Below are 103,178 nucleotides of genomic sequence, written 5' to 3'. Positions count from 1 at the left end.
TTCTCAAAAAGGAATAGCCCAAGGACCCATAAAACCACAATGACCATCACCTAAAACCTAAAGAACTAAGTCAAATCCTTAACATCAGTAAAATGGGCAAAACTCAGTGATATTTCCTGAAGAAATTGAGGAAAGACCTAATAATATAGAAAGACATTGCCTGTGCTCCCTGCTCCTCCAGCTTAGCCACAGACCCTTCTTCTCCTGATTTTCATTGGAAAACTGAAGAGAGGTGACTGCAGCCTCTCCTCTCAGCTCTCCCAAGGCTTCCCTGCAACCACAGCAGAGGCAGCCAAAGCAAAGAGCTTCTCCACAGCTTCTGAACTGTCCCTGCACCAGCACATGGACACTACAAGAGCCCCATGTGTGCACACTGGGACCCTCTGAACTGGTGCTTGCAGGGACCAGGTCCCTGGGGAAGACAGTGCTTAGAAAAAAACCATGGCTTCTTTCAGCTTCTCCAAGGTTTGATCCAGCAAACAGTTCCCTTTCTATGTCTGTCAACCTTTCCTGTATCTCATCAGCACAAAATTGTGGTCTTTTGCAACTGGGACAAGGTTGATTTGATGCACAACTGGTTCATCCTGACCTACCAGAAAGAGGTTCCTAAAATGTAATGCCAGTGAAAGGAGTAGAATGGCTGTCTTGCACTAATGGCAGTAGTTTCCAAAACAGGGTGCTCTTGAGGCTCCTGCTGTAGAAGAAATCTTTGACACAACTCTGCACATAGAAACCCACCCAGAATGTCAGGAAGGAAGTCTGCAAGTTCACAACAGCTCACAGACCACTGGAAAGGTTTATTTTAACTCACTGTCAGCAATTTTCAATGACTTCACAGAAACACTGAGGTTGGAAAATACCTCCAAGATCACTGAACCCACCGTGTGCCTGATCCCCAACTTGTCCCCAGCCCACAGCACCGAGTGCCACATCCAGGCCTTCCCTGGGCACTTCCAGGAATGGGCACTCCAAACCTCCCTGGGCAGCCCCTGGCAGTGCCTGAGCACCCTTTCCATGGGGAAATTCCTCCTGATGTCCACCCTGAGGCTCCCCTGGCCCAGCCTGAGGCCTCTCCTCCTGTCCCTGTTCCCTGGGAGAAGAGCCCAAATTCCCCCTGGCTTCCCCCTCCTGTCAGGAGCTGTGCAGAGTAAGGAGGTTTTTGATTCCAACAGCTGGTGTCTCTGATGAGTATGGAGAAAGCCAAGGACATTCCCAATTCACCATGGACAGACAGGCAGCTCAGATCTAACACAACATTCAGGCTCCAAACCCACAGATAGCAAAGTCTGCAGCTGTAATTTTCTCCTATTGCAAGGATACCCAGCACCTGGATCCATCCTGTTCCCATTTCAGAAGAGTCAGCTCTTGCCTAACCTGCAAGGTGTTTTCAGAAACTGCAGCTCCAATGAAGATCCCAGTCTCCAGACCAAGTGTGTCCATGCCCAGTTGACTCCCTTCTGCCCCTGGGTCTTTGCACCTTTTCCAGGACCTGGCTTAATTTAAGTGAATCTGAGATAGGGAGATGAGGGACTTGCTCACAGCGTGAGCTTTTGTCACCAAGTTTTAATGACTCTCCCGCTCCCCAGATCTGCTCAGCCACACATTGGCTAGAAGAGAGAGGAGGCAGGGAAACTGATTCTTTATGGGAAAATGTGGTGGGAAAAGGCCAAGAAAATTGTCTTGTTCACCATATGAAGGCTCAGAAGAGGATGGACTGTAGTCAGCACAGGGATGTGTGAGAGAGAGGATTTGGTGAAGCTGAAGATCACAATGATTTCCAAATGCAAAGCAATGGTTCCAACACAAAATATGAGGACTGGATTTTGAAATGGGAGTGATTCCCACTGAAAATTGCTGGCATAAATATCTACTCTGAAACAGACTGGAACAAGCAGAGGGGCAGACACCAACCTCTTGTCTCTGGTAACCAAGGACAGGACCCAAGGGAACAGCTGGAGCTGTGTTGGGGGGTTTGGTTGGATATCAGGAAAGATTCTTCCCCCAGAGGGTGCTGGGGCACCGAACAGGCTCCTCAGGGAATGGACATGGCCCCAGGGCTGCCAGAGCTTCAGGGGTGTTTGGGCAATGCTCTCAGGCACAGGGTGGGATTGTTGGAGAGTCTGTGCAGGGCCAGAAGTTGGACTTTCCAACTCAGGATATTCCATGTTTCTAAGGTAAGTTATCAAAGGGCAGTGTTGGGTCTGGCCAAGGACAGCAAAAGACACCAGCCTCCAAAGTGTGAACAGGTCAAAAGGGAATTCATCCCTTACTCCTCAGGGAATTCATCCCTTACTTCTCACTTAGAGGCATTAAGGTTGATATTAAAACCTTCAGAGGGATTCCAGGATAAAAATATTAGAGAAAGGTCATCAAGACTGAGGAAACTGCTTAGGATGCTCTGGCTGCAACAAATCCATATAAACCCTCAGTTTTACAAGGCACAGATTCCTTTCAGAGACCAATTTATGAGCAAAGGCATGGCTGGAAGTGCTTGTAATGACAAGAGAAGAGGTTTTACAAGAAAAGGTGTTCTGGCTCATCAAGATTTCTCTGGTATTGAGACAGGTCTGACAGAAAATAATGTCTCTTAGAGAGACATAAACCACTCTCATTCTTCAGACTGAGCAGATCCAGCTTTCTCAGCCTGTCTCTGCACCCCACTGACCACCTTGGTGGGCATCCACTGAGGAAAAATGTAGTTGGCATTGGGAGAAGGACCTGACAGGATGAACTTGGGATGGACATCCAGCTGGGGGCGGCTGCTGGTGGGAAAGAAAGTGAATGAGGCCTCAACAGAGCTGGGAGGGAGAGATGCCCTTCTGAAACCAGCAGCAGAGGTTGATCAAGGCAAACCATCCCATCCCAGCTCCTACAGGAGGCAGCCCCCACCTCAGGAGCTCCACTGGCCAAGGCAGGCACATGCCAGGCACCCTGTGGATAGTCCCCATGTTGCTATACCAGCATTGCATATGTTTGATCAAGTTGATAACTAAGTCAAATTGTCCAGATTTCAACTTGGCTAGAAAGAAAAAACCCACTGTCTGTGCTCAGTGCACACAGAGGGGTTGCGGGTGCTTTTGAGCCAGTCACATTCTCCCCGAGAGGGGAACTGCTGAATTTGACAGGTAATGAATGATACTCTGTCCCAGATGGGCTGAGCAGACACACGGCTATGCCACAATTAGACAACCAGGAGTGGCAAACCAGAGCTGGAGAGACTGGGACACCCCAGTCAATACCTCCCACCTATCAGTGCTGACTTTCACACAGGAGTTGGGGTCAGAGGCTTCAGCAAGAAATACCTTCTTTCATTAACAACACACAGCTTCTGGAACTGCCCTTTCCCAATATTCCCACAGAAAACCTACCACCATCCTCCACTCACGTATGGTTGCTGCACCTTTTATGAAATGCAAAGAACATTTTGGCCTCAGCCCAAAATTGCAATTTATTAAGCAATAACAGGAATATAGCAGACTACAGAGGAAGGAGAAAGTGGGTTTGATCCCTTTCAGGAAGAGGGGAAAAGCTGGATTGAAACCAGAATAGTTACTACTTTCTTGTATGTTCAGATTGTTTTTATCTTTGCCGGGCCACATCCCACCAGCTCTACAGGTTAGTGCTGAGTCACTCTGGCTCATGCCAGGCCTCAGGAATAATTTGTCACAGGTTTCTGTCACATCAGAGGATTTTTTGGGCATTCTGGACTATGGAAAATAATAGTGAGAAAAATCTCACCCATGTGGCAAATTTCTTCCTTCTATATTGGAGCAAAACCTGACACAGGGGATTTTAGGACAGTGTGTTTGGGGTGCAGGACAGCTATTTCTTCTTCTGTCAGAGGCATTCTACCATTAGTACATTTTCTCTGAAAATTGATGAATTTATTTCTTTCAAACAAAAAAATTGAAGAACAAAAATCTACTGTTATTCCAATGCCTTGATCATTCTTTGGGGGTTGAAAATTTTAAAAGAAAGGTCCAAAATGTGTTTGATGGTAAATCCCGGTGAAGGATTGTGTGGTTCCATGGCCTAAGCCAGCAGCTGGCGTGACTTGGGATCAGCCTCTGGACAACTCATTTCACTTGGCTTTGTGATACTGAGTGATTTCACAGATCTGGGATATCTCTTCATTAAGTTCTTTTATTCCTGGGTTGCATCCCACTTCAGGCTTCATGCAAATCAAGCTGAGCAAATGACAGAACCATGCCCAAACACTGCAGGCAGTGAAAGCATAAACACAGTAAAAATTAATAATCCACCCCGGCAGCTTCCCAAGTCTGGACATCTGGGAAATCCTCAACATTCAGCATTTAAAGTCACCAGAATCTTTTTCTAGAGGAGATAAAAAGCATTGTGTTAATAGATAAGAACCTGACATATCTCCCTGATACCTTGTGGGATTTGTTTCCACAGGTTAGGCTGGAAAGGAGGGATCAAAACTTGGTATTATGAGAGTGTGGCAGGACTGGACTGTCAGGGGAAAGCAAGGATGTTTTGTTTGGAAAATACACTGGAACAGCTTGCACTTCTCCAGGGAGAGCCACTCTTTCCTACATCTACTTCCCAGGGATTTCAGGGAGCATTTTGGAAGGAGTTAGATCTTAAGAATTTTACAAATCTTAAAGGCAGGTGAGAGAAATAGTGTAAAAATAGGTGACAACTGTACAAGCAGAGATCAAAACCAGAAACCCTTCCATAGACTGGGAATTAATTTTCAAATGCTGAGTTGCTTTTGGCCTTACAAGGATGTGCTGACAAACAGCATCTTGACAGACAGACAGAGAGAGCACCCTTCCCAGTCTGGGCATTGTTTCCCATGGAGTAAACCCTGGCATCAATAGTGAAGAACTAAATGGAAAGTCTATTAATCAGAAAAAAATCCCAGAATTCCAGAATGGTTCAGGCTGGAAGAGGGCCCAGAGGGTCCCTGGTGGCACCTCCCTGCTCAGGCAGGGCCATCCCAGAGCACAGGGCACAGCATTGTGTGCACAGGGCTCTGCAGGATCCCCGCTGAGGGAGACTCCAGCCCCTCCCTGGGCAGCCTGCTCAGGGCTGGGCACTGCCCAGGGCAGAAGTTGTGCCTCCTGGGCAGGGGCAGCTCTGGGCTCAGGGCCTGCCCGTGGCTCTGGTGCCACTGCTGGGCCTGGAGCCGAGCCCGGGCCCTGCTCTGCCCCTCCCTGCACACAGGGACACCCAGGGCTGAGGGCCCCTCTCAGCTGGGGCTCCTCTCCAGGCTGAGCAGCCCCAGCTCCCTCAGCCTTTCCTTGTTAGAAAAAAATCTCAGAATAGGGCACTTGGCTTGCTCTGCCAAAAAATCTGCATTTTGTAGGAGCCACTCTAAGTACACCTGGTGAACTGGAGCATCTAAAGCTGTACCTGGCACAGAGGTCCAGCTCCATGTTAGGGAGCTCAGTTTTAAACCCCAGGGTCTGGCTTTCACAGGTGTCTGCAGGCATGACCTGCTGCAGTTCGCAGATCCTACCTTGCTCCTCGGTGCTCTTTGACTTCCAGGGTCTGAGGTCCAGCTTTGGGATCTGACTGCAGCTCACAAAGCCATGGGGGTATCTGTTAGCCTGGAAGATATTCCTTGATACTTTAGTGATGTGGGTATTGTCACATATTATTCGTGACAAGGAGATTTTGGCCAGTGAACAGCGCTGGCGAGGAGTGAAAACCCCAGGGTTCTGCCACCAAAACCTGAAGGAGAAAGAAGACACAACAGATTTTTGCCTTCTGCCTTCTTCACATTGATGACTCCCACAATATTAATTCCCATTAACACTAATTTCTTCTGCCAAGAACAAATTTGAATTTCTATTATTTAAATCAAGAGCCCTGACTTGACAATTGGATAATTGTCAGTCTCACAATTGGAAGGTCGTGAGTTCAATGCTCACACAGGCACCATTTATCACCGGCTGGGGTCTGTGTACAAATCACAAAAGGGGCGGGGCTGCTGGGGACAGAGTCTCAAGTTGTTGTGTTTTCCAGCATCAGTCTCATTACACGGTTATGACAATGGGAAGATGCCATCAGCTCACATCTCCAGCAGCAGACAAAGAACTTAAGGTTACAACTTACTTGAAAAGTTTTTTGACCAATCCCACAAAGCAAAAGCATATTGACAGTAGTTCTATCCAATCACTAGAAGCACATATACCTTTTGTTAAAACAATGCTCGCTTCTTTCAAATAAAAGACCTGCTTGTAAGCCTTAAGATACATTGCACAGAGCTCCATTATTAAGCTTAGAACTTCCTAGCATCTGGCTAGATATACTTTGCTGTGGTTTAATGAGTTATTCTATCCAAGCGTTAATACACAGACCATTGTTCTGTTTGTCCTTACTTTTCTACTTCTTATATAATTTTTCTGCTGACAAATCCTATGACTACGGCTTAGCTCCAATGACAGTTCTGCTGTCTCTGAGGCCCGACTTTTGCAGTTTTCCCAAACCCCTCTGATTTTAAAGATTCCCACAATTACCTTGCTTTTCTTTTGGCCATGAATAGGTAACAAAGCTGCAATTGAATTAATTGTCCTCAGATAAGGCACGGGAACCCTCTTTCAAATAGGAAAGTTTTCACAGGCTGTGGTCACAGCCAAATGAGTGCCATGTTGGAACAAGCCCTGTAATTATTCAATTTTTTAGAAAAGGGCTTGTTTCCTGCCATAAGAACAGGACTTCTAGATGTGCAACAGACTATTTGACCCTAAGCTCCTCATCCTGGAGTTTGAGCTCATACTAAGTCTTTCTCAACAGAAGTGTTTCCCAGAAACATGGGTTGTGATCCCATTTTCAGGCAATATTGCTGGCAGGTACAGGGATCTTGCTTCAGAATTCCAGCTTAAAATGGGGAATGTAACTCACTGCTGTACTTGAAGCCCCTGAGCAACCTCAAGGAGGAGGGGGAGGAGGAGGAGATCAAGTGTGTTGAAACCTCAGCACTGCTGAAGTGATTTTGGCTGACAAGAAAACCCCAACCCACCACATCCATCACAAGCAAAGATCAAACACTGCCACATGTCAGAGCTGAGGGTTCCGGTTCAGAACTGGGGGAGGGAAGAAGAAATAGTGAGATATCACTTTGCTGGGAAGAGATGTCAGCCTAGGATCTCAACCATCAGACAGGGAATAAGAACATGACTACAAAGAGAATGAAACTTTTGAAGGAGTATTAAAAAAAAAGCAACAAACAACTGGAGTAGTTTTCATATCTGCGTGAAGAAATCTGCATAAACTCCAGACTGCCTGTGCTCTGGGGTTGGGATACCCAGCTCTCCTCTTACCTGTCCCCATCACGAATGTTCCTGAACTGGGTGCCAACGAGACAGGCCATGAGAGGCCCCACTCGGCCTCCTTTCACAAAGGGCTCTGCAAGGGCCCCAATCCAGATGTCAATATTCTTTGGTGTCCCATAGAGCTTCAGGAATTTCCTTGCCAGGTTCTGATTCCTCAACACATGCCCAAGTGACTTCACTCCAGAGGGCTGTGAGAGCCCACAGAATTTTCTCCAGGAGTTGTAACCTGCAAGTAGTTGAATGTCAGAGCAGATAGCACAGTGATGCACTACCCCCCCCCCCCTCACCCCCCAGAAAGATTTTTCCCTCTCCTTCCCAAAGCTGGGACACCAGTAAGGCACGAAAATGTTTAAAACATTCTTCTATATTTCTGTTAATGCTACTGTCTTCCCACTCCTCCAGAGCCAGCTCCCCCTGCCTGTTTTTGGAGAGCCATGTATTTGCAGGTGGGAGCTGTACCACCACCATCCACCTCCACTCAGCAGGGATGCAACTGACGCTGACTTCACTGAAAGAGAACCTGGACAAGATGTTGATGGCCCCTCTCTCTGTACAACAGGAGAATGACCAAGTCCTTCTCCACAGCTGGTCCCTGTCCAGCCATGGGGACAAGCCACCCACTCCACACAGCCCAAGTTACTTCGGCCACCAGACTTTGCCAGCTGGACTAATTTTTCTGGACTGTAAACAGCCAAAAATCCACTGAGCCACAACTGGTGCATAATTCTGCATCTGGGTGGAGGATATGAGATGATGCTGCAGCAAACACCTCTGCTGTAAGCAGGATGTCATCGAATCATGGAACAATTTGGATTGGAAGGGATAATAAAGTTCATCTCATTCCACCCACTGCCATGAGCAGGGACACCTTCCACTATCCCAGGGTGCTCCAAGCCCTGTTCAGCCTGGCCTTGAGGACTTGCAGGAATGGAGCAGCCACAGCTTCTCTGGGCAACCTGTGCCAGGGCCTCACCAACCTGACAGGAAATTTTTTTCCTGATATCCATTCCAAACCTACTGTCTTATGTCTAAAAACAGCATTGGGAACATTGGGAGCAAAAGACACAGCATATGGTGCCTAGATGACACTACTATCAAACAACTCCACAACACTGAGAATTTGCTTAATCAGAAAATTAATTAGGGAGGGGTTTTGACCTTGTTATGCCATCACCACCTTCGTGGATGTCTAATATAAAGGAGTAAAGCACTCATAGGTGGGTTGAGACCTAAGGCTAAGCCCAAATTCACTAGAAATACATGTCACTCCCACCATGTCAGGTCTGGAAACCCAGAATTTGTGGTTCTGATCAGGTCTGCATGATGGTGTTCCTCAATAAAGCATGGAAAAATCACAACCTTATGTTGTGGCCAAGGCAGAGCAATCCTGTGAGCTGATGATACCTCTGGATGTACTGCAAAGCCTCTGACTGGGCTTAAAACCCATGGATCCAGCTCAGTTTTCATCACAGTTTCAAACAGGAGCCCTATCACATCTCTCAGGATGTTGCTTACACAGCAGCTCTGGGCTCTTACCTCAGCATAATGACACTGTTGTGCAAGGACCCACTCAGGAGCCAGCTCTGAAGTGCTATCAACAATCTATTTCTCAAGACCATCTTGCAATGCCATTACACTGGTTTTGCACCTTGAAGAGCTCTGAGAGTGGTTCTGACATGCTTGGTTGTTTTTTTCTCTGGGACACAGATTTAGTAAAGAAATTATGATGAGATTTTCTTTTCATATTGGAAACTGCTCCTTCCAGTCATGCGTGGCTGGGCTGAACCCTACAAGTGGTTGCAGAGAAGTCACAGGGGACTTACAGCCCTAATTCCATTCCTGCAAATTTGTTGCTGAACTATTTTACCTTTTTTTTTTCACTTGGACAATAGAAACAAGTCAATCACTGAACACCAAGCTCTGATCTGTGTAATGCCCTGTGTTCTGCCTCCACGTCTCTCATGCAGCTTCAGCCAGGCTTTGCTTTCAGTGCTCAACCTCCACCCACTTACCTGTGGTGATTCAGAAACAAGGAAAAAGTTTTGGAAAGATCAGAGAATCACTGAATATCCTGCATTGGGAGAGATACATAAGGATCACTGAATCCAACTCCTGAGTAATTTCAGCCAAGCATGGGCTGGAGAAGCTTCTCAATGTTTAATCACAAAAATGCCTGATTTCCACTTGTTTTTCTTTGTAAGCTCTGCTCCCACAGCTGACTTACCTGGAAGGCCATGATCTCGGCTGCGCTGCATGTTGAGTGCAGCTAAATCAAACCCAATCCTCTCAACCTGCTCAAAGAGCCGGTCCCGGAGCTCGCCCACCACCATCTGCTGCTGCGTCATCAGCTTGGCCTGGTTGGCCATGAGGCTCCGGAGATAGGGATCAATCCCACCTGTAGAGGTGGCACAGGGAAACTGGGATCAATTCCACCTGAAGCAGAGACATGGGAGCAGTGCAGAGAGGACAGTGTGTGGCTAAGAGGCCCCAGACAGGTGAGCACAGCTCATATTTAATTATAAGCTACTACATGAGAATCAATTTCCCTGCACTTAAAGGATTAAGAAGAAAATACTTTGAATAATGTTCTTCGAGGCCACAGCAATGAAGCAATCAGACCACTTTGGAACATGATGGGCTGCCCTCATCTACAGGGGACAGCTCTGTTGGGACAGCTCCGGCTGGTAGTAAAGGCCATTTAATACATTGAACACAAAACACTTTTAAATTTGGGCGAAGCAGGAGTTCATCCAGAGAAGACAAAAAGGACAAATGAAATAAACCCACACTGCAGAAAAGGATTTACCTTCTTGAATGATTCTCCAGACAGCAAAGAAGGAGGTTCTGAGCTGAATTTCAGGAGTTATGGGTCTGTAATATTCATCTAAGCGGCCAACAGTTGGTGGGACTGAGGCATGAGCAAAGCGAAAAGCCAAGGTGAAGACATTGGATATCCGAGGATCCACAGACTCATTGTAGCCCCGGTAGCGAGGAATGAGCCTGTGGAACCTGCATCCCAACAGGAGAGGCAGGTAGTCCCTGTAAGTTATGATCTAGGGGGAAACAAGGAAAGGGTGAACGGTTAATGTTTTGGCCATCAGCTTCTGTGGAAGAAAAGATAATTTTCATGTTCTCTCTGCCACAACACTCTGGCAGGTCAGAGCAACATAATAATAGGTTGGACTCAATGATCTCAGAAGTCTTTTCTAATCTAATTGGTTCTGTGATTTTGTGAAGATAAAAGCCTGCCAAATCCTCCCCAATATTGGCTCCTTGTAACCACACCACTCCCATTAGGCAGGCAGAACTGCACCCTTCGTGCTTCAGATAGCAAAGATAACATCGGCAGATAACGGGGGGTAGCACCACCCACGGGCAGCTCCCTGAGTCCTCCCACAGCAGAGATTTCCAGTCCTGCCCTCTTGTCTCTCTGGGATATTGAGGAGGCAGCACAATATAATTTAAAAAAGAAAAATTCTGTGTCAGTAGGAGAAAATTGATTAATTGTCTGAATACCACATGAAGACGAAACCATTGATGTAAACACAATGATGGAGATGATGCTTTTTGGACAATCCTTTGAATGTTTGCCTTGCCCAACACGTTTTTTCAACAATACAATAACTTTTAAATGGACAGCATAAAAATATAAACATTTTGATGTTCCTGCTTTTTATTTTTGTTAAACCAGCTCAGAAGACAGGCTTCAAAGGAGGTGCAGTGCCTTTGGAAACCTCATGTCCCTTTCTCTCATAGGATCCAGGCTTTCCTGCCAGCTGTAAAACCTCATCTAGCTTTGAGGCCATTCCTGCTCAAAACTGGAGGCTGGACAAGAGACTTTGGGAGGGCTCTCCCAAGCACAGAGGTGCTTGTGTGACCCCAGGATCCCATTCAGGGTCAAGGCTGGGGTAGTGTGTCAAGCTAGTTAAGATTGTGTGGGGTGGTCAAAGGGTGCAGCCCTGTCCCAAGGAGACACCATGATTGGCTCCGCCAGCACAGGGGGCTTCTTCATAGAATCCCAGAATGGTCTGGGTTGGAAAGGACCTTTAAGATCATTCCCTGCCATAGGCAGGGAATCATTGAGAGGAAGGGATTCACAACCCGAGGAATTTTATTCCAAATTTCCAGGACCATTTTTATCAGGTACAAAACACCAGTTAGAAAAGCTTTTCCTCTGACTTTTCTGTCTGTTCCTCATACAAAAATGTGCCATTAAAAACCTCATCAAGCACTTTGTAAATTTAACAGTAGAGGTATATATTCAGGAGGCCCCTCTGGGATTGTCATTTAAGGTATCTCTGTGTGATTTTGCTTTGGTCAAAAGGGGCTAGAGGAAAGAATTTGGTCCTCTCACCAAATTCTTTCCCCAAATCCTGCACCCTTTGGTCACCCTGCACTAGCAAAATCTAACATGTGAACCCTGTGAGACTGCAGGCAGAGCCAGGACAGGTGGGATGATGGCTAGTACCTGGATCATGGCTCCCAGGATCTTTCGTGCCTCCTGGTAGAGCCTCTCATCATTCCAGTGGGGATTGAGGCTCTTCAGCTTTCCAGCCAGGCGGTTGTGCTCTCGCATGAAGAGAGTGTGCATGCAGGCCAGCTCCAGCATCTCACTGGCACGGGTGTCACCTGGGAGAGGCACACATGACACTGGAATGGGAAAGTCACATTGGGAAGCACACACAGAGGAATTTTTAGATGTCTCAATATTTGTGTTGTGAAGAAAGTGGGTAAGAAACACAGAGGAGGAGAGGGAAACCGAAGATCGGACAGCACCAGGCAAAAGCTGAATTTCTGCTGAGGCAACAAAAGCCAGGTCCTGTCCTGGGTGTGCTGAGAATAACAGAGAGGTGGGGAAAGTTTCAGTGAAGGGCTGGGAGCATTAACTTAAAAAGTTAAATACAAGTAGGTGTTCTCCAGGCTCCCATATCAGAGATGTTTGGTCTCACAGCTCGAGAGAGAAATGCAAATGGGCAGAGGGAAGTCAAGATGGCCAAGGAAGCTCTGAAACTCAGCAGGTCTCCTTCAAACCAGCTGAAACTGTGGCCAAAGCAAGGTGACAGTCACAAACAGGCTCTCTGGGGAATAAAAGGAAAAGCAAAATGAGTCAACTTGGAGGAATAAAAAACAAACAGCATCACAATAAAATATCAAATCTTTCTTCAAACATCTGGGGCAGGAAACGCAAGAGCAAGCAGGTGATGAGAGCATAGGCAAGCACTCAGAGAAAAGTAAATATGTCGTATTTAGTCCCCTTGTCCCACAGCAAATGGAGGCATTTGCTCCTGCACTTGGCACAGAGCCCTTTTCATCCACTCTCAAAGGCTGCCTGTGAGGGACTGCGGAAGGAGGAACAAATGCAGCACTGTGAGGTTTCCCTGAGCAGAATGCATCCAGCCAGAGCTTCCAACAGAGCTCTGGGAGGAAACATTGAGCCCTGGGAGGCAACTGCACATGGGCTCTCCCAGTTCTCAGGGACCGGAAAAGTCACAAATAAGACACTGAATTTTCAAAGGCGCTTCCGATGCAGCCTGAACTGATAAACTTTCCCATAAATGAACTGATGGATCTGTTCCAGCCATGGAACAGGAACTGTTCCTTGCTGAGAGTCTGCAGGGGCCAGAAGCCCCTCCTGGGAAGTATCTGATGCTCCTGCCCACTCTGCTTCTCACTGAGCACCTGCCTTTGGCCACAGGTCCTGCATGGTCCTCACCAAGGAGAGACCTGCACAGAACTGGGGGAGCAGGTGAACACATGGAACAACATGTGGGACAGGTGGAATGCTGTGGGAGCCTGGAGGGAGAGTGAAACACCATGAGCTTTAAAGGAGAGAGCTGATGGATTCCAAGGACCACGGGGATGTTCAGAGGAACTTTGGCCAGATATGAAAGGGGCCAAGGGAATAGAAAGCAGCTCCACAGCTGATGAGATCTGTTGTGCCCTGAAACTTTCTCCAGCACTGCCACAAGCATCCTGGTGTGGCCAGAGCCAGCAAGAGTCAGTTGAGAAGTCCTGCTCTCCAAAAAAAATAGGCCATGGAGACACTAATTCATGAGGTATATCAGAAGCATCCCTCTCTGGGGTCCCACAGACTTGTGGAAAGTACTCCCAGTACTCCCTCAGCCTTCACAGTGGTGGGAACACACCTTAAAAGGCCATCTTGGTCTGGTATTGGCCTCATCCTCATTCCAGCTGGGATCCGAGCTCCTCTCAAAGTGCAGCAGGGACATGCAAATGTTTCCTGCTGTGGCCCAGCACAGTAGTTGCACATCTGTTCCCAACCTGCTGGGATGGAGACAGCCATGGAAGGACAAGTACAGACCAGCCATTGCCTCCAGGCCAGGCTGCCATTGCTGTGCCTGCTTGGGCACTCTGGGCCCTACACCAGAGCTGCTGAGCATGGATGAGACACCTTCACTCCAGGTTTATCCTCACAAACAAGACTTGGAGAGGGTGAAGACCCTCCTACCTAGCACAGCCTGTCTCAGTCTTTCATGATTTGCTCCATTCCATTTTCTATTTAAATGAGAAAAACAAATAACTAAAGAAGTGAGCTGGAGATGGTGGAATTGCCTCCCAGATTCCAGGTTTGGGGTGCAAGCACCCAACTCACCTGCAAGAAAACAAGGGATTCGAGCTGCCCCGCTGGCCTTGAGGCAGGGCTCCTTCCTCATGGGACCGAAAGGCATGTACGCCCTGCCCCTGTCGGTGAAGTTGTGGTTCACAGCCAGGAGGCCCCTCTGGCTGCCGCGGTCCCGCAGCCGCTCGGCCACGGCGGCCTCGCTGCCGTACACGACGCTGCCGTCCAGGAAGGAGGTGAGCGCGTTGATCTGCTCCCTCACCGCCCGGCCCCGCGGGCAGGCCGCAGCCGAGCGGAAGAAAGGGAGGCAATCCCTCCTGTTGGTGATTCGGGGATCGTTGGGTGGGATCTGCAGATGGAGAAAAGGAAAATTCATGAGTCCTATGGATTCCTAAAGTCTTTCCCCTGAAGATAAATATATTTGATTGCATCTTTAACGCTCAGTTTTCTTATCTCCATATCTACACCACAGAGAATTGTCATCCAGTATTTGTGACCCTTCCTTCCAGCACTCTCAAATGTATGTCAGGGAAACACTCAGTGATGTTTCATCCCATCACAGTTTTCCTTGAGAGGAATTAGGAGGACATGTAGAAGCCAGAGCTGTTGCAGAACTTCTAAGGTGGGAGAGCAGGGCTGCAGGAGGGACATCGACATGATTTGGTGAAAAAGAAGCTCAGGGGGGCCCTTGTGGGTCTGCACAACTCCTGACAAGAGGGGACAGCCGGGCAGGTCGGGCTCTGCTCCCAGGGAACAGGGACAGGAGCAGAGGGAACAGCCTCAGGCTGGGCCAGAGTGGACATCAGGAGGAATTTCCCCATGGAAAGGGTGGTCAGGCACCTCCCAGGGCGTGCCCAGGGAGGTTTGGAGTGCCCATCCCTGGAGTAGTCCAAGGAAGTCCTGGACGTGGCACTCGGTGCTGTGGGCTGAGGACAAGGTGGGGGTGAGGCACAGCTTGGACTGGATGATCCTAGAGGGCTTTTCCAACCCCAATGCTTCTGTGATTCTGTGATCTGCTGGAGCAGGGACCAGGATGTGACTTCTGATAATGCCACAGGAACTGCTGGGAGATCTCAGCACTCCCTTGTCCCATGCAAAGAACACTGAAGTCCCGTGGATTTTCTGGGGTATTGACACTCCCCAGTGTCTGTCTGTGACATTTCCTGTTTCCCTGGCATCACCTGTGCTACCTTTGCACAACAGCTCCAAAGAAAAACCACATTGCTGAGGGAGATGGCCAAATGCCTGGAAACCTGGCAAAGCCAGAGTCCCCTTCAGTGGTGGGGCTCCTTGGCCGTGGAGGAATTGTGGGATCTCAGCACGGCCAAGGAGCGTGAGAGCCACCAACATCTGATTGGAAAGCAGATGCCCTCTCCCTTCCTCCCCTGGAAGAAGGAGGCTGCCTGTACCTGGATGGGAAAGCAGGGAGGCTCCTTGGCACAGCTGGTGTCACAGTCTGTCCCACCACTGAAGGGGACTCTGGCTGGGGTTTCTGGGCTGAAATCCAGGTCGTGGTCAATAAACTGGCCCCACTGCATGAACATGAGGGATCTCTGCTGGTCCATCCGCAGCAGCTCCGGGGGGAACCGGACAATCTCGTTGGACACTTGTCGGACCTGCAGGGGTAGAGGCAGAACACATTGGTGGGAAATGACATGTGTGAATGGGTGCACCCAGCTGCAGGGTCATCAGCAGAAATTCCCAGGACACTTCTTGTGCTTTGCAGACAAAAAACCCCAAATCTGTCTGTGCAGGAATGTGTCACCATCACCAAGTGCCCTTCGATGAGCACAATGCTGCTCTGACTCTGACTCTAGGCAGGATTCTGAACCTCCAGGCCAAGACTGTCCCTTGATGGACTTGGGGAAATGGCTAAGCAAGCCAGGGAAAGGGAGACAAAACAAATTTTAAAATATCTTTTTTTTTTTTTTTTTAATAGAAGTGTAGAAAAAATAGCCCCAGGGAATTTCTGAAAATTATCTTGAAGTCCTCCTCCCTTCTCATCCCTTACTCAGCAATCACAGTTCTCCCACCTCCATGTATTACTACAGAAAAAGTGGACACAGTGCTGTGGAGGAAGGTTAGGAAGTACAAGAAATCCATGAACACAACCCCAGCTCCTCCTCATCAGAGCTGTTGCACCAAGCTCAAGTGACCAAAAGCCACCTTACAGTGTCCCTGATCACATCCAGGTGCCATGAGACCCACAACCCCTGCACTTCACCCACCCAGGGACCCCCACATAGCATTTCTGGTCATACATTTTTTGTTCTGGGGATTCCCTGGCTCACTTTATCCTCTGACATAATTGCTTTTCAGAAACATCTGCCACAGACCAAATAAAAAAAGGTAAGTAAAATAATTTGGCTTAAATGCACTCAATTTAAAAGAACATATTGTGTAATTCTGTATTCCTCCTGTGATTCTGCAGCAATCTGATTAATTTTCCTTTGCTTTTCCTGAAAACATGGGACTTAGAAAGCATTCCTAATAGATCCCCCTGGATATTCTCAGACCATCACCCTGCAGCTGGTGAATCTAAGCCCCTTTAACCTGATCCACAATTCCAGGTAGTGGATGAGCACTTTGGTGCCTGCACTCTGTCCTAGAACTGACAATCCCTAGGCCTGACACTGTGTTCTGAGACTGTTACAAACTTTACCAGTGGAAGGGGGAATCCAGAGAAACGCTTTCCTTCCGTCCACCCGCGGGGCACGGACACGCCATCCTCATATTCTGCTGGCAGCCACCTGGCCAGGGCTCTGTTGGAAGCTCCTAGGGATGGGTTCCTCCTGTCAGAGGCAATGGAAAAACAGCAAACAGTTGGAGCCAAGAGCTTGTAGATATGGAGAAACATGGACCTTGGAATGAGAGCATGCCATGGTTGGGGAACTGCTGCAGCTCTGTAGGTTTGATGCTATCAGTAAACCTCAGGATTAATAACAACAACAACAATCATAGAATTGTTTAGGTTGGAAAAGACCTTTAATAACCTGCCCCAACTCTCAGTTTCTCCCAGGCAAGAACTCAGGTGCCCCTGATATCATCCAGCCTGAAAAAAGGCCCTTGGACTGTGGCTGGAAAACAAAGTTGGAAGCTGAACACCATGGAAAAGGGGAGGAGCCTTTGAATGGAATTACCTATGGTCTTGAACATAAATTGGGAGATTTGGACTGTGAGGTTATTGTGCTGGGTGATTTTTTGAAGGTCATTAATGAAGAGTCCCTGCCCACTGCAGGGGGTTGGACTAGATGACTTTTAAACATTTTCAAAATCACTTCTAACACAAACAATTCTGTGACTCTATGATTGTAGTTTGATTAGATGTCCTAGAGTGGCTTTATGATGCTCGTATCCCCATTAATCTGTTTAGCCCAGAAATAAGTTTTGCACTTTAAGATTGGTTCTGAGAGCAAAGTGGTGGGGAGAGAAGAAGCAGCAGTTTGTTTTCAGACACTGCACTCACTCCTCCACGTTCCTGCTCCTGGACTGTGTGGTCTGCAGCACAGAGAGACAGCGGGACAGAGCACTCCTTTGCTTTTTAGTCAGTTTTTAGCCAGCTGAGGCAGAGAAGTTCTCTGGTCTGTAATTTTTCTTTTTCTTTAGAACTATTTAAACCTGCCCTGGACTGAACACCCAGAAGAGCACCGGCAGCTAGCACCTGTGGTCCCCTAGGCCAGGCCTGGCCCGCAACATTTCCAGCACCGGAGGGACTGATAAGAGCCTGTGTGAGCTGAACTGCACCCCGGGGAGGGGACTTTCTCAGTTTGTCATCTCTTTTGGAGCAGCAAGGGGTTTTATTGTTTAATATTGGGTTTAGGTTTTCTTTGGGGTTTTTGGGGGTTTTTTTGGGTTTTTTTTTTTGTTTTTGGTTTTTTTTGGTTTTTGTTTTTTGTTTGTTTGTTTGTTTTGTTGGGGTTTTTTTGGTTTGTTTTTTTTGTTGTTGTTGTTTTTGGTTTTGTGGGGTTTTTTTTGTTTGTTTGTTTTTTTGTGCTGGTGAATGCTTTGCCTGTTAAATTAAGGTTTTTTCCACTTTTCTCCAAGGAAATATTTTCCCGAACTGGCTGGGAGAGGGGCAGCTTGAATCTGCTTTCTAGAGGAACCCCTTTGGAGGTTCGCTCCCAAATTTGCTCTAAACCAGGACAAATACACCATTAATCCTTAATCAGAGTACTAATGTACTTTCTTTGGAGTGCATGGCCAAAGTGTGTTCTGTGGTGGCCTCTCACCCACAGGGGGTGTAGCACTGCCCCAGGCAGTGGAGAAACAAAGCACAGCTGAGCCCACCTTCCCCTCAGGTCTGGATCAGGTGTAATGGACCCGTCCTTATCCCAGAGCCCACATCCCCCCCCCCGAAGTGGAAGGAGGCAGGAAGGTCTCTCCTTTGTTCTTATACAATCCTCTGAAGGCTAAAGAACCCTGGAGCAGGAAGAGCCGGCTGAGATCCTTCCTCTGCCTCAGCTGCTCCCAGGAGCTTCCCAGCTCTGTTGGGAATGTTTCTGAACTGTCCCTATAAAACACCCCATGCTCAGCAATTTTCCATGTCCCCCACATTCCCCATTCCAGCCATGGGAGGTGCAGGAGGTTCTCTCCCAGCCTATATGCCCAGATTTCCTCCCACACAGTGTGGGGCAAAGAGATGGCTAGATCATGCCCAGTATGGATTTAGGTCAGGAAACCCTTGGAGACCCTGCCAAGGGGCAGGGCCAGACAAAGAGTCTGTCCCCAACATGGAGCTTCTCCTGTTTTGGCAAAGAGCTGGTTCAGGTACAACACCAGGAACCTTCCGAACAGGAGTGGAATTAACAGCTCCACACATTACTAGGAAATACTAGAGTGTGAAATTCTAAAACAAGGTGCCTGTGCGAATCTTCCCTGGAGAAGTGGGTCTAGTTCTACTTATGGAGGATGCTCGACATCCATCTATTTAGGTTAACCTAAATTTAGGTTAACCACCAGCCCAGATCACTGAGTGCCACATGCAGTCCTTCCTTGGACACCTCCAGGAATGGGGACTCCACCAGCCCCCTGGGCAATTCCAATACCTGACCACCCTTTCCAGGAAGAAATTCCTCTTGATGTCCAACCCTAGCCTCCCCTGGTGCAACTTGAGTCCATTTCTTCTCCTCCTGTCCCATCCATCCATCCATCCATCCATCCATCCATCCATCCATCCATCCATCCACCCACCCTCCTGCTGACACAGCCCCTCACCTGTTGTTGCACTCTCCACTAATGGTTCTGTAGCCAGAAGATGCACAATTTATTTTCTTATCCTGCTGGTCACAACCAGTGGCCTTGAAAATCACCTCCACCTGAGCTGGAGTCAGCAAGTCTGGCAAGGAATAAGGGAGAAAAAAAACACGCAGGAACACACTGGCACTGCAAAGGTTTTCCTGTACCTAGTACCATCTGCACAACCGCAGTGTGCTGTCATTTAATTCTTCCTTCTCGAAGACATGCCAAGGATGTTCTTTGAGCAGCAGATAATTTTACTGGTTTGGAAAGCATCACACCCAGCAAAGCTATGGTCAAATCTTATTTATAATCACATGTTAGGCTCATACAGCAACAGAATGGTTTTCTAGTATTGGCACTCCTCTCCTCTCCTCTCCTCTCCTCTCCTCTCCTCTCCTCTCCTCTCCTCTCCTCTCCTCTCCCTTTTTATCCACCATAAAATGCAGTCACAGCTATCCTAGGGGCTGTTACAAGTTTTTCCCCTTGGAAGCAGCTCCCAATGTGTGTCGCCCCTGCTTGGAGCTGCCTGGAAAAGAACCATCCTGTGGCTGGGCTCACCGAGGGCATTGTGTTTTGCTGTGCACATTTCCCTTTGCAGGGAAGTTAAGTGGCAGAGTTTAACAAAAGTCTTACAGAATCACAGAATCATGGAATGGTTTGGGTTGGAGAGACCTTAAAGACCATCTTGCTCCAACTCTCTTCCCTTGGGAAGGATAGGGACACCTTCCCAAGTTGCTCCAGCCTGGCCTTGGACACTTCCACAGCTTCTCTGGACAACCTGTGCCAAGGCCTCAGCACACTCTCCGCCAGCAATTTCTTCCTAACATAATCCAAATCTCTCCTCTTTTAGTTTAAAACCATTCCCTCTTTTCCTGTCACTATCTACCCATGTAAAAAGTCCCTCCCTCTTTTTTATAAGCCCTTTTAGGAAGGGGCTCTAATGTCTCCCCAGAGCTTTCTCTTCTCCAGGCTGAACCCCAGCTCTCCCAGGGAAGATGCTCCTTCCTTTTGCTGCTCACTCCACGCCCCAGCCCTCTGAGGTTTCCTGGTCACTGCTGCCACCAACAGTCTGGGTCACAGCATGGTTTAAAAAGCCACTGGGCAGGTGGGCGAGAGGTGGCAGCCAGGTGGCCCTCGCAGGGCTCTGTAGTGGTACTGGAGCATCAGTCCTGGATGGAGAGGCTGGAGTTTTGCACAGCCAGTTCTGCCATCACCTTCCAACTCATCCTGTCCCAGAGCAAAGCCAAAGCACTCCATGATGTGCCTTATCCTGCCAGTGCTTTACTGTAATGTTGGTAAAGTGTTTGAGGCCAGGCTAGATGAGGCTTGGAACAGCCTGGAACAGTGGAAGGTGTCCCTGCCCATGGCAGGGGTGGCACTGGAGGGGCTTTAAGGTCCCTTCCCACCCAAACCATTCCATGATCCCCATATGTATATGGCAGGAGTCCTCCCTGTGTGTCCCTGAGCTGCTCCTTTCAGTGGCCCTGATTTGCCTCCTCTCAGCAGCCTGGCCTTGCCTGACTCCATCTCACAGAGGATGTTGCTCCTCCAGACACATGCTGAAACGTCCTCTCACATCTCCCCATTCTCTATTTGGACAGTGTCGTGTCTGTGATGTGACTTCAGTGCTGTCTGAGGTCTGGCTGAAGAACTGCCCTCCTTGGGGTCAAGCTGCTGGGAGTCATCTCTGGGTTTGCCCATTCCCTGCTGAAGCAGCAGAATATCTACCAAAGCCTTCCAAGCTTTGACCAATTGGAACTTGAACCTCCACACAGCAGAAGGAACCAGGTAGGTGCACAAAACACTTTCACTAACTGAAAAACCTACAAATAATATTTAAGATGAAAAAAGAGCACAGAAAAATAACTCAGCTTTGCTTCACCGCAGCCACATGGGAAAGATTTGTCACAGCCCACCACAACCCCCTTTCCTTCACTCCTCCCAAGCCCCAGTGACCAAGCCCTGTGTCCTCCTCCTCTGCCTTCCTCCCAGCAAAGGGAGATCCTACCTGTGACATTGAAGTCCCCCCTCACAGCCCATTGCAGCCTCTCTTTGAGCAGGCTCAGGGTGGTCTGCAGATAATCCGCTGCCCGGACAGCCTCTCGTGTCCCCCCCACTGGCTGCTTGAAATATCTCAGGAGCTCTGCTGGGGTCAAGGCATTGTTCTGCAGGTTCTTCTTTATGCTGCAAGGGACAGGAAACCAAAATCTGAAATGGATCAGGGGCAGGGATGCTGCAGTTGCACACCTGAGCATCAGGCACAGCATGTCCTAAGTCTGAACTGCTGGAGAGAGTCACTGCAAGAGGCCAGGGCTGCTCCTAGCACACTCCACAGAGCAGCAGAGAGACTTGCAGGAAGGGAGCTCCTGAAACTGCCCAGCTATACCTGCCAGAAGGCAAATAACATCCATGAGGCACCAAACTTCGCTCAGCTGTTATCCAGATCATCAATATCTCTCACTGTCTGGAGGCCTCAGATGTCTCCAGGCCACCCTGTCCTAAAGCTGCTGGAGCCTCCTCTCAGCTGGAGGAGTCCCTAAGCCCGGGAGGGGATTCAGAGTGTGGCTGCTGGCAGAGAACAGGTATGGGCTGGTAGGAAGCTGGACACTCCCAAAGCATGGCTGGGAGCCCCACAAAATGTCCTCACTGCAGCATCCAGCTGTTTGCTGCATCCCTTGGAGGGAATCACTGGAAATACGCAGGAGCCTGATATGGTCTCAACTCAGGGCTCCTGCTCAGAGCCCTGAGGGGTGCAACAGAGCCCAGAAATACCATCAGGTGCAGCTGTGAAGGTAGGAGGCCCTGGCACAGGGTGCCAAGAGGAGTTGGAAGTGTCCAAGGCCAGGCTGGATGGGGCTTGGAACACCCTGAGATAGTGGAAGGTGTCCCTGCCCATGGCAGGGCTGGAAAGAGATGAGCTTTAAGATCTCTACCAACCCAAACAATCCAGGATTCTGTAATTCTTTGAAAACTGAGACAGAAGAGGTCACAACTCCCAGTGACCCGACAGACTGGTGTAAAATCAGGGTGAGCAGCCAAAAGCTGGATGAGAGCCTGCTGTGCTCCCGGAGCTCCCCACCCCACTGTCCCTGTGCTGTGGGGAAGAGGAGAGGCGGGGGAAGCTGCAGGAGAGGACAGGGACAGGGAACAGGGGATGGGGGACAGGGGACAGGGATAGGGACACGGCACAGGGACAGGGGACAGGATAGGGATAGGGACAGGGGACAGGCACAGGGGACAGGATAGGGATAGGGACAGGGGACAGGGACACAGGACACGCCACCCCCAGCCCGGCTCTCACCGCTCCCGTGTGCGCTTGTAGGCAGCATCCACCAGTTGCCGGGCCTCGGCCACGCTGCTCAGCAGGGCCGTGTCCGACAGCTCCAGCGGCACATCTGAGCAGGGAAAGGGAGGAGCAGAGGTGAGGGTGCCGGCAGGGAGCATCCCTGTGCCTCCTCCACCTGGGAATGAGACACAGCAGTGCTGGAGGCAAGTGCTGCTCACTCTCCAGAGATCTGCGTGTAAATATATTCCTCAGGGGAGTTTGAGAGTCTCTCCTGGGTATGAAGAGAATCTCTCCACCAATGGAGGCTTCAAACGGCCGCAAATAGTGAGAGGTGCAGGCACCATCTGTGCTGCCCTTTCACAGCAGAGTATTTGAACAGGGTGCCCAGAGCAGCTGTGGCTGTCCCACCCCTGGCAGTGTCCAAGGCCAGGCTGGACGGGGCTTGGAGCAACCTGGAATAGTGAAAAGTGTCCCTGCCCATGGTGGGGAGGGGAGGGATGGGATGAACTCTGAACTCCCTTCCAACCCAAACCATTCTGGGATTCTCTGATTCTATAAGCAGCCTGATTTCCCCACGTCTTTCCCCAGTCCTTCCTGCAACCTCCTGCCATTTTCACTACTCCCCTTCCTGCCCTGGGGGGAGCTCCCAAAATGAATTTCATCTCCCTCATCTGCTGGCTATGGGTCACAGAAAAGAAAGGGACAGGCCCTGAGGGCTTCTCTGAGTGACAGCACTTTCCTACAGTTTCTGGGAAAGAGGAAAAAACTTCAGAGAATAGCAACAACAACAAAAGGATAAATATCTCCCAAATCTCTCCAGTTTCTTTTAAATACCTTCCCAGATCAGCCCAGAGCTCAACTCTTGGACAATCCTGATGAGAAAAATTATTGCCTGGACCACCATTTGAGGCAAATGAAAAGCCAGGCATGTGCTTTTCATAAGGATTTGACCTTGTAAATTAACAGATGGAGGTCTCCATATATTTTGGAGCAGTGATTCAGAGCTGGAAGAGGGAGAGTAACTACCCCATCCCTACACTCCACAGGCCCTGGCAGCTCTCTCAGGTGCTGGCACAGGGAGGGAGACCCTGGTTCCATGAGCCTGGCATGGACAAGTGCTGGGAACTGATCTCCTTTACCTGATTTTAAGGAATCAGGCAGAATGTGAAATGGTAAAAACCTGAAAGAGCCAAGATTGGTGCCACAGGAGGTACAAACTGTGCCCCTTCTGGCACCTTTTCAGGGCTATGCTGCTGAATGACAGTCTATTCCAGACATAACTTGATATTTCCCCCTCAGAAAATCCCCTGATCTGCAAACCCCGAGGGAAGGACAATACCGTAGGAAGAGGATACAGATGCCTGGAACAGGCTGAGGATCAGCAGCAGCCCCAGGAAGGTATCTGCCTTCATCCCTGCAAAGAAAGGTAAGTGAAGACGACCAAGAACATATGCATGCATCAGGAAGGTCCGTGCCAATGTGTAGGATGGCAAGGGAGCTCATGGAGCATCCCCTGCCCAATGCAATGCTTCCAGGAGGGAGTGCACTGCCTCAGAGCTCCTGTCAGTGCCATGTGGAAAAGGAGCAGCCTCCTGTTGCAGGGACTGCCAGCACTGGTGGGAACTGGGAATGTGCTGGTTGGGACTTCGGGGGCACCACAAAGGGACCAGAACCTGCTGCCAGCACAGCACCCAGAGAGTGCAAGGGAGAGCTGCTGGGGAAGAGGAAAGAGCCAGGATAGCACGGCAGGTCCTCTACACCTCTGTTTCTCTACCTTTAGATTCCAAGAGTCCTCCTTGCAAGTAGTCATGCCACATACACTGTCACATAAAAACATATAAGGACTGTATTCTCTTTATTCCTGATTAGCCTGGGATTGAGGATATTCATATTAAAAGTTACACCAAAAATTTGAAGGAAATAATACTTCAATATTTAGAATGTTGCTACAAAAATCACTATGAGTGAACTGTTTGTGTTCCTCAATAGAGCCAGAGTGAAGCCAACCATGAGCTGGGTATCACTCTATCCCCATAATTATAAAATACGGCATTTATATTTGTGTTTTAATGGGAATTTATTCATTTATTACCTAGCTGTTCCTTTCACATGGGCTGCAAAAGGAGTGGGAAGTATTTAATAGCTATTTAATAGATGTTTGGGATGTTTTTCCCAAAGCTGACCCACTCACCTCCCAAGGCTGCTCCAAGCAATCAGCTCCCAGAATGAGCCAGGAGCTGTGGGCTGAGCACCCACCGTGAAGCTGCGTCAAAGGCATCCAGACGGCCCGGCTCAAAGGCAGCCCGGAATGCCCGGCTCAAAGGCGGCCCAGACGGCCCGGCTCAAAGGCGGCCCAGACGGCCCCGCTCAAAGGCGGCCCGGAATGCCCGGCTCAAAGGCGGCCCGGAATGCCCGGCTCAATGCCGGCCCGGAATGCCCGGCTCAATGCCGGCCCGGAATGCCCGGCTCAATGCCGGCCCGGAATGCCCGGCTCAGCCCCGTCGCTGTGGAGCAGCCCGGGGCAGCAGCAGCCCCGCGCTCCGGGCGCTTCCTTGCTGCGCTCCCGCCGCGCCCGGAGCCAGCCGAGGGTGGAAGCAGCGGGAACCGCAGCGCTCAGCCCCAAACTCAGCCCCAGCTCTCCAGTCCCACCCCCGGCAGAGAAACAAACTCTCCACAAGAGCAAAGCGCCGGTGCCCGGGCCAGGCTCTCACCTGCGATCCGCCGCCTCTGCCCGGCCCGCGGCCCCTCCGCGCCCGCTTTTATCGGCCCGGCCTTATCAGCAGCAGCTGCCCCGGGCACTCCCCTGGAGTGGGGGCCAGGCCAGTCCAGCGCTCACCTCACCTCCCACCCTCTGCCCGCCGGGAGGCTCGCAGCTGGATACACAGCCTGATGCTTCACCGGAGCTTTCCCGGGACTTTTGAAGGTGATGTGACCACTTCAAGGTGGTTTGGGAGTCTTGAGCCCTTCTGGGGGTGCCTTCCAGGGACAAGGTTCCTTCCCCCGTGGTGCTCTTCATTCTCTGCTGCTTTTAAAGGTCAAAGCAAGGCTTTCACATCTACCCCCAGAGACACCTGCAGTGCCCAGCACTCCCCATCCCACCTCCTGACATGCTCTGCCCCACATCCCCCGGGGGTCCACAAGAGCTGCTCCTTCTTCCTGCACAGGAGAAGGCACTGGGATGATGGTTTGAACAGGCATCACCCTCCAACTGCTGGTCTGGAGCATCTGGTCTGCCCAAAGTGCTGCTGCACCAGGAGCTCACCTGGCAAAGCATCTCCCCTGCCACGGGCCAAAGCCCCTCTCCCTGTCCCAGAGCAAAAGCATCTGATGGACAAATGCTGACAGGGCATACTGCTGGATCAGTGAGGGATGTGTTTGAACATGGAAGTGCACAGGGAGGCAGAGGAACTGCTCCTCGGCTCCCCCTCACTGCACATGGCAGTTGTGTTTGCCCTCATGGATCAGAACTCTTTGGATCAGCAGCACAGACTGGGAGCAACCAAGTTCCTGCCAGGGTTCCCCAGGGCTGGTTGGATAAAGGTCTTCACCTCAACTGTCCTGCATGGACACCCCAGGACCCACAGTGGCTGCAGTATGGTACAGGTGGTGCAGTGCCTCTGGCAGTGACTCTGCAGGTGTGTCCATCCCCAAAGCTGGGATCCACCATCCCCAAAGCTGCCTCCTTGTAAGTGGAGCCATGAACTGATGATGGTCCTGGTCCTTTAATACTTAAAAGAAAATCAGCAAAACAAATTACAAATCTTGCAGTGGTCCTGTTTGCAGACTGGTTTTGACAACCTGGAGGGAATCCACCTGAGCCCGGGAGAAAGCTGGGTTTAGTCAGCTTGGAGGGAAGAAGGCTCTGGAAGCCTTACACTTGACTTTGACTGTCTCATGGAAGGGCTGCAGAGCAGACAGAGCTGTTCAGAGTGCCCAGGGATGGGACAAGAGGCAATGGCAAGTGATACTACCAAGAAAATTCCCAACAGATGTACAAAGACACCCAGGATAGTGGTGAAGTGCTAGGACAGGACCCAGAGCAGAGGTGGGGCCTGCATCCCTGGGGATAATGCTTCCTTAAATGAGACCCCGAGCCTTCAGGGTGACCCTAACCCAAGAGACTCAAGAGGTCTCCAGCCCACCCCTTTCAGAGTGTGACACAGAAGCTGAACATCTGCCTGAGGTCCCAACTTCAGCACCAGCTCCAGCACCAGAACCAGCTCCAGTACCAGAAACAGATCCAGCAGCAGCTCCAGAACCAGCAGTTTGCACAACAGAGACCACAGCACAGCTCTTGTGCAAAGGGGCAGAGCTGGTGGATTTGCAAAGCTCTGAGTCCCTCCCCTGCTGCATCAGCACCAGATAGAGGAGGAGGATGAGAATGTTTCAAAGGCTATGGACAGTTAGTGCATGAAAGTGCTGGGAAATGTGTTTCACAATGAGGAACTTAATTCAGAGAATCACAGGAGAGTTGGGCTTGGGATGGACCTTCCAGACCATCTTGTTCTACTCCCTGCCTTTGGTAGGGAAAGGCTGGACCATCTCAGGCTGGTCCAAGCCCTGCCCAACCTGGCCTTAGACACTGCTGGGGCTCGGGCTGCCACAGCTTCTCTGGGTATCCTGTGCCAGGGAAGCCATTTCTTCCTCAAAGGGAACAATTCCTCCCCAATATCCCATCCATCCCTGCCCTCTGGCAGTGGGAAGCCATTCCCCCTTGTCCTGTCACTCCACACCCCTATCTAAAGTCCCTCTCCAACTCTCCTGGAGCCCCTTCAGGCTCTGGGGCTCTGAGCTCTCCCTGGAGCCTTCTCCTCTTCAGGTGAGCACCCCCAGCTCTCCCAGCCTGACTCCAGAGCAGAGGGGCTCCAGGCCAGGAGCAGCTCCATGGTCTTCTATGTACTCGTTCCAGCAGCTCCAGGTCCTTTTGTAGTTTGCCACAGGGCTGGGGCAGCTCTGCAGGCGGGGTCTCACCTGAGCAAGGCAGAGGGGCAGAATTTCCCCTTCCCCTTCTGCCCTGAGTGGGACATCAGCCCAGGGCATGGGGGGTTTCTGACACACGTGGCTGGGGCACGTCCATGGCAGGCGTTTGGAACCAGATGACCTTAATGTCCCTCCCAGCCCTGGCCATTCTATGATTCTGTATTGAGCTTCTCATCCACCAGTACATCCAAGTCCTTCTCAAGGCAGCTTTCCTTCCATCCATCCATCCATCCATCCATCCATCCATCCATCCATCCATCCATCCATCCTTCCATCCATCCATCCATCCTCTTCTCAGCCTGTACTTGGGCTTGGTGCCCCAACTCCATGTAGGACCTTTTACTTGGCCTAGTTAAGTGTCATGAGATTTGCACAGCTCCACCTCTCCAGGCAGTCCAGATTGTTTTCATGGATGCCCAGTCCCTGCCCTCCAGTGTGTGTGAGGAGGGCACCTCCCACCAACACAGCTTGGTGTCACCAGGACACTGCCCAGGGTGCCTATGAGCGTCTTTGTCACTGGGAAAGATGTTAAACACACAAACTCCTACATCAACCTCTGAGAGACAACATACCAAACTGCTCTCAAAAAAAAAAAAAAAAATTGTTCTCCAACTGCTTCAGAAACCATGGAAGTGCAGGATGCTTTGTCTCTTGAATGTTTACTTTCCTTGGAGACTGTGACCCTGCTCCCAGATCAGGGTGAATGGGAAAGGCCACGGGCCTGGCTGAGCCTTCCAGTGAGCACCAACACAAGCACCAAAGCCCTGCACTCAGAGAGTACATGCTGCTTATACACTTAACAGAATGGAAACAGAAATATATTGATGCCACCAGCAGTTCCCCCAAGCAGAGAGGTGCCATCCACACCTGGGCTGTGGCACAGCGATGAGAAGCAGAGGATGCAAAGAAGAACATCTGGATTATATCTTTATTTTGCCCCTTTTTTTGTTTCTTGTAGTTTTTCATGTTTATCTATAACAGCTTAAAGCTCTTAATCTTAAAATCTTTTTCATGGAGACTTCTCTGAGCTTTGCTGTACAACCTGTCTGGTGTTGGGGAACCAGCTGAACTAGGGAGACTGCTGAATGATGGGTCTGGGTCTATCCCAGCAAAATTTACAGGAGGTAGAGACACAACACGCACCTTGTGGTCCCAGAGACTCAGCTGGGTGGGGAGGATGGAAGCACCAGGAGCAAGGGAGCCAAGCAGGCACTGGCTTCACAGGGCCTCTGGCTCTGGGCACACCCCAGAATGTTCCAGCAGCTGCTTTTCAGCCTAAAAGTTTTGCTCTTCAATTCATCCCCTGAGGAACTGATAAAAGCAATGACAGTTTCTTTCAAAAGACCTTCAACAACTCACTTAAGAAACTCTAGTTGGTAAATTCAGTTAGAACAGCAACGACTTCCTCCATGGGAGGACAGGCTGCAGATAAAGCTCTGGGTTGCTGACGAGTTTCATCACTGAGGCTGCTCCAGAAGCCATGGAAACTCCAGCAGAGCTGCAGCACTTCATCCTTTCAAAGCCTCTGCTCTGTCCTTGCCCTGACTCCCACTCACCACAGGACACTGTGCCTTACTGTGGTATCAAGATCCTCATGGAATATTTCTCTCTAGGGAGCAGCAGCTTTCCAAACAAGTCCTTCCTGTCAGGGGAATCCTGCAGAATCCCCCCAAAATCTCAGAGTGACTTCTGGCACCTTGGCTGGATTCCCAGAGGCTCCAGGTGCAGGACTACACCCCTGACCAAACGCTCACACACCAGTGGAGCAGGGAGTGCAGGGATCCAGCCCAGGCACTCTGGGCCGCCTCACACCCAGAGCCCTCTCTGGTGTCCTGCATCCCCAGGGCTGCCACCTCAGCCCCTACCGTCACCTCACACCTGGAGCATCCACAGCCACATCTGTCCTTCTGAGAAGGGGATACAGAAGGTGCAGAACACCTTCAAAGTGCATAGGGTTGGTATAATTTCCTCACCCACGCCCCCAAAGAAGCATCACTGAATCTTTGGCTTTTTTAAGGAAAATGTATTTTTGTGAAAATAGAATTTATTATCATAAAATTTGATATTAAATAAAAACATACCATACCACCACCACTCATGGCCACTGTGCTGGCACCACTCACGGAGCTCATGGAACTGCCCTGCTCAGAACAAGGACCCACTGGAACATGCAGAGAAAGAAACATGGGGAGGGACAGAAACCATGGCATACAAAACCCTCCGTGCTTGGACAGGGCAGCATCTCAACTGCAGGAACACATTGTCTCCTACAAAAACAGTGCAAGCTGCCCAGCCCCAGCGCTGCTCTCCCAACACTGGCTCGGGAGCGGCTCACAGACACAGCTGAACGGAACCGTGGAGAGGCAGACGGACAAATAAATAAATAAATAAATAGGTAGATAAATAAATCAATTGATAAATAAATTGATAAATAAATCATAAGGCGGAGTCCCCAGCGAGTGCATGGTCAAGGTGAACCAGGCAAGAGCAGCTGATAGCAGCCCACCCCCACGCTGAAGAACTGACCGTGGCCGGGGCATCGCTCCTTCCTCCCCGGGGATCCTCGTGCTGGAAGCTGACTGAGGCAGTGTGGGATGCTCCGAGGCACAGCTGCTTATTTACAGGGTTACAGTACAAATAAGAACTCACTCATCAGCCCAGAGACAGCGAAGGGAAGTCACAGGAACAGAAAAGTGCAAATTTTCTTTGCAGGAAGTGAAGGAGTCGACACGACCTCCTTTGGAGCAGAGAAATACCAAGGTATGGAGTACAAGGGATCTCTCCTAAGGGGCTGGGGCTTTGCTGGGAAAAGCCAGTTAGCTAACTTACAGCCAGAATATAATCATTAAATTAAAATATTTACAGGGAACCAGTGCACCAAGGGCTGCATGGAGCAGGACATGCTGGATCCCAGAGCTGAGCCCTCACACCTCACACTTTTTCCCCAGGGGCTCTCAGCTCCCATGCCCTCCAGTTTTCTCTATTCAACACATACTTCTTCCCTATGAAAATAATCAGCTTATTGCAGAGGGCTTCTCCTGAACTCTCAGTCTCTGGGGCTGTGTTGGCAGCCTGGATGGAATAAACAAACCCCTTGTTAGTTTTTTTTATTGGACCCAAGTCTTTTGAAGAGGTTTTTCCCTTTGAAGAAGAAGCCTCTCTTCTTTTTCCTCTGCTCAGGTGCATCACTGCAGGCAAGGAGGGCCAGCGATGCCTGCTCTGGACTCTGCTCGCCTGGGACAAGGCAGGAAGGTGCTGGCAGAGGAGGAGACGGAGAGGAGTCGCTCTGATCAGCAGACCCATCTGGATTTAGCTAGGTGGGAAAGAGACAAAAGACAAAAGCACAAGTTAGAGCTGCTGAAGAAGATCACACCAACATAAACCTCAGCCAGAGAACCTGGCCTTCTCCCCTCTATGCAGTTCCACTTAGGAAATTTCCAGTGGATTTAAATTTTGTACTTACAACCCAGATCCTTCCTTAGCTAAGAATTCCTGAAATTCCTGAACTTTGGGCTAAGAACAGGACAGCACAAAAGACCCACTAAGTACATGGTGAAAGATGCTGCTCTACAGCTAAGTAAGTGAAGCAGCTCCTGAGAGCATGGATGGGGACAGGTACTGATGAGTCCATGAGTCCTCAGCCATGGAGCCTACTGGGGTCCCAGCATGCTCTGGGACAGAAGCCAGGACATTAACAAAATCAAATTTCATAAGAACAAGTGCTCTACAAGATCTCCACAGGGTCAAGGAGACTGGCTAAGCCCTCAGGCTTCTCAATAGTAGCCATGGTAGTAAGAGGAATTGGGGGTCCTGCAAGGCTGCTCAGCATCCAGCAGATCCAGAGGCAGGAGGGGCAGAAAGCCAAGTCTGGTGCTCTGCAGTGGCACCAATGGAGCAGGACATGGAGAAGTCTTGGATCAAGTGGCACACAGGAATGTTCCTGAGTGTTTGAGATGGTTAATTGGGACCCACCAGTCTCAAATAGTGCTGTTTCCTTTGGAAATCAGAATGTGCCCTAGTCCTGGGCTCAGTTTCCTCTTCACAAAGCACCGAGAGATCAGTTCCTATCAGCAGCCTTCCTTCCACAATCTCCTCTCATTAGGCTTAGCTGTCCAGACAGTGACAATTACCAATCTGGCAGGTCAACCTTTCCCAACAGGCTGTGAAGCTCCCCAGGGAAGAGGCTCTGAGTTTCTGAGGCCTAGGAGAGCCTTAGCCTCACTGCCTTCTCTTCCACACAGCTTTCACAAACCAGCAGCTTCCGAGCTCCAGCTGTACATCCTGTCTTGGCAGCCCCCAAAACACAAGATGAGAGTGGCTGGACCTGTGCCAGGAAAGAGTCCTTTGACATTGCAACATTACACCCTCAGCATCCCTCTACCTGAGCCTCACTGAGTCCCTCACAGGTCTGCAGGAGCCAAAGCCCCAGAGGGAATGTGAGATGGTGACAGTGCCAGCAGGACTCTCTGCCTGAGTGGAAGCACTCCTCAAGATCAGACTCCAGCTGGTAACTGTGTGCAGATCTCAGCAGCAGCCCCTGGGCAGGACTGGATGTGCCTGGTCCTGGTCCTGCTCTGTGTCCAGGGCAAGCAGCTGAATAAGGCAGAAGCAGAGCCCAGAGCATTGCTGCCCCACTCCAGCACAGCCATGCTCATGCCCTGTGGGGACTTTAAATAAAGTTTCCCAGGGTGGAAAGTCAAAGCAACTCTGCTCTGCCATCCTAGTGCTGGTTCAGCACCCACCTCCTTTGGGACCAGGAGCAGCCAGTGGCTGTGACCTCTCCTCCCCTCACAGGTGGAAGCTGTGCTGGTCTAGGCTGCTGCAGGCATGAAGCACCTCTGGCCCAGGACGAGCACAAATCTCTGCTCTGGATGAGACTCAGCACCTACAACACCCATGGAGTCAGTCCTGAATGGGCAGGAGCACAGGGAGCTCCATCTTGGAGTGAATTTGTGACCCCTCCCAACTCCACAAAGCTGAGAGTCAACTTCTGCCTCACAGCAATCACTGAGTTGTGCCAGTGCCATCACTCTCCCTTACCTGAATTACAGGACAGAGCTGGAACTCCTCTCTGCCTCTCCCCATGATAGTAACCAATCCCACAGTTGACTTTTCCTGAGCTCACATTCTGTTCACCTGAAAATGTTGCTTTCCAAGGCACTCCTGCAACACTCCAGGTGTGCAGCACTGTGCCCTAAGGCCAGCTGCCGTCCAGGACATGCTGCAGAATGTCACACATGCTGATGGATGGCCCAGGCTGGCCTTTGGGAAAGCTGCACTCTGCCTGAAAGGTCCACTCCAACCAATGCTGCAGCAACAGCTGCAACCTCTGTCTATCCTGGCAGCTCCACTGTGCAAAGAACAGCACTTGGTGCTGATAAGCCCAGTGTTAGTCAGGTCTGAGGAGTCCTGGAGTAAACCCAAATAAATCCAGATGAACCATATGCAGCCAGAAATGCAAGATTTGCGGAGGCAAAGAAAAGAGAAAGCCAGGGGAGGGCTAAATTGGAGCTCACTCTCTTAGCTGGGAGCAAAAGAAAGAATCCCCAAGTTCTACTCCAGAAACTGTGATTTGTGCAACAGAGAATCCTTGGATAAAATGTCCAAAAGTACTGGGCTAGCATCAGAAGGGGCTCACCAACACTCAGGGAGTGATGTAGGAGGGATGTAAAGGCCCCTGTGCAGCCAGGGCAGTGGAGGTTCTGTCCATGCACCATTGGAAAACACTTTTTTGGTAAAGACGGAACAGTTTCAGGACAGAGCTGAAGTGGCCCCACAAACAATTTCTCCTCTTCTCAGAGGTCTCTATGTGGCATGAAAGCAACAGAACCAGCTCACAGATTCATGTGGTAAGAGAAAAATCGTATGAAAATTGGGGGTTCTTCTCTAAGAGAGACAAAGGAAAAACTGCTCTGTTGAAATCTCATACAAGTTATTAGAGTGATAAACACAAGAGTGATGTCAGTTTTCAGGGATGGTTTTAGTACTCTCTCAGGTGTTACTGATTAACACAATTTCTGAAAAACAAACATTTGAAACTAAGGAAAACAAAGACTGCTCCTGCTGGTCCCCAAAACCAGGGGTCTCACCCACCCAGCCCCAGAACAATTATCCACACAAGGTTGGTTTTAGGGCCTCAATGTTACTATTTTCTTAAATGGATGGTGGGCAGGGATTTTTCAGGACTATTCTCAGGAAGGAGTAAAATCCAGAGGGAAAAAACCCCAGGCTGAACATGAAATGAGCTCAGACTGAGGAGGACCTTGCAAAGGCCAAATGACGCTTTGGCTGTTGATGCGAACAGAAGGGCCAAGCTGAATTACAAAGCAGGTCCTTCCCAAACCTGAATATCCAGCACAGTCCCATCCTGGTCCCAAAACCACCAGATAATTGTTCCAGCCAACTGCACTTCATGTGCTGAATGGTTTGTCTTTACCACAGAACCCAGGTGGCAGTGAAAGGTCTGACATCAGACCTGAAGGTGGATTTGCCACCACAGCCCCAAACCAGCCAGTCAAACTACAAACAAGAATAGAAGCCAACTCCAGGTGCAGGAGCCTTTGAGGTGCTGAGCTGGGTGGAAGGTTGAAGGTCTCACACACTTACATGGTTGCTCTCTCTATGTATCATTCATATCTATCACTGGACTCTTCTCTTCCTCATTCTCTGAAGAAAAGAACCGTCCCGGGTGCGTAACACAGGCAGAAATAAATACATGAAATCAGTTAGAATCGAACACTTTCTGAAGGTGCTTTACAATCAGTCTTTGACAGAAACCACATGTTAATAATGGAAAAATATTCCATCAACAGGAACAGTGTTAAAGCAGCTGCTCTGAGCTGGTAAGCATGAGTGTTTTGGGCCCTGGCTGTGACCAGAACTTCTTGGATCCTCCCCTTTATGCTGTTTTTGTTTGTTTATTCTAATCCCCAAATGTTGTCAGTTTGTAAGCTCAATTGCTTCACCTTTTCAGTTGCCAGCATTTTAAGATTTACTCAGAAATAATTAAAAATGATCCACCTTCCCCAGTTCAATTTGGAAATAAATTGTCCTTATTCTCAGGCCTTTGGTAGGGCAGCAAGGAGAAGGGAAGTGTGAAGAACAGGTAAGGTAAGAACATCACATCCAAGAAATTACAAGTGATTTAAAAATCACTCATGGAGAAGCTTCTGTTGCAACTGGAACGAGCTGTAACTGAGTCCAAAGCTCTGCCATGGTACACACACATCCCCCTGAGGTGCCAGGGCTCAAGCTGGGACTGGGAATTAGCAGGGAGCCTGCTCTGATAACAGCAAGTTGAACAAGCAAGTTTTCCTTAACTCCACGGGGTGAAAGTGCTACAGGAATTTGGAAAGCCTCAGGCATGACTGTATCACTGGGAGAGTTTATTCCAGCTCAGGGATGGATGTGGAGTATGTCTGTTTTGCAGGAGGTATTTCTTTCTTCTGCCTTTCCCCTGAGGTTTTCTGCCCACAGGTTGGGATGCTGTGACTGCTGTAACAGCCAAAACCACTGTGGAGTCAGGTTCTGCCTCTTCAGGAATCATTAAACACACTTAAATGCAGTTAATTAATTCCACTTTGTCTCTGAGCAGGGTAAATAGACCACTTTTAACAGGGGGCCCTTCCTGTTTGGAAGCTTTTTAGACAGGTCTGGATTGCAAAGCACAAATGGAAGGAGTGCTGGGGGTGCTGAGCCAGAATCCCCTGGGACAGGTGTCCAGGAGAAGCAGGGAGGCAGCAGGACAGGAGCCAGGCTGGCACAATGCAGAATTAGCTACAGTCATGCCTAGAGAGCTCAAGCTGATTCCCACTAAAACAGAATTGGTTTAATCATCATTATCTGAATTTTCCAGTCCTCCAAATACAGAGAACAGCAGTTCATGGATCAGGATAGTAGCAAAACTACCAAACCAAACAGGTTCCTGCTCTGTGCACCCAAAAGTCAGAACCAGCGTAAGAGGAGGCTCCCTTGGATCTCAGGCACAGAGGAATAGAGACAAATGGAAAGGTTTGAAGGGCGGGCAAACCTGAAACGTGTCTATTTTATATGGGTTGTCTTTAACACACCTGAAAGGCGCTTGTGTTTAAAAATGTCATGAAACATAGCAAAAGAGCTTCCAATCTTCAGCATGCAAGGGTATGTGGGCCAAAGTGCTGTGCAGGGCATCAGTCACCCACTGAACTCAGCAGCAGAGAACAGAGAGGAAAGTGGGTTTGGCTTTGCAAACACTTCACACCTGCCAGTGGCAGACAAAGTTACCTGAACTCTCCCTGGTCCCTGGGAGGATGTGGGCTGGGGCTAGAATAACAACCCCTGGAATCTGAAACAGGCCCTGTGGCTGCTAGTTGATGCCAGAGGGAAGATCTGCACTAAATTACACTTAGAATTCCATCTTTATTTTACTGGTTGAGGTCTCCTTTGGCACCCTCTATTTCAACAGATGAGTAATTTGGTAAGAGTAAATAATTTTGAGAGGGAAACTGAAGAAAGAGCCCCACTCTGCATCCTTGTTAACCCCCAGGGAGGTTAGACCTGGGTGACATCTGGGCTCTTAAACCCTGGCAGTAACAGCTGATTAACCTGTGATTCCCCAGCAAGGACCAGTATCCCCAGCAGGGGAGCACAAGGACCCCAGAGAGCTGCTGAGGTCAGCAGATGATCCAACAAACTGCCCACAAACCTCATTATCTGAGCCAGGCTGCTCTGCCTGAGAAGACATCAAGGCTGGAGTGCAAATCCTGTACCCACAAAGCCTGGAATGCCAGGAAGCAAGGGATAGGGCTGAGGTGAAGGAAGACCAGGCAGCGTTTGAAGATAGAGATATAGATACAGAGAACAGGAAGAGCTGAGCATGAAAAAAAGGCCAAGAGATGCTGCAGAGAGCAGAAAACTGGGATGGCACCAGTGGGGAGTTCAACAAAGCAGGATTCAGGGCCACCTACTTCCCTAAGGATGGCTCAAAGCCAACCTGCTCTGACTCATGTGGCCCTGACACCACATGACAGGGCCAACAACTTCCCAAGAAGGACTGAAGGTTGAGCCCATGTGAGGTGGGACCAAGCTGGGTCCCTCCTGCCTCCCTGTCCACAGTGAGACAGCACTGGGGATCCAGGAGTGACAAAAGATCTGCTGCACTTTTAGCCTCAGCCCCTGACATGACCCCAGTCTCCCACTAAAGCCTTTATTCCAAGAGTCTCAGCAATACAATGCAAGGGGTCAATTTAACCTTTGAATTCCTTGACTCTGGGGAATGCTTTTGAAACCATAGGATCCATCCCCTAGATCTGCTTGGGAAACTCCTCAGTGTGTTCTGAATTTATCCAGAAGCATCTCAGCCTGGATTAAGATATATCTAACTAGGGGTGGATGGAAAAACCTTGGTGTTTGGATGTTGCTAATTCCAGAACTCCTTGGCATGGATATAGTAATATTTAAGGAATTTAATGTGCCTGGGGAGCTGTTTGAACCTTTCCTTCCAGTCAGATTTTCCCACTGACCTTTCAGTGGATCTAAACAATTTGCTGGTAGGATTTGAATACTCCTTGCCTACCTGACCACACTAAGGCCCCAGCAGGTGTTGTTTTGTGCCACTTTCTGCACTACAAGGAAGTCTTTGGGAAGAGTTCCTGGCACTCCCTTGGGATGAACAGGCTCCATGCAGTAAGTTCAGTGATCCCATGGGTGCTGCATGCCATGCAATGCCCAGGCTCCAGCCACAGCCCAGCCTGGATGGCAGTACCATGCAGTCACACATCTCACCTGGCTCTCAGCACTCAGTGGAGAAGCTTCTTTCTCTTTGGAATGGAATTCCTTGTCTGTGCCGCCATCCAAAGGAACAGCTTCCAGGAAGTTGGATGGGACAAGGCCTCTCTGTTGGTTCAGCTCTCCCTGCAAGATCAACATTAAATTCTCACATCAGCTTTCCTGGAGACATAAATAACAACTTGAGGTGCAGTGCCCTGCAGAGAAGGTTGGGCTGTAGGCTGAGACAAGTCCAGAACACACCCACATAGGGAGGATCCTCAGAAAATTCCAGAACTCACATCCTTGCTTAGTTGTGGAAAATTCGGAGCACAGGAACACAGAAGAGAGAAAAGGAAGGAGAGATGACAGCAAGTTGTGACAAAGGTGATTTCTACAAACTCAAAATCTCCACTACCATACTGCAATGTGACTGTGCCACAGGTGTCCTAGAGGCCTTTGATTTGCCCTGGTATTTACTGATGTCTTTAAAGAATGAGGCAATACTACAATGTACTGTAGGCATTGCATCCATGACCACAGAGGCCCAGAGCTGCAGTACTGTACTCCTACAAATATTTATCCAGTTCAACAGGAGGTGGTTGGGTAAGACAAAACCCACCGCAGCATTGCTGCTTGTCCAACACTATAAAAGGATCAAACAAAACATTCTCAGTGATGCCCTCAGACTTAACCTGGAGCTCAACCTTAAGTCAGATGCGTGAAGGCACAGTGTTTCCCATGCAGGAAAAGGTGGATGATCCAAGGGCTAAGGCTCAAGTTTGGCACACAGCTGGAGGGCCAGGCACAGCTCCAGGAATGTGTCTGCTTACTTGGATCACCATTCCAGCCTCTGGCCCAAGTGTCCAAGTGCCTGGTGAAATGTTAGCTCAGAGCAGGTGCTGGTTCAGCTGGTGTGTGCATGGAAAAATGCAGGCAAGGCTTTGGAAAACCTGCAGGCAATTGATACCAAAAAATAAACTCAGAACCACTGGGATGTTTAAAGACCATAGCAATGCTCTCAGGGCTGGAGCCCCTCTGCTCTGGAGCCAGCCTGGGATACCCCAGGACTCCCCTGGAGGAGAAAAGGTTCCAAGGGAGACCTCAGAGCCCCTTCCAGGGCCTAAAGGAGCTCCAGGAGAGCTGGAGACAGACTGGGGACAAGGGACAGAGAGACAGGACAAGGGACAATGGCTTCCCACTGCCAGAGGGCAGGAATAGATGGGATATTGGGAAGGAATTCCTGGCTATGAGTGTGCTGAGGCCTTGGAACAGGATGCCCAGAGAAGCTGTGGCTACCCCTGGATCCATGGAAGCATCCAAGGCCAGGCTGGACAGAGCTTGGAGCAACCTGGGACAGTAGAAAGTGTCCCTGCCCATGGCAGGGGGTGGAATAGGATGAGCTTTAAGGTCCCTTCCCCAAACCATTCCAAGACTCTGTAATACCAGATTTATAGCAGGAGAAATGAGCTCCAGAAACAGGCTGCCCTGCACTAAGTAGAAAGGGGTTTATGTTTTTCTCAAAAGCAGGATATGTTGTGCCCTGATTTCTGCTTCCCTGCCACTCCACGAACTCCAACAATTTCCAGTGTAACCACAGGACCTTCCCAAGCCCTGCACTTACATAGTAGAATCCATCATCATCCATGGACCCAAAGATAGTGATAACGTCCCCAGCACTGAAGGTCAGTTCAGCCTGCAAAGAGCCAGAGAACAGAGGTGACAGGAAAAGCAGTGCCTGGAATTACTCACCAGGAACACAGGCTCCCCTTGGCTTCTTGCCCAATCTTACTCCAGGGGAGGGAGCCCACTGTGTTTGGTCTGGCAGGACCAGGATGCAGGAGGGAAACTGAAGTGGATAACTCTGGAATTCATTGCTAGGGAAGCATTTCATAAATTAAGACAAGAGCAAAGTCCATTTTAAAACCAATTTTAATAAGGTTTCAAAATAGTACCTACCACCTGCTCTGGAAGGGTGCACTGAGGACAAGCTCAGCAAGCACCAGAAATACTGTCAATTTCTTTAAGTATAATTACAAATCCTCCTCCCTTGGATGAGCCTGTTTTGTATGCAGCACTTAGGGACTAGTCACTAGCAGGAATGCATACAAACAGGGTGGTTTAGCCTGGACACGGAACAGGAGCACAGCACACAGTGACCCTTCCACTGTCACACCCTCTGTTCTGTCAGACACCCCAGCATATGCTCCATGGGGCATAAAGCTAAAGAAAAAGGTGTCACCAGTCTCTTTTAATGGAAAAAGCTGCCCAGTGGAGGCTCCAAACAGGCTGAGTCCCACTTAAGACACTCTGACACTTCACAGGTGTCAGCTGGAAGGGATCTACTTCCAAGATATTTACAATAATATATCCCTAGTCCTCAATTTAATCTCTTGAGGCTGCAGGTCGCTCCTGTGGAGCATCTCCCACAGAACTCTACCAGCTTGTTTCAGTAATTTAAGCTCTTGTCCAAAAGAGTTCTAAAAGAGCAAATCACTGCAAAAAGCACAGTCACCTCCTCAGTGACAAGGGTTCAAAAGTGTTCGGTGGCTGGATACATGCTCACATTGTGTCTCTCCCAAGATATTCCACCATCCTAAAACACTCTGTCCTCAGCTGTGTCTCTCTGGGCAGGAGACACAGCTTGGGAAGCAAGCATTCCCTAAGCTGTGCCCTCTGTTGGCCAGACACTCCTTTGTGGATGAAGGGAAAGGATAGGAATCCAAACCCTGTGTTTATGTTTGCTCAGAGAGCAAACACAGCTTGGAGGAACAGAGAACAGATCATGTGCTCATCTCTTTTTGCAGAAAGGATTCTGCATTGCCACCTTTCTACCTGGAACTGATTTATCCACAAAATTACTGTTTGGATTGTATCCTTCCCTGTTTAGATTATACCCCTTCCCATCCCTGGAAGTGTCCAAGACCAGGCCGGAAGGAGCAACCTGGTCTAGTGGAAGGTGTCCCTGCTCATGGTAGGGGGTGGGATGAGATGGGCTTTAAGATCTCCTCCAACCCATCCCTTTCCATGATTCTGTGATTCTATATGTAGGAATTGCTTGAAAAGAAGAACTTTGCAAACTAGTATATTAAACTGGAGGTAAATCTTTTTGCTTGAACAAAGACCTACACAGATAGTTAACACTAAAGTCACGTTCAAATTAAGTGTCAAAAGTGCTTTCAAACACTTAAGCAGGTTTTTCCTTTTCCCAGAGTGTTTCCTGGATCAGTTGCTACCAGTAGAAGCTGCTTCCTCCTGCCCCAGATCTGCTCAGTCCTGTCTGATCACTAAAGGATGCAATGAATACTCACACAGTTTCACTGAGACTCTGGTTGGACCAAAGTGCTGAATGTCTTGAGAGAGAAGGAAAAAAAGAGAAAGGAAGAAGAAACCTCTGAAAAGGGGGGAGCAGCTGGTGGTTACCTCTACATCTGTGTTAGGAGAGCTCTCCTTTGGGTTGTAGTCAAAGGCAGCCACCATCCTGTGAGGAGTCAGCAGCTCTGCTTCAATGTCTTTATGTTTCTGCCCTGCAGGAGAAAAATAAAATATTCTTAGATGGAAGGATACTAGGACAAAATCCCAAATCACAGCAACTCCTTCACCATTCTTATAGTGGTCTGTGCAAAAAGAATACATGGGGGGAACTGAGTGGAGAGAGACTTTAGAGCCATTTGGTAAAACAGTTTTCTGATCTTCTTCATCGCCTCATAAGCACAAAAGTGGGGACATCCGTCCATCCCCTCATCCTGGTGCTCTGTTTATATGTACAGGAATGTATTATTTTATGTTTTCTATTTACTCACACACACACACACAGAACAGCTGTCTCTTTACAGTGTCTTGAAAGGACATTTCTCCTCCCACTACACAATGTTCTGCTATTAAGCTACAAAATTTATCCTCCAAGAGCCAGGAACCAGCACACAGGGAGGTCCAGGCCTTGCCATCCCAAATCTCCTGCCTGCTCAAACCCATTACCTACAGACCTGCCCTGCGCCTACAAAAGCCAAGTCTGGTGCTACAGAAAACACACGTTCATGGATTTAAACTCTCTTTTGGGTCAGCACCAGATGGGCTGGCAAAGAGTTTGCACACTGGGCCTCTCTGGATATAAACAGATGATGCCCCTCAGAAAAAGGGAGCACCCTCTCAGTGTCTCTTGGATCATAGGGACCACAGCATGTGATGAGTGAGAGACTGCCCTGCTCCCCCCACGGTAAAACAACTGGTGCACTCCCCCTGGAAGCACCCCTTGCTCACCCAAACTGTTCTGCACCCACCACTAAACAAAAAGAACTAAACCTTTTTGTTACAGTGCTTAGAAGCAGCACCACAGGGTGTCACACTGGCCCTTGACCACAAAACACATCTGTAATTCTATCATGCATTACCTACTCCCCCGTAAAAGCGCTTCTCACCTGGCTGAGACTTGCATTCCTGTTTGTCCAGCCCTGCTGAGGGAAGAAAATGCCTCATCAGTAAGAGCTCATCTCCAACAGTGACCACATGACACAACTGATAAACAGTAAAAAAGAGCACCAAGACAGCAAACAACAGAAGCAAACTGTTCATGCAACTCAAAGTCTACACCAGTAACCAGGACTCAGGAACGTAACAAGAAGCACAGGTCAAGCTCCAAACTATGAAAGACATCACTGTTGTTAAAAACTTAACACCAGCACAGGGATGGGCTCTCTTTCCACTTCCTAGCAGTCATATAAACATCTGAGGGTCCTGAAAGCAAGTAGTAAAAATTCAATGCAGTCTGTAATCCTATAGCAAAAACCAAAGAGGAAGCAGTGGGTGACACAGACCTTTCTTGGAGCGTCTGGGCTTTGGAGGAGGGACAGTTTGGCGGCGTGGAGGTGGAGAAAATGTGCCATTTCCTTAATAAAAACACCAAAAAAGCAAATAAATAGACAAGAGAAACAGACAGTGAATGGAAAGTGAGAAGCATCTTGAATAGTGAACAGGGGACAGAGATGACATGCCTCCCCTGGGAGGCTGACAACAGGATTTCTGTGGGCAAAGCCCTCTGGGCCTCATATGTGGACTCAGAGGAGCTGTGATCCACATCCCAAATACACAGAGAAATCCACACTGTACTTACACCTTTTAGGCAGTCCACAGCTCAGAGCAGACACACTTTGCTGCTCCTCAGCTTTCAGAAGCAGCACCATAAGGACAAAATAAAGCCTTGTACCATTAATACCCAGCTAAAGCTTCTGCACTGAGCAGGGTCAGGACTGGATGAAATCCCAAATGAACCTAAGGAGTGCCCAGACCAACCCCTCCAAGGCACTTCCTTAGTTACAAGGCTGTGACAGCCTTGTTATGGCAGCAGGAAAACAGCAGAGGTACAGCCAGCCCAACTGCCAAGGAATCAAAGAACCACTACAGTTAGAAAAAGACCATCAGGTCCAACCTGCACCCGCTACCCCCTCCTGTCAGGGAGTTGTGCAGAGCCAGAAGACCCCCTCTGAGCCTCCTTTTCTCCCGCCTGAGCCTCCTTCCCAGCTCCCTCAGCCGCTCCTGGGGCTCTCTGTTCCCTTTCCTGGACATGCTCCAGCCCCTCAGTGTCCTTACCAAGAGGGGCCCAGAACTGCTCCTAGGATTTGAGGTGTGTCCCCACCAGTGCCAAACCTACAGTCCCTCCCTCCACACACAACTTATTGACTACCACCACCACCTTCCTCAAAACTTTCAAACCCGTCATGTTTAATGAAGTCTCAGAGCTATTAAAATCCTTTACTCTTCCAAGACTATGCAGTGAGGCAGGGTAGAGTATCCCTCGTGTATCCACTGAGAGACACAGGCCACCACAGGCATCCAACCATCTCTGGCATGCACGCAAGAGAAAGAGTATGGATGTGAAAAACACCTTACTCAAATCTCCGCTCCTCAGACACGGGAGAGACCGAATATGTTTGTCCTTTAAAAACATATTCAACAAATCACACCGTGAAAACATCAGGCTCCTTCAGTCCCTGTGCTGCTCAGGATCAACTTTCCAGGGACTAACATTTAGGAGCTGAGCACTGTCAGTCCCTCAGAATCATAGAATGGTTTGGGTGAGAAAGGACCTTAAGGGTCTGTTAGAGTCTCCCTCCACAGAAATAGGAACAAGTTGGATTTCTCCTTTTTGTTTTTTCCTCTAGTTTTCTTATTTTTAAGTTGATTTGGGCTTTTTTCCCAGCTCAGGCAATATCAGGGCTTACCTTTGCCACGACCAACACTTGTGCTATTTTTCATTGCTGAACTTGCAAGGAAACAGGGACCAGCCAAACCAGGAATATCCTGGTGTTTTAACAAGTGGAGCAGATCCCACCATTGGCACTGGCAATAGAGGGTGCACAGAGGAGTGCACGATGAGGGGTGGCAGGCATGAGGGAGAGGCACAGGGACACTGGGATTCACAGCAGGGGCAGCTCACAGCCACCAAGCCTGACTCAGTCTGAGCTGCGCTGGCTGCACATCCCAGGGCTGCTCTCTCTCCTCTCTGAGTACATGAGAGGGAAGGAACAGGAAAGCCTCTGCAGTGCACAAGGCACTGACCACATACTCCAGGGAGTAAGTAAGGAGGAACCCAACCACCAGATCTGCTCCTTGTACACTCCTGTCTGCCTACCTTGCTGTCTCACACCGTTCCTCCCCCTTTCACATCTCCATTCCCAAGTCACAGATTCTCTCACCCAAGAGCAGGGTCATCCCAAGAGTTCTATTCACAGGCTTTCAAAACAAAGGAGGGAACAGAGTGAAAACTCTTGTTCACATACTTCAGCTGCTCTTCAAATGCTTCCGTTTCCCTGTCCCTAGCAAGGTTCAGACTCACTTTGTGCTGAATTCACACACCTCAAGCCCAGGAGCAGCTGCAAATGCTGGCAGTGGAGCGCCAGGGATGAACTGAGAGCTCGGAACACCCACATCCAGCCAGATGCCCTTGCTAAGGAGCAGCCACTAAATTAGGCTGCAGATCCAGGGACAGCCCTCCAAATGGGTTTGGTGGCTGCACTGGCCACACACGATAGCAGGACTGAGCTTCCAACATTCCAGCAAAGAGCCACAGGAGCATGGCACACACAGACACACACATACACAGTACCTGGGCTCTCCGTGTCCGCAGGCAGGAACCCCTGCTTTAGGAGCTGCTGCTTGAGCTCACTACTCTCCACAGGGACTTCTGACACCATGTTGCATGGAATGTATCCCTCCCTTCCAGCACATTCCCCCCTGTAAAAACCATCAGCATCCTTGTCTCCACAAACCTGCAAAGGGAAATAGACTGTTTATGCTGCAGGGACTGAGCTGCACAGAGAAAGAATCATTGGAAGGGACCCACAAGGATCATCCATCCAGTCCAGCCCCTGTCCCTGCACAGACACCCCAACAATCCCACCCTGTGCATCCCTGGGAGCAGTGTCCAAATGTTCCTGGAGCTCCAGCAGCCTCGGGTCCCTGCCCATTCCCTAGGGGGCCTGGGCAGTGCCCAGCACCCTCTGGGGGAAGAACCTTTCCCTGATATCCAACCTAACCCTCCCTGACACAGCTCCAGCCATTCCATAAGGTCACCAGAGAGAAAATATGAGCATCTCCCCCTCTACTTCCCTCATGAGGAAACTGCAGACCTCCCAAGGTTTATGCTTCCCTGGAACACCAGACAGATCCATAGAGTAGGAGATGTTCACTAAATTCTTACTTTCAGGATCTGCCCCTCCTTAAATGGGAGCTCCTCTTCTGCTGCATCAGGGTTAGGGGACATGGAGACAGGATCGTAGTCAAAGAGAGCCACAAAGATCCGAATGCCATCATCTTTGCCAGATGTCTCAGGAGCAGTGCTCCTTGGAAGGCCTGTGCACAGGGGGAACACAGCAGAGAGAACGTCAGCCCTGCCCCAGCAGTGCATGGGCCAGGCACTGCCTGCCAGCCTCTCCCCAGCCATTTCCAGGAGCTTCCATCTCTCCTGCTGCCCACCTCTCTCCCCGCTCCTGCTCACCTGGACTAGAGAGCAAAGGTTTCTGCATTTGGCTTCTTCTCTCACTCCTGCTCTGTCTCCTGCTAGGAGCCTGCCAGGCGGCTGTGCCGGGCGGCTCCGGGCCCCTGGAATCTTTATGACTGGATGCCTGCAATTGGAACCAGCAGAGAATTAGTAGCAGCCTCTGCCTTCCAACTCCCTGAACAGCGCTCAGCCCAAACGCACTCCACAAAGAGCAGTGCATCCAAATGCAACATTCCTCTTCAGGGACACTCTAGAGCTGGAAAGACCAAGGGAGTTGGAAAACAGAACTGAGGACAGGCAGGCACTCTGCCAGGCACCAGTGACGATCCCCTTGGTGAGGGTGAAGATGCAGAAAAGGGCATTTCAAGGGGAGGCAATGACATTACAGTCAGCATCTACACAAAGCTTTCACAAATCAGCTTATTGCACCAGGGATTTTCACTTGGGTCCCCCAGCCTCCTGCCGTGGGGAGGAAGAGAAGACCCAGTGTGAAAAGGAATACTGCATCGGTGACACTTGGTCAGGGAGCAGGAAAAGCAGAAGCAGCTACTACAAGAAAAGCCATGGGGAAGCACAGAACTACAGAATCTCTCAGATATTCTTCCAGGCAATCCTAGAGGAGGGTCCTTTCTCTGGACAACACTGAACAAAGCAAGATACAGGCAGGCCAGGGAAGCAGAGGGAAGCCAGCACCACTGCAAGCTGCTTCAAAGCCAGAATAGGAAAAGTCTCCCAACCCTTTTGTGCAAGGAGGTGCTACGTATCCCCTTCGAAGAATGTTCGAGCCTCCTTCTCCAGCCAGGTGACTTACAGTCCAGCTCCCAGCCCTGCTCCTCAGAACTGCTCTCACACCTTGGGGCTTCCTTCTCCCGGCAGAAGAATCGTAGGTGCCGGCTCGGAGACCTGGCCCACTCCATACCCTGCTCTTCCATCATCTCCAGCCTGGTCAGGTCCCTTCTGCCACCCAGGTGGGCAACCTCAGACTGACTGGAGCAATCACTCCAGTCCCCCTGGCAGCTCTGGGACCTCTCTGGCCACAGCCTGCTCTCCAGGGAGGATGCACAGGTTGAATCCTGATCATCTTCAGAGTCATACTCGATGTCTATTTCCAGGCTCCTGGGGCTGGGGCAGTGCGTTGCTATCACGGCTGGTTCTGCCCCCCCTGATCCCACTGCTCTTGGGGCTTTTTTCCGTAAGGTGCCTTGTCTGGCCCGGCTGTACAAATCCAACCCCTCCTTTCCACCAGCACTGCTGACAACATTCAGCTCCTCCCTGAGACTGGGAGCTCTGTATAACCCGCTCCCCATCTGGCTGCAGTTGCCCAGCAGACGACTGCAGTGCTCTGTTAGATCACTCTGTCTCTTCCTACTTATCTCAGGCCGACTTCGGATCTTCTCCCGATAATTATTTCCCTTCTTCTTGTTCCAAGAGGGACTTGTCCCACTCCCAGACTTTGGATCATTCTCTTGACAGCCCCAGTTCCAGTGTGCCTTCTTTTGACTGCAAGACAGCTGGCCAAAGGCAGGATTTGCATGGTCAGCCTCCGCTCTGCTCTCCTTAGCACTGTGCTCCCCCTGAGGAGTCTGAGCAGAGACCTTCATGGAGGTGTTACTCCCATCTTCCTTTAGAAATGGCTCCTTGCTGTTGGGTGGTTTCTCTGTTCTTCCTGAATGGTAGGTTTGTGTTTCCAAGGAGTCCTGAGGGTCTGTCTTTTCTTCTGTAGCACCCTTCTCATCCTCATCTTCATCCTCATCCTCAGTCACTTCAGGGATGCTAAACAACTTCTTGCTGTGGTTCTTCTGAAGCGGGAGCTCCAGGATCCTCTCCAGAATCTCCTCATCGCTGTCAGTATCACAAAGATCCATCTGTACCCAGACCCCGAGAAAAGCCACAGCCAGGACAAGCAAAGGAAAAAAGAGAGGAAATAAACATTAAAACAAGAGGCAAAGTGACCCTGATTCCCTCCCAGCAGAGCAGGATGGAGCTGTGGCTGCAGCAAAGCAAGGGGAGGGGGCAGAGGGAGTGATGGATCTTCTGGCAAAAGCAATCAGATGAACCAGCAATGCGACAGGAAGCGAGGAAGGCAAATGCATGAAGAGCTCCCTCCCAGCCTCTCCTGTACACACACAGCTCTACCTGCAGCACCTCTCATCCTACGACAGCAATGATTCCTCTCGGCTTGGCATCTTTAGGAGGGATGGGGGCAGGAGAGGCACCATCCCTTCACAACAGAGCTGAGTGGGCTCTTCTGTCCACAGGGCTCACCCACAGAGCCCCTTAGCTATGTCGTCTTCCTGGAGCACAGGGAATGGCCCTGTGCTGTAGGACACGCCATGGAAATGTTTCTGCCTGGGCCCTTCTCATCTCCTAGCAAAGTGCAGCCCTACTGCAGGTCCCTGTCTGCAAATCCAGAGCAGAGTTCCCACAAAAACAAAGGAGAACCCTTTACCTCAAAGGGCCACACAGATATGAGTTCCACTTGCAGATGAGTGAGAGCCTACCAGGTTACAGAAAATTTTGGGGACAACACTGCCAAATGTTAAAATTTTTTGTGGACCAACTGTAGAATTTTATGGGTTTATTTCTTATCACATTAACAGTAACATAAAAGGTAAAATCCCCAGGTGCATTATGTCATTTTGGTATGAAGATACCTCTGGAGGTCTCTTGTTCACCTTCCCTGACAAGTTATATTATTAATGTGTTCCGAAGGCATTTACAAATAGATTACAAAGCATGTGTAGCTACTTAAACTACAACCATATGGAGGTCTGTTCAGAGATAATTAAAAACTCAACCAGAGTGAGCAAGAAACAAAGACAGTTGCAATTTGTCTACTGATAGTTCCAATCTCTATAGCTTTTTCCAAGCAAAACTTGGTCTTGAATTATATTTAGAATTGGTTGAAGGGGCCTTGAGGTCTCCAGTTCAGTGTCCTAATTACAGCAGGACTGTTGCCAACAATAAATCCATGTCTTTGCTTAGATGAGGTTTGAAAACACCAAAGAATGGAGATCCTGAACCCTCTGGGGACCGATCCCAAGGCTGCGCTGTCCTCCTGGGTAAGAGGTTTGAACGCATCTCCAACATGAACATCCCAAACAGCAGCTCATGATTTCTGCCTCTTTTAATGTATCATCTCCCAGAAACAAGACTACTTTGGCTCTCATCCTTTTAACCATTATGCAAATAGGCGGGTACAAAATCTCCCACTCAACTCCTCTAGACCAAAAACCCCTCAAATTTTCTCAAACTCTCCTTACAGAACAGTGCTTAAGGCTCCTGCCTTGTTAGCACCAATTAGGAATATGGAGAATTCATAAATACAGAAAAAAAAAAAGTTCAGTAAGAGTTCTTTTAGCTGTTTGCAAAGTTGTGGCTTCTGCTTTTGAGTTTTAATATAATAAATGGTTTCAGCGATTAAACAACTTGTTTGAGGATAAACATTTTTAAAGCACCACCCCTTTGTGTTTTCATCCTCTGGATCCCGGAAGAGTTGGCTGAGCAGTCTTGAGGTAACAGAAAATGTAGTTAAATATGCAGAATCCTCGAAAACAGCCCTATTACAGTCCAATCCCCTTCAATCCATAAGGCAGTAATGGGAGGTCTGTGCCCCAAAGCTTCCTGCCCCTCACATCCTCTCCCAATTCAGCATCTTGTTACCCTCACTCTGTTACTGCCAGCACAGAAAACAATCACTTTATCCAGTTAATAAAACACCCAGGGAAAAAAAAAAAAAAAAAAAAAAAGACAATAGCTTTCTTGATTACTCTTCTTTCTCTTTCCAGGAAACTTGTTTTTCTTCCATTTTTTCCCAGCCCAATCCCAACAACTGGAAGCCCTTCCAAAACCTTCAGCGGCAGCCCCAGCCCCTCCAGCCACCAGGCTCTCCTGGGGCTCCTGATGTGCTTCACTGCAGGTTCAATCCCTCACCTGGGAAGCAGAAGACCCTTCAGAAGGAGAAAAGGAAATTTAATCCAGAGTCACTACATTGTCTGCTACCATTTAGTGCTCACCAGCCTCATCCCTACAGACCAGCAGCCACACAGGGCACCATCAACTACAGATGCTCTCTGGTCACATGAAAAATCAAAGAGAAGGTGCTTTCTTGCCATCCGGGCATATTATATTTCCTGCAATGCTTTTTAATTTTCCAGGCTCTCACTCTCAGTGCTTTCCCTCGTGGATATTCATGCCAACTGCTGTAATCTGTATGGTTATACACCAGTTCCAGGCCATGCAGTTGGAATCACATTCCCACAGGTGCATTCAGACCAGATTTAACTCTTTGAGCATGAATTAAGCTGGACACTTACAGCTCAGCTCAGGCAGGATTTCATCCCTTGCAGCATTTGAACTAAAAAGCCACAATTCTCCTCCTACATACCATCCCTGGCAACAGAAAGCATCAAGACCTAAGCCAAATAATCACAGAATCAGGGAATATCCTGAGCTGGAAGGGATGCACAAGGATTGAGGCCAACTCCTGGCCCTGCATATGACACCCCAAAAATCACACCCTGTGCCTGAGAGCATTGAGTGCTCCCTGTTTACTGTCTGTGTTTAAGAATTCAAATCACCCCCATTGATTTTAAACACCACATCACACTGTGGGTTTTTCCAACTAATTAAACCCTGGCTCCATTTATTACAAACAAACACCCTTCCCTCTCCCAAAGAACCTGTGTTTTTACTACCTTGAGCCAACACTGGGAGTAAAAGCAGAGCAGCAGGACCTTGGGAAAGGCTCAGCCCAGCCCCTCCTCCTGTGAGTTGATGGCATGGGATGGCTGCACCGGCGTGCCCCACAGGCAGCACTCAGAACAGGTTACCTTTTCCCCATTCTCCTGGGAACATTCTCTCTGGTCCCATTTCGTCTCTTCCAGAGCTTCTGAAGACAGCTCATCTTCTTCCTCCTCTTCCAAAATATCTGAAAGGTCAGAACTCCGGTTGTGCTCAGTGAAAAGGGTCAACTGTCGGCGGCTCATTTCTGACAGTTTTTCTTCTTGCTGTTGAAAAGCAAAACACATTTTCTCAGTTCTCCCAGACTCTATTTCAGCAACAAAGGAGCATTTTTCCTTTCTCTGAGTACACACACAGCTCAGGTGTGGTAGGAAAGAAAGGAGGCAGCACCCAAGGGAGTGACTGGCACATATGGACACACACAACCATCAGCCTCACTTCAAAGCCTGCAGAACAGCACTGTCTAAGGCTGGAAAACTCAGGAGGCCAAGTACAGTTCACATCCCTCCATGGACACAAGCCAAGGTTAAACAAACCTCTCTTTTCACTCTGGACATTTCTTTCATCACCTCCTTGCCAGGAGACAACCTCAGAAAGTCCTGGCAGCTGCTCCCACTCGTGTTCCCATCTTGGAAGGTGCCCTGCATTTCCCCTGCCTGGCTGGGGGAAGATGCAGGCTCTGGGCTCAGATGCTTCTCTGCCTCTCTCTCCATGTCAGCACTGGGACCTTTGGGTGCCTCCTGCACAGAGCACACGTGGTAGGTTTCTGTTTGGAGCTTCACCCCACTCTCCATCAGGCTTCCCTGCTCTGGTGCTTTGGTTCTTGGTTGCTCCATCTGGGAAACAAACCAACAGTGAAATCAAGGGGAGGTGTCTCAGACTACTTATGCGCCAAAATTGAGTCTTATCACTCCAAACTCTTTGACCCTCTGACATGTTCTTTGCTCTAGGCATACGAGTATTTTGGCAGGCAACTTGCAGCTGGGAATCTTGGCCAGCCCTGGAACAAAGCTCTCCTTGTCCTCAGGTCCCAGGTGACACACGGTGCCCCCAGTGCTGCAGCTCGGCAAGGCCCACAAGGGCATGGAGAGTAACAAGTTTCAGGGCTGTAAGAAGAGCCCAAGCTATACAACAAGGTTATTTCCCACTGTCATCTGCCAGAGGAATGGCCTAGACATCAGCACATTGGGTTGAACTGGAGATGAGGACACTACTCCAGGATTTCCTGGGGTGTGAAGAAAAGGAGAATTAATGAAGAACAATAAACACAGAGAGTGCAACAAGGTCCTGATTAGAACACCTAGTGAGAATTAAAGAAAATCTTCATCTGTATTCCAACCAGTCCAAGAAAACCTCTGGGAGATAGAGGAATGGAACTCCAGAAACAAGAAGGGTAAGGCAGGTGGGCCTTATCAACCACCTCTTTCTCTAACCAAGGGAACCTCCCTGCATTTTGCAATGGAGCAGAACCTTGTCCTTATGTACCAGGCACTTTGAAAACACTGAAGGATCAGACCCCAGGGACATTGAAACATTGCAGTGTCAAGCTTCTCAATGTCCCCTGGACAAAAGCCAGGCAGGTCCTGATCTCATGTCTAATCTCACAGCTCAGATTTCCAGCCCTGATTCCCTTTGCTGACAGCCAAGTGAAGAGACACCTCAAGTGAGAAGGATGATTTGCATCCTGGGAGCACTCATTTCACTCCTCTCCACAAAGGAAGCAAAGCAACCACCACAAGTGCAGCCATCTACACCAGACACCTGAATGTCCAGAGGCAACATTGCTGGGAACAGGTGAAGTGCAGTAAGAGTCTCACAAAAAAACAAGGAAATCTGGGCTGGTACTGAATCCACTGGCTGAGACATCATTCTCACAGAAATCTCCTGGCACAGTACAAACATCTGAATCTGGGACAAATCCACCATGACACTCCTCATCCCTGGAAGTGTTCAAGGCCAGGCTGGATGAGGCTTGGAGCAGCCTGGCCTAGTGGAAGGTCTCCCTGTCAGGCACCAGATGATCTTTAATGCGCCTTGAAACCCCAACCACTCCATGATTCTATGAAATGTGGGTAAATGAATCCAGCAGTTGACCCAAGGTACTGTGAGCTGCAAATGACCAGGCACTGACCTCTGAAATTTTGGACTCAACATCTCAGTTCTTCTGGGTATTGAGCTGGCCTTTGGGCTTGGGCCCACCATGCTGGTCTTGCTTCAGCAATTTTCAGAAGTCTCAGCCTAACTCTGACCCTTCACAAGGTCACACAGCCATGATTAATAAAGTTGTGCTAAATTTAAGTTTGAAGCACTCCTATGAGTTCTGGTGTCAAAAGTCAGAATGGGAAATAGATCCTTTTCCCTGATGTAATACATCCCACAACAGGAGGGCCCACTTCCCCATCGTCACAGAACAATCATTCACCATCATTATACAGCTCTCAGACATCCTCACCACTGTCCTAAAAGAACTCTGAAAGCACTCACCCACCCTACTGGGAGTACCACTGGGAATTTCACTCACCCACTGGGAACCCTAAATAGCCAGTGTCAGAACAGTTTGCCAGTTCTGCAGCCACGGCTGCCTTGCTCTGCCATCCACTAAGGTGCTCTACCACTGTCTTGTACAAACCCACCAGATTGGAGAAGGTCCCTTCAAGTCAGAGAGCACAGCAATGCCAGACTAACATGAGAACATTCTTTTAACCTTTTAACCCTGCAAATTCTTCCTTTTCTCAGTCTGTTCCTCATATGCTAGCAAACAGAATCAAGAGGTGAGTTGCATCTTCCAGGTACACAACAGCAGCCAAAACCCTGACAGTTTGCCACCACTGGACGATGGTGTAGAGGCGATGCTGTGTCACAGAAAGATGCTCAGTGGCATTTTGTCCAACTCCCCAAAAAGGATCCATTGCCCTTCCCTGCACACCTGCCACTGGGCAGGAGATGTAAGCACTTACCTGCACCTCTGTCCCTCCACCCAGCTGTTGCATTCCCTGTTTCTGGGAAGGCCCAGGCTCCATGCCAGGCCCTGGGAGCACTGTGCCAGCGTGTTGGGGAGGCACACTCAGGCATTTCTTGTCTCCTTCAGTGTCCGACTCCTGTGGGAAAGTGCCTGGAGCCTGCACCAAGGAAGCAATAGGGGAGGGGAGGTGTGGTGGGGAAGAGGCTTTTTCTGTCAGAGGCTGGGCTGAGCCAACAGGGCTGGAGGAGGGATCAGTCAATTTGGCATCTGAGCTCTCAGCAGGAATTTTCTGTTGGAGCATGTGCTGTGGGCTGCGGGTAGGCAGCAAGGCCCTGGGGGCCCACCGGGGCAGTCTGGAGGGGACAGTGGTGCACACAGGGGAAGTGCAATGGGAGGATTGCAGCAGGACTGAAGAAATCTGGGCTGGAACTGAATCCACGGACTCCCCGTACTGAGACATCGTCCTCACAGAAACCTCACGGCACACCTGGAACACCTGAAGCTGGGACAAGTCCACCAGGACACTCCCAGCGGTTGGAGAAGTAACTTCTATCACCTGTAAGCAAAAGAACAGGAAGGAATTATTTATTGTGCACAGCTCAGCCCTTCAATTCCCAACCCAAAGTTGATAGAACCCAAAGTTCTGGAGAGCAGCTGTGCACAATTCCCACCCTTCTGCACACTATCTGGGAAGAATGAATGTTAAAGAGAAATTTGAGAAACTGAACAGTCTACAAAATATGAATATATCCTCCCCTACTCCAGATTTTAACCCTCCTTGTTTCCTAAGCCTTAAGGAGCTTTTCCCTTTTTTAGGCCACTCTTTCAACTACCTTCCCAGACTCTTCCTTTTTTTCACCTTTGAAGAGGAAAAAGCATTTCCACGACAAAAGAGCAATTATCCAACACAGCATCATTCTGTTTTGCACTGTGCTCCTCAAACAACATCATGTGTGCTTAAGACCACACGACATTTTCAATACAGAATGTCCTTGGATGTTCTGTATCAGTAACAGTACTGAACAAACAGAACCCTGGGGTGTTTGTATGTTAAAATGATGGAATGGTTTGGGTTGGAAGGAACCTTAAAAACCATCTCATTCCAGCCCCCGCCATGGGCAGGGACACCTTCCACTTGGAGCACCCCAGGTTGCTCCAAGCCCCGTCCAACCTGGCCTTGGACACCACCAGGGCTGGGGCAGCCAAAGCTTCTCTGGACAATATGTGCCTGGGTGTCATTACCGTCACAGGGAACAATTTCTTCCCAGTATGCCACCTAACCCTGACTTCTGGCTGTGGGAAGCCATTCCCTGTGTCCTGTCCCTCCATCCCTTGTCCCCAGTCCCTCTCCAGCTCTTCTGAAGCCCTTTTAGGCCCTGGAACAAGCTCTGAGATCCCCCTGGAGCCTTCTCTTCTCTAGGTGAACACCCTCAGCTCTCTCAGCCTGGCTCCAGAGCAGAGGGGCTCCAACTCTTGAAGCATCTCCATGGCCTTGTCTGACTCACTCCAGCAGCTCCACATCCCTCTGATGTTGGGGGCCCCAGAGCTGGAGGCAGCTCTGCAGGTGGGGTCTCACCTAAGCATGGTAGAGGGGCAGATTCCCCCCCAACTCTTCTGCCCACACTGTGGGGATGCCAACTTTATGCTGGAGCACTACACCTCAGTCCTCACATTCACAAGAAAGCCCCAGTGGTGGCTGTGTACTTGTCCTTGTGCTCTGTCCACAGCCTGGGGACTGTTTGCCAAAGGATTAGGCCAGTACCCGGGCTGAGCAGAGGAGGCTGTTTTGCTGCTGGAGGGTCCTGCTCCAGGAGCACCTCCAAAACCCGCACAGATGTCTTTTGCAGTGTGCATCACACAGCCCAAGCAATGTCCCTTCTCTGATGTCACTCCTTTCTGGGCCAAGGACTGTCACTGCCTCTTCAAGACACCTTCCTGGATCAAGCTTTCCATGTCTTATGGTCTGATACTTCATGCTCCCCCTGCAACAGCCCCAGCCCGCTGCACAGCCAGTACCTTCTGTCCATCCGCGTACACGGCATATCCAGTGACCCGCACCCCATTGGAAGATCCTTCAGCATCAATGGTGACAGGTAACCAGCTGATAACCAGGATACCTGGAGAGGGACCAGCTTCCACCTGGACATCCAAAGGAGCATCAGGAGTGCCTGTGAGAGACCAAAAACAATTTCCTCTCTTATCTGGCTACAACATAAAGCTCAACCCTGGTTAGAACCAAAGAGCAAAACTCCCAACCAGACTTGCCCCTGCAGAACTGAACTACAACAGCCAGGCCAGTATTGGGAAATGTCAGACAGAACCAGAGAAAATAAGGTGCTCTTGTTCTGTGAAAGCTTTAATGCACAGAAAACAGAACTTTGCAAAAGTAGCTGAGGCCAAGATGCAGCAATCCTTGGAGCAAAGTCATGGTAAACCATCTCTTCCCTGCCCAACCAGCTGCTCCAACCAGGACAGAGGATGTCTTCCCAGAGCAAATGAAAGCAAAAGGGCTAATCAGATTTTAAAATAAAGTAAGAAAAACATTAAGACAAAACAGTGCAGCACCTCAGGCTTTGGGGACCTAATCAACCTTGCTTCCCTCTGTCCTATGGCTTCCCAGCAAAGGGCCAGCTAAGCACAGCCTCTCCATGTGCAGAGGCCTGCAGTACCTGCTAAAGGGGTAGTGAAGTGTATCACAGCTGAGTCCTGCTCCTGCCCCTTGGGCACCTCTTCCCAAGGACTTTTCATGGGCCGGGCCTCCAGCTTGGCCACATACTGGGTGCTGGGCTGCAGGTTGCGGAAGGTGTACCAGTACACACCCGGCTTGGTCACATCACACTCCTGCCCATTGAGATACACCCCATGGCTGTAGTTGCTGTTGCAGGGAAGCCACGTGACCTCTGCTGACGTGGCTGTGACGCTTCTGACTTTCAGCATCGTCGGTGCCATGCCAAAATCCTGCCCCACAAAGAAAGTGCAGCGCAGTTTATCCGAACTGCCGTGCTCCATCACCGTCTGTACAGACACGCGGTAAGCCCTGCTGTGTAAATCCAGCTTTTCTATCACTGCTTTGGTCTGAAGGCCACTCTTCACGTTCTGACGTAGCTCTTCATCCACATAGATGTTGTAGCTTTGTATGTCTGGGCAGCCAGCTGGCAAAAGAGGTGGTTCCCAGCCTACAACTATGCTTCTAGCAAGCTGCTTGATAAGAGTCAGTTTTCTTGGGTAAGGCACTGCTGTGTGACTAATGGGCTCCTCCTGGTCTCCTTCTGCTCTGCTGGCCAATGGACTGATGCTACTCTCTTCAATGGAAAACTCACTCTTATCTCCACTGCTGGTGCTTGTACTGACCAAACTTTTCTCCTGGTAGGAGCTATGGGTGAGATCATTCAGCTCCGGAGGCAGAAACATCATGAGGTCATCATCTGAAACTCGCTCAACAAAATTGGAGGGGACCAGCCCTCGCCGGCCATCCATCAGCTCCCCTAAACAAAAAACAGGACACCTGTTACCACTGCTCCTGCCATTGAGCCTTCCAACTCAGCTGCCAGGACTATGGGACAACATCTTTGCCACAGTACAACAGTTCTGCAGTCAAGAGTGGAAAAAATCTCAGGGAGGTTATTCCTGGCAATGCTTCCTGATTTCCTAGGGCTTCCCTTGTTAGGTCCAGAAGGACACAGTGAGGAAACTCACTGCTTCACACATTTCAAAGCCGACTAAGTAAAAAGTTGGGTTGTGTAACTAGCTAAAGGCTTTCTCCTTCTTCATTATCCCATTCTTCCTCATCACAGCTCTTTCACTAACTTTTTTAGCCTTCCCAAACTACGCAGCTGGATGATTTTACGTCTTCTCCCAGCCATACAGCTTTGGGGTTTGCAGTATTTCCTCCAGAAAGTCCATCTTCCCAGCTCTGTATTTAGCTCTGGCCTTCCTTTTAGCTCCCTTCTTTCTTAAGTTAACTCCTCTACTAAAGGTGTCCCAAAAAGACTTGTGGGGACAACAGATAAACAGCACTTGGTCTGTGCAGACCCATCAAACCACAGATGAGCAGCACACAGGGACTGCACTGCCTTCTCCCTTCCAAACTCTACCTACAAGCAAATCAAGTGAAAGCAGGGAAAGCAGAAAAGGTTAGTAAAGAATAATCTTTTTAAACAATAAACAAACAAATGAATGATAAGCTTGGGAATACAAAGAAAGAAAAATGAGGCAGAGCAGTCACAGAGCAAGCAGTGCAACACACATGCGTTTGTCTCAGCTCTTGCAAAGCATCTCAGGAAATCGGGAATTTATCACCCCTTAAGCAAGTGGCTCCACAAAAAAACCTCAGCACAAATTTACAGCCCACAAATCTTGGTTTCAATTCCATCCACCTTTTAGTCAACCAGGATCATGTTTGCAAAGGGACCAGAACAGCAACACTGTGTAACACCAGCAAAGGTCACAATTGTAGTTTGGGTTGATTAATGTATCCCCTCTTTGTCAAAAGAGGGTGAGGCAATGGAGTCCATTACCTGCTGCAGTCCCTGGCTCACTACAGGCACCGGAAAGAGGGAAACAGCCCATCTGCAAAAGAGGCTGAACATGTTCCTCTCCATGGTGAGGGAGGAACCATATGGGAGCTGAAACCATTGGGGATGAAACCTGGAACTTGCTGAAAGTAGTGGCAAAATTTCCACTGAAATCAATAGACAAAGATTTCATAGATTAGATTTAATTTATTCATAACATAAATAAAGCAGTTTCCAACAGGATCTGCTCATCCAACAAGCTAACTTTGGGCAGAAACCCTTTACCTTGAGGTCTCAAGATTTGCTAAATTTCTCTCTCATTTTCTGGAGAGAAACCAATGCTCCATAGCAGTTCAGTCACATTTCATTTTACTAAAACACACCTTCAAAGAAGCCATCTTCATCCATGTCTCCATAGATGTAAATATATTCTCCAGCAGTCAGTGGAAGTTCTGCCTCTGGATTTTCATTAGGTCCATCAAAAGGATTGTAGCTGAAATATTTACAATTGGAAGACTTAATTTGCATAGGAACCTTCCCAGCAACACATTACAGCTGTGATGCTGATAAGGTTTCAATTCATTGGGAATGACTCCACTTTGGCAAGCAGCAAAATCCACAGACAAAGGTTTATATGTAAACTGTAGTTTACATATAAAAATATTTAATAACAGATAATTTCTGAGGAGCAGAACAGATGACTTGTTACATCCAAAGGAACAGGGATATAAGGATGCTGAAGGGACTGGAGCATCTCTCTGAGGACAGGCTGAGGGAGCTGGGCCTATTCAGCCTGGAGACAAGTCAACAGAAAGGGGATTTTATCAATGCACAGGTATATTTAGGGTGGGTGTCAAGAGGAGGGCGCCAGATGCTTTCCACTGGTGCCCAGCAACAGGACAAGGGGTAGTGGGTACAAACAAACAGGAAATTTCACCAGAACCTGAGGAAAAACTTCTTTGAGGTTGAGCAAACACTGGAAGAGGCTGCACAGAGAGGCTGTGGTGTCTCCTCCTGCTCTAACCCCATTTTAAACAGCACTCCAAAAACTTCACCAGCAAGAAAATTAGACATACATTGGTGATATGGCTTGGACTCTACGCAGTTCTAACCTCCCTACCCAGGGATCCTCAGACTAATCAGAGGGTCTCATTTCACAGGAAAATGCCTCATGAAAAACCTTTATCTTTACAAACATCTACTGCCAATTCCTGTTCTTTACCCCTTAAAAGGGATTTCATCATGCCAAAGCAATGTTTATCTCTCTGTGAGCTAACTGAGACCTTACGGGCCCAAAACTCACATGAAGACACAGACCACATCTGATGTGCTCCTCACAAGCACAGAATCATCCCTGTTCTCTTCCTCCCAATGGAAAAGCTGAAGGATAGGTAACACACTGAACTGTAGCAACTTGGGCTCGACTATGATGGCTCAGTGAATCGCAACAGTTATCAAAACATCTGGCTTTTTTTTTTTTTTTTTTTCTCTTTAAAAATTACAGCCAGAAGCATTTCGGCCAAAAATTTCAGGAATTCTAAGCTGAAATTTTCTTAATTGTTGGAATAAGATTTCTTGGAGAAGAATTCTTGCACTATTCTGAAAAAAACAGACAATTCAATGAATATGTCAGTTGAACTAATTTTAAACAGAGACCAATATTTAAAGTTTCACACAGTGCTGTTCACTGAACAGCTACTGAGCTTAATGTGCTTTTGTTGAGCTAAGCCTGGATTGTGCAGGAAGTTACAGGTCTCAAATCATTCAACCATGGAATGGTTTGAGCTGGAAGGCACCCAAAAGCTCATCTCATCCCACCCCTGCCATGGGCAGGGACACCTCCCACTGTCCCAGGCTGCTCCAGGCCCTGTCCAGCCTGGCCTTGGGCACTGCCAGTGATCCAGGGGCAGCCCCAGCTGCTCTGGGCACCCTGTGCCAGGGCTTGCCCACGCTCCCAGGGAACAATTCCATTCCAATATCCCATCCACTCCTGCCCTTTGGCAGTGGGAAGCCATTCCCTTGTCCTGTCACTCCAGGTATTTGTCCCCAATCCCCCTCCAGCTCCCCTGGAGCCCCTTTAGTCACTGGAAAGAGCTCTATGGTCTCGCCAGAGCATTCTCTTCTTCAGACTAGACACTCTCAGCTCTTCCAGTGTGAAAATCCCATGGAGAAATAAGATAAAAGGTCTAACCTATGATGATTATCCACTCCTAACAGTGGTGAGTCCTAGAGAAGATTGTGAAGTAGGGAACTGCGGATAACTGTGTAACTTCACAGAGCACAAGCAATGAGCACTCAGTACCTGTATCGAGCTAAGAACACCTGGAGCTTTGCAGGGCCTTGGCTGCCTGGCTCTGGCATGAGGGAGATGCTGTCAACATCCAGTTCTTCCATTTCACTTGCAGTGTCCACCTAAAAATGTTAAAGATAAGGAGTAAAAGAATACTCAGAGTGCTTGTACATAGTGAACACATCCTCTAAACTCATGGCTGGTGTCAGTCTGGCTCCTGGGCTAAGGACCATCTCTAAGAATGATCTAAGAATGACTTTTTAGGTGAGGAAGTAGTAATAAGAGGCAACAGCCCCAAGTTGGAGCTTCCGAACTTCCAGTCAGACATCAGCAAAAACTCCTTGCCCAGGTGGGTGATACAGCCTTGGGAACAGTTCCCAGAGCTGGGGGATCTCCATTCTTGAAGAACCTGTAGCCTGAGCTCAGCAGAGCCATGGCCACACTGATCTAAAGCTGGTGACAGTCCCACTGGAGCAGGAGATTTGACTGGAGGCTCTGGAAACCTCTTCCACCCCACACATCCATAATTCAGTATATTGGTTTCTTGCTACCTCTAAATGGTAGCTGTGCCTGTATGCAACAGAAATGTCAACCTGAACAAAGGAGCTCTGTTGGATGTTGGGGTCTTTAACTGCTTCTGTCCTCTCCAACACCTGTAAATTTTCTGTAGGATGCCTATGTACTTTAGACAGAGCTTTGATTGAAACTTTTGGTTTTAACTGACTCTGCTAACAGCACATGCTGAATGAAAGTCAGAGGAGGAAGCCCCCATTCCTGTTACAACCTCTCCCTTTCTAGCCAGCAGCTCCTTCTGCACTTCCTAAGCTGAAGGCTGCACCTTCAGGGCATTTGGTGCTACTGGCAAAGCACCTTTGAGAAATTTCTCTCAGTTGTTTTGATTCCGGCGAAATGTTGGGATTTTACATCCAGTGGCAATGGGTTAAGTAATGCAACCCTTCTTCTTGAGGCAGTGCACTCCCTGGGGTTTGTCTGAACTTGTGCCAATGAACCAATACAAGCTGCCTTTTTAAAGCAGACCTCAAGGCAAACATACTTTTGATGAAGACCCATTGCAGGCACTAGAACACAAAGTATTTTTTTTAACACATGAAGAGCCAATCTCAGGAGGAGTTCAGAGCATCTTTTCAAGGTACTGTACTCCTTGTAATGCAATCTTACCCCATGTCTTTGGAGAACAAACATCTATAACACCCAAACGAAGGGGCTTAGCCTGGAATGTTCCCACAGTTATGTGCTGTGGAAGCCAAACACTCCAGGCCACTGGCTCTTTTCCAAGGGTCCCATACTGATCTCTGCAGGCATCTATCTCTCCAGGGAGGCAGGGTGGCTTCTAAGCTTTTTCTTGAATTAAAAAGTAGGCTTTTTTCCTGCTATAGAACTGCTAACGGTTCCATACCTGCTCCTCCCCAGGTGTGACCTTCACTTTGTCTCTGAACATGGCACTTCCTTGACCTCTTACACAGTGGGAGGCTCTGCCTGGCACTGAAGCAGCCCTTTGTTGTGGCTGTCCTGACCTGGGCACCTCAGCACTTCAGTAGCTTTAGTACTCAGGAAAAAAAGAGCAATAGGTGCCCCTCAGGCCACCACACCTGGCCCTGCTCACCGCACTTCTCTGCCCTAAAGTCTGTCCCCTCCAGTGATGCACAGGAGAGAGCATCAACCGCTGCTCAAGGGAACCCCACACCACCACAAAAGGGTTCCTGGGGAGAAGAAGCAACAACCATTGAGGAGATCTTGGTGACACAAACATGCAAACCCTGTTAGCTCCATCCCTCTTAGTACAAACTTGGCACCTTCTCATGGTTTCTTTCACCAATATCTTAGTAACTAAAAACACCACACAAGAAGTTTGAGTTCCTCATTCACAGCTCAAGGCGAAAAATAGTCTGGACACAGTTTCTCCCCATGCTAAAAATTCTAGTTTGTAGCCTTTATATGTCTTAGTGGCAGCTGAGATGCCACAAGGAAGCTTAGCAAGAGCTACCTCACACATCCCATCCCATTCCTCCAAGCTCCCAGGCACTGTCTATACAGCTGTTCCCTTCATGGAACACAGCAATATATTCAAATGAGCATTACAGACATGACATCTGAAGTAATTTCAGTATTTTCCTATGGTTTTCCTCTTGTTTATTCCATTTTCTTCAGGCAGCCAGAAGGGAAAGAATGCAACTTTACTGGTGCTCTCAGCAATGCATGTATTCCCTTCTGGCTGGAAAGCACAGGCAGCAGAGGGGACTCCCATACTGACCTCTGGAGTTGGGCAGGATTTTGGGCTGTTCTGCATGGATTCAGATTTTGAAGAGCTGGACTGAGACTCCCCTTTCTTGGATTGTTTCTGAGCACTGGTGGGAGCAGCTGGGGAGCCCACAGTGGTGTTTGGCCCTCGCTGCGACAGCTCCAGCTCGTCACTCCCTTCATTGTGAACCTTCTTTGTGCTCTGATAGGGGAGCAACCCAGGAACAGCTGACTCTGCAACAAAATCACCTCTCCATTAGTTACAGCCACAGGCAGGATACAGGATCAGCAATGAGCATCCCAGGGAGCAGCCCAAGTCTCTACAAACGTGCCTCGTTCAACAGACTGGACACCTCAGCTCTCCCTGGCCACAGGCATGCCAACTTCTCTTTACAAAATGAACCAAAAGTAGTTACAACAGGGACAGAGATGCCAAAATTACACTAAATATTTGCATTAACTCCTTTAGCCCTTTTCATTTACATAAATATCAAGCCATTTGTCAAAGGCCTCTCAGGCACGTCCAGCAATTACCCTTCTCCCAGCGGGGCTGCGGGGTGGAGCTGCACAGAGCAAGGGGCAGCTCTGAAGTCACCAGAGTGGAGGTGAGAAGGTCGATTTTTCCTGTTTGAAGTCGGAATTGTTGGAGTTCCTGTGACAGGAGGCTGAATTGCTCTGTTTGACTGCGACACTGGTCTTCCAGATCCTTCACCCGGGCCTGCCAGGAGAGAACAAGGTTAGGAACAAACCCTTGAAAAAACACCGAGGTTCCAAACACGATTTGCCTTTGCTGCATCTTTTCCCAGATTCCAAGGAGCTAAAGGATGCTTTTAAATGCCCTGCCTAGGAACAGTCATTGGAAACTGGCAGCCTCACACCTCTACTTATTTTAGAAAAGCTGAGGCTCATCATCTCTGAGGATGCTGACTACAAACTCCATTAGGACTTATCCCTAAAATTCTGCATTTGAACTTCAGTATCCTCTTTCAGCCCTGCACAAGACCAGATGAGATAGGTCAGAGATAAATAATCCTTAAAAAGATTCAAAAGGCTTTGCATGGTTTTTGGGGCATTAAAATCATGTCTCCAAAAGGAATTGCTCTCCCAATTTTGTCCATCACTCCAGAGGCCCCAGCAAGCTCCCAAAACCTTAATCTGACCTCCCCACCATTCCAGGCAGGACTGCCAACTGTCCCTCTGGACCTTGGCACTAGGAAGGGCAGAGAGCACATGGGCCCATGTTGCAGAACTCTCCCTTGACGTGGAGAGTGGCACTTTTCCCCCTGGTCCTACAGAGCTGATTTACTCCACGGAAATGCATGCTGAGGGCAAGAAAGCTACAACTCAGCAAGATGAGGTGCCAAGGAGCCTTGGGAAACACTATGGAGAGGGAGGGACACATTCCTGCTACAGAACCATTTGTATTTTCCCATATTCTCTTTTTACCATCCCTAGAACTTCCCCTTACAAAACATTGCTGATTCCTGGCTGTCTACATATCCCCACATTCACCCAGGTTGTAGGCAGATTAATTCCCAGGTGATTCCAACTGCTCCTTTCCCTTCTCTCACTGTTTCTTGTAGGTAAGATGCACCAAAACAGATGACTGCACTGCACTCTTCAAAATTTTCCATTCTACCAAATGCATTTGAAGTGTTTTTTCTCCTTTCAACTCAAAAAATAAAAGATGCCTTGAAATATTATGTGAGTCAGAAAGCCCAAGATTTTAAGCAGCTCTAAAAATAACATTTCTGACCTGGATAAAGCTCTCTCTGTGGTCTCAGAGTAACATAAAACCTTTATAGCCGCTCCCTAAGGATTTAGGAGGGTCATGCATTTTTATTTGACTGTGACATATCTGTTTTAGGCACTTCAGTTTATTACTTGTTCCCTCCACAAGTCTAAAGGTGCTCTCATGCTCTAAGGAAAGCCTGGTGAAGTCTCTCAAGTTTGGCAAGAGCCATCTCTGAACTGAATTCAGATGCCAGGACCAACTTCCAGAAGTGTCTGTGTTATCCACTTGCTCACAGTCAACTCCTTGTTTACTAAGTCATGGTGCACAGGATTCCTCTGCCAATATGAGTGTTTGAATTTACTTACAGTTTGGATTTTTCTCATAAAGACTTCTCCCCTACAACATTACATCTCAACAGAGAAAAGAAACCCTCAACAGTAAGAACAGTTGCACTGGATCAAAGGAGGGCTTCTTCAAGTCCAACATCTATCCCTTATCCCACCTTGGGACAGAGCCTACAACAACAGACGGGTTGAGAATGAGAGCAAAACCAGAGGGGGATTTCCTGTCTTCTCTGCCAGCAGATGCATCTGGATATTGTGTTTAATAGCATCATAATAGTACCTTGTCCTGTAAATTCATAAACCACAGTTTAAATCCATTTATACTGGTGGCCATGTCAATAACCTGGATAAATCACAGTTTAATTCTAAGACACCTAATTAGTCAAGTGTCTTCTCAATCTGTTATTCCAAACAACATACAAACATGCCTTAAGTACTACTGCCACATCATACACAAGGTGTACTTCTAGCAACTACTTTGTAGGGGACTGCAGACAGCTGGGAAGCAGCAGGTTTCCAGGGCAGCGCTGGGAGACAGGAAGATAAGGAAGATGAGGCCCAAGGACATGGCCAGGAGGTTCAGGGAACCAGCAGGAATCAAGCTCCAGACACAGAGAAGACTTCTGTGTCTGTGCCCAACCCCAAATGGGGAGAAAGAGGAGTCTCCCACAACAGGGACTGGACTTCCAGAAGAGGCTGCAAGAGAAGGAGCAGAGCTTGGTGGGGTCAGTTTAACCACCAACTCAGGAACTGATTCTCCACACCCAACCACCACCACTTCAGCCCCATCCTCTAAGACCCTTTCATTAATGGCTGGAATGTTCCACTTCTCCAGCTCCTGCTCTCCTTTCAGATGTGCCTTGCTCCCCTTCTCCATATCTTCTTCTATGTACTTTTCAGATCAGAGAATTCCCATTTTCCTAGAAGGGAATTCTGCAGTTGTGCATTCCAAGGTCTTGCTAAAAGCAGGGCTGATGCCAAAGGAATTAAAGGAACATCCACAACTCCACATCAGTGTGAGTGCAACTTCTACAGGATGTGAGCATAACCCAATAAAGTCCTTTCCTGAGAATTTCTACTGCTTTGCTGCTTTTTTGACCAACTTGTGGCTGGCATTTTTTTTTTTAAATCCCCTACCTCTAACCCTGCACCTCCTGTGCCAGCAGGGAATTATGAGCCCACCACCAGGCATGCTCAGTCTCTGCTCTCTCTCCTCCATGTGCCTTTGCACAGCCAATGTCACCTGCATTTTATCTCCCCATTCCTCCTGAGATTTCTGCCAGATTGGAAGGTTTTAAAGACGTTTTCTATCAGCTACAAACCCCAGCACTTCTATACCAGCCTTTTTTCGAAACCACCTGTGAACAGGCCATCTAGCACAGCTCCCAAGCTGGAACTTCATTAGTACCACCTCTTCTTCTGGGAAAACTATTATCCACAATCTCTGCTTCCCATCTTCCACTCAGTTACAAAGCCAGCAGGACCCATCTTCTCCACAACACTTATTTGCAATGTTGTTCGCCACTGCTTTTGGAGTTTGAAGGAAACACTTCACTCTTGGACTGCAAAGACACTTAAATGTGGAGAAGGAGCACAGTTGGGCAATTCTAAAATCTGGAAGTGCCAAAAAAGTAAGCTCCTAATTCTAATTGGTCAAGAAAGCAGGGCACTTAAAGGGAAACACAGCTGTCCCATCAAACTCATAGCGGGAGCTCCTTTAAGTACACTTATTTCTTGGCAATAATACTCTTGCAATCTTTTTCAGAGTATAGTTAAAACAAGAATACCAAGCAACTGTCAAAGTCAGAACAGATGGAAAAACGTCCTGTTTGACAGCATTAGAGCAGTACCTGCATGCAATCCAAAGTACTCTGGGAGCAAGAAGAAAAGCAAAAAGAGATATCAAACCACATCAGCAGTTACACTACAACACTCTGCCAAAGATAATCCAGCACTCAGTCTGAATGAAATTGTTTTCTCACCAAATTACAGTGTCTGCCTTGTTCCATACTGAGATTCCCACCTCATTCCCAGAAGCATCTACTTGCCAAACAAAAGCTAAATCCTACACACTAAATGCATGAATAAGATAACCAGGTACTTTTTGAGGGCCTCCAAATCCCAGTGTGCTTTGAGATAAATGACAATATACTTAGAGTGGCTGCTAAATTTCAAGCCCCCTTTCCCCAGCACATTGCACCCACTCAAAAATGAATGGAATGGACATTTTGTGCTCAGATCTTCCCCCAGGTCTGAGATCATGGAGTTCTGGGAATCAAAGCACAGCTCAGAGCCTGGCTGTGACAGGCTCTTAAGCAGCTGATTGCCTGCTCAGTCCTGCATCCTGCTCCTAGGTCAGGGAAAGCAAGCAAAGTTGAGCTCTGGTCCCCTCATTTCGCAACAAAACTGGATTCCTGGAAGGAGGCTGTCTCCTTTTGTATCTATGCAGTGCCAGAGGCAGTTGAAATCTTGTCTCATGTACTTTGGAACCACTGAACTCCCTCATTCCCATGACCTTAACCCTCAAGCTTTTCTTCCTAAGCTGAGAGGGTGCTTCTCTCCATGGCATTTCTGCACACACCCCATTGCATACTCTCCTCACCCCTGTCACTGCTTTATCTCAGAACTACAGAACACCTAAGGCCGAAGGAGATCACCTGGAGCACTGGGATCACCTGATACAAGCCCTCAGCTCAGAGCAGGGTTGGCTGCCGAGAGCTCTGTCCAGTTCTGAACATCTCCAGGGAGAGAGACTCCACTTATGACAATCATGGGACAGAACTCTTCAAACAGGAAAATGGACTACACTCATTCTTCATTTATATCACATCAAAAAGCAATTCAAGCACATGTGAAAATGACAATACATAGCAAAGACATCTCAAGCCCCCTAATTATGCCATACACTGATGTTCTGGAATGACTATGATTATGGTTAAGTAATTTAAAAGACTGTTGTTCTGCATTACACTGGCTTTTAATGACAGTTCCTCTTTCTTTGTTCTACTTTATAAAATTCAGGGTCAGGTTGAATCGGGCTCTGAGAAAGCTGGTCTAGTTGAAAGTGTCCCTGCCTATAGCAGGAGGTAGACCTGGATGAACTTCAAGGTCCCTTCCAACCCAAACCATTTGATGATTCTGTGATCTCTGTACTAGTAACATGAAAGCAAGAATATTTAACTGGTAAGGCCCTTGCAGAAGAACATTACCTTCAAACACAGAACAAGAGGACTGTCTCTTTCTTCCTTTGCACAGGAAGATGTCTGGTTTAAACCTAAGTAGCTTCTCCAACCCTTCATTGAGTTAGTTTAGAAAACGTTTGGCAAACATCATAGAATCATCAAATCCCAGAATGGCTTGGACTGGAAGGGACCTTAAAGCTCATCTTGTTCCATAGGCAGGGACACTTTTCACTATACCAGGTTGCTCCAATGGCCTTGAAAAAAAACCACAGCAACCCTCCCTCCCCCTAAAAGCTGCTCAGAACCCAGCTAAACACCAGGTCATGCAGAGCAGCACCTGTATCAGCTGATCCTATCTTTGCAGCCAAATGCAGAGGTCCCCAAAGGGGTGTGGCAAGGGCACAAGATATAATGTCATATCCCCCAATACTCACCCAACCTGTAACATTTCAACCCTGTTCAGCAGGAGCCCAGCACTCTTGGGCTCTACCGGCAGGCCCCATCCAAAGCTGGTGCTATTTGCAGTCATGGAGCAATCTCCATCAAGGACAATTCCCACCTGCATCAACAGTCCTGCGCTCCCAAAAGCCACAGAGCTGCACAGCAATGGGCACAGGGAGTTCATTCTGACAGCCCTGACTGTTTGTCATCACTGGAGACAGGAGCACGAACCCAAGGGATCCTACTGTCTGGGGGTACAGCAAGACAACCTGCTCATCTCAGATGTTTCAGTGCTCAGAAAACCTCTGAGAGAGCAGAAGATGCTCCCCTTGCCACTACACTCAACCCAACTCTCTGACAGTCACTAAATTGTCACATCAAGTTCCAGGGTTTGGCACTGTGCCTTTGCAGCTCCAGGAATCCAATGTTTTCTCCAAAGTCACCCTGACAGACACTGAGCTCATGCCCATCAACCCCAAAGCAGTGCTCAGCACATCTGCCAGGCTGCACCAGTACACTGTCAGCCACCAGCCAAAGCACATTCCCAGTGTGCAAGTCAGAGCAAATGGAACAAGGCTTCACCACTCTTTATGCTCAGGTTTTCCTGCTTTTACCTAATAAACGTTTCTTATTTTTCCTTGATAAAACAAATAGAGCACACATACACAAGAGAAATCTTAAATCTCACGAACACAAGTATTCTCCTTTCACATGATGCTGGAAAATGGAACAGGCAGATCTGAGTTTGATTACTAAATGTATCCTTAAAAGAGTTTTTGAGCACAATCTGAATGAAGTAACCAATCTAATGACTGAGCAGGCTAGGATATAATTCCCTGAACTTTAACCCAAATATTACTTTCACTGCAGCAACATGTTGCATCCAATCAAAGCACCACAGCATTTTGCAGAACAAAACCCAGGGCATCCAAACTGATATTATGAATAATCAGCCACTAATCCCTCCTGTTTCTTTTGTCTTACCTCTAGAAGCTGTACTGCTCCCTCATGTTCCCTTCTTGCCTCTGCCTGTGCCTAAGGAAAAATAAGGAAGGGAGTAAATCAGAGAGCAGCCAACTTGAGTTAACTTCTACTGTCATCCTATCTTGGTAGTCCATTGTAGACTGGAGCACAGGTCTGGTGCCCCAGGAGCAGCTGAGGGAGCTGGGAAAGGGACTCAGCCTGGAGAAAAGGAGGCTCAGGGCAGAACTTCTGGCTCTGCAAAACTCCCTGACAGGAGGGGACAGCCGGGGGCGGGGGGGGGGGCAGCTGGGCTCTGCTCCCAGAGAGCAAGGGACAGGACAAGGGGAAATGGCATCAAGTTATGCCAGGGCAGGGTCAGGTCGAATACTGAGAAAATTTCTTCACAGTCCCTGGCACAGACCACCCAGCACACTGGTGAAGTCACCATCCCTGGAGCAGTTTTAACAGCTGTGTAGATGTGGCTCTTGGGAACATGAGTCAGGAGTTGCCTTTCAGTGCGGGGGAACAGATGGACTCAATCTTGGAGGGCTTTTCCAAACTTAATGATTCTATGATTTTATGATTTAAATCACTGTACAGTCTGGAAACATCTCTGGGCTCTGGACATACAGCAGTGAGAAGTCAGAACTGACATTCACAAGCAAAGCCCTTCACTTTGCTCAGGTACCAGAGTTCACCTGGACTCAGACACTCTTACCCTGTAAACTGACATCTACCTCCCCTATGCACACCTGCAAAGGAAATAAGGTGCAGGAGTCCATTCAGAGAGGAAAATGTCCCCATCACACACCACACACCTGCTGCAACCGCCGGACCTCCTCCTGCTTCTCCTGCAGGACTAGCAGTGCTTCCTTGTGCTCCACTTCCAGCTGCTGCCTCCGCTCTGCCACATTTCTCATGTGCTGCAGGAGAAGACACACACCTACACACCTGAGGGGTGACACTACTGAAACCCTGCCCTGTGTTCTACCAATGGCCACAAAGCCAAACCAGGGCCTGTATTTCATGTCATCATTGCACAAAGAAAGAAATTCCCATCACAAGGCAGAGCAACATTGTCAGAGAAAACCCTCAAATCAGTGATGTCCACCTTATCTCCCACCCAAATCCCTGAAGCTGCCTTTCCAAAGCACCTCTGTCCACTTTGGAAAGCCATGTTCCAGGATCCTGCAGAAGCAGAATTCCCAGTGAAAGCAGAGAGACAAAACAAAGGTTAGAAAAGGCAAACAGACAACCTGTGCCATTCAAAGGAAGCAGTAGGTATTTGGACAGTCCTTCCAGCCATGTGGATGCTACTGACCTTCAGCACCTGCTCTAGATTCTCCAGCTTGGTTTGGAGTCCTTGATTCGTCTGAATTACTGAATCCCGTTCCTTAGTCACTAAAACAACCTGCAGCTTCAGGTCAGCATTCTCAGATTCAACCTGAAGAGAATGGATTTTCAGTGAGCACAAGCAGCCATAGGTGTTCCTTGTAAAAACAACAGAGACCAGTTTATTTCTGTGCTTTCTGCTGACAATGATACCAAACTCAGGAACCTCCTCTGCCTCAGGTTTTCACTTAAATATATGAGCATTTGTATCAGGCCTCAATGTGTAACAATTTATTTGCACACTGCTTCTCTCCCTAGATTCATTTCCTCTCCCCTTTTGCAAGGAGGAAGAGACTGGGATAGGAACAGGCTACATAATGCAGAGATAAAAAAACAAGCACGAGGTCTATAAGCATTTTTAATCCCACATTGTAAGATTAGACACAGAGAACAGGACAGAAAACTCAGTAGTCTGCTGAAATCATCTTTGCCTCTTTCACTTACCACAAGGGATTTTTGGTTCCGGGGTGTACTAAGGCTTGACGACTACCAGCAATGCAAGCAAAGACAAACATTTCCACTTCCAGCTGTTATTAAATATGTAGGAATCCTTATTCATGGTGGCGAATTGACACATGGGACTGACAAATTACTTTCTAACTCTTGTTCATTACATTAGTCCAGAGAAGAAACTGAGAACAGAAGCCCAGATCAGCACACAACCATTACTGAGCTGGAAACTTAAGAACAGCATGTTCTTCTCAGCAGAGTTTTGCAGAAGCCAATGCTGCCAACCTGACAAAGATATTGCTTTTACCTGTCCTGCCCACCCAGCCTTCTCATTCAGCTGCAAGTTCTCTTCAGCCAGTCGTGCATTTTCACTCTGCACCTCCTGCAGCTGGATCTCCTGTCCAGAAAGAGCAGGAATTACAACAAGGCCCTCTGACTAATTCCCCCAGATTATCCTGCAGAGCAGCTCCATTGCTCCTGTTTCCTGATGGTGCAGGATGCTGGTGGGATGCTGCTCGAGGTCTGGGAAGCAACAGTGAGCAGCACTGCACAAACAGAACCCAGGGCTGGATGATGGGGTTGGATCTGGATGACCTTTAATGTCTCTTCCAACTCAAACCAGTCTTTGATCTCTTGAGCAAAGCAAAGCAGAAACAGAAGGGAGAAATCCAGATGCTCTACTATGAGCTGCAAAACCTCCCTGGAATTAAACAGGATTTCAGCCAACAAAAAGCACAAGAAAAAGACAGTGGGATGGTGTTGTTACCATTTCAATACCCATCTGGAGTGCCTGTGAAAATGGTTAAGTATTTCCCCAAATTAGCAAAGGCCATGGAATTTCATCCAGTGGTTTGTGTAGCCGTATTCAGCTCACAGTTAGCTGAAAGACTAAATAAACAATCCCAGTCTTAAGGGCTGGAGCCCCAAATTTGTGACACTGTTCAAATGAACAGAAACACTGGTGATTCCTTATTAAGACGAACTGAGGAGAATCCAAGAGAGGCACACAACAACTTCGCTCCTCTTCTCTCATTATGCTCATAAAGTAGGCAACAAGAACACTTACTAGTTCTTTGCATCTTTTATGCTTTTTCCTCACTTCATGCTCAAGGTTTTCACATTTTTTGCGCTTTTTCTTGAGTTCAACTTCCTGCACAAAACAAGCAGAAGTAGATCAGGAAGCCCACACTCTTAAAATGCATATGAAATTCAAGCCCAGCCTCTCAGACCCAGTGCTGCATTAGTTGTTTTTATTTTCTTATGAGAATCTCTTTGTGACAAAGTTAAACAATGTAGAAACCAAGGGAGATTTTTCTGAAAGTTAGGAAAAAAAAAAAAGAATTCACTATTCGTCTCTTCCCTGAGCCTTCCATCTGGAAATAATTCTGCTCTGCTCCCACATGCATGGACTGTTCCCATTTATACAGAACAGTAGAGAGGACAAGGTGTGGGGGACAAAACAAATTTTATACAGATTTTCTGTATAAAATTTTCATCTTTAAACACCAGCTGTGCTATTCTAGCTCCTATTCTAATTCTAGAGACACCCAACAGAGCACAGATATCCTCTTGATCTGCAGCTACTCACTACCCTTCAGATGGACAGGAGCTGCTAAACCTCCCTGTGCACTGTCTTAATTGCTGGAATAATTCACAAGGGGCACATTCCTCATGCACATCTGTCCCCAGTTCAAATAAGTCTAAACCAAACACAGCACAGAACCTACTGGCATGTTTCCCTCTCATCGGAGTGTGACATATTCCCCTGCCAGCCCAGCACCTGGACCTGGCACCCAGCAACACTCTGCATGCAGATGGCCTGTGTTTTTCTACCAGTTCCCCAAGCTCCCAACTTTTGCAGGGCAGCTGCACCTAAAAGGACTTCAGTCCCCAAAATCTCTACTTGGACTGCACATATGAAACCCCCAACAAAAATAAAAAAGTTGCACACTCCTTCCCCCAAACCAGGTTCACAACTCACCAGCTGCTGTATCTGTTTGCTGCTCTCCTGGTTTGTTACTGCATTTTTGGGAGGAAAATTTTCATGTCCTTCAGATGCAGGTCCCAGTGGTTGCACACCTGGTTCTACCTGAAAGCAGAAGAGATGCCAGAGAGCTCAGGGACATCCTGAGACTATAGAGCACGCTAAGGGAAGAGGGACTTTCCTGGCAGTACTACCCAGGAGAACAGCACTCCACAGGGAACTCCTGATCTCTGAGCTGCACCACTTGAGATGGAGAAAGCTGGACAGCCCACCAGGGATCTCTGTACTGGCAATCTCCTGGAGCCCAGTGCCAACCAGCCCAGCTTGACTGAAGCATCTCCGAGGAACAGCGGGCTCCTGGAAGCTCTCGGATCCAAACTCCCATTTGTGCCTCACCTAATGACCCAATGAGAGGCAGCAGCAACACCTTTCATGGCCCTCCCCAAAGTGACACAGAGGGGAGAAGGGAGAACACAGCCCACAAAGGGCAGAAATAAGTGAAGATGTCAGAATCTAAGGGCAGGGAAGAGCAGACAAACACTACTAACAAATGCAGCATCCCACCTCTGCTCGTACCTGGGAAGGGCTAAAATGGCAGCAGTGCCATGGCTTTTGTGCACCACCACACCAGATGAAAGGAGACACTTTCTATACACATTTGTACACAAGTTTCTAACAAAATGCCTTTTCATTTGGGTCACAGACAAACACATGTTAATCCTCTGAATTTTTCCTCTTGGCTGATATTTGACTTGACATTGTCTGCGCAGAACAAGCCCTGACTGCAGGGCAAGGACTGAGACACACAGATGAAAAAGGGTCTTGATAAGGTTTTAAACATTAACTGTGAAGTTATTTTTGATAAACAGATATTAGGGACAGATCTTTAAGATCATCAAAGCAAACCTGTACTGAGAGGAAGCAGCAGGACTTTATGAATCCATCTCAGCCTTAGCTTTAGCTGACCTCTCCTCAGACATGGGATTCCTCATTTCACTCTGAACACCTTCAGTGCTGAGGGATCCATGGGATGAGGTCTGAGCTCCCTGTACAGCCAGCCATTAGGGCAGTGTCTAAGCACTGTATCTAGGATGTGATTTTTAGCCTGGTTTTGGCTTGAGAAACATAGGTTTTATCTACATCTATATTCATGGCTCTTATGCTGAAAACCTGAGAGCTCCAAGAGCTCATCACACTCAAGCCCATGCTACCAAGGATTCCTCATTTTTTGCTAAAAAAAAAAAAAATCTGAAATCACCTTCCATGTGAACTTTGTTCCCTATCATCCATGAAATAAGGTTCACTGCAGAGTCCAACAGTCTGTGCATCAACCAGCACATGGAAATCTTAGGATCCTCCACCCAACCCACGGCACCTCAAGGGTCCCAGTGCTTGGAAGCTTTCAGGTCTGCTGTGAAACCCATATTTAACTGTGGAATAGCCCTGTGGAAATATTTCTGAGACTTTTTTTGCTTTTCAATCACCTTTCTCATACTAAGTACCAAACTGGTATTTCAGAGAATCCCAGAATCACTGAGTTTGGAAAAGACCTCCAAGCCTATCCAGTCCAAGCTGTGCCCAATCCCCACCTTGTCCCTAGCCCAGAGCTCTGAGTGCCACATCCAGCCCTTCCTTGGACTTCTCTGAGGACGGGGCACTCCAAACCTCCCCAGGCAGGCCTGCCAAGGCCTGAGCACCCCTTCCAGAAAGAAATTCCTGCTGATGTCCACCCTGAGGCTCCCCAGGCCCAGCCTGAGGCCGTTCCCTCTGCTCCTGTCCCTGTTCCCTGGGAGCACAGCCCGACCCCCCCGGCTGTCCCCTCCTGTCAGGAGCTGTGCAGAGCCACAAGGGCCCCCCTGAGCCTCCTTTGCTCCAGGCTGAGCCCCTGCCCAGCTCCCTCAGCTGCTCCTGGGGCTCCAGCCTGCGGTGCTCCATATTACAGGATTCAGCCACGGGACTAGCAATAGCATGATCCCTTCACCAGTGCTGTCAGATTTAGCCTTGCTGACTTATTTGTCAGCCAGAAAATCTTCTGGCAGTGAGGACAGACTCCCCCAAGTCAGAGAAACAAAACACATGCATGAGAAAAGCCATCTTGTCTGACAAAACCTGCAGGATCAGGTGGAAATCAAGGTATGGAAGGGTCATTCAAGGAAGGTAAGGGCAGGGCAGGAGGGGGAAAAAATATCTGCGCATCCCTCTTCATCACAGCCAAATCTGGGGAGGAAATGTGGGCTGAAATCTCAAACTATGAAGAACAAGGCTGAGAACCTCTCTGAAACTGAACTGTCTATAAGAACTATGGAAGCTAAGAAAATAAAGAGTAACAAACCACCAAGATTATGTAGCATTCACCCCAGGGTTTAAAACCCCCTTTGGCATGAACTGAATCCCTCAGTTCAGCAGGAACTGAATCAGTCCATGCAGCAAGTCACTTCTCCAACATTGCCTCAACACAAAATACCTGGAAGATGGCAAATGCCATGCTTCAAGAGTATTCCAGAGTCTTAAGCATATCCCAGTAGACATCTGTACAAAGACAGACCAGTACATTTGACACCATTTCTGGGCAAACTGATAGAAACTGCAAAAAACGGAAATACTTTAAAAAATCCAAACAAACTTATATTGCAGCAGGGGGAAACATATTCACAGATGTATAAAGAGGGTTTTTTTTAAGATGTCAGCAAGTAAGTGGGTGAGGGAGACCCAGTAGGAACCTGCTTGGGCGCTCAGAAGACATCCAGCTGCAGTCCTTTAGCAGGCGTCTGCAGACACTGAGCCAGCACACGGCGAGGGGAGGGTTTTCTCTTGGCTAAATATTCAGTAAAAATAAGAGGGCGGAATAAGAGAGAGCAGGAACTGTGCTCTGCAAGCACTGATGCAGCAGAGACAGTGATGAGGGCCTCATGACACTGAGTGATTACAGAGACTAATGATGGTTTAATAAAGAGTGCTTAGACAAAAAGGTAAAGAGATCTTCTGGGAAAGGGAAAGAAAACTTCATTATGCTGTCATATAAATCAATGCCACAGTCCGGGATGCTGCTGCACACTGCTTCCCCAACACAAAACTGACAGAGAAAACACACAAAGGAGGGAGACAAAGATGATGAACACTGAATAATGGAAGAGGCTGGAAAGAAAGAAACAAACAAAAAACAAACAAACAAACAAACCAAAAAACATCCAAACAAAAAAACAACCAAAATAACCCAACACAACAACGGCTGAAGGAGAGAGATTTATAAACCCAGAAGTGACTTGGAGAAGACGGACAAGGAATTAATATTCAATGCATCTGCTCTAAGAGCCGGGGGGCAATAAACGAGAGCAGCTGGCGGGAAGGTGGGAGGAAGATGCGCAGCCCAATCTCCCACGGGGGGATGTGGGATTGAATCACACTGAAAACACGGGAGGAAACCGACAGAGCCCCTGGCAGCCACATCCTCCGGAGCCCAGCCTCGGACACCCCTGACCCGCCGCTCCGGGGACTGCGGGGCACAGCGGCACCCGCGGCCCGGCCCCGCGGAGGGCCCGGCCCGACCGGCCGCGCTCGGCGAAGCCGCTCCCCGGCGGGGCCTCGGAGCCGCCCGGCGCAGCCCGGCCTTACCTGGCGGCGGCGCAGCCCCGTCCGAGGCTCCGCGGCACCCCCGGCCCAGCGCAGCCCCGCTGGGGCGCGGCCCGGCCTTACCTGGCGGCTGCGCGGCCGCGGCGGGGGCGGCGCCCTGAGGCGGCCCCGGATCTGCCGGGCTGAACCACTGCGGGCGGAGGGGCCGACGGGGCCCTGTGCTATGTGACACCCTCTGGAGCTGCCTCCGGCTGGGGGCCCCGGTGCTGGACCGAGTCCAGAGGAGGCCCCGGAGCTGCTCCAAGGGCTGGAGGCCCTCTGCTCTGGAGCCAGGCTGGGAAAGCTGGGGGTGCTCACCTGGAGAAGGCTCCAGGGAGACAAGGGATGGAGGGACAGGACACGACACAGGGAATGGCTCCCACTGCCAGAGGGCAGGGATGGATGGGATATTGGAAAGGAATTCCTGCCTGGGAGGGTTGGGAGGCCCTGGCACAGGTTGCCCAGTGAAGCTGTGGCTGCCCCATCCCAGAAGGCGCCCAAGGCCAGGTTGGACAGGGCTTTGAGCAACCTGGGATAGTGGAAGGTGTCCCTGCCCATTGCAGGGGGTGGAATGAGATGCACTTTTAAGATCGTTCCAATCCAAACCATTCTATGATTCTTTAAAGAAGAAACGTTACCTGCTTTCCTAGACTGAAAAACACAGCATGGGAGCCCTGTGCTAGGGAAAACGAGGAGGACTGAGCTCCTGGCATGGCTCAGCGTCCCTGTGCTGGTGTGGGCTGCCAGCAGCACCACGTCCCTCCTCACCCTGAGACCTGGTGCTGGAATGTGTCCCTTTGGAAACCAACACTGCACCTATTTGCAGTGGATGTGAACCACAGCCCTCACCTTCTCCAAGTGAAGTTCCCTAAGAACAGCAATTAACTGAGTAATATAATAATAGCTAAACTTCCCGATTGCTGACCCACTTGTCTCACCTCCCTGTGAGCTCTCCCTCCCAGCACTGAGTCTCCCAAGGCCTCCTTTGGTTGAGGTGCATCTTTGAGGCAGGAATTGGTTGGTCCTGGACGTGTGGCAGCACTGGGCATGGCACTGCCTGAGCTCATTTTGGAGGAACGCAGACACTCCTTGAAATTCTTGAGCGCGATCTGCCTCTGGAGCCGCAGCACCTCTCGCTGGGATTCCCGCAGCAGGCGGTCGAACTCAATGATGTTCAGGCAGCGAGGGTCATCCTGTGGGAAACCAACCATGGCACCATGGCACTGACAAGCTCCAAAAGGTGGGACATCTCACATTTAACACGCAAACTCCAAAAGAGGAGAGACTGGAGAAACCCAGCCTCAACCCACCCAGGTAGTGTGGCACACGCACATGGCTGATTCGTGGGTCTCCAAAGCCTCAAAACTTGCTTTACATCCTTTATGCAAAAACATTCTTCCTTGTGAAGATGAAACCCGACCTGTAATGCTCCTGCAGCTCTCCCAGCATGATGTGCAGGGCTTTTCCAATCATGGGCCATCTCATCACATGCCAGCAGGGAGCGTGGCAGGATAATGTCATTTCACAGCCCCGCCTAACCAGAGCTCTTGCTGTTTTCTTTACTCCTTGGTGTGGGTGCTGGCAAGCACTTGGCTTTGAGAGGTTGCAGGAATGAAGAACATCTGGGATTTGGTCAGTTCTTTCTCAGTATAATATTTGGTTTCCTAACATTCTTGATTTCTCTCCTCTCAAGATAGTATGTGTGATGGACACCTATCTATAGCACAAGGGGTCACTTCCATCCACACGCGACCCAAACACAGCAGCTTTTGAAAGGAACCAGCACAATCTGACTCTCATAAAACTGGGAGAATATGTCACCAGCTTGTTTGATTCTTCAAAGGTTTCCTGATTTCAGGAAGCTGAAGAAACATGTACCTGCATGTCCATACATACAAAATGAGGTTATGAAAAACCTGTCTTTAAAAATCTGCTGCTGAGGAGACATTGTTCATTCCCCTGGAAAGATCCTAAGCTAGAGAGTTCAAGACATAGCTGGTATCCAGAACAAATTTAGTCTGCTTCCCTGTTTGATTCTTCTTTGCCCTAAAAATAGTGTGTGCTTTATAAATTCAATTTGTGGAGAGAACCATGGTTACTCTCACACTGCAATGGGGAAACTGAGGCAGCATTAATGGGAACTGATTATAGATTCAAGAAGTGAGCAGCTGGGCCCCCTCTCTGCCAGCTCCATGTTCAGGCTATCAGGGTAGTAGTTCTTTAAACAAAATTGGCTGGGGCTATGTATAAAATCTCCCCTCCCCCACCACAAAAAGGCAGCTATTCCCAACAGACGGCCTCTGAAGCCTGGGGGAATAAGGGAGTAGAAAAAAGCTGAGTCTTCCCCTCAGTTTCTATTATACCGATCCCCTGCAGCTGTTCCCCCCAGTCCTCCACTTCCAAGAACCCATGCTGCAAGAAATTGCAGCCTGGATTCAGCTGGAGCTGGGGTTTGGTTGGAAGCAGATCACTGGAGTACGATCTCAGGAAATTATTTTATTCCATCCTAAGAGCCCTGGCTTTGCAAAACAAGGCCAATGCATTTGCAGCCCAGGGTGCAGGTTGTGAGTTCTGCTACTGCCAGGGAACTGAGTGTATCCGTTTCATAGCTACTGAAAAATTTCTACTGATTTAAATACCCAAGATTAAAATTGATTTAGTTACAAACTCTTGAGTGTGCACATCATATCTCTGCATAAAACACCCTTCATTGGCATAATGCATTTTGCATGCTGCAGACAGATTAGGGGAATTTGGAATTTTAAGTGGCTGGAAATTAAAATTTAATGAGCGGTTTGCTTGGAAGAGAAATGGGAAAAACAAGATCAGACAGAATGATCTATATTGCTCTCTTTTCTCTGGATTCCCTGCTCAGGCATCAATGTCCTGGTTGCTGGTGCCACAGACAGGGTCAGCAGGGACAGGGTGTTCACCCAGGTCAGCCTAGGAAGGCAGTGACTGAATTTGTCAGCCCTGGGAATTGCACCCATGTGCTTTGCCTTGGCCAGGAATGAATCTTGCTCACCCACTTCTGTCACATTCCTTTGCAATCTGTCATACCTGTCCCTAGCAGGTTCAGGTTGCCCAGCACACTCTGCTAGGAAAATCAGAGTGCTTTGGAAAGGGTCTGTTCCCCTTTCTGTGGGGGCCTGAGGTGAGAAATCAAAGGAATAGGAAGGAAACTTCTTGCTGACACTGTAGAGCACAGAAAGACCTGGATAGGTTTGTCCTTTGGCTTAATGCGAGGAAAGATCAATAGGGCAGCTCTGTACAAACACCAAATACACCCCATTGTTCTAATCCTGACTAGATCTACATTAGGGAAAGACTGAGAATCCACCTTCAAATCTGTAGCTAAACTGAACATATGGGGAGGTCAGGGACAAAAATAAAGCTATTTTCAGTGAGGAAGTATTTGTCACCTAAATACCACTTAAGTAGGACAGGTAGAAGTGCAAGTGTTCAGCTCAGCTGGGGGCAGGGAGATAGGGTGTCACTTGACCACATTTGCATTAGCAAAACAGGGGGAAACCAGCATAGGCCCAAATGTTACTGAGATCCTTTGGAGATTTGAACTGACCTAAACTGCCAGCATCCATTTTGGAATTCAAAGATGAAACTTAGATGCCCAGAACAGGTTGCTTTAGTCACCTTGAGTGGGAACCACCTCACCCAGCTACAGCTGTCTGCAGAGGCTCCTTTCAGAACTGTCCCAGAGAAGAGCTCTGACCAGTCCTAGATCTAGGGATGAGCTGAATTACCACTTTATCCCACCATTTATATCGGCATGGCCTGTGCTGGTACTGAGGGGAATGCAGATCACCAGCACAGGAGCAGACACCAGCACTGCAGATGGTTTCATGAACACCCAGCCCTGCCTGGTGATTTGCAGCTGTCATAATAAACATGTCAGGAGGCACTGAGTTATCCCCAGTCCCATGGTGGCTGTGACACCTCAGAAAGCTGCAGCTCGAAGCTTGGGATCTAGACTGGTTTTTGGGAATGTGCTTCTCAAAGAAATGCTTTGAAAGGAGGCCCTGCTTCTACAGCTTGCTTGCAGCTCAGCCCTTTGAAAAGTCACCCTGTGTCTGTGGCTTCTCGGGGGTTTCCAGGGAAGGAGTTTTAGTCACTGCTGGAAATGGCAGCTCAGATCCATGAACTGATGGAGAGACAAGCAGGGTGTCCCCCAACGCACTCTTCTGGAGAGATATGGACAGTCTCTGCCACACACTCCCCCAAGTGTCCCCACTCAGCTTACACATCAAATCTCCTCCCCTGTTTTCAGCCTCCACTTGAGACTAATTCCCCACCACCATTTCCCAGAGCTTGGTTTCCACCACCGCTGTTGCGCTTGTCCCCAGTGGAGTGATGTCCCACAAAGTGTCTCACCTTCCCTGCCAGGAGTTTAGCCTGCAGTTCCCGGCATTCCTGCTGCAGAGCTTCAATCTGCTTGTCTTTAGCCAGGAGAGCACTGGCTTGCTCTGTCAGGTCCTTGGCACGCTGGCGGGCAAATGCTTTTTTGCACAGTTCCAGGCTGGAGCCCTTCAGAGGCATCGGAGCAGTTACCTACACCAGAGAGCAGTGAGGTGTGTTCGTGTGTGATAACCACCACCTCATCACCCCTTGGTGTTCAACAACCACCACCCCATCACCCTTTGGTGCTCCTTAACCACCACCCCATCGCCCAGCACAGGGAGCACTGTCAAAAAATGCAGCCTGGCCCCATAGGACAGACAGACAGAGGAGCAGGACAGACCTATGGAAAAGTAGAAAAGGAAAGGCTGGATGGAAAAGTGGCTCAAAGAATAGGTGGGAAGGACAAGGTACTCAATAGGTACAGCCAGCATGGGGGCTGCAGGCAGGGCAGAAGTGGGTAGGGGAAGGAGAGAAAACCAGGATGAGGTAAAAAAGACAAGAGAAGACAGCAGAGAGGAGGGGAGAATGGTAGGAAAGATGAGCATAGGATCAAATATAGCATGGGATCAAGGTAGAGGTGGCCAAACCAAGAAGAGAAACAGCGATTCCATGGGTTTCTAGTAGGAAAGAGCTTCTGCATGGGTGGGCAGAAGATAGAGGGAGAGGCAGAGGCTAAGGAGAGCCCAGCCAGGGCCAGTGCAGCCAGGGAGGACTGGGAGAAAAGCAGGACTGGAGGAAAAGTAGTTCAGGTTCACATGTTCCCTGGGAGGGAGGAAAGCATAAGATGGGGATGGCAGTGTGTTTAGGGAGAGTGGGGCAGGCAGGGACAGGCAGATGGCTGAGTATAGGTTCTGCCCAGGCAGGAGCTGAGACTGCCCAGCACAGAGTCCCTGGGATGTCCCCATCCCTGGAGTTGGCTTTCCCACTGGGTACTAGCACCACAGACTTGGATGAAGGGGCAGCTCAAGCCCTATGTTCATCCCAGCCCTATGGGCAGTGAGGATACATCCAGTTCCTGGGTTTATCCAACCCTGCCTCTCTCTGCCCAGCTATCTTCATCTGCACACAGCCTGACAGTCTGGGAAGGGGGTCCTCTGCTGCCAGATCAAGCACACAGAATCCTCTGTGCAAAGTTTTCTTCCCCAGGTCTTCCTAAGCATCTCATGCATATGCAGAAGCTGTGTGACCATGGATCCACAGGACCTGGGTACCAAGCACAGGAGGGACCTAGTGCCAAATTACCCCAGCTCCTCAGGGCCCCTTCTCTGGTCGTACCTCCAGCCCACTCTCCAAAAGGTGCAGCCACCCCAGCACTTGCTGCTGTCAGGACATGTGGGCCAGCACAGGAGCCCAGCAGTCAGTTCTCCAGGACTTGCACAGGCCCTAAACTGTCCCCACCCCAAAATTTCACTGGGGAAACAAATAAAACAGTATTTGTATAGGTGCTGGAGAATCTGCATAGTATGTCAAATGGTTTCTCTCAACATAGTATCTGACAACTCCATCTGTTGCCCTGCAAGTACCAAAACCCTGTGACAGACGAGCGACACAGTGCCTGCGGACAGAGAGGGCAGCAGTGCCAGGAAATCCCCCTACCTTTTCTCCAGCACAGCTTTCACTTCCTCCTTTCTACCCTAAATGGCTTGAATTCCCCATCACAATTCCTGCTTTCCTTCAGGAAGGTGTGGCCAAGATCCCATACCCTACAGCCACCTCCCACTGCTGCTGCACCATGTCACACGCTCCAGAGTTCACAACAAGCTGCTGTTGGGTTGGAAAAGGCAGAAGCCCTGTGGCTTGCGCAGCATTTCCAGCGAGGTGTGGATGGGACAGAGCTGCCTCTCACCCCTTCCTGTTTTGCTTCACCGCACTCCTTTTCTTATTCAAATCCTTCCTGTTTCTTTTTGATGAAGTCAGATGAAATATTTTCATGACTTGCCCAAAGAAAGCTGAATTAATTACTTTAAACTATGACCTTACAGTAAGAAACCAAGCAGGAAGAAATTCCTCAAACCAGCCCCCAAGAGGAGTAGAGAAGCTGGCAATAGCTGGGGTTGGTGATTCTTGCTCTGCTATGACGTGCAAAGCATGTTTGCTGTAGGCTTAAGAAAAAGGGAAAGGAAAGGCCTTTCTAGCTCAATGGACGCAGAAAACCAAAGGTCCTGGTGGTGAGGTGCTCTCCCAGCCCAGGTCCCGGCACCCACCACTTTGAGGTTTGCCTCCTGGAGCTTCCGGGCCCTCTCCTCCAGGCGCTTGGCGATCACTGCCAGCTCCGCGTTCTTCCTCTTCAGGTGCTTCACCTTCTCCTCTGTCTGGGGGAAGCAGCTCCTGCGCTGGAGAGCAGAAGGAGAAGTTGGAGGCATAGCCTTTGCTCAGGAGCCAACATCTCAGCCTCTACCTGACCTATGGAGAGCACAGAGGCCTTTTCCTGGCCAGAGCTTGGCCTGTTCTCCTGGAACTATCCCAACCATTGAACACCAATCTCTGTTGCCTCTCCAGTCCCTGAAAACTGTGTTTTCCTGGTATTTTTGTTAATGTAACCTCTCAGTCTCCATAAGATGCCCTTCACCCCACCCCAGACCATCCCACATGGTCCCTCTCCATCCACATCTCTGTTGCAGGCTCTGCTAGGACTCAACACGTCTCCAGCATCAGGGTATCCTGGCCACCCACCTTTTGAGCTTTCTCTTCCAGTGTCTTCCCAGTTTATTTCCCCAGGATTATAGGACTCAACACATTCCTGAGGATTTGTACTGCACCACCATAGCAAGCTTATCTGTGTCCTTTCTGTCTTGACACCAAAGCATGAGCAGGAGAAGGTAACAAAGGGCTTTATGATATTTGCAAAGCAAATTTCCCTTTTCTTCCTATTGATTCTGTTCACTCTTAATCCCCTTTTATTTGTTATCTGTCTGTTCCAATAAGCTACCTCTTGCCAATGGCTCCTACTCCCAAGGTCAAACACACATGTGTTATGCTGTCTTTTCACATCAGCAGAAACGTCAGGTTGACTGATCCCCACGATTATTTCCCTCCCTGCCCTTGTGAGAGTGCACCATGGGTGCCTGGGCTGGAAGGCTGAGGCTGATTTTTGAGAGTCAAAATTTGACACACAGGCTTGTGCTTCACTAAAATCCAGATGATTGATAAGCGATAACTCCTCAGGGTGCAAGTCATGCTGAATTTATGCTTTTAGTGTAAGAAAATTATCTAAAATAAGCATTTTGAATGGGGTGATATGAATCTGAAATGCTGAGCAATCAAATTTACCCAGCATGGCTGGGCTGCACCCCCACACTGCAGGACTGGGTAAGCGGTGATGCTCTCCAGGAAGGATGCAGGAGAGGAATATTCCCTCTTTCCTGAGAGTCTTGGCTAGCCCACCTGGGGAGTCAGGGATAAGGGAGGGGGCAGAAGGCACATGGCCCAGGCTGTGGCAGCCTGGCTTGGCTTTGGGGTGCAGCTGGGGAGGACCTTGGTGCTCAGCTCTCATGGGAGCAGGGGGCAGTGCTGCACTGTCACCCACAGACAAGGCTGAGCGAATCAGTGTTTCTGCTTTTCCAGTTAAAGAGGAAACAAGAGTGACTTCCCCTCCTCTGCCCAGCCCTGCTCAGCACTGCAGGGAAAGGTCCAGCTCCAGCTAACAGCTGCAGCATGAAGGCACCCAGGGGACTCATAGCACCAGACCTTCTTTGTCCTCTGGCCCTGTCCAGATTATCCTGTGAGCTCAAGAAGCATTTGGACAATAGTCCTGCACATAGTGTGACTCTTGGGGATGGCTCTGTGCAGGGCCAGGAGCTGGACTCAGTGATTCTTGTGGGTGCCTTCCCATTCAGCATGTTGTGTGATTCTGTGATCTCTTAGAGTTGGCAGAAGACCTCTCTGTGTCCAGCAGGACTTCCTCCCCACAGAGCATCCCATGACAGCATCTCCTGCTCACCAGCAAGCTGTTCTCCTCGGCCAGGCTGGAGCAGCGGTGCCGCAGGTCCTCCAGTGCACTCAGGAGCTTTGTGTTCTGGCTCACAAGGAAGCTGTAGTCAGCCCCACTCTGCAAAACAGTATGGAGAGGCAAGGCAGGGCTTCACCTGCCTGGGGCACATCCTGCAGGGCCACAGGGCTTCACCTGCCTAAGGCAGGTACTGCAGGACCACAGGGATTCACCAGGGGCAGTGGCAGAGGGTCTGCAGCTTCACAGCCCCAGCCCTGTGGTGAGCCTGGCCTGGCTGTGCCAGTGGCTGGCAGGGTCAGGGTGCTGGTGGCAAAGGGTGGGATGTGGGGGCTGATTTTAAGAGGAGGCAAGGAGCTGCATGTCCACTGGGGGACAACTGGCCTTTGAGGCCACCCTGAGGGTGACAGCTGCCATCTCCATAGCTTTAAGAATTCTTTCAACTTCCACCCAGGAAAAAAGCCCAGACCCTTCTGCTGTCCTGAGCCATGGCACCATCCAAACTGGTTCAGGTGAAACACAAGCAGAGCCAGCAAGACCCAGGCAGGCAGAATACAACCCCCGGCACCTCAGGAATGTGTGCTTCTCCCCATGGCTAAAGGATGCAGTGGCCTCCAGTACCACATGGCTTTGGAGGCAACCAGACTTCCTCACCCTCTTCTCCACACCAGCACTCACGTTTGGCCCAGGAGCCAGACCCCAGATCATCCTCTCTGTGTCAGCCTTGGCTCCGAAAGAAGGTGACATGCAAGATTCTTTGCAAACACCACTTTCATTTTGCCACCTCAAAAGCAGCAGCAGCAGCAGCTCTGCCAGGACCTGTATATAGAATTTTGTGGTTGCTGCTTCCTGCCCAGAGCAGCTCGCCGCAGACTCTCTACCGGAGCCAGCTCGCAGCAAAGATTTCTGGGCCTTAGCAAAGCTCAGAGCCAAGCTGCTGCTTCACAGCTGCCACATGGCAGTGCCTTAGGAAGGTCCAGCAGGTTTTCCCAGCAGCCAGGCAAGTATTCTGAGACCCACTCCAAGAGCCCAACAAGTCTCCGCTGAATGGCTGTGACCTTCTCAGTGTGCATGGCTCTGCCCTGCAGTTTTCCAGCCAAAGCTACTGGGGAAACATCTCTCACTTCCAAAGGAATGCTGCCGAAGCTTTCTGAGTAGCAAGAGCTCAGACAGGAGTTCAGCTCTAGGAGGTCTGAGACTGACTAAAACTCATTACACTTTAGAACAACTCTACAACTCTGGTTTCTCCATTGTGTCCATTGTAGAGATAGGGCAGGAGACCAGTGCCACAAAGTCCTTCCCACTGAATTCCCTAGTGTGGTGCCATGTTCATGGCTCTCCCAACCGCTCACACCTGTATGGAAATGCCTTGACAAAGCAGGGAGGGAAAACACAGCTGAAAGGTTGAAAACAACAACTACAACTACAACTACAGCTACAACTACAACTACAAAAAAAAAAAAAAAAAAAAAAAATCAGAAGACAACACCCAGCCCTTCCCATCAGCCTCACGTGGTGTCCCCAGTCCCATCAACCACTTGAGACACCAGGATATGACATGCCACAAGCTGACAGACTTTTGACAGAGTGGTTTGTAGATGCCCACCCTCCCCACAGATATCCCAGGTTTGTGAAAACTGGAGTGAAATGCCCCATAGAAGGAGACTGTACTTCTACCCACAGGTTGCAAAGCAAGAATACATCTTCCTCTATCTGTTCCTGGAGACACCACACTGCAGCACTTGGGTGCCCTCTCCTGCTCTCCAACAACTTTGGGCCACTTCCAGGGATGGTTAGGCCCAGGAACAAAGGAAATCCCTGAACCCAGCATCACAGGGATGCCAGGAAGTTCCCCTGGGAGCCATGTGCAACAGCACTGTGCCCAGTACCAGCTCCTGCAACATCAGTCCTATCCCTGTAGCTTTACAGGTACAGTGAGGTGTCCCAGAGACCATTTCCCCCATCACCAGTTCCATGAACAACAAAGCACTTCCTCGGCCTGGGAATCCACACAGGGGGCACTGCAGGTGACAAAGAGGAGACAAAATAGGGCAGGTTCATGGAGAGAGGGGTCCTACCAGGATCTCCTGTCCTGTGCATGGCAGTGCCTTAGGCTGGTCCCCTGCTGCCACCCCCAGAGCCAAGCAGGGAGCCCTGCAATGAAGTCAAAGTGCATTAATTCCATCTCTTTGCCACAGCCGAGAGGCCTCAAAATTCTTGTCTGTGGTTGCCCTGAGACAGGGCAAGCACCATGAGCCAGCAGCCTCTGTGCTGGGATGGGAGCAGGAGAGCTTTTGAGGAGGAGCTGATGTGCTCCTGCCTCCCCCACCAGCCGGCCAGGACTTCTGACATCAGCAGCATGGGGTTTCAGTAGGGGACAATCAGCACCTCCAGCACAGCATGAGGATATTTTGGGGAAATTTGACTACATTCAAATTTCTGCATTTGGAACACCATTTCTGCAGCCATAAACCATTTTATCAGGGCAAGATGCAAAGGCTCATAACCCTTCACCCCCACCATGCCAGGCTGTCCCCAGCTCAGTCCAGGTTTCGTGTCACAACTCCAGAGCCCATGACAAGGCTGGCATGTGCCTTCCCATTCTGTGGATGTGGCAGCCTCCCCAGGCAAAGTGCCATGGAGCAGGGGAGTGTGGCTGTGTGCTCCAGGCTGGGGCCAGGCACGGGGCCAAGTGTCCCCTGTGCCAGCACGTCCCTCTGCGGCCGCAGCTCCTTGGGGCTTTGCCCAGAGAGGCACAAGGGACAGCGGCAGCAAGAAGACGTCGAGGGAGGAGATCCTTGCTGTGCCAGGACGTCTGTCCTGCGCGGGGACCTCACTGCCACAAAAGCTTTGCCAAACCTTCCTGTTGGCTCTGAGCCAGCGCTGGCTGTGTCAGCTGAGCCCTCCTCCAAGACCACGGAGAGCCTGGAACCGAAGGGCTGTCTAGACGTCATCCCACGCTCATTAAACATTCATTTCCTATAATGAAATGGCTTTTAATTTATCAACCGCTCTGCAGTTCCTTAAGGATCCCGCGCTGCACGGCGCAGCCTCGCTGCTGCCTGCACTCAGGGCTCCCATGGTACTTTTCATGGGGAGCTGGAAGAAATCATTAGGTAGGAGAGACACAGAGGCTCCCCCCAAAGTGATTCATCCAGATGAAGACATACAGAAGTATCAGCAGGAGCTGGAATCCAAATGCATTCCTTGGTCAAGGAGGTTTTCTGTGAGCCAAGGCAGAGCTGACACCATGGGGCAGCAGACAGGGTCTCTGGGCAGCCACATTCCCCAGATCAGAAGCATCCTTGGCCACTAAAAAATTAACCTAAAAATTAACACAAGTGACATGGTCTTTTGCCACAGGGAAAGTTTCTAAAATGAGAGGAAGGCAGGAGCAGAGCAGCAGGGATGCTGAGGGAGGAGAGCAGCAGGCATGTGGCTTTGAAACCTGCGTTTCATCTGTCATCTCTTTTGGCAGGTAGAACCCAAAGTTTCTCCAAGATGCATTGAAAACAGCAAAGAAAGAAAAGCCTCAGCATGGCAGCTGCCAGAAAACTGCTGCTTTTTCACCTGAAAGCTTCAAATGGACCGGAGAGCTGCAGCGGCTTTTGCAGGGAGAGGTGCCCAGCCAGGCTGTTAAATGGGTCATGCAGGCAAAATCCCTCTGGAACACCTAGCATTCAGCACAGCCCTTAAAGTCCTGCAGAAAACTTGCAGGAGGCCATTGGGGGACAGTAAATCAGCCAGGCACTGCCTGCAGCCATGCTCTGCAATGCGGCTGGGGCTGTGCCGGCACCGCAGCACGGCCTGGCACCCACCGGCCCAGAGCTCCCCCAGCCAGCCCTGGGGAACAGCCAAAGTCTAAACCCAGCCTTGCTTTGAAATCCCTGCTGAAAGCCAGACAGGGAGGAAGAATTTACCAGGTAGTCCCATGAACACGAGGTCTCAGGTAGCCTTAGGAAACAGGCAGACACACAGCTGATTTGAAAACATACCTAATTTGAGGGTGTAGAAACCACACACAATTTAAAGGTGTATAAACCACTGACAATTTCAAGATGTCCTGATTTCTCCATCTGCAGCTGATCCAGGGTCCAGTTCCTAGGTTTGCTTTGCAGGAGCCATCTCTGAATACAACCCCCCTCTGCAGACACCCTGCAGAGTGACCCAGGTGAAACTATTCCAGCTCTCCTGCTATCTTGGATATATTAAATCAACCACCTCTCCTTCATTTGAAATCATTGTCCCTGAGCCTCCACCATGCCAAAGCCCTTTCGCTGTTCATTCCACCTGACTTTAGTAATTAGTTCCCTTAACTTTCAATCCTCTTCACTTGGAAATGAAGCCTGTCATTGCCAATCCATTTTCTTCTCTTCCAGACAGTTTCAAGGGAATCAGCCACCTCACAGGACAAAATTATTTTCCATAGGCTGCTCTTTTGTAGTGCCCTCACTGCATGTCAAAAGCAAGACAAAAATAGCCTCACCTCCTGTTGGGTCAGCGAGCAGAGTCAGCCCCAGTGCTGCGGCACAGCGAGCAGCCAGCACATCCCCGCCCAGGGAACAGGGACAGTGCTGCCAAAGGTATGGGAGATGTAAGAGACATGCCTGGGATGAAGCTTGATTATCCTGCCACTCCTCTGACAGGCAGTGTGTCCCACTGTGCTTGTCTTGCTTCCTTCCTGCATTTTGCACCATTCCTGGTTTCAGACACAAACATCTCTGTTGTGCCTTTGCCTATAGGGCACTTCCCCACAGCCCTGTGTGCTGCCAACTCCCCTTTCCATCAGTCAGCATTTTCGCCTGCTGCCCATCCCTTCCAGACTACTACTTGCCCTTATTTATGTGATTTCCTCATTTATCTGATTTTTATCACCCCATGTAACAAATTCATGGAAGAAAAAATCCATCCAAGGCTATTAACTTCAAAAATCCTGCCTCCAGCATGAAGAGTGCTGGAGCCACGAATTGGAAGATATTGAGGGAATATTCAGGGGAGCAGTCACTATACATTTGCTGTTTCTTTGCATTTCCCCAGGCATCCTCTCCTGCACACCCTCTGACCACTGCCAGCTCTTCATATGCTCCTGACTGGGTGTTTAAAATGAGATGCAGCTGAAATTGGAGTCTTGCAAAACCAGGTTTTCTCTATCTTAAAACCCTCTGTGGAAGCACCATTATGAATCCCAGGAACACAAACTGAGCTATTCCAGGAGAATAATCAGCTCAATAGGCCTGATGGACCTGGCTCACTGTCCTTTGATGAGCTCAGCTTCTCCAGCCTCCCAACCAGGGAGAAATTAATGTTCCTGCAAAACTGAGACAGGGAAGAATGTGAATGGAAAGTAAACTCAAGGCAGAGGATCAGCTCTCCAAAATCCAAGGCTGCAGCTGGGTCCAGAGTGCAATGCGACACAATTCCTCACATTTGACAGCAAATCCAAAAGGCATGAGGATTTGCAAGGAGACGAGAGAAAATGACACTGAAATACCTCATGGCTGCTGGGAAGGTGGTTCTGAAATGCTCCTGAGGTGCTGCACATGTGATTCTTCATCCTTCACCATCAGACAGAAAATAGGGCAGGGAATTGTGAGGAATGAGGGTTTGGAGAAGCCATGGGCAACACTGGCAAGGGACAAGTGCTGCTCAGGGTGCAGGTTCTCATCTGGCTGGAGACTGCTGGTGTCATCAGTTCTTTTGTTTGGCCAGTTTGCTCCTGGCCCTGCTCTCCAGTGGTCTATGGAGACGTGTCCCTGCTTCCAGATGGCCATGACCCACCTGAAGCAGAGGCATGACAAGGTGTGTGTGGCCCTGGACAGGCTTTCCTCAGCTGTGACCCAGCTCTCTCCGTGTTAAGCACAGAGTGTTTTGCAATCCCAGGTTGTGTGCAGCCACAAACTGCAGCTGATCTATCAGATAACCTGCAGCAGCAACAGGTTGTGCAACACTCCTCAAGTACAGCAACATCACCCTCCTACTCTTGGGCGACTGTGTGACCCCTGGCCATCCCTGTGTCCCCTGCAGGGTCTTTGCCCCCTACACACCTTGTAAGAAAGATATCTGCATTTTGTATGGTGAAAAAGACATACAAAGCCTGTTCTCCCAACTACCCTTTAAACACTGGTATACAAGTGTCTCCCTTGTCTCTTACCAGCTTCCAGAAAGATTTGGCCAAGCTCCACTCTTGGTAAAGCAGGACTGTGCTCATCCCCACTGCACTCAGGGGACGTTGCTGTTTCACTGCCTGCCTGGGGAACACGTGGAGGACAGGCTGTGCACCATAAAACCTGGTCAGGCTATAACATTCTGAAGCCAAGACAGCCAAGCTGTCTTTTTCCCCCACTGCAGAATTTTCTGGGTGCTGCTGAACAAATCATTGAATCTGCAGAGAAGTAGCTCATGCAACACTATTTCCACTATATTAAAAAAAATGCAAAATGTAGAAGATGTGGGGAGGAATGTGTGAAAAACTTCAGTGCAAACACAGAAAGACTTCACAACCTCCGCTGCTGTGTACTCATGCACATTGCAAATTATTTGAGCTAAAACATGCGTACTGGCTTACTATAAGACATTTCTGGAGCTTTTTGTTGCTTAGCTCTAAGCAGAGGTCAGTCTGCAGCTCCCAGCACTGCAGGCTCAGGCCCAGACCACCCTGAGGTCTTTGCAGAGCATCTGGACTCTTTCCGGATGCCATAGGTCAGATAATTCTATTTTGTGAACATGCAAAATACCCCAAAACCCCTGGTGAAGAATGATAAAGTTTTGTTCTTTCCAGGTTTGGTATTTGATGGCTGGAGTAGGGATGATTGTTTTCTGATATCTCATCTTCCCTGTAACAGAAACTCTAATCCAGGGAAACACTCCCAAGAAAGGCATGAGACTTCTGCCTTCACCCTGGGAAGCCACTGAGCTGCAGCTCAGTAAATCCCCTGCCCATACAGAAGAGCCACAGCCCTCTAAGAGGATCATGGCTTGCAAAGTCAACATCACAGAGCCTCAGCAGCAACATCCTCATCACAGGTGTGCTTTGATTAAGTGGAAATACTTGATTCCTCAACATATGCAGCTCTGAAGAGGTATATTTGCTCTTCCACCTCACAGAGTACATCAGGGAGCTGAGGGGCAGATTTTGTATGTACAAGTCAGTTTTTGCCCAGAATCTGCACTGCAGTTTCTCACCCACTTCTTCCTGTTTTCCAAATCACTGGCAGCTTCCCAGGGGCCAAGAACACATTTTATTTTGGGTCACATTGGCTAAAAACCTGCTCTAGTTGCCCAGGCTATGGCATGATTAGATAGGAAGGAATTGTTCCCTGTGAGGGTGGGCAGGCCCTGGCACAGAGTGCCCAGAGCAGCCGTGGCTGCCCCTGGATCCCTGGCAGTGCCCAAGGCCTGGATGAAGGGGGCTAGGAGCACCCTGGGACAGTGGGGTGGGACTGGATAAGCTTTAAGGGTCAACCCAACCACTTTGGGATTTTGTGATTCGAGGCTGGGATCAGTGTTCTTGCTCACCTTGGTCCTGGTCTGGCAATGGCCAACAGCAAGACAGTGTGACAGCCCTGTCCCCAAATCCAGTTTATCTCCACCAGCCCAGAGGAGCGAAGGACACAGCAAGGAGCCACTGCTTGGTGTCACTCACCCTCTATGTCCCACACAAGTGACCTGGCCAAACCATTTGGACATGTCTTTGCACAGAAGGCATGAGCTTAATTTAAAAAAGAGCTAAAATGAGCATTGCCTTCCTCTCCCTAGTCTCACTTTGCCTTGTTTTCCATTCATTCCTACAAATAGAGAGGCACTGGCTCTTCCTTGCAGGCAGCTGCCTGAGATGGCCATGCATCCATAGTGCTGCAGCAAACAGCACTAAGGCATTTGCATGAGGCTGTGCACTGCTAAGCCAAGGAAAATAATTTACTCAGATTTTGAGCATGATGGAATACAACCTTTTAATTGGGATTGCAAGAGATGGCAAGAACTGACTCCATTGCCCAAGTTCTCCCTGTCCTACTGCCATCTTTCATCCTGCTAACCTACCCTTCCCAATCAAGGGTGCAGCTCTACACACCCTCAGACACTAAATGAACAGCTTTCCAGCTTTTCCAATGGAAAATTTGAAGCTCTTGAAAGACCACAAATTCCTGCAAAAGGCACTGAGCTTATCATTAAATGCAGCTTGGCCGGAGCACTTGATGTGGAGGATATTTACCAGCATTTTACAATTCTTCCTGTGTCTCTGCTTTGTTTTATTAAGCCCCACTGGGACCAACATGTTCTGGGGGTTTTTTTGTTGTTTTTTTTTTGGTTTTTTTTTTTTTTGGTTTTTTTTTTTTTTTTTTTTTTTTTTTTGGGTTTTTTTGCAGCTATTTAAATTCCTACTCATTGGAGGGCTCCTTGAGTTAAGCATTTTCAGTTGGGCTTACAGATTTATTGAATATTCTCAGCTCCACATGACCTCAAGGGAAGCTGAGGCTAGGATTTTAAGAAATTCAAATCCAAAGCAACCTCTTGCGATTGAGAAGAAGTCACAAGAACCAGCTCAGAGCACCCTAACTGTGCCCCTTGCCTGTTTGGTTCTGGGATGGGAACAGGGAATGGTCAGCTGCTGAGCTCATCCCTTCCATGAGTGATCTGGGGAGCTTGGGGAGATGAGTAATCCTGGAAGGGAAGGATGCAGGGAATATGCAGAAAGTTAACAACTTTGATCCTCTTCCCTTGTCCAGTGTAGGTCACCAGGAGGGAGCCTTCCCTTCAGCAACCCACTCCCAAACCACTCTGATTTTGCCAGGGCCAAAGCAGATCCTGCTGGAGCAGCATCCCCTGGGAGATGCAGGCAACTGGGCTCTTGTAGGAAGTGCTCTAAAATCCATCTGACAGCATTCTGGGAACTTTCCAATTGCCAGACAGACTGTATCTGTGCCACTTTAACCCCATTCTTCCTACACAGACAACATTTTTCTCCTCTGATATTCATTATTTGGATTGGGATCCCACCCCTGCAGTGCCTGAAGATTCTCAGCAGCAAAGTAATTTCTTATGTCTCATGTCCACACAGAAATTTTGGGAAGCAGGACCAGAGCAATTCCAAAGGCCCAGGAGGAAGGATACACTTGTGACAACCCCCCAGACAGCATTATCCAGTGGGGCCGTGGTGGGATACACTGCTCTGCTGAGGAGCCTGCAGTGCCTTGCAGGATGTAGGGACATGTGACAAATGGATGGAGAGATGTGAGCACAAACCTCAACAAGGAAAATTCCCACCAGGCTGTGAAGAATATTTCTCTGGTGGGATCCCAGCCCCTGGAGATATTTAACACTTGCCTGGTCAGGGCATGATCAGCCTCTTCTATCTCTGGAGCCTTCTAGGGGCAGAGGCTGGATGGGAGGCTCCAGGTGTGTCTCCTCATCCCACCTCCCAAACTCCAGAGTTCCTCTGCCATCTCCCAGATGGGAGAAAGGCAACAGCTCTCCACGCTCTGCACTCAGCAGAGACGCAGGCAAGGACACCAAGATTAACTTGACCTACAGACAGTCTTAATGCCTCTCCACAGCCTGTCCCCCAGGGAATGGCTGAGCAGTGGTGCCAGAAGCTGGGACACACGGCAAGAGCTTCATCATAAAATCAACATCTTTAATCAACTCTGTCAGCGATGAGCCCTCAGGAGGCTCTTCCCCACACCAGGAGAGGACTCCCTGGAGGCAGCTGTCCTGTTCACATAATGCAGCTCTGACATCCCAAGGACAAACGTCCTAAAGGAAGCTCGGCTCTGGCAGTGAAACACACGGGGTGTGTCCCAGCCTGGCCAGGAGCAACCAAGCTTTGTAAGGGAACTGTGCAAGCCTGAGTTGGCCCCAGCTCGAACAGAGCACCTTGTCTTGCGGTTGGAGGGTTGTTGCTCCACAGCCCAGCAGCACCAGCACTGGGGACAGCAGTACTGAGCTCCCTCCTGGGGCTGAACTGGAAGCCTTTCACATCCCTAAAGCCACTTGACTCCAGGAGAAACTGCTGGATTTTTTTTCCTAGGAAAACACAAGGTAACCTTTCTGGATATCAACATCAATATTAAAGATGGTACTGCCATGGTACCACCAGCACCACCCCAATGACATCACAGTGCCGCTGTGGCACTGCCATGATGCAGCAGAGTAACACCGGTCCCACAGCACCCTCAGTCTGGCACCAGAGCACATCACAGCACCACCAGCACCACCAGTCCCACCACAGTACATGGTTATCTGATGGTACTACTATGGTGCTGCCAGAATGCTATGGGAAGGCTCCCACCCAGCCGGGAGCCTGCAGGATGGCAAGAAAACACTCAATGCAGCCCAAGGACCAAGGCAAACTGGATGGCAGGTGCTCAGCAGTCACCTCCATAGAGACCAATAGGGGGGACCCACTGCAGGGATCAGCAAGAACCAGTGCACTGCTCCCACTCCACAGGTGCAGTTCAGCTGCAGGAGCACCCACAAACACTCCTCTGAACCAGCCACCTGCCCTCCTGACAATCCCAGCCTTCCCACCCAGGCTTCCACCAGGACAGAGCACCCACTCCCTCCCTTGCCAGCCAGCTCTCCCAAAGGAGAGTGTTCCAGGACACACTGGGCAGGCCTTGTGCCAAGCTGGTCTAGTGGAAGGTGGGCTGGAACGAGATAGCCTGTAGGGTCCCTTCCAACGCAAACCATTCCAGGATACTCCGAAGACAGTAAGTCTGGCACAACTGACTGGACGACTGGGATACAAAAGAGGGGTGGGAGCAGAAATCCATCCCATTCTGCTGCCCCATATTTTGACTGTGGTGCTTTTGGCACAGCCAGGGCTGGGGTCAGAGTCCGACCAAGGTTCAATGTGGTTTTTCCCTATTATCACAATAAACAGCCTTTCAGAACAGACCCTTAACAAACTGGGCTGCAGTGAAATCGTTTTCTCTCTCGGAGGGTTTCCAGGGGTGCCGTTTCTCCCGCAGGCTGCTCCAGGCTGCTCTCCAGCTGGGCTCAGCAGCACGGCACAGCCTTGCTCAAAACACCCCTGCTAAACCCTGACCAGCACTGGTCAGCTCTTCTCCCCTGCGCTCAATAAGAAAAAGTCAAGAGCCATTTTCTCCCCTATTTTAAAAGCACCACAGAGCTTCCCCAGATTCCAGGAGACCTCAAGAAGATGGCTGATGTTCCCCATGGGAAAGGGTGGTATGCTGTCCTAAACAGGGTGAGCTGATGAACTTCTGTGACCTAGATCAAGGCGGTGAGATCCTGAGGAAGCCTTTTGGGCTGTTTTTAGGGAGATGCTGCAGGGGCCGGGCATTGCACTGCCCCGAGGTGCCTGGGTGCTGCCTGCAGGGGCTGGTTCCTCCCGCAGTGGAGATGCCCCAAGCCCTCCAGGGCTCCCCAGAGAGGAGAGGGGATGCTCTGGAAGAGGGCAGCACTGAATCACGTCCCTGACACTACCTGCAGAGCCATTGATGCTGCCGGAACGGGGACATGCTGCAAGGATGGCTCAGCCTTGGCTGGTGCAGGGCTGTGCCTGTTCCAGGTGGGCTCTGCCCAGCACTGGCTCCGTCAAGGCTCCGGCAAGACCCCGCACCAGCTCCAGCGGCTTCCAGGGCAGACGCAGCTGAAAATCCCTGCTGAAGGGCATCAAAGGCTCCTTTCTCTCGCGCGGGTGTGTGGCAGCGGCTGTGGCAGGTGCCGGCCCCACGGGGATGGTTTTGTGGATGGCTCAGCCACAGCCCCGCGCTCCCAATTCCCCGTTCCCGTCTCGTACCGAGGTGACATCCTCCCGCGTCTCCCCCAGAATGAGCAAACACAGCCCGACCCCCGCCTTACCTTGGGGGGTCTGTCTGTCCGGTCCATCGCTCGCAGCGGCCTGACGAGCTCCGGTGCGGAGTGAACCCGCTGGGCGTCCGGCGGAGGGACGCGGGGGATTCCCGAGGACTCTTCCTGGGGCTGGGGTGCTCCGTCCTGCTCCGACCCCGGGGACAGCTGGCAGCCGTCCGTGTCACCCCCCGCGCCTTCACGCGTGTCCAGGTCCGGGCGGGCGGAGGCGGCGGGGACACCGCTGTGCCCCGGGGCCGCGCTGGGCACGCCGCGCTCCGGCTGTTGCATGGCTGGGGCAGGGCTGGGCTCACTCCGCACCGGCCAGGGCTGCCCGGGACGTCGGGAGACGGCAAGGGAAAGCCGAAGGCATCAGAGCGGCGGCGGGAGCAGACCGGGCCGCGCTCCTCCGCGGCGGGACCGGGGTCGGGGGCGGCCGCAGCAGCAACATCCCCGCACCGGGGCTGGCTCCGTCCCGCACCGGGAATGGCTCCGTCCCCGCCCGGATCCGCGGCTCTCCGTGCGGAGGCTGCTCCCGCCGCCCTCAGGCCCCCGCCGCCCCCGGCCCCATGACGTAGCGGAGGGGCCGGGGGAGCTGCCAGCCCCTCGCCGCGGCCCCGGGCAGCCCCCGGCGCAGCCGCTGCCGAGTCATCAATACGGAGCCGGGCCGGGCACCCCGGGGGGGCCGCGCCGCGCCCCGGGCCACCAATGGCGGCGGCTCCGCCCGTTTCCACGGCAACGCTGCGGGAGCGGGGTCTGGTGCCTATTGATGAGGCGGCGGCGGGGGGGGCAGCCGAGCTGAGCCGCATCCCCCTGCACCGCATCCCCCCAGCACCGGGGCCGGGGAGCCGCCGGGATGGGGGTTTGGGGACAGCAACGGCCCGAGCCCCTGCTCGGCTCTGCCTCAGGACTGCTCAGCTCTGGCCCTGGAAACCCGACTCTGGCCCCGGGATGCTCAGCTCTGGCCCTGGATACCGGACTCTGGCCAGGATACCTAGCTGTGCCCCAGAGACGCTCAGCTCTGACCCGGGAATGCTCAGCTCTGCCCCAGGATGCCCTGTTCTGCCCCAGGGATGCCCATAGCTACCTCGAGAATGCTCAGCTCTGCCCCAGGATGCCTGATTTCTTGCAATGATGCCCACCCGGCTGATGCCCGACTTTGCCCTGGGGATGCCCTCAGCTCTGCCCAGGATGCCTGGTTGTTTCCCAGGCTTGGCTTGCACACCTTTCTACAGTGTGAGCTAAACCTTGGTACCTCCTGGACACACTGTGCTGGAAACAACCCTCTTCTGAAAAGGGCTGGGCCCTGCCTGCAGCATGCCCAGGACAAGTGGCAGAGCAGTGGTGCGGGCAGGCAGGGGGAGGATGGTTGATGTGATCCTTGGTGACAAGAGTTCGCAGCATAATGCCACAGCCAAGCGGGCACCGCCATCCCTGAGCACACGGAGCAGGCAGGCGTGTGCTCTGTCTCTCCCTGCCTCCTCCCTGCCGTGCTGTGTCTTTGATGAAGATCACATCATACATCAGGCTGCACAGTGCTAGTGATGCTCAGGGGAAAACCACTGGGCCACCCTGGGGGACATTTGTTTGGCCCTGCTCCCCAGCTCCACTCAATGCTTGACCTACTGCAGAGCAAGGTTTGCCGATCCCAAAACCCAAGAGGGATTGATGATCCCTAAACCCCTGAGCAGCTGGGAGAGGTCCTGTCTCCCCATGTCCTTGTGTGTGGCAATATCTCTCAGTCCCACTGCTGGTGCCTCCCTGCTGCAGCGTGGGGGTGGCGTTTGGCATCTCACACGTGCTGCTCCCTTTGTGGCGGTGGAGGCACCAGGAGAACCTGCCTGGGGCCACCTTCTCCAGAAGAGGTATCGTGGGGGGTCTTCAGTGCCCCTGTCCGACACCACTTTGTAGGCGCCTCCTTTGAGCAGCTTCTCCAGCCCATCCAGATGAGCACGTGTCACCTCTTGAACTCAACGCCATCAGCTGTGTGTCACATCTGCCTGAGCCCAGGCAGCACAGGCAAGGCACCATTGAGACAGTAAATTCACTGCAGACTGCCACAGGTGTAAGACCCACTTGGATGGGTCCTGTGTGTAGGGAGTTATCACTGGGTCTGGCAGGGTCTCTCTCATGTCTGGGTGTGGCTACAAGGCACCTCTCACAGCGTGCAGGACTCTGCCATCCTACCTGAATCCTGTATCTCCGAGCTCATTCGTAAGGGGTGTCTGTATATGGTAGAGGGAAGCCCCAAGCTTGTAACAAGGAGAAAATGCAGCCAACAGACCAAAGGAAAGATTCCAGAAAACTGATTCCACCTTCCAGTGTCTTCTGGTAATCATGTACCCTGAAACCACCAGCTTATGTGGCTCCTTCTGCTGCAGGAACAGGTCAGGGTTGATCTCACCAGCTCCCACCGCTCAGATCCCCTCAGTTCCTGCCCATAGCTGTTCCCCCTGTCAAGGTACCAGGCAGGCTCTGCAGGTGCTGAACCAGTGTGGAAGAACACCCAGGCACTGCTCAGCTCCCCAGTGAGACAGAACGAGCAGGTTTCATTAGGCGAAGGCAGCAGCAGTGGGAGGAGAAATGCACCCTGATAAGATCTCATGTGGCTGTCAGCCTTCTCAGAACCCCCACTTACTTTGTGCTTCCACTGCCCTGTGCTGCTCAGGCTCTGCTTGGCTCATCTGGAACATGCTGCTGCCACTGATCCACTGACCCTAAGCACCTTTCCCCTTGTCCCACACATCTGTGCCAGACCCACCTGGCTCCACGGCACTGCTGGGGCCGGCTGCCCTGGAGAAAGAGGGACCAGGGATCCCCCAGGCACAAGTCTGGATCCACCCACAGCCTTCAGTGAGAGGCCCAGTTAGGTGAGGTGAAGGACGGGGAGTCCTAACCCAAACTAACCCTAACCCCACACCATTCCTGGGGAAAGGATATCTCCTGTGGCCCTGAGCTTGGGAAGCTGGAGATGATCTTTCACATCTTGGCCAGCCTACAGCTGGATAAGTCCCTAAAGTCTTATTAAGTCTACTTTAAAAAGTTAGAGGAAAAATTTATCTGGGCTATTGAAAACTCAGTGGGTTATGAGGTCCCTGAGCTCTGAGTCATGAAGTTCTCATGAGGCCTACAGGGATGGGGTGCTCCAGGTCCCCTTGGTCCTCCAAGTTACCCAGGGATCTGCTGTGGGGCTGTGCTCCCTGCAGAGGAGACCCAGAAAGATCCTTGAAACTCTCCAGGACAGGGGAAACCACAGGCTCAGGGAAAGGAGGTGATAATATAGAGAAAATTAAGAGGAACAGTGACACTGGAGAGCTCAAGATCAACAGCTCAAATGTGGGGAGATGACAAAGGATCCCAGGAGAGCCCTCCAGCAGTTCCCACGGCTCTCCAAAGGTCTCCAGGGAGCCGGGTCTGTGCCTGGTCATGCAGGGACAGGGATCCAGTGCATGGTGCTCCCTGTGCTCTCCATCAGAGAGCAGTAAGGATAGGGCTGCTCCACAGTGAGCAGCAAATGGGAACCCAGGTGTGATCCAGAACACACAGCATCCTCAAACCCCAGGGGGCCATCCCAGAGCTTCTGAGCAGGACAGTGGTAATGGGGTCCCTGGGCAGCCCCAGACAAGATCAGATGAACCAGGACAGGGACCCCAGCCAGGATCAGGAGGAGACAGAGCTGGAGCTAGAGATGAAGCTCCAGCAAAGGTGCATCCAGCCAGGTGCAGGGTCAGAGACAAACTGGTTGGTCTGGGCTCCAGCCAGCACATGTGGCTGGAGACAAGATTCTTACAGTGATGATCCAGGGCCTGCTGAGGAGATCAGACCCAACAGAGCTTTATTACAAAAGCCCAGCCAAGGCCTGAAGAACCACAGCTGAGCCTCACTGATGCTCCTGGCCTAGCACCTGCAGGTCCTACAGGCAGTTAAGTCCAGTTAGTGCCTGATGAGTCCTCCCCTAGTTTTGGGCATTCCAGCAGGGACTGGAGTGGGCAGTGCAAGCTCTGCTGTGGTTTTGGCTGGGAAAGGAGCACAAGAATGAGCATGAGGGGCCAAGGCAGCCCTGAGGGAGGTCCCCAGGGTGTGGGGACAGTGACGTGTGTCAGCACTCAGGGGCACCTCCAGGCTGAGGTGATTGGCAGGTGCCAACCCATTCCCACCCTCCTTCTAGCAGTTCCCTGGGAATGGCTCCAGCACATGATCCCTCCTGTCTCTGTTCATGAGCCATGCTGGTGGCTGCAGGGACATGCAGTGACACAAGTGAGCACCTGCTCTGCCAGCAGAGCCCTCCAGCTCCCAATCCCACTTCCTGAGCCTGAGGTCTGATGCGTCCCGGAGCAGCTCCAAGCAGGAGATGCACATGGCCACATTGCCCCTGATCCTGCCATCCCCAGCAGCACATGGACACTGGCAGGGAATGGCTCCACACTCTGGAGCAGCAAGCAGCACTGGAATGGAACCCCTGTTAAAAATAACTGAGAATAGGAATGTGCTGGGCTGGCCATGTCAGGGGTCACAGTGAGCCCCAGCCCCGGTAGCTGCAGCGTGGTGTGGTGTGGCAATACCAGTTCAGGCACTGGGGCTGTGCGGGAGAGCCTGGCTGGGCTCTGTCAGTCCCTACAGCCCTTCCAGAGCCATCCTGAGAGTTCTGGGATGGACACTTGCACCCCTCACTGCCCCCAGAGGGGTCTCAGCCCCTAAACCCTGCCCTGCTCGGGGCATTTCTGGGTCAGCGAGGTCCTGTGGGGACTGGGAGTTCACCTCAACAGGGACAGGACCCATTTCCTTGCAGTAACCTGCTAAAATGCCTTCAGGATGGAGGGAGGGCTTGAAAAAATGGAGGGTTTTATTTTAAAAAAACAGGGAAAAAGTAGCAATTTCTGTTTTGCTGCTTTTGCTGCTCTCAGCAAGAACCACCTTTCCAATTGTCTCTCCTAGCAGTGACCACTGAGTAGTACCTATGACCACAACAGACATTGGGCATGAAGATTGGATATTTATCCTTCCTAATAGTTGAATGCACATTATTAGGAGGTAAATTTTCAAAGCTTTTGCATGTTAAAAATGTGAATTTGCTTTTCCCTCCCAGTGCTCACAAACCGAAAGCTGTTCAGGGCAGTCTGCAGTGGCTGCTTGGGGTTTTTTTTAGCCCTTTTTCGTTTTTACTGTTTAAAAACTTGTCTCCTTGTGACCATGACGACAGTTTTGATTTGATTTTTTTTCCTTCCACATCCCCTTTGAAGAGCCACAAAGCCAGGGAACATGGGAAAGCTGGGACAGCAAGAAGTAAAACACCCCAGTCATTTCTGGACAGCTCAGTGAAAGAAAAATACCACAAACTCAGTAAACCCCCCCACATGATCCCGAGACCAGCATAAGAAGTTTTATAAAATGTAAAAACTTTCCACTGGCATTTGGGTTAAAAAAAAAAAAAAGGATTTTTAATATTTTTTCCTACTATTTTTAGATGCTCTCTTCCACAGGCAGGACATGGGGAGTCAAAGACAAAGGGACAATGCTTGAAGGGATATTGGGAGCTGACATTTGGGAACAAGGACCAAACCTCCTCTGTGGAAGGTGGGTTGGTTTTAGACCCCCAGGAAACAGGTCAGGGACATGTGGATGGAGGGAGACTGGGATTGTAGGAGGATTTTTTGGCTTCACATGGCCTTGTGACCATGGCCGGGGCTGCCATGGGACACAGCAGCTTTGCTGGTGACCCTCAAGGGACTGAAGGAGACAGTCCTGTGCCGATGGGCTGAGATTTGCCAGCTACCACCCCCAGCCATGGTGTCTCCCAGGCTCCCCAAAGCTCCAAATCCGGAATGACCCCACCGCACGTGGCCCTGGGCACAGCAAAGAGCTTCTCCCCAGTTCTCAGGAAGTGCATAAAAAAAATCCACAAGTCAATACCAAAAGAGTTTTATTTAGCAGTCCCTCACCCTGCTGAACCCAGCAATCACCAGGAACCCCACTTTGCCTCCCACGCTCCATGTGGCTGCCACTGCCCAGCTCTTCCCAGGGCTTCACCACATGGAAAATGAAGATGGGGGGGAAAAAATGTGCATAGGAGGCTTTGCTGCCTACCTGGCCTCTCAGTGCGAGGCTCATGTCAATCGGATGGGTCCTTTCAGTGGCAATCACGGGACACTGCATTGGCCTCTCCCACCCACATGGCCATCCCAGGTGCCAGGGAGACAAGTGGGGACAAGCAGAGCAGCCCAAGGAGGGTGGTGGAGCTCTGGGTGGGTGCTGTGAGCCAGGCAGGGCCCGTCGGTGCTCTTGGCCCGCGGCGGCCCCCGATGGGCTCGTGGGTCTGGCGCTGCTCCGTGCTCTCTTCTCCGTAGCCCACAGTACACTCATCCATAAAGTAGGAAACACTACACCCTGCAGTGCTGTTTAGTAGTGCTTTCTACTTTATGGGTGACTGCACTGTCTCTCAGTCGCTGTCGGCGGCCGCTCTCCTCCGGCGTGGAGCTCCTTCCCCCACACGGGGCCACTGCCACACCCCACGTGGCCCCGCCATGGGGCACCTCCGGCCTTGGTGTGGCCACAGACATGAAGGGCAGGTCTGCTCCGGCCCCGGGACAGAGAGCCTACGGCAGTGTCACCTTCTGGGAGCCATGCCAAGCATGGGGGACATCCTTATCCTGGGGGGAGATCCTGCCTTGGCCTCCCTTGTCCCCCTAAAACTCCCAGCCTGAGCACAGGGAACATCCTCACCTTTTACACATGGGTGAGACCCTAGTCATACCCCATGGTCCCACCTCGAGCCCTGTCCTGGGCACAGGGGACACCCTAACTTTTTCCCCAAGGCAGGGAGCCCACTTAATATCTCATCCTCGTCATAGGGGACAGTTTTGACTCATTCTCAAAGGGAGGACCTCACATCAGACCCCATCTTGGTCACAGAGAACCCAATGCCCTGTCCCTGCTTTTAATGCCTGGTCCACATTGCAAACCCCATCACCCCCTATCAAACCTCATCTTAGGCACAGAGGGTGCATTTGCT

The 103,178-nt window shown here is 49.9% G+C and overlaps 2 protein-coding genes across 11 annotated transcripts; both read right to left on the bottom strand.

Annotated features, from left to right (window-relative positions):
• Positions 1-3,484: 3,484 nt before the first annotated feature.
• LOC139600061 (eosinophil peroxidase-like) lies at positions 3,485-25,186 on the bottom strand. Of its 3 annotated transcripts, none has more exons than XM_071447927.1 (14): positions 25,120-25,186; positions 23,748-23,822; positions 22,424-22,517; positions 21,131-21,306; positions 19,099-19,219; positions 16,547-16,676; positions 15,294-15,500; positions 13,918-14,233; positions 11,773-11,933; positions 10,111-10,357; positions 9,529-9,699; positions 7,293-7,530; positions 5,486-5,700; positions 3,485-4,335 (listed from the first exon to the last, which is right to left on the bottom strand). In XM_071447927.1, exons 2-14 carry the CDS (start codon positions 23,818-23,820, stop codon positions 4,307-4,309), a joined length of 2,178 nt encoding a protein of 725 aa, XP_071304028.1. In that variant the 5' UTR covers positions 23,821-23,822; positions 25,120-25,186; the 3' UTR covers positions 3,485-4,306. The 3 variants fall into 3 exon arrangements, with proteins under 3 accessions (XP_071304028.1, XP_071304026.1, XP_071304029.1); XM_071447925.1 differs by lacking the exon at positions 25,120-25,186 and adding an exon at positions 24,600-24,985; XM_071447928.1 differs by lacking the exons at positions 21,131-21,306; positions 25,120-25,186 and having other exon boundaries at positions 23,748-23,820.
• A 4,204-nt stretch (positions 25,187-29,390) lies between these two features.
• TSPOAP1 (TSPO associated protein 1) lies at positions 29,391-96,865 on the bottom strand. Of its 8 annotated transcripts, XM_071448027.1 has the most exons (31): positions 96,182-96,859; positions 84,353-84,460; positions 82,617-82,745; positions 80,386-80,562; positions 76,935-77,189; positions 72,385-72,492; positions 71,470-71,553; positions 70,711-70,800; positions 69,883-70,005; positions 69,380-69,484; positions 68,583-68,633; positions 62,431-62,614; positions 61,910-62,130; positions 59,650-59,759; positions 57,731-57,840; positions 55,503-56,318; positions 54,850-55,001; positions 52,829-53,389; positions 50,408-50,707; positions 49,961-50,137; positions 45,866-46,993; positions 45,126-45,252; positions 44,829-44,980; positions 44,235-44,397; positions 41,947-42,018; positions 41,551-41,586; positions 40,556-40,659; positions 38,757-38,828; positions 37,151-37,279; positions 33,995-34,054; positions 30,531-30,701 (listed from the first exon to the last, which is right to left on the bottom strand). In XM_071448027.1, the coding sequence occupies exons 1-30, from the start codon at positions 96,458-96,460 to the stop codon at positions 34,028-34,030; spliced, it is 6,150 nt and encodes a 2,049-aa protein (XP_071304128.1). In that variant the 5' UTR covers positions 96,461-96,859; the 3' UTR covers positions 30,531-30,701; positions 33,995-34,027. The 8 variants fall into 8 exon arrangements, with proteins under 8 accessions (XP_071304124.1, XP_071304125.1, XP_071304131.1 ...); XM_071448023.1 differs by lacking the exon at positions 33,995-34,054 and having other exon boundaries at positions 29,391-30,701; XM_071448024.1 differs by lacking the exon at positions 33,995-34,054 and having other exon boundaries at positions 29,391-30,701; positions 41,551-41,583; positions 96,182-96,858.
• Positions 96,866-103,178: the final 6,313 nt, after the last annotated feature.

The sequence above is a fragment of the Agelaius tricolor genome, unplaced genomic scaffold (genome assembly GCF_023055355.1).
Source record: "Agelaius tricolor isolate 1412-34295 unplaced genomic scaffold, bAgeTri1.0.p SCAF_25, whole genome shotgun sequence".
In the NCBI taxonomy this organism is placed as follows: domain Eukaryota; kingdom Metazoa; phylum Chordata; class Aves; order Passeriformes; family Icteridae; genus Agelaius; species Agelaius tricolor.
This window is presented reverse-complemented; position numbering and strand designations above follow the sequence as displayed.

Coding starts and splice junctions, on each gene's coding strand:
- LOC139600061 (XM_071447927.1), bottom strand. CDS start 23,820: ATGAAGGCAGATACCTTCCTGGGGCTGCTGCTGATCCTCAGCCTGTTC. Junction 22,518..23,747: donor ATCTGTATCCTCTTCCTACG/GTATTGTCCTTC, acceptor TTCCCTGCTCAG/ATGTGCCGCTGGAGCTGTCG. Junction 4,336..5,485: donor AAAGAGCACCGAGGAGCAAG/GTAGGATCTGCG, acceptor TATCTCCTCTAG/AAAAAGATTCTGGTGACTTT.
- TSPOAP1 (XM_071448023.1), bottom strand. CDS start 96,460: ATGCAACAGCCGGAGCGCGGCGTGCCCAGCGCGGCCCCGGGGCACAGC. Junction 62,615..68,582: donor GAGCAGTACAGCTTCTAGAG/GTAAGACAAAAG, acceptor CTCTCCTGGCAG/GCCCGGGTGAAGGATCTGGA. Junction 44,981..45,125: donor ACCTTTGCTCTCTAGTCCAG/GTGAGCAGGAGC, acceptor CCCTGTGCACAG/GCCTTCCAAGGAGCACTGCT.